General features: G+C 44.6%; 1 protein-coding gene across 2 annotated transcripts; it reads left to right on the forward strand.

The window, feature by feature from the left end:
• Window positions 1-49,403: 49,403 nt before the first annotated feature.
• On the forward strand, window positions 49,404-104,841 carry RAB8A (RAB8A, member RAS oncogene family). Of its 2 annotated transcripts, XR_006386822.1 has the most exons (9): window positions 49,404-49,847; window positions 64,709-64,769; window positions 66,485-66,545; window positions 71,958-72,035; window positions 75,274-75,363; window positions 83,405-83,470; window positions 94,674-94,724; window positions 102,705-102,873; window positions 103,270-104,841. XR_006386822.1 is itself a non-coding variant. In XM_044268828.1 (8 exons), the coding sequence occupies exons 1-8, from the start codon at window positions 49,724-49,726 to the stop codon at window positions 103,360-103,362; spliced, it is 624 nt and encodes a 207-aa protein (XP_044124763.1). In that variant the 5' UTR covers window positions 49,578-49,723; the 3' UTR covers window positions 103,363-104,841. The 2 variants fall into 2 exon arrangements, 1 of the variants encoding a protein (XP_044124763.1); XM_044268828.1 differs by lacking the exon at window positions 102,705-102,873 and having other exon boundaries at window positions 49,578-49,847.
• The last annotated feature ends 23,306 nt before the right edge of the window (window positions 104,842-128,147 follow it).

Here is a 128,147-nt window from a genome sequence, read left to right on the forward strand (position 1 = left end):
GGTATCCCCATACTCAGGAGAAGTAGGGCAATGTGTTTTGGGGTGTCTTTTTACATGTACCCATGCTGGGTGAGAGAAATATCTCTGTAAAATGACAACTTTGTATAAAAAAAATGGGAAAAGTTGACTTTTACAGAGATATTTCTCTCACCCAGTATGGGTATATGTAAAAATACACACCAAAACACATTGCCCTACTTCTTCTGAGTACGGCGATACCACATGTGTGACACTTTTCTGCAGCCTAGATGTGCAAAGGGGCCCAAATTCTAAAGAGCACCTTTAGGATTTCACAGGGCATTTTTTACGCATTTGGATTTCAAACTACTTCTCACGCTTTAGGTCCCCTAAAATGCCAGGGCAGTATAAATACCCCACAAGTGACCCCATTTTGGAAAGAAGACACCCCAAGGTATTTCATGAAGGGCATGGCGAGTTCATGTAAAATTTTATTTTTTGTCACAAGTTTGTGGAATATGAGACTTTGTAAGAAAAAAAAAAACATTTTCCGCTAACTTGTGCCCCAAAAAATAAAAAAAATTAATCGAAGAACTCGCCATGTCCCTCACGGAATACCTTGGGGTGTCTTCTTTCCAAAATGGGGTCACATGTGGGGTATTTAAACTGCCCTGGCATTTTAGGGGCCCTTAAGCGTGAGAAGTAGTTTGGAATCCAAATGCGTAAAAAATGCCCTGTGAAATCCTCAAGATACTCATTGGAATTTGGGCCCCTTTGTGCACCTAAGCTGCAAAAAAGTGTCACACATGTGGCATCGCCGTACTCAGGAGAAGTAGGGCAATGTGTTTTGGGGTGTATTTTTACATATACCCATGCTGGGTGAGAGAAATATCTCTGTCAAATGACAACTTTGTATAGAAAAATGGGAAAAGTTGTCTTTTAGAGAGATATTTCTCTCACCCAGCATGGGTATATGTAAAAAGACACCCCAAAACACATTGCCCTACTTCTCCTGAGTACGGCGATACATCATATGTGACACTTTTTTGCAGCCAAGATGCGCAAAGGGGCCCAAATTCCAATGAGTACTTTCAGGATTTCACAGGGCATTTTTACGCATTTGGATTCCAAACTACTTCTCACGCTTTAGGGCCCCTAAAATGCAAGGGCAGTATAAATACCCCACATGTGACCCCATTTTGGAAAGAAGACACCCCCAAAGTATTCCGTGAGGGGTATGGTGAGTTCATGTAAAAAAAAAAAATTTTCACAAGTTAGTGGAATATGAGACTTTTTCTTACAATCATTTTCCGCTAACTTGTGACAAAAAATAAAAACTTCCATGAACTCACTATGCCCATCAGCGAATACCTTAGGGTGTCTACTTTCCTAAATGTTGTCATTTGTGGGGCGTTTCTACTGTCTGGGCATTGTAGAACCTCAGGAAACATGACAGGTGCTCAGAAAGTCAGAGCTGCTTCAAAATGCAGAAATTCACATTTTTGTACCATAGTTTGTAAACGCTATAACTTTTGCGCAAACCAATAAATATACACTTATTGCATTTTTTTTATCAAAGACATGTAGAACAATAAATTTTGAGAAAAATTTATATAGAAATGTAGTTTTATTTGAAACATTTTACAACTGAAAGTGAAAAATTTAATTTTTTTGCAAAACTTTAAGTCAATTTCGATTAATAACAAAAATTTTAAAAATTTCAGCAGCAATGAAATACCACCAAATGAAAGCTCTATTAGTGAGAAGAAAAGGAAGTAAAATTCATTTGGGTGGTAAGTTGTATGACCGAGTAATAAACCGTGAAAGTAGTGTAGTGCAGAATTGTAAAAAGTGGTCTGGTCATTAAGCTAGGGGAGCTGAGGTGGTTAATAACAACCCTCTGTTTTCTATCACTGAGCCAGTTACTTACCCACATACAGACATTTTCTCCCAGTCCAAGCATTCTCATTTAATATACTAACCTTTTATGCGGTACAGTGTCAAATGCTTTGGAGAAATCCAGATATACGACATCCATTAATTTGCCGCTGTTAAGTCTAGGACCTACCTCCTCATAGAAACTGATTAAATTAGTTTGACATGACCGATCCCTCATGAAGCCATGCTGATATGGCGTTATTTGCTTATTTTCATTGAGGTTCTCCAAGATAGCATCTCTTTGAAAACCTTCAAACAGTTTACCCACGGCAGATGTTAAACTTACCGGCCTATAGTTTCCGGGCTCTCTTTTTGGACCCATTTTGAATATTTCCATATTTGCTATGCGCCAATCCTGTGGAACACTCCCTGTCAGTATAGAGTCCTTAAATATCCAAAATAAGGGTCTGGCTATGACATTACTTAATTATCTTAGGATACGGGGGTGTATACCATCTGGTCCTGGCGATTTGTCTATTTTAATATTTTTAAGACGCCGCTGTACTTCTTCCTGGGTCAGACTGGGCACTTTTAATGTGGAATTTACTTTTACATTCTGCATTTCATCTGACAGTTTATTTTCTTCAGCAAATACATTGGAGAATTTGTTTTTTATAGCTTTGCTTTCTCCTCATTGCTCTCTGCAACTCCCCCCTCATTACTCTGTAAAGGGCCGACGCCTTCAGGTTTATACTTTTTTCCATTTATATAATTGAAGAACATTTTAGGGTTAGTTTTGCTCTCTTTGGCAATTAATCTCTCAGTCTCTAGTTTGGTTGCTTTTATTAGTTTTTTACATATTCAATTTTTTTCCTTATAGTTTTTCATTCCTTCCTCGCTACCCTCCTGTTTTAGTGATTTAAATGCCTTCTTTTTGTTATTTATTGCTTTCTTTACAATTCTATTTATCCACATATTTTTTTTTCTTGTTCCTTAACCTTTTATTTCCATAAGGTATGTACTTTACATTTCCCATATGTCTACTTTATGCTTGCATCATTTTGTAAATGTAATTTTATTTTTTGGGGATGTTAGATAGAGTACAATTTTAGATGCAGTTTTTTATATTTTTAAGAGAATTACCAAAACCTGTTTTTTAAAGGACCAATTCAGTTATGAATTTAATTTATGGGGCTTACATAATAGAAACTATCCATAAATAACCACATTTTAGAAACTACACCCCTCAAGTTATTACAATATGATTTTACTAACTTTGTTAATGCTTTAGGTATTCCATAAGAATGAAAGGAAAATAGGAGAAATTTCTAAATTTCACTTATTTTTGCAGATTTTCAATTTTAATCCATTTTTTTCCTGTAAGGAAGTTAATAGCAAAAGAAAACTCAATATTGATTACCCTGATTCTGCTGTTTACAGAAACACCCCACATGTTGTTGTAAACTGCTGTATGGGCACACAGCAGGGCGCAGAAGGGAGGGAGCAACATATGTATTTTGGAGGGCAAATTTCATTGGGATAATGTTAAATTGCCATGTCGCATTTGAAGACCCCTTGATGCACCCCTACAGTAGAAACTTCCAAAAAGTGACCAATTTTGGAAACTATGGGATAAGTTGACAGTTTTATTGGCACTATTTTGGGGTACATATGATTTGTGATCCTCGATATTATATTTTTTGTGAGGCATGGTAACCAAAAAATGGCTGTTCTTGCACAGTTATTTTTTATTTTTTTTTACAGCATTCACTTGAGGGGGTAATCATGTGATATTTTTATAGAGCTGGTCATTACAGATGCAGAAATACCAATATGTCTATTTTTTATTTATTTATTTCAGTAAAGCATTTTTGAAAAAAAATGTTTTTGTGTCTCCATTTTCTGAAAGCCATATTTTTTTTAATTTTTCTGCCAGTCTTCTTGTAAAGGGGCTCATTTTTTTTCCAGGAAAAGTTTACGTTTTTATTGGTCCCATTATAGGGGAAACATGATTTTTTGATTGTTTAATACTACACTTTTGGGGGGGGGGGAAGATGACCAAAAAGTGGCTGTTTTGGCACATAATTTTTTTTTTACGGCATTCACCTGAGGGGGTAGGTCATGTGATATTTTTATAGAGCAGCTCGTTATGGATGTGGCAATATCTAATGTCTATTTTTATTCAAATAAATTAAATAAAAAAAAAATGCTTGATAGAGGGAAAGGGGCACTTTTTTTGCTGTAAACTTTTATTTAATTTTTTTATTTTTGTAAAACACCTTTTTTTTAAACCTTTCTTTCACTTTTGCAGGTAGTCACTTCCCGTTGTGATGTACTAGTACGTCATATGTCACCAAGTGGTTAACTTATTATGTTTAATATCTTAATATAAAGGGGATTATAGAATAGCTAACATAGATCTATGCATTTGCTGGTTGTTTCATTTTTCTGCTAAGTGTAAACCATGTGACTTGATCTGGTCACATGACCATGTTATGTCAAAAGGTCCTTAAAGATAAGTGAGTCTAAGCATTCTATACATTTGGAGGAGGAATAAAAATAAAATAGTGATTAGTTGAGGTAACTTTGAGACCCTCAAATAAACACTCTCTTTACCATTTATCACACAAAAACCCTTAAACATAACATAATTAACACATAATGAGGTATTAGCCGGTGCTGTAGTGTGGGTTGCCACCATCCGCGGCAAGCCAAGTATTTCAGAAAATCATGTGAACTGGGTATCAATAAAACATAACTTTTACTATGTATTCTAAAATAAGGTTTAAATAAACCACATTGTTGTGAGACAATACGCAAATTAGTGAAAACGCCACCTACTCATTCCACAGGATAAATGGAAAAGAAAAAGGGTGGATCTTACCACATTCAGTAGAGGGATCTACACCAGGTGGTGTAACAGTCCTAATGTAAAGATGGCAGAAGAACACTTGTGACCGGCACTCTTGTAGTTAACGGCAAATGGGAATTCTCCTGTTGTGCCCTAAAAATAAAGCCCTACCTGCAAGGAGGTTTAGGAGCTAAACAAGTCACCTGCCTAACAGACACAGAGCAGAGGGAAACACAAAATACACCAAACATTGGTCACTACTGATCCTATATGGTGGACTCCACATAGAATAAGCTGATGGATCATCTGCATAAAGATCTACTTACTAGTATCAACTAAAGGAAGGTTCCCAGTTGTATTCACTGTATAGACTTTCAGTGGCAAACGTCCTTACTCAGGTGTGGGGAAGTGATCAGATTTTCTGATATATTGCTTGGATCTCATACCTCTGCATGTTCATCTTTAGTGTGGAAGGTATAATTGATAATTTGTTAGCCAAGTATTGCACCCCCAACCCGTGGACACGCCTCTTTTTACATAGGAAGAGATGATTATGGCTGCTCCTGAGACACCTAGCATTTACATGATCGCTGAGTCCACTAGAGGAAGTGGCATAGCCATTTCCTCTATGACAAAGTTAGAGGTAGGTGGAGAGTCCTTAAAAATGATTTCAGGGATTTAGGTCAAAAGCTTAGGGCAAGGACCTCAAAGGTAATATTTTCTGAAATACTACCTGTACCACGGGCCACACAAGAAAGGCAGCGGGAGATTAGGGAGATTAACAAGTGGCTCAAGAACTGGTGTAGAAAGGAGGGGTTTGGGTTCCTGGAGAACTGGGCCGACTTCTCTATCGGCTACAGGCTCTATCGTAGGGCCGGGCTGCACCTCAATGGGGAAGGGGAGAAAGATGGCTAGAAGGTTGGAGGAGTGTTTAAACTAGGGAATGGGGGAGGGAAATTACATTATAGGAGGGGAAGACAATTACCTCTCCCAACTGGTTCAGGACCCTACTAGAGGGACGTCCATACTGGACTTAGTATTAACCAATAGGTCTGACAGAACAACAGACGTGCAGGTTGGGGGACACTTGGGAAATAGTGACCATAAAGTAATAACCTTCCAATTATCATTCAAAAGAGCGTTTCTACAGGGAGGAACAAAAATGCCAAACTTCAAGAAAGCTAAATTTAGCCAACTAAGAGAGGCCATAGGCCTAACTAACTGGGACAAAGTACTCAAAAATAAAAATACAGCCACAAAATGGGATATCTTTAAAAACATCCTAAAATCTCATTGTGAGAGGTACATACCGTATGGGAATAAAAGGTTAAGGAACAAAAAGAAACCAATGTGGATAAATAGAACTGTAAAGAAAGCAATAAATGACAAAAAGAAAGCATTTAAATCACTAAAACAGGAGGGTAGCACGGAAGCACTGAAAAACTAAGGAAAAAAAATTGAACATGTAAAAAACAAATAAAAGCGGCCAAACTAGAGACCGAGAGATTAATTGCCAAAGAGAGTAAAACTAACCCCAAAATGTTCTTCAATTATATAAATGGTAAAAAGTATAAATCTGAGGGTGTCGGCCCTTTAAAGAGTAATGAGGGGGGAGTCGCAGAGAGTGACGAGGAGAAAGCAAAGCATTTCTCCAATGTATTCACTAAGGAAAATAAACTGTCAGATGACATGCAGAATGTAAAAATAAATTCCCCATTAAAAGTGTCCTGTCTGACACGGGAAGAAGTACATTAGCGACTTAAAAAGATTAAAATAGACAAAATCGCCAGGACCGGATGGCACACACCCACATATCCTAAGGGAATTAAGTAATGTCATAGCCAGACCCTTATTTCTGATATTTGCGGACTCTATACTGACAGGGAGTGTTCCACAGGATTGTCAAATGTGGGTCCAAAAACAGAGCCTGGAAACTATAGGCCGGTAAGTTTAACATCTGTTGTGGGTAAACCGTTTGAAGGTTTTCTAAGAGATGCTATCTTAGAGCATCTCAATGGAAATAAGCAAATAACGCCATATCAGCGTGGCTTCACGAGGGATCGGTCATGCCAAACTAATTTAATCAGTTTCTATGAGGAGGTAAGTGATAGACTTGACAGCGGCGAATCAATGGATGTCGTATATCTGGACTTCTCCAAAGCATTTAACACTGTACCACATAAAAGGTTAGTATATTAAATAAGAATGGGAGAAAACGTCTGTATGTGGGTAAGTAACTGGCTGAGTGATAGAAAACAGAGTGTGGTTATTAACAGTACACACTCAGATTGGGTCACTGTCACTAGTGGGGTACCTCAGGGGTCAGTATTGGGCCCTATTCTCTTCAATATATTTATCAATAATCTTGTAGAAGGCTTGCATAGTAAAGTATCAATTTTCGCAGGTGACACTAAACTGTGTAAGTAATTAACACTGAAGAGGACAGTATACAACTACAGAGGGATCTGGATAGATTGGAGGCTTGGGCAGATAAGTGGCAGATGAGGTTTAACACTGACAAATGTAAAGTTATGCACATGGGAAGGAATAATGCAAGTCACCCGTACATACTAAATGGTAAAACACTCGGTAACACTGACATGGAAAAGGATCTAGGAATTTAAATAAACAGCAAATTAAGCAGCAAAAAACAGTGTCAGGCAGCTGCTGCCAAGGCCAATAAGATAATGGGTAGCATCAAAAGGGGCATAGATGCCCGTGATAAGAACATAGTCCTACCACTTTACAAATCCTTAGTCAGACCACACATGGAGTACTGTGTACAGTTCTTGGCTCCTGTGAACAAGGCAGACATAGCAGAGCTGGAGAGGGTCCAGAGGAGGGCAACTAAAGTAATAACTGGAATGGGGCAACTACAGTACCCTGAAAGATTATAAAAATTAGGGTTATTCACTTTAGAAAAAAGATGACTGAGGGGAGATCTAATTAATATGTATAAATATATCAGGGGATGGTCAGACACCAAATCAGGCGACACCTTAAAGTGCAAATCCCATTAACACCCGAACTAATCTTATTCCATGTGCCTCCGGAAAGGCTGGCAATATCCCCGCTAATCCACACTCTAATTTTGGCAGCAAAGAGGTGTCTTCTCAAAGAATGGCTAAAACCGAGAGTGCCCTCTGCTGTCGAAATATTTAATCACACGAAGACATGTTTTGAGATGGAGAAAATACAGGCGGAGCAATTCAAAGGAAAACAAGTGGATTCATTCTTCCACAAATGGGAAACTTTTATTAGTACGGTTTTCACAGATGAGGAAATGAAAGGTGTAATGACTCCCTTTATACATTCAGAGTGGTATCTTAAGAAAAAACATGCCAAGAGACTAGGAAGACTTCAGATAGACTAAAGGAGTAATGTGGGGAGGGCATACAGGAAGTGCACCTGAGGGGGGGATAAAGGGTTGTTGTGGGGTTCACGGGATGTTCACAATTGGGTTGTGTTATGACATGTGTATGATTATAAATTGGAACTGTACATTCTGACTATTGCCACATTATATACAATTGATCATTTGGTGATTACTAATTTTCTTATGTTTGTAATTACTTGCATAAAACTCAATAAAAAGTATATATATATATAAAAAAAAATATATATATATCAGGGGTCAGTACAGAGATCTATCTCATCATCTATTTATCCCCAGGACTGTGACTGTGACGAGGGGACATCCTCTGCGTCTGGAGGAAAGAAGGTTTGTACACAAACATAGAAGAGGATTCTTTACGGTAAGAGCAGTGAGACTATGGAACTCTCTGCCTGAGGAGGTGGTGATGGTGAGTTCAATAAAGGAATTCAAGAGGGGCCTGGATGTATTTCTGGAGTGAAATATTTTTTATTATTTTCCTCCTCTAAAACCTAGGCGCGTCTTATGGGCAGGTGTGTATTTTAGGGCGAAAAATACAATATGTCTTCTGCTTTGCTCAATGCGCTTAATCCTCCTTTTAAACTCCTTAACAACCATGCGTGAAACATTTACGCCACTTGATGCTGGGTTTTAATGCTGAGCACTGTACATGCATGGCGCCAGATCCAAATTCCTGCTCCTGCAATCTCGGAAAGATTGCTGGAGCTTTAATCTGGTGACATACATTTACAGTGTTTAGGATTAAAACCCAGCACCAAGCTACATATACAGCATTTAGTTGTTATGGAGTTAATAAGGAGGATTATTAGTGTGGGGGCATTTATTAGGCTCATGGTAATTTTACTAGTACTACTCTTAGCCTACTGAAGACCCCACCGTTATAATCCTCCATTATGCAGCCAGTCACAATTCCTATGATTAGATCCCCCCCCCAACTAAAATTTCCCCTTAAACAAGGAAAAAAGTACCTTTTGCGCATGAGCTGCTTAGGACTTGAGGCCTAGGAGAGATCCCGGCACGCGCATCGGAAGCATCACCGGGAAAAACAGTTGTAATTGTAGTACCAGGACCCTGAGTGAGGCGGATTCTTAAAAGAGTTATCCCAGAGTATAAAAAGCTCCCCCATATGCTAGGCCCCTCACATCGAATATACTTACCTGGCTCCCTGCGCCGCTCCTGGTCCCCGCACCGCCGCTGCGCCTAGTAGCATCACCCGCGATGCTAGGGAGGCTTGTCCAGATACCCGCCTGCCATTGGCCCCCCGACACAGGACATTGGTACAGGGACCAGTAGCAGCGAGACAGGTAAGTATATTCAGTGTGAAGGGCCCGGCATATGGGGGGACATTTTATACTCTTGGATATCCCCTTTAACACAGATGTGTTTTCCATTCAGTGCCCCAATGCAATTAAGAAACTGAGTGGATTCCATGAAGCCATTGGCAATTTTGAGCCACTCTTGTCCTGAGGATAGGTCAACAATAGTAAAAGCCTGGAAAACCACTTTAATACATGGCCATACAATCACTGTGTGTATATACGACATCAGTACAGGAAGCACATGAATCAATCAATAAGAAGATACAAAATTATACAGAAAAATACATTATTAACATAACCCAATGTGCTGAATTCACCGACAGGTGGTATGTAGGCAGCAACCATATTATTATGTAGGAAAACCACTGATATAAGCATATATATCACAGGAAGTGAAAAGTAGGGAGCCTCAAGGTAAGAACAGATGAAGAGCCGAATTGCTAGGTAACCAGTAAACATGATGTTAGGGAGGGAATTACTGAGAGGGATGGAGTGTGCTAGGGAGTGTGGTCAAAGGCAGAACGTGTCTGCCAAGTGACTGAGGGAGATGGAGAATGCCAGAGAGTGTGGAAAGGAGAGGGAACGTGAATGAGGAATATAAAAACATGTATTTAAACGAGATATTAAAATATAACAAAAGACGTGATAATATGTATACACACATAAAGAATATAAAATGATTTGACATACTACTGATGGAATAATTAATTAACTTATAAATGTCTCAGGCAGCATCTTGTGCAGGCTTTGAAGGCGCAGCCTCTTCCCAGTGGTGCTGTATTTTGGAAGCGCTCACTAGTATGCAGGAGGCGGGGAGAGAAGCGTAGTTAGCGCTGTACTTACCCCTCCTCTTGCTCGCTCTTCTCAGGTCCTGCGCTGCTGTGTCCTGGCTGCTTGCAGCATCAGGACGTACAGAGCGCACTCTGACTTGACACAGTCTGAGGCCTGATATGGGGGTCTGAAGATCTTATTGGAGGTCTGATATGGGGGTCTGAGGTCTGATTGGCGGTCTGAGGTCTGATTTGGGGCGTCTGAGGTCTGATATGGGGGGGTCTGGAGGTCTGATAGGGGGTCTGGAGGTCTGAGGTCTGATATGAGGGGTCTGGAGATCTGAGGTCTTATATAGGGGTCTGGAGGTCTTATGGGGGTCTGAAGGTTTGGTCTGGGGGTCTGAAAGGTCTAATGGGGTCTGATTGGAGTCTGGTCTGAGATCTGAAAGGTAAGGGAGAATTTTTTGTACTGGTGCACTATCTGTGTGGTACCAGTATGTTCAGGGGAACTGTTTCTGCACTTTAGTATTGGGGAGCACAGCAGGCACAGTATTAGAGGTGGCAGGATGGGGTGTTCAGAAAGTGAGGAGGAGCATGGAAAAGTAGGAAACTAAGATGTCTGTTTGTCAAACTCTGCAGAGAGAAGGGATGGCTGAAAGAAATCATCATGGTGGTCTGGTCTGAATAGAGAAGATGAGGAAAGACCCAGCAGCTCTGCTCCTAAGACACCTGGCATTTACATGATCACTAAGTCCACTAGAGGGAGCGGCATAGCCATTTCCTCTATTTACTGCATGTTGTTCTTTGAGTGCTATGCACTGGGCAAAGGGAAAGGCAGAGGTGTTAATAAACCGCTTATGTCGTCTGCTTTGCTCAATGCATAGTGCTTAATCCTCATTAACTCCTTAACAACCATGTGCGAAACATTTATGCCACTTGATGCTGGGTTTTAATGCTGAGCACTGTACATGCATGGCACCAGATCAAAATTCCTGCTCCTGCAATCTCGGAAAGATTGTTGGAGCTTTAATCTGGTGACATACATGTACAGTCTTTAGGATTAAAACCCAGCACCAATCTACATATACAGCATTTAGTTAATAAGAAGGATTATTAGTGTGGGGGCCTAAATGGAGTCTGAACAGCAGGCTGATGGGAATTTTACTGGTACTACTCTTAGCCTACTGAAGACCCCACAGTTATAATCCTCCATTATGCAGCCAAGGTCTGATACATGGGGGGTTTGGTCTGAGATCGGGGGTTAATGACATGGAGGAGGTCTAATGGGGGTCTGATCTGAGGTCTGATATGGGGTCTGACATAGAGGTCTAAAGAAGGTCTGGTCTGAGATGGGGGGGGTCTCATCTGAGGTTTGATATGGGGTTGTGATCTGAAAGGTAATGGAATGTGGTGTGTGTGGTACCAGTATTTTCAGGGGAACTGTTTCTGCACTATAGTATTGGGGAGCACAGCGGATACAGTATTAGAGGTGGGAGGATGGGGTGTTCAAAAAGTGAGGAGGATGATAGAAAAGTAGGAAACTAAGATGTCTGTTTGTCAAACTCTGCAGAGAGAAGGGTTGGCTGAAAGAAATCATCATGGTGGTCTGGTCTGAATGGAGAAGATGAGGAAAGAGAATATCTACATCAGAGAGGAGACGTCACTGGATGTAATAGGTTTGTGCACTGTATTACCCTGTACAGTTCTGTAGGGCTGTATGTAATGTTTTCCAAGTATGTCTTTAAAAGGGTTGTCTTTTTTTTTTTCCATACGAGTGCTGCCTTCTCTGCTCTGTTTACCTACTCATCACTGCAAATGCTGCAGCGAGAAAGTGAATAGAGTAGAGAAAACATATGAGCGCTGCCCTCTCTTCAAATAACTGATCGGTAGGGGTGTCAGGTGTCGGACCCCAGCCGATCTGGGGAGAATGGGTTAGGTTGACAATTTGGCATGTGGATGACGTTTCAATTTTTATCTCAGGCAGCAGAAAGGCTAGTTGCTCCCGTGCCCTGGCCACAGAGCACTGATTAAGGGGAAAGGGGGCGGGCGGCGCCATTTCATTTTTCGCCTCAGGCAGCAGAAAATCTAGAATCGGCCCTGGGTAGGGGGTCATTATTTCCTGAAAGTTTCATTTAAACCATCTGGGGACGTTTATTAAGACTGGTGATTTAGACTCCGGTCTTAATCCCTCTGTGCTGCCAGTGGATGCGCCAAAGTTATGTTGAGGTGCGGCCTCTACATAACTTTGGTGCTTGCTATGGCCGGCCTTGTGACATGCTTTAATCTACGCTAGCTTCCTTGCTAGCGTAGTTTAAGGTAATTTTCCATGGAAAATGATGAATGAGACGGGCCTGCCTCTCTGCCCTCTTCCCCACTCACACCATGCCTTCTTTTTTCGCCACTTTACAAAAATGGCATCAGCGAGGAAAAGTCGCATATTTTGCTGCAAAACACCTTTGTGACAAAATCTGCAATATAAATACCCCAAAAAGTTGTGTAAAAACATTAATAAATGCCCCCCAATGTGTTTAATTTGAAGATCCAATAAGACTCTCTATTAACTAATGTTTTGAACCTCTGAGGATGAGAACTGTGGATGTGATCAATGATAATAATTCTCAGGTAACTGGGATCCTTGAAATGAAATGACTAAAAGTTTTGGAGACACTATGGGTAACAACGCCCTGCCTTATGTTATAGCAATGTTTATTCAGTCTTGTTCTCATGTTCTGGGTGATCTGTCCCATGTATTAGATACCACAATTGCAAGACAGAACATAGATAACATAGTCACTGGCACAGTTGACAGGGTCAGACTGGCCCACCAGAGTATCAGAGGATTCTCCGTTGGGCCCAAGCTCTGACAATAATGGGCCCCTAATAAACAGGGCCCTTAAAGTTCTATATACACAGAGGATGGACCCTCAGAATAATTTCCTCTGGTTGGCCTCGCCTCTGGGACTTCAGTCCGACGCTGACAGTTGACAAAGTGTTTGATGCTGAATTGTTTGCCAGTGGTATCTGATGTAAAGTTTGTGGATCCATCCATGATGGTTTCACAGCATGCACACCTGGAGCTGCTGCACTTAAAGCAGACAGGAGTAGCATCACTAGGAGTAGCTGGATCAGTTTTTTTTGCGGACTGCAAAATACATACGGTCGTGTGCATGAGCCCTAAATGTAATGTTCGGGGGACTAGGTAGTATTGGTTTGAAAATGGGGTTCCTGAGTAAAATAGGCCAATGCTTTTGTAGAATATGCTTGAGTTCTTTATGAGCTGAACTGTAGGTAGTGATGAACTTAAAAATTCTGAGATTGGGTGACCGATTTATTGAAATGAAGCCTGCCGGCCTGGGAGAGACCCTTTACTTTATGAAGGGCTGAAGTCACAATGCTTTTAGTGTAGCTTTAGCTAGAAAACACTTTTCAATGATTTTAGATTGAATTTTTAAATCTGAATGGCCGGTGTAGTTCCTCCTAATTCTTTTAAATTGCCCATATGGGACATTCTTTAGCCATGGGGAGTAATGGACACTACTATAATCTATGTAGCTGTTAACGTAAATTCTTAAAAAAAAGATTCTGGGAAGAATAGATTGATCAGGACCTTTTAATTCAAGTTTGTCTGATCTCCCTGTGCTTGTGTGTAGGGATGAGCGAACCCGAACTGTATAGTTCGGGTTCGTACCGAATTTTAAGGGTGTCCGTGACACGGACCCGAACCCGGACATTTTCGTAAAAGTCCGGGTTCGGGTTCGGTGTTCGTCGCTTTCTTGGCGCTTTTTAAAAGGCTGCAAAGCAGCCAATCAACAAGCGTCATACTACTTGCCCCAAGAGGCCGTCACAGCAGTGGCGTAGGGATCGCCATAGCAACCATAGCAGTGGCTATTTGGCCCTAAACTACTGGGGGCCTGCCTGGGCCTGTTGATTTTTTTTATCGTACACTTGCCGGCCCGTCTGTGGGCGGTCCGCGGCTCGGGCCTGGCTGAGGATTAGGAGTCAGGAGAGAGCATGGCAGTGAGGGCACGACGGGGCCGGGCAGCAGATGAGAGAGGCTGCGGTGGAGGGGGTCGGGCCGGGATCACGGGGTGTGTTCTACCTGGTCCTTGGGTTTAGGAGGGAGTGGTCTCAACTCCCGCCGTGGCGCCAGTCAGATTCCTGCCACAGCTGAGTCTGTCTGAGTCTGACTGAGAGTGTCAGTCTCACTGCTGCCAGCCTGAGTCTTCTCCAGTCTGCTCCTGCCTCCTCCTCAACTGGTCAGTGGTCTCCACTCCCTGTCTGATGGTGGACACTACAGGGGTGTGTGCTGTAATTAGTAAGTGAGGGTCTGATGATCTGAAGTTAAAAAGAGATGCCAGCAGTGATAAGGAGGGCGCCCCTTCCTTCCTTTGGGGGGCACACTCTAGTTCTGGGGTTTCTCTCCCCCCCCCCTTATATGACAGACTAAGGGTACTTTTATACTTGCGGCAGGACGGATCCGGCAGGCTGTTCATCCTGTCGGATCCGTCCTGCCGCTATTTCGCTGGACCGCTGCTCCATCCCCATTGACTATAATGGGGATGGGGGGCAGAGCTCCGGTGGTGGGAGATCTAGGATGGGTGTTTGGGTGGGAGCTCTGGAAGGGGTGGTGGGAGGCCCCATAGATATGTGGGGGTGGGAGATTGGGGGGGGCATGAAAATGTTTTGCTATGGGGCCCATGCATTTCTAGCTACGCCCCTGCGTCACAGCCATGCCTACTATTGGCATGGCTGTGATTGGCCAGAGCACCATGTGACCCAGCCTCTATTTAAGCTGGAGTCACATAGCGCCGCCTGTCACTCTGCTCTGATCAGCATAGGGAGAGGTTGCAGCCGCGACGTTAGGGCGAGATTAGGCAGTGATTAACTCCTCCAAAAGACTTTATTCAGAGATCGATCTGCAGCTGTGGATGATTGAACTGCTGCTATTGAATTGCTCACTGTTTTTAGGCTGCCCAGAGCGTTTTTCAGTCACTTTTTTCTGGGGTGATCGGCGGCCATTTTGTGTCTTGTGGTGCGCCAGCACAAGCTGCCACCAAGTGCATTTAACCCTCAATGGTGTGGTTGTTTTTTGGCTAAATCCTACATCAGGGTCAAGCTGTCACACCAAGTGCATTTAACCAGCAATAGTGTGGTTATTTTTTGGCCATATACTACATCAGGGGCAAGCTGAGCCTGTCACCAAGTGCATTTAACCCTCAATGGTGTGGTTGTTTTTTTGCTAAATCCTACATCAGGGTCAAGCTGTCACACCAAGTGCATTTAACCATCAATAGTCTGGTTATTTTTTGGCCATATACTACATCAGGGGCAAGCTGTCACCAAGTGCATTTAACCCTCAATGGTGTGGTTGTTTTTTGGCTAAATCCTACATCAGGGTCAAGCTGTCACACCAAGTGCATTTAACCATCAATAGTCTGGTTATTATTTGGCCATATACTACATCAGGGGCAAGCTGAACCTGTCACCAAGTGCATTTAAGCCTCAATAGTGTGGTTGGTCAAGCTGTCACACCAAGTGCATTTAACCATCAATAGTGTGGTTATTTTTTGGCCATATCCCAGTCTAATTCTGTCAGTAAACGTATACCTGTCACCCAGCGCCTAAATAATAGGCCTCAAATGTATATCCAGCTAAATCTGTCGTTACTGCTGTGGCTAATCAAGTTATTTAGTGTCCGTCAAAGCACAGTTTTTGTTCTGGGTTGAAATACAATTCCCAATTTAGCAATTTCCTAATTTAGTGGTTTCTGCTGTATCAGAGCTATTTTAAATCTATCCCTAAAAGGGTATATTAGATTCAAGGTGCACATAGGGTCATTCTGAGAAATTTTTCACACACGCTACTGTGCATTTCCAAGTCTAATTCTGTCAGTAAACCTATACCTGTCACCCAGCGCCTAAGTACTAGGCCTCAAATTTATATCCAGCTAAATCTGTCGTTACTGCTGTGGCTGGTCAAGTTATTTAGTGTCCGTCAAAGCACATTTTTTGTTCTGGGTTGAAATACAATTCCCAATTTAGCAATTTCCTAATTTAGTGGTTTCTGCTGTATCAGAGCTATTTTAAATCTATCCCTAAAAGGGTATATCAGATTCAAGGTGCAGATAGGGTCATTCTGAATAACTTCACACACACGCTACTGTGCATTTCCAAGTCTAATTCTGTCAGTAAACCTATACCTGTCACCCAGCGCCTAAGTACTAGGCCTCAAATGTATATCCAGCTAAATCTGTCGTTACTGCTGTGGCTGGTCAAGTTATTTAGTGTCCGTCAAAGCACATTTTTTGTTCTGGGTTGAAATACAATTCCCAATTTAGCAATTTCCTAATTTAGTGGTTTCTGCTGTATCAGGCCTACTTAAAATTTATCCCTAAAAGGGTATATTAGATTCAAGGTGCAGATAGGGTCATTCTCAATAACTTCACACACACGCTACTGTGCATATCCCAGTCTAATTCTGTCTGTAAACTTATACCTGTCACCCAGCGCCTAAATAATAGGCCTCAAATTTATAGTCATCCAAATCTGTCGTTTTTGCTGTAGCTGGTCAAGTTATTTAGTGTCAGTCAAAGCACCGTTTTTGTTCTGGGTTGAAATACAATTCCCAATTTAGCAATTCTCTAAATTAGTGGTTTCTGCTTTATCAGACCTCCTTTAAATCTATCCCTAAAAGGGTATATAAGATTCCAGGTGCACATAGGGTCATTCTCAATAACTTCACACACACACTACTGTGCATATCCCAGGCTAATTCTGTCTGTAAACGTATACCTGTCACCCAGCGCCTAAATAATAGGCCTCAAATTTATAGTCAGCTAAATCTGTGGTTACTGCTGTGCCTGTATTAGTGTAATACGGTACCTAAATAGATAGCCAGATAGTGTTAGATGTCTTTAAAAAAAAGGCCTGAATTTGAATTCAATACATTGGGCCAAATAATATTTTTGTTGTTGTGGTGAACAATAACAATGAGGAAAACATCTAGGACGCGGACATGGTCGTGGTGGTGTTAGTGGACCCTCTGGTGCTGGGAGAGGACTTGGCCGTTCTGCCACAGCCACACGTCCTAGTGTACCAACTACCTCAGGTCCCAGTAGCCGCCATAATTTACAGCGATATTTGGTGGGGCCCAATGCTGTTCTAAGGATGGTAAGGCCAGAGCAGGTACAGGCATTAGTCAATTGGGTGGCCGACAGTGGATCCAGCACGTTCACATTATCTCCCACCCAGTCTTCTGCAGAAAGCGCAGTCTGTCACATCACCCCCATGCATACCAGGGAAACTGTCTGAGCCTCAAGTTATGCAGCAGTCTCTTATGCTGTTTGAAGACTCCGCTGGCAGGGTTTCCCAAGGGCATCCACCTAGCCCTTCCCCAGCGGTGGAAGACATAGAATGCACTGACGCACAACCACTTATGTTTCCTGATGATGAGGACATGGGAATACCACCTCAGCATGTCTCTGATGATGACGAAACACAGGTGCCAACTGCTGCGACTTTCTGCAGTGTGCAGACTGAACAGGAGGTCAGGGATCAAGACTGGATGGAAGACGATGCAGGGGACGATGAGGTCCTAGACCCCACATGGAATGAAGGTCGTGCCACTGACTTTCACAGTTCGGAGGAAGAGGCAGTGGTGAGACCGAGCCAACAGCGTAGCAAAAGAGGGAGCAGTGGGCAAAAGCAGAACACCCGCCGCCAAGAGACTCCGCCTGCTACTGACCGCCGCCATCTGGGACCGAGCACCCCAAAGGCAGCTTCAAGGAGTTCCCTGGCATGGCACTTCTTCAAACAATGTGCTGACGACAAGACCAGAGTGGTTTGCACGCTGTGCCATCAGAGCCTGGAGCGAGGCATTAACGTTCTGAACCTTAGCACAACCTGCATGACCAGGCACCTGCATGCAAAGCATGAACTGCAGTGGAGTAAACACCTTAAAAATAAGGAAGTCACTCAGGCTCCCCCTGCTACCTCTTTTGCTGCTGCCGCCTCGGCCTCTTCCTCCGCCTCTGGAGGAACGTTGGCACCTGCCGCCCAGCAAACAGGGGATGTACAACCAACACCACCACCTCCGTCACCAAGCATCTCAACCATGTCACACGGCAGCATTCAGCTCTCCATCTCACAAACATTTGAGAGAAAGCGTAAATTCCCACCTAGCCACCCTCGATCCCTGGCCCTGAATGCCAGCATTTCTAAACTACTGGCCTATGAAATGCTGTCATTTAGGCTGGTGGACACAGACAGCTTCAAACAGCTCATGTCGCTTGCTGTCCCACAGTATGTTGTTCCCAGCCGGCACTACTTCTCCAAGAGAGCCGTGCCTTCCCTGCACAACCAAGTATCCGATAAAATCAAGTGTGCACTGCGCAACGCCATCTGTGGCAAGGTCCACCTAACCACAGATACGTGGACCAGTAAGCACGGCCAGGGACGCTATATCTCTCTAACTGCACACTGGGTAAATGTAGTGGCAGCTGGGCCCCAGGCGGAGAGCTGTTTGGTGCACGTCCTTCCGCCGCCAAGGATTGCAGGGCAACATTCTTTGCCTCCTGTTGCCACCTCCTCCTACTCAGCTTCCTCCTCCTCTTCTTCCACCTGCTCATCCAGTCAGCCACACACCTTCACCACCAACTTCAGCACAGCCCGGGGTAAACGTCAGCAGGCCATTCTGAAACTCATATGTTTGGGGGACAGGCCCCACACCGCACAGGAGTTGTGGCGGGGTATAGAACAACAGACCGACGAGTGGTTGCTGCCGGTGAGCCTCAAGCCCGGCCTGGTGGTATGCGATAATGGGCGAAATCTCGTTCCAGCTCTGGGACTAGCCGGTTTGACGCACATCCCTTGCCTGGCGCATGTGCTGAATTTGGTGGTGCATAAGTTCATTCATAACTACCCCGACATGTCAGAGCTGCTGCATAAAGTGCGGGCCGTCTGTTCGCGCTTCCGGCGTTCACATCCTGCCGCTGCTCGCCTGTCTGCGCTACAGCGTAACTTCGGCCTTCCTGCTCACTGCCTCATATGCGACGTGCCCACCAGGTGGAACTCCACCTTGCACATGCTGGACAGACTGTGTGAGCAGCAGCAGGCCATAGTGGAGTTTCAGCTGCAGCACGCACGGGTCAGTCGCACTACGGAACAGCACCACTTCACCACCAATGACTGGGCCTCCATGCGAGACCTGTGTGCCCTGTTGCGCTGTTTCGAGTACTCCACCAACATGGCCAGTGGCGATGACGCCGTTATCAGCGTTACAATACCACTTCTATGTCTCCTTGAGAAAACACTTAGGGCGATGATGGAAGAGGAGGTGGCCCAGGAGGAGGAGGAAGAGGGGTCATTTTTAGCACTTTCAGGCCAGTCTCTTCGAAGTGACTCAGAGGGAGGTTTTTTGCAACAGCAGAGGCCAGGTACAAATGTGGCCAGCCAGGGCCCACTACTGGAGGACGAGGAGGAGGTGGAGGAGGATGAGAATGAAGCATGGTCACAGCGGGGTGGCACCCAACGCAGCTCGGGCCCATCACTGGTGCGTGGCTGGGGGGAAAGGCAGGACGATGACGATACGCCTCCCACAGAGGACAGCTTGTCCTTACCTCTGGGCAGCCTGGCACACATGAGCGACTACATGCTGCAGTGCCTGCACAACGACAGCAGAATTGCCCACATTTTAACGTGTGCGGACTACTGGGTTGCCACCCTGCTGGATCCACGCTACAAAGACAATGTGCCCACCTTACTTCCTTCACTGGAGCGTGATAGGAAGATGCGCGAGTACAAGCGCACGTTGGTAGACGCGCTACTGAGAGCATTCCCAAATGTCACAGGGGAACAAGTGGAAGCCCAAGGGCAAGGCAGAGGAGGAGCAAGAGGTCGCTAAGGCAGCTGTGTCACGGCCAGCTCCTCTGAGGGCAGGGTTAGCATGGCAGAGATATGGAAAAGTTTTGTCAACACGCCACAGCTAACTGCACCACCACCTGATATGCAACGTGTTAGCAGGAGGCAACATTTCACTAACATGGTGGAACAGTACGTGTGCACACCCCTCCACGTACTGACTGATGGTTCGGCCCCATTCAACTTCTGGGTCTCTAAATTGTCCACGTGGCCAGAGCTAGCCTTTTATGCCTTGGAGGTGCTGGCCTGCCCGGCGGCCAGTGTTTTGTCTGAACGTGTATTCAGCACGGCAGGAGGCGTCATTACAGACAAACGCAGCCGCCTGTCTACAGCCAATGTAGACAAGCTGACGTTCGTAAAAATGAACCAGGCATGGATCCCACAGGACCTGTCCATCCCTTGTGCAGATTAGACATTAACTACCTCCCCTTAACCATATATTATTGTACTCCAGGGCACTTCCTCATTCAATCCTCTTTTTATTTTCATTTTACCATTATATTGCGGGGCAACCCAAAGTTGAATGAACATCTCCTCTGTCTGGGTGCCGGGGCCTAAATATATGCCAATGGACTGTTCCAATGTTGGCTAACGTGAAGCCTGATTCTCTGCTATGACATGCAGACTGATTCTCTGCTGACATGAAGCCAGATTCTCTGTTACGGAACCTCTCTCCTCTGCCTGGGTGCCTGGGCCTAAATATATGCCAATGGACTGTTGCAGTGGTGGCTGACGTGAAGCCTGATTCTCTGCTATGACATGCAGACTGATTCTCTGCTGACATGAAGCCAGATTCTCTGTTACGGGACCTCTCTCCTCTGGCTGGGTGCCTGGGCCTAAATATATGCCAATGGACTGTTGCAGTGGTGGCTGACGTGAAGCCCGATTCTCTTCTATGACATGCAGACTGATTCTCTGCTGACATGAAGCCAGATTCTCTGTTACGGGACCTCTCTCCTCTGGCTGGGTACCTGGGCCTAAATATATGCCAATGGACTGTTGCAGTGGTGGCTGACGTGAAGCCTGATTCTCTGCTATGACATGCAGACTGATTCTCTGCTGACACGAAGCCAGATTCTCTGTTACGGGACCTCTCTCCTCTGGCTGGGTACCTGGGCCTAAATATATGCCAATGGACTGTTGCAGTGGTGGCAGACGTGAAGCCTGATTCTCTGCTATGACATGCAGACTGATTCTCTGCTGACATGAAGCCAGATTCTCTGTTACGGGACCTCTCTCCTCTGGCTGGGTGCCTGGGCCTAAATATATGCCAATGGACTGTTGCAGTGGTGGCTGACATGAAGCCTGATTCTCTTCTATGACATGCAGACTGATTCTCTGCTGACATGAAGCCAGATTCTCTGTTACGGGACCTCTCTCCTCTGGCTGGGTAACTGGGCCTAAATATATGACAATGGACTGTTACAGTGGTGGCTGACATGAAGCCAGATTCTCTGTTACGGGACCTCTCTCCTCTGCCTGGGTGCTGGGCCTAAATATATGACAATGGACTGTTACAGTGGTGGCTGACATGAAGCCTGATTCTCTGCTATGACATGCAGACTGATTCTCTGCTGACATGAAGCCAGATTCTCTGTTACGGGACCTCTCTCCTCTGCCTGGGTGCTGGGCCTAAATATATGACAATGGACTGTTGCAGTGGTGGCTGACGTGAAGCCTGATTCTCTGCTATGACATGCAGACTGATTCTCTGCTGACATGAAGCCAGATTCTCTGTTATGGGACCTCTCTCCTCTGCCTGGGTGCTGGGCCTAAATATATGACAATGGACTGTTACAGTGGTGGCTGACGTGAAGCCTGATTCTCTGCTATGACATGCAGACTGATTCTCTGCTGACATGAAGCCAGATTCTCTGTTATGGGACCTCTCTCCTCTGCCTGGGTGCTGGGCCTAAATATATGCCAATGGACTGTTGCAGTGGTGGCTGACGTGAAGCCTCATTCTCTGCTATGACATGCAGACTGATTCTCTGCTGACATGAAGCCAGATTCTCTGTTACGGGACCTCTCTCCTCTGCCTGGGTGCCTGGGCCTAAATATATGCCAATGGACTGTTGCAGTGGTGGCTGACGTGAAGCCTGATACTTTGCTATGGGACCTCTCTCCAATTGATATTGGTTAATTTTTATTTATTTTATTTTTATTCATTTCCCTATCCACATTTGTTTGCAGGGCATTTACCTACATGTTGCTACCTTTTGCAGCCTTCTAGCTCTTTCCTGGGCTGTTTTACAGCCTTTTTAGTGCCGAAAAGTTCGGGTCCCCATTGACTTCAATGGGGTTCGGGACGAAGTTCGGATCGGGTTCGGATCCCGAACCCGAACATTTCCGGGAAGTTCGGCCGAACTTCTCGAACCCGAACATCCAGGTGTCCGCTCAACTCTACTTGTGTGAGTTTCCTCCAGCTACTCCGGTTTCCTCCCACACTCCAAAGACATACTAATAGAGAACTTAGAGTGTGAGCCCTATTAGGGACAGCATTTATTACATTGTGCAGGATGTGGTGTATCTTTTTCTGTGATATTTGATTAGTTTGTAGTATACTCTTAAAGGGATTCTGTCACCTCTCATAACACAAATTCAGATTTTAAACCAGTCATGCTCCACAGATTACCTTACTTTTTGAAAAACGTCATTAAGGCTGCAAGCTGTGACCCAACCAGAACCCATACCTATACATATATACATACATGCATATATAACCAAAGCTTCAATTTACCTTGCAATCCATTTGTCTAGTTCCTGTGCGAGTCTGCAACACACCGAGAGTATCATGGCACCTGATCTTCCCTCACAAAACTACAATCCCGACAATCCCTAGCTTTCCTGCTGTGAGTTTGTGCTTGTTCATGAGTGCTGATATTTACTTATTTGCTGCCTGATATACAGTCCGGTCATGTCCCCTCTACTCAGTAATCAGCAGCACATTAACACGCCCTTTCTTTCACAAGACATTTAGCTAGAGAATCAATAGCAACACACTGAGCATGCTCGACCTAACAAAGGCTCAGAGCTACAGGTCGATGACATAATAATTTATGAGGAAACACAGTGGGTAGCAGAGGAAGAAAACTACTTATATAACTACTGAACAGTAAATATGTGAAATTTACATTATACTAGGTAATTATTGATAAGGAATTAGTCTAAAACATAAGTTATATTCATGGTAACTGGATTACCCCTTTAAGAATTATGGAGGACACTGTGCTCTTGGGAACTTTCAAGAGTAACTAAACTTTTGTATCATTTTTTGTGAACTTGTCCCTAATAATAGTTTTTGTAATATAGTTTACTTTGCTTTGTTTACTTTGCTGCAGTGATGATGCTGTGTACATGCATGTGACTGCTACATCCAAACACTGCCCTAATCAGTGATGCTGAATGTAATGCACAAGACCACTAATTGGCTGTAGAGGTCATGTAGATGTACATGATGTCATTAAGTAAACAAATAATGGGTCAGTGGGGGATTTACCATGTGAGTAATCATTATCCTCTGGATAGATCATCAGCATCTGACCGGCGGGGGTCCAACACCCGGGACCCCCACTGATCAGCTGTTTGAGAAGGCAGCGGCGCTCCAGCAGCACCATTTACCACTGGCCCAGTGACGTCTCAACTAGCATGGGCGGGGCTAAGCTCCATTCAAGTGAACAGAGCTTAGCCGCGCCTAAGCCAGTTGACACATTATCACATTATGTTCGAGCCTTCAGTCAGAGGAACACTTTGGAAAAGGTATAAAAGTTTTGGTAACAAAACCATTTTTATTATATTTGTTCTACCTATTAATGTCAGTGGCAAATTTTCCCACGCTTCCAGTTTACGAGTAATATACTCCATAGTGGGAACAACAGTGAGCCGATAGAACTGCCTGGGGTCTCTGTGAACCTTGATCCCCAAATAGACAAAACATTCAACTACCTTCAAACGTGAGAGGGATCCATCTCATCTACTAAGCAGAGACTAGATTTACTCCAATTAACCTTAAGGCCTGAGTACTTCCCAAAGCCGTCTATGGTATTCAGAAGTACTTCCAAGGAGGGACCTCTATCTGCCAGATACACCAGTAGGTCATCAGCGTAAAGCAAATTTTTTTCCTGTATTCCCGCTATAGACCATCCCTCAATCAGTCCCGATCCGTTAACTAATTGGGTAAGGGGTTCCATAACTAGGGCAAATAACATAGGTAATAAGGGACACCCCTGCCTGGTACCTCTATGGAGGCTAAAGGGATGTAACAGGTAGCCATTAACCCTAACCCTTGCCATAGGGGCCTGGTATAGTAATTGTACCCACCTTATAAAAGACTGGCGGAATCCCAGACAGCGTAACGTCTCCCACATAAAATTCCATTCAACTGAGTTGAATGCCTTCTCATTATCTAGGGAAGCGATCGCTCGAGATCCCACATTATCATCCGGGACCTGCAAATTGGTAAAAAATCTTCTAAGATTAATATCAGTGGTTTTACCCAGCATGAAACCAGATTGATCAGGATCAATCACTGACAAAATTACATCCCTGAGACGTCTAGCGAGAAGTTTAGCTAGGATTTTTGCATCCATGTTCAAAAGGGAGATTGGTCTATAGGAGCCGCACTGGTCCGGAGGCTTCCCAGGTTTGTGAATTACCACAATAGTCGCCTCCATGAATGACGGGGGCAAGCTGTTACTGTCACGACTGTGACTGATCCAGACAGGTCTGGGAGGAGAAGGTCGCAGCGACTTGCTACTCGCGATAGCTTGTGAGTTTGCTCTGTGGTTCAGGGTATGTCATCAGGGTTTTGCCTTGTGAACCTTTTTGTCCTGACTGGGAGTTTGTAGGCATCCTTCTCAGGTGAGTCCTGTCTGCCACTCCCAGCTACTATATTAGTTTCAGTTTCACTTGCAGTCATTGCCAGATATAGTCCTTACTTCCAGTGTTATTCTGACCTTTGAAGGAGATCGTTTGATGGTATTGCTGTGGAGCTCTTGTCTGACGTGGACTGTCGTTATTGGAATCACCTTCTCTGCTCGTGACTGGATAAGTCTATTCTCTGTTATAGATTGTTTGTTTGTTGCTGTCTTCCCCTGTTGTTCTCCTAGACATGAGTGATGGTGACTAGTGCTCCCATCTGCCTTTCCCCAGTCTAGTCTTGCTAGGGTGACTGAGGGTTTAGGCATCCTGCTCGCCGCACGGGTTCACACCCCGTCTAGGGTATCAGGGCAGACAGGTGCCAGCTTAGGGTTAGTCAGGGGTGGCCGTTCTATCTCCCATCCATAGATAAGGGTCCCCCTTCCCCTCCGTCTGGTACGACACGACTGCTGCTGGGATAGCGGTCATGACAGTTACACTCAAAAGGTGTAGTTAAAGAGTTTCAACAACCGCACACTTTGTTTGTCTACATCCGTCTTGTACCATTCTACCGGGAAACCATCCGGACCAGGAGACTTTCCCACCATCATGCTTTCTATTGCAGCCCTTACTTCTCCCACCTCAATGGGAGAGTCCAGAAAGGATCTATCCGAGTGAGAAAGTGACGTAAGCTTGACGTTCTTCAAAAACCCCAGAATATCACTAGCTGCGTAGGGCGTTTTAGAGGTATATAGGTCAGAATAGTAACAGGCAAATTGAGTACAAATATCACCTGGTTGGGAAAACTTAGTTCCCTCCGCTTTAGTAATGAGGGAGACCACTGTCTGAGGATTTTCTGTTTTTGCTAAATAAGCCAAAGCTCTCCCATTTTTGTCCCCTTCCGAGAACACTACTTGTTTCTTATACAATAGCTTGTTCTGAGTGTAGTGTGGGAGATGAAGGTGGTATCTCCTCTGGGCCTCTTCCCACACTTCTCGGGTCTCTGGGCTAGGGCTCTGAGTAAATTCATATTCTTTATTAGCCATCTCCTCTTCCAGTTTAGTCCTAGTACTCACTAATTATTTCCTATGCGAGGCAATGGCATGTATAAACATGCCACGCTGCACCGCTTTAAAGGTCCCCCATTCAACAGTAGGATTAGTCGACCCCTCATTAGAAGCCCAATAGTCTGTTGCCCCCTCTACAGCTGCACAGGCCAACGGTAAGACCTCGAGCCATCTAGCATTGAGACGCCACTGCCTATCTGGGGGTGCCAGCGGCATAGCCAAGATCATGAGTAATGGGGCATGGTCAGATATACCCCGCGGGAGGTATTCCACCTTAGTCAGCCACGGCAATAGCTTCTTGCTAACAAACACCAAACCAATACGGGACAAGGTATCAAAAGAAGCTGAGTGACAGGAATATTGACGGTCACTTGGGTGGAGAAGTCTCCATCCTTCAGTCAGAGCATGCACATCAGCCCAATTGACAAGTGACCTATTATGCAAGGCCTGGGGGCGGAGTCTATCTGCAATCGGATCCAACACCACATTATAGTCACCCATGATGATTAGAGGGTCAGTCGGCAAAGTTGATACCCTCCCCATAATATCATCTAGTACTCCTCTCTGAAAGGGGGGGGGGGGAATGTATACACCCACCACTATATAATCTCTTCCCCGTATAGCAGCATGTACAATAATATAACGCCCAGACAGATCAGTCTGCATGGAATGCAACTGAAAAGAGATTGATTTAGATACCAGGATAGAGACTTCCCTAGCATAATTACTGTATATAGCATGGAATGATGAGCCGACCCATGGACGCTTAAACGCTAACAACTTTTGGCCCCTTAAATGAGTCTCCTGCAATAGTACCATATCTGGGGAGAATTTCTTCAAGTAATTGAATACAAGAGATCTTTTCACTCTGTCATTGAGTCCCCTGAAGTTCCAGGAGATAAAATTACAGCACGCCATCATGTAATAGTGCCAACCACATAAGTCGCAGAAATCTCAGGACATTCAGGCCATTCACTCACCCACACACACCACAAGACAAAGGACAATCATAGATAACATTTAGTAAGCCAGAACCATAGTAATGTTAGGCATAACCACCCCACCCTGCCCAGACCACCCCAACCTATCTGAGCCTATCATCCCAAACTTAAAGCTAGCAAGTTCTTTGCTAAATTGGAGAGTCCCAGCAAACTTATATTAAACAGTCCCCAATTTTGAACCTGAGAACATATAAATCTATAGTAAGTGAAGATGTTCAGTCTATCTTCAGCTCCCGTAGATAACGTGGACATCCGTAAGGTGCCCTAAGGGATTGCAACCCAGGGGCCCTGGATGCTCAGCCTCTCCCGTCCAGCCAGTTCGAGGCCTCCTCTGGAGTAGTGAAGAATTCAACAGTGTCTCCATCCTGGATCCTTAAACAAGCTGGATACAACATGGCATAACGGAGGCCCTTTTCCCTCAGGCGAGCCCTCATCGCAGTAAACTGGCGTTGCAATTTCTGGACCTTCGAGGAAAAGTCCGGGTAGAACGAGATCCTGGAGTTTTCAAATCTGATATCCTGTAGCTGTCGGGCCGCTACTAGGATAGTATCCCGGGCCAAATAAGAACCCTTAATATGAAGGGGCACACCGGAGCACCCAGCGGCAAGGGTTTGCTAGGTATTCTGTCTGCTCTCTCAAAAACAAAAGGTGGTGGAAAGATCAATGGGAACCAGATTTTTTTTTAGGTAGGCCCATAATACGTATGTTATTTTGCCTATTTCTATTTTCGGCGTCATCCACTTTCGCCTGCAAGACCTTCACCTACTGCTGCAGAGCCCTGTCGTGATTTTCTTCCAGATGAGCCACATCCTCCACTTCACCCAACCTCCATTCCACTTCAGTGGTCCAGTCACGGATTTTGTCAATGTCATGCCTAAGACAGGTGAGGTCAGACTGTAGGTGGTCTATTTTGACTGTGAGAGTGGACTGACACTGCGTGATAGCCGACATTATTTTACTCAAGTCAATCGCCTCTTGATCAGGCGGACCATCAAGACCCTTATCTTAAGTTTGACTCCTGACATCCACCATTAATTTAGGAGGAAGGGGGCCACCATAAACGCCCGTCTTGCCTCCCATGTATATAAGGCTTAAAATAGAGCACCAAAGGAGAGTTGTCACCCCCCCAGTCCCCAAGCGGAGCAGGTGATGCTTAGATCAGACCCTGATGGAAAACAGTGTAGCAGGAACCCAGCAGATCCCAAGGGCCCTAGTAGTAAGAAATAGGATAGTCTTATGAGGTGCAGAATCCCACCAATCTCCCTCAGTAAATGTGGAGGCTATGCTGTCAGTGAAGGCTCCATGTGGTCGTGTCACCGGACGAAGGGATAGAGGCAGATGCAGGTAAGTTCAGGTAGGGACCCAGAATATTAGTACATGACCACCGCTCAGCCCCCCTGGTCCCCCAAACCCTCCTCAATCCAGGAGCAGGCAGCACAGCCATCGCCACTACAGCGCGGGCAGGGGCAGGAGTTTCAGGCCCGATCTCCGTCAGACTCTTCCGATCACCAGAAGGCTGTGAGTCAAAGTCCCAGGATCACCGCAGGGAGAGAGCCGGGGAAGCCGATCCACTACTGCACCAGCAGCCGGAAGCCCACAGGTAACCGCAAGCGTAGACAGCCAGAAGATCCGGAATCCAAAATGGCGACGGGGACAGACCGATCAGAGCCAGGTAGGAGGCCTTACAGAGGTTATAGACCTCGGATGACAAAGTTAGGACCCCCAGGTCTCACAAACAGCTCTGCTTCACTTGTTGAGTGGAATTCTGCTGCCTTGGAGCAAGAAAAAGCACGGCTGGCCAGGATATTGCGCGGATTTTAGAGGAGCCAAAGCCAGAAGCGTCCTCACTCCATGACAGTTAGGCCACGCCTAGTATAGCAGCTTTGTAAAAATAACTTAAATGGCGGGTCTGGGGGGAAAGCTATTCCTGTAACATAGTCCTCTGGGCCACACTGGATGGAATAAACAGTAATATTTTTGGCTCTGAAGAATAGTGGTGAACGTGGGAATCCAGGTGACCACAGATCGCCCAGGAAGGTGTAAGAGGAACAAAATTGACCATGTGGGTAAGAATAACTCAACCCTCTTCCAGAACTGTTGAATTATAATGCAACCCCAAAAGCAATAGTATAAATCTGCTTCTTCCCAGAAGAAATTTTCTCAGCGACTAAATGTATGCTCTGTGTGTGATTTTAAGGGCAAGGTCCAAATATGATGCCAAAGGTATAATGTGTATAACATGTATGAGTATTGAGAGGACTTGTATAACGTGTCTACAATATCTTTGAGCGGAAGATTTGGGAAGTGCCGAGTCCAGGAGGATAAACCTGTGTGGGACTTTTGTGGTTAATAAAATGTTGGCAATCAAATCTTGGTTTGTTTGTGTGCGAGTTTCGCTAATCATTTTTACCATATAACTAAAAGCTTGTAAGAAAGGAAAGACAATTTGTGGGGGAGATTTGCCCATGAATTCTCCAAAAATAAGCAGGGTGAGGCCATCGGCTTTCAACAAGTCATGAACTCGTCTCACTTCCCCCAGCGTCCAGCAACTGAAAGTCTTTCATCTTAAAATTGAGGGTTACCTCAAAATGGCAAAAATGTGGGTATGTGAGGTGGCAAGTTAGCTTGGCATCTGACAATGTGCCAAGTTTTAATTGTACTGGACAATCTTGGGTTGAGGTGGATCTCCTCTGGGAGTCGATCTTAGGGGGCATGAAGGAGATACAGGAGTGAGTGAGGTTTAGCAAAGTGAGCATCCAAAGAGGATTGTAGTACTAATATCTTCTTGCCAGATAGCATAGGACATCTTCAGGGATCTTGAGCAGTCCATGCCTTGATCGCTGTTTTGGTAGAACTAGCAAAACCTACACATTGTTAGGCTTTTGATATTATGACTACTCTTACCACTAAAGCAAGTGTGACCTTTATGACAAAGCTTAGTTTTTTTTAAATCTGACACATATGAGGGGTGTTCAATAAGTTGTCTACCGCAGCATGTTCTGTGAGTATTAGAGAGCTGAGCTTGGCTGTGCAGGTTGAGACATATCTGGACATGCAACACACAGAGTAGCAGTTCAGTATGATTTTTCAATGGAAGTGACAGGATGGAAAGTCCAGTACCGTGCGGGTCTACAATGAAAGCAATGTATTTGGGGCTTCATTCTGTGATTCTTTACAAAATAAGCCTAAATAAATTCACGAAATGATGATTGCTGTATTATGGTGAGGATAAACCTTCCTACTACGAAGTAAAGTTTTGGGCCAATCAGTTTAAATAGGGTAGGGAATCAATTGAAGATGACCCCCATTCAGGGTGACCTGTTGTAGCATCTTCAAAGGAAATTAAGGAAATGTGCTGTAAAGTGGAGGCCATGATTTTGAAAGATCGTTGGGTCAAAGTTAGTGTTATAGCTCATGAATAAGGCATTTCAGTTGGCACAGTTTCAATTATCATTCATGATGTTTTGATGATGACAAAGGTCAGTTCCCGATGGGTGCCACAAATGTTGACACCTGAGCAAAAAAACTTGTTGCCAGCAAGAGAATTTAGACTTACTTAGAGAGAATTCATGAGACTCCTATTCTGGAATTATTATGGGTGATGAAACATGGGTGTACCACCATTATCCTGAGACCAAACAAGAGTCCATGCAATGGAAGTATAAGGGGTCACCAACTCCAAAGAAATGTTGTGTGCAGCAGTCAGCTGGAGAGATCATGGCAACAGTTTGTTGGGATATAGAAGGCGTTTTACTACTAGAATTCATGCTACAAAAGACAACAATTACCTATGCTTCAACAATGAAGGCATTACATGAGGCAAGCAAAGAGAACACCTTTGGACGTTGTCATCAGGTGTGTTGCTGCTTTACGACAATGCACCAGCTCATAAGTCTTGCAGATCACAAGTTGCTATCAGGGAATGTGGCTTCATGGAGCTAAACCATCCACCCAATGGTCCAGACCTGGCTCACAGTGATTACTTTCTCTTTCAGAACCTGAAGTAATTTCTGAATGGTCAACGATTTCCTGATTATAATGCCGTCAAATAGGCAGTAATGGGGTTCCTGCAGCAGCAAGAAGTCTCCTTCTATTCCGAAGGGCATCCGATCACTGGAGGAAATGTGGAATCAATGTGTTTAAGTGAAGAGGGATTACATTAAAAAGCAGCAAGTTCAATTTCCTCAGAAAATTCTGGTTTCATATTCAGGTAGATAACGTATTGAACACCCCTAGAATAACTTTGGAATGCTTTTACCTGTCAATGGTTTTTCAAAGAAACATTTTACTTCATGTTAGTAGTAAATTCTGCTTGTTATGTTTTCTATTTATTATGAAAAAGCTGAAATTCACAAAAAAAAAAATCTACTTCAAAGATAGATAATCACTTTAAAAACTGCGTCCCTCAAAATATTTCAAATTCCCTATAGGTGTTACATGGGAATTAACGCAAATTGAAGGTGCAATTTAAACATTTTATATTTTGCAGATATTCAGCTAACAGAAATATTTATTGGTCGGTTTAGCATTTTTTTTAAATCCCATGTGGCCGTAGTGCGCAACTTGACTCAAACAAGTCACACAGGAGCACCTTATGGATTTTGGGGCCTCCTTTCTATTAAGATATTTTTAGGGCACCATATCAGGTTTGCAAAGGTCTTAAAGGGGTTGTCTCACTTCAGCTAATAGTATTTATTATGTAGATAAAGTTAATAAAAGGCACTTACTAATGTATTTTGACTGTCCATATTGCCTCCTTTGCTGGCTTGATTTATTTTTTTTATCTCTTTATACGCCACTTGTATCTAGCAGTTACAACCACCCAACAATCCAGCAGTGGTGGTCATGCTTACACACTAAGTGTTCGCCTATGCGCACTCTCACAGTCCCGTTCACCAGAGAGACTGGGGCTTTTTCCTATAGTGTGTAAGCACGGCCATAGCTGCTGGATTGCAGTGCGGTCATAACACCTGGGAATGAGCAGTGCATAATGTGATGGAAAAAGAAAGCCCAAAGCAACCAACTCTCTACTCCACTTTGGTAGCATTCACCCACAAAGTGTGAAGTTATCAGTCCCTTATGGTCAGTTCATCAGGCTTAGTTAATCAGGAGGATTAACAGTTGTGAGGAAGACTATATGGTTCAAGCTATAGATCTTAAGAAATGCTTAAGGCTACATGCACACGACCGTAAGTGTTTTGCAGTCTGCAAATTGCAGATCCGCCCAAAAAAAAACGGATGACGTTCCGTATGGCATCAGTTTTTTTGGGCTAATCCATTGTAATAATGCCTATCCTTGTCCACAAACTAGAACAAAATAGGACATACTGATACGGGCCCAGAGAGGCAACAAGCTGAGAGAGCCTTTTCACTGCCACAGTGAAAACAGCGCTGTCTCAGCCCGGGAAATCTGCCACCAGCTTCTCGTTTGATATAAGCCTGGTCCGCTAACGGGATTATATAGGGTGAGAAACCAACCCGCGTTAGCTTATAACTAGCCCAAAACACGGACATGGGGATTCGTGATCAAGATACAAAACAGCACAAGATTAAATTATATATTTAATCCCATAAGGGCACACTACATTTAACACAATATACACAGAGAATATAAACAGTGGTCTGAGGTTACAGATACAGATTATATGGGTACAACAGGGTTAAGCAGTGTAAAAGTCAGTTACCGGTTAGATGAAAGTTCCTTTTGGTGGTGAGGTGTTCTTTGCTGCAGTCCACATGAAGGGCCGTGTTTTGAGCTAGTTCCTGGGTCCCTCTAAACACATTACACTATGTGACCCTTCTTCAGAGAAAGACACCGCCCTCTTGCTGGCACAAGCCTGTTAACTGGTAGCCGGCCCCTCCCCTCCCTGCCTTTAGGAGGGGTCCACTCCCCCCGCTGCTGGACTGGCTGCAAATGACCAACAAAACCCTTTAGGGTTCATAGCTCCAGTCCAGAAGGTCACAGGGAGATGGTTCTGGGACCAACGGATCCGCCTGGGTTCCGGCTACAAATAGAGTCCAAACATGGTGCCGCTATTGGGTTTCTGTGGGGAGATATGGATATCTCCCTTCACTGACATGCCACCCTCCAACAAAGCCCATGGGCACGCATATCGTGGCCACCGGGACACAAATATGTATCCAGCTTGCGCCTGCGATGGCCGGGCGATTCATAATTCCTTATGAAATGTAGGTGCCAACATGTCTGGCAGGTATCATTTATCCTGGGTATGAGCTGAGACCCCCTGCTGGGGGTTTTCCTGCAGGATTTAGCTTGCTTCCAAACTGGCTGATGGAGGTGTGACATTCTCCACCTGGGGCCTCCTTGAAGCCTGGACCCCTGGGGCTTTTTTTCTTGCCAGCTGACACTCAGATGGCTGGGGGGGGGGGGAACTTACACTGATGAACATGCCAAGAGGTGAATAAAATGACAATTAGGGCCGGGGCTTTGAAGCAGGGCCCTCCTGTGGAGTTCACTACCTCTGCTATTTGTCACCAAATGGGGGGTGAGGACATGGCTTACAGTAAATATTAATCCATATTCCTCACAGCACCTTTAGAAAGCGAGAAGGCAAACAGAAGCGGTTCATGTTCTCATTTAAAGGGGTTGTCCGGGTTCAGAGCTGAACCCGGACATACCCTTATTTTCACCCCGGCAGCCCTCCTGAGCCTGGCATCGGAGCATCTCATGCTCCGATGCGCTCCCGTGCCCTGCGCTAGATCGCGCAGGGCACAGGCTCTTGTGTTTTCAATAACACACTGCCGGGCGGTAACTTCCGCCCAGCAGTGTGTTCGGTGACGTCACTGGCTCTGAGGGGCGGGCTTTAGCTCTGCCCTAGCCGTTTTACTGGCTAGGGCAGAGCCAAATCCCGCCCATCAGTGCCGGTGACGTCACCGGGCTGCCTGTCAGCCCCATAGAGAGCCCGGTACGTCACCGGAACTCAGAAAAATGCCTTTGCCCTGCGCGATTTAGCGCAGGGCAAAGGAGCGCATCGGAGCATGAACTGCTCCGATGCTCATGTCAGGGGGGCTGCCGGGGTGAAAATGGAGGGATGTCCAGGTTCAGCTCTGAACCTGGACAACCCCTTTAAATACAGCCCTATGGCAGATGTCATACGTAGGACCATACATCGCAATTGGGACATCTTGGCAAAGGATGAAGCTTTGAGGGATGTAGCATTGAACAAACCTATGGTAGCATTTAGACACAACCATACTTTGAAAGATAGATTGGTTAAAAGCAGGTTTACAGAAGTGAGATCAGAAACATGGCTGAGAGATTATATGCCAAAAGGTAACCGCCGATGAGGCAATTGCTCTTTCTGTATGAACAATCCCAAACATAGAGTGCTTAGTTTTGGAGGTATTCAATATATGGTTGATAATTTGATAACATGTAGAAGTAGGTTCCTGGTATACCTGATAGTGTGCTCCTGCGGTCGCTTCTATATTGGGAAAGACAGTAAGAAGTTTGTTTGAGAGGATAAGGAAACATTTCAATTCCATAAGTTCCTGTAAGGGTTGTCCCCGTCTGATTACACATGTTAGAAAAATTCATGGAGGAGAACCCATGGTGCTTACATTTTCAGGTAAAGAGATAGCTCCAAGACCACCCGCAGGGAGCGATAGACACAGACTTTTGTTGTGCAAATAAGCCAGTTGGATTATCCGGGCCAACACTATGGGCCCTTTGGGTTTAAACGATAAAAGTGTATTTCTATAAGTATTCATCTGTTGTTTTAACATTTATGTACAAGTTTGATCTTGTTTTAATATGTAACCCAGCACTGTGGTGTTAGTTGTGCGCTGATATGCAACCAGTTGTGTTGGCATATAAGTGAGATGCACTTGCGTCATGACGTTAGAGGCCTGGGGAAGAATATCAACGTGAAACGGCCGTCGCTACCTACCGTGCCTGTGTGGTGTTCTGCACCCCTGTTGCCATTGTATAAGGTGTTTTGCTAAGAATAAAAACCAATGTGGACAACTTTGGTGAGTGCCATCTGTTGTGCTTCTTTTTGGGACTACTTGTGTCATTGAGATAAAGCACCACTGTAGGTCAGAAAAGGCCTTCATTCCACTGTGTTTACTCCTATTCCGATGGATATTCCAGTGTTAATCGGTGCCATCGAGTATCTCTCTATGTGTTTTTGAATTCAGCAGTGGGGGCAATGCTTTCACACTATAGGAAAAAGTGTCCGCCTATGCGCACTCCAACAGTCCCGTCCACCAGAGATTGGGGCTTTTTCCTAGTGTGCAAGTACGGCCATAGCTGCTGGAGTGCAGTGTGTTTGTAACCCCTAGAAATGAGCAGTGTATAATGTGATGGAAAAATTAATTAAGCCAGCAAAGGACAATCACAATACATTAGCAAGAGGCTTGCATTAACTTTGTCTACGTGATAAATTACAATTGCTGAATTGAGACAACCCCTTTAAGGTGCCAAAACATAAGAAAAATGTAAAAGACCCCATTTTGGAAACTATACCCCTCACAGAATTCATCTGGGGGTGTAGTGAGCATTTTACCCAACAAGAGTGTCATAGAAGATTCTAGCACTAGGATGTGAAAATGAAAAACGTCTTTAACTTAAACAATTCAGAGTTTATTCACACATAAGGATAAGCAAAACAAAAAGTCAGTTTCAAGGAAAACAGTCACCTTGAGTCTGGTGTTTGTTCACACCATGAAGAAATGCACAAGTCCTTGGACATAGCAGAAACCACTTGCTCTCACGCCAACAAGGTAGCAGGCCTTTACGCAGGCCCAAACTCCCAGGTCCCAACACAGAGACTGCCAGCGCTTCACTGTCAGAGAGGAGTAAATTCCCACCACCTGACAGTGCTGCCTGTGTTTTATAGCCCAAAACAAGACCCGGCCTGGAACGTGGGGAGCAGCCACCCACCCTGCACTTTGGCTGCTCCCAGTAAGAGCCAGCCCGGATCGGCTTTACAGCCATACTAAATAGCAAAACCATGTCAGCCAGCACTAGCTGCCACTGACACATGAAATTACCAGCTCTTACCTCACCGAGGCCAGGAATCTCTGTGACACATACCTTCCGTCAATGACGGACCCTTGCGCCTTCCTACTAATGATAGATATTATAGAAGGGTGTTCTATAATATACATATATATTGGTGTTCTATATGATGGATATTATATAATGGCATGCTATATAATGGTGTCACGGAAGGTGTACAGAAAACTAGAAGACACAAAATGAAGATCCGACTGACTGGATCCAAAACTAAGGAACAAAAGGGAGAGCCCTGCAATAGACCTGGCTCTCTCCCTAACTGCTCAGCCTATTCAAAAATTTCAATGATAGATGATCGCATATCCTCGTACCTCGACTGCATAACACCTGAACACCCTATAATAGTGAGGGGACACTACCACCAGCTCCCTACACCCGATACGGAGGGAGTCAGGGTCACCTGGGATCCAGCAAACAGGAAAACACAAATGAATGAACAAAATTTATCTGTAGAAGACTCAGTAGTAGCATCAGCATGCACACACGCCAGGAAGTTGTATAAACCGCAAAGTGATGCAGTATGGGAAGGGATTTAAAGGGATGCAATCAGTGCAACTACATGACAGCTGAGAGAGGCTAACGAGATGAGAAAATGAAAGCAAAACAAAAGGAACCTCAAGGAGGAGGTTCTGAAGGACGTCTGTCAGAGCTTCTCAGATGTCTGGTGGTGACAGTACCCCTCCTTCTACGAGTGGACTCCGGACACTCAGAGCCCACCCTCTCAGGATGGGACCTGAGAAAGCCCTGATGAGACGAGTGGCCTTAAAGGGTTTCTACCACTTCGGTGTCACTTATTTAGCTGTCAGACACTAGCGATCCGCTAGTGTCTGCTCTGGCCAACCATCCTAATATAATTGCTTTTGGGGCAGCCGTTTTGATAAAAAAACTACTTTTATTAATATGCTAATGAGCCTCTAGGTGCTATGGGGGCGTCATTAGCACCTAGAGGCTCCTTTCTACCTTCAGAAACTGCCGCCGCCCAGCGCGTCCCTCCAGCCCGCCCATCTCCTCCTGAATGCGATCCTCCTTGTGAGCGCCTGTATTCGGCGCATGCGCAGTGAATGTCTGACAGCTTCCCTGCTCAGACATCTCCACTGCGCCTGTTCCTCGGAGCACTATGGCGTCATCGCGCAGGCGCAGTGGAGATGTCTGAGCAAGGAAGCGGTCAGACATTCACTGCGCATGCGCAGAATACATACGCTCACAAGGAGGATCGCATTCAGGAGGAGATGGGCGGGCTGGAGGGACGCGCTGGGCGGCGGCAGTTTCTGAAGGTAGACGGAGCCTCTAGGTGCTAATGACGCCTCCATAGCACCTAGAGGCTCATTAGCATATTAATAAAAGTAGTTTTTTTTATCAAAACGGCTGCCCCAAAAGCAATTATATTAGGATGGTTGGCCAGAGCAGACACTAGCGGATCGCTAGTGTCTGACAGCTAAATAAGTGACACCGAAGTGGTAGAAACCCTTTAATGTCCATCACATCACACCACATCCTCTCCTCAGGACCATAACCCTCCCAATGAACGAGGTACTGGAGAGAACCACGGACAACACGAGAATCCACAATCCTAGAGACCTGAAATTCAAGATTACCATCAACCACAATCGGAAGGAGGAGGCAAAGACGAGGGTACAATGGGTTGGACATAAGGTTTTAATAAGGACTTATGAAAAACATTATGGATCTTCCAAGTCTGAGGAAGATCAAGACGGTAGGCAACAGGATTGATGACGGACAAGATTTTGTAAGGCCCAATAAACTTAGGACCCAACTTCCAGGAGGGAACCTTCAATTTGATATTCTTAGTAGACAACCACACCAGATCACCAACATTCAGGTCCGGACCAGGCACACGTCTCTTATCCGCCACACGCTTATATCTCTCACTCATGCTCTTTAGATTATCCTGAATCTTTTGCCAAATAGATGACAAAGACGAGGAGAATCTGTCCTCATCAGGTAAACCAGAAGACCCCTCTCCAGAGAATGTCCCAAACTGCGGATGAAACCCATATGCACCAAAAAATTGTGACTTATCAGAGGACTCCTGACGACGGTTATTTAAAGCAAACTCAGCAAGGGACAAAAAAGAACACCAATCCTCCTTATTCTCCGCCACAAAACAGCGCAGATATGTCTCCAAATTCTGATTGACGCGCTCTGTCTGACCATTCGAGAGAATGACAACCGAACCCCCAAGCGAGAACAGAAAGCCTTCCAGAATCTGGAAACAAACTGCGTGCCCTATCAAGGAATACCATGCAATTTGACAATGTGATCAATAAATGCCTGCGCCAGCGTCTTAGCATTGGGCAAGCCAGGAAAAGGAATGAAATTCACCATTTTGCTAAAACGGTCCACCACCAGCAGAATCAGTCTTCCCCGAGGAACGAGGCAGGTCCGTAATGAAGTCCATGGACAGATGTGTCCAAGGACGGGAAGGAATGGGTAACAGAAGGAGAGGACCTGATGGCTGTGAATGAGGGACTTTGGCACGAGCGCAGGTCTCGCAGGCTGCCACCAAACCCTCAACCGACTTAACAAGCGCCGGCCACCAGAATCTCCGAGCGATGAGATCCACTGTGGCTCTTGCCCCCGGGTGCCCAGCAAGGACAGTACGTGGTGTTCCTTAAAAATCTTGTGTCTTAAAGCGAGAGGCACAAACAACCTCCCAGGAGGACAAAGATCAGGAGCCTCTGACTAGGCTACCTGAACCTCTGCCTCCAATTCAGGATAAAGAGCAGAGACCACCACACCTTCAGCCAAAATGGGACCCGGGTCTTCAAAATTCCCACCTCCCGGAAAACAATGTGACAGGGCATCCGCCTTCACATTCTTAACCCCAGGGCGGAACGTGACAACAAAATAAAACCTGGAAAAGAACAAAGACCATCTGGCCTGTCTCGGGTTCAGACGCTTGGCTGACTCCAAGTAGGCCAGATTCTTATGGTCAGTAAACACGGTAATAGGGTGTCTGGCTCCCTCTAGCCAATGGCGCCATTCCTCAAAAGCCAACTTGATGGCCAACAACTCCCTATGTCCCACATCCTAATTTCTCTCTGCGGAGGAGAGTTTCTTCGAAAAAAAGGCACACGGTCGCCATTTGGCAGGAGAGGGACCCTGAGACAAGACCGCACCCACACCCACCTCAGAAGCATCAACCTCAACTATGAAGGGTAGAGAAATATCAGGTTGTACCAAGATGGGAGCGGAAGCAAAACTCTCCTTGATATTAGAAAAGGCCTTACGCGCCTCTACCGACCAGGAGGAAAAATCTACCCCCTTTCTAGTCATATCAGTGAGTGGTTTAACAACAGAGGAATAATTCAAAATAAACTTCCTGTAATAATTGGCAAAGCCCAAAAAACGCATCAGCGCCTTCTGATTCTCAAGAAGCTCCCACTCAAGCACAGCGCGGACCTTCTCGGGGTCCATGCGAAAACCAGAAGCGGAGAGAAGAAAACCCAGAAATTGAATTTCTGGAACTGCAAACACACATTTTTCCAGTTTAGCGTACAATTTTTTTCTCCCGCAGGATGAGCAAGACCTGACGTAAGTGTTCCTTATGAGTTTTGAAATCAGGAGAAAAAATCTAAATGTCATCTAGATACACTTATACAAATTTCCCCATTAAATGATAAAAAATGCTGTTCACAAAATGCTGAAAGACGGCTGTAGCATTCATCAAACCAAAAGGCATGACCAAATTCTCAAAATGGCCCTCAGGGGTATTGAAGGCCGTCTTCCATTCGTCTCCTTCTCTGACCCTGACCAGGTTGTTTGCCCCTCTTAGGCCCCATGCACACGGCCGTGTTTCACAGCCGTGTGCGGGCCGTGGAACCGCGGCCTGGATCCCTCCTGAGAGCAGGAGCGCACGGCGTCACTGGTTGCTATGACGCCGTCCGCTCCCTGCTGCCGCCGCAATACAGTAATACACTGGTATGATCTATACCAGTGTATTACTGTACTGTGTCGGCAGCAGGGAGCGCACGGCGTCATAGCAACCAGTTACGCCGTGCGCTCCTGCTCTCAGGAGGGATCCAGGCCGCGGTTCCACGGCCCGCACACGGCTGTGAAACACGGCCGTGTGCATGGGGCCTAAGATCCAACTTGGAAAAAACTTTAGCCCCAACAATCTGGTTAACCACCTCCCGACCGCTGTACGCAGATATGCGTCCGGGAGGTGGTTGCTTTACTCCTCCTGGACGCATATACGCGTCATCTCACAGGCGCGCGCGCTCACAGGAACGGAAGGTAAGCGAGTGGATCTCCAGCCTGCCAGCGGCGATCGTTCGCTGGCAGGCTGGAGATGTGATTTTTTTAACCCCTAACAGGTATATTAGACGCTGTTTTGATAACAGCGTCTAATATACCTGCTACTTGGTCCTCTGGTGGTCCCTTTTGTTTGGATCGACCACCAGAGGACACAGGTAGCTGTGCAAAGTACCAGAAAACACTACACTACACTACACCCCCCCCTGTCACTTTTTAACCCCTTATGCACCACTGATCACCCCATATAGACTCCCTGATCACCCCCCTGTCATTGATCACCCCCCTGTCATTGATCACCCCCCTGTCAGGCTCCGTTCAGACGTCCGTATTATTTTTACGGATCCACTGATACATGGATCGGATCCGCAAAACACATGCGGACGTCTGAATGGAGCCTTACAGGGGGTTGATCAATGACAAGGGGGTGATCACGCATATAGACTTCCTGATCACTTCCCTGTCATTGATCACCCCCCTGTCATTGATCACCCCCCTGTAAGGCTCCATTCAGACGTCCGTATGATTTTTACGGATCCACTGATGCATGGATCGGATCCGCAAAACACATGCGGACGTCTGAATAGAGCCTTACAGGGGGGTGATCAATGACAAGGGGGTGATCACGCATATAGACTTCCTGATCACTTCCCTGTCATTGATCACCCCCTTGTCATTGATCACCCCCCTGTAAGGCTCCATTCAGAAATTTTTTTGGCCCAAGTTAGCGGAAATTTTTTGTTTGTTTTTGTTTTTTCTTACTAAGTCTCATATTCCACTAACTTGTGTCAAAAAATAAAATCTCACATGAACTCACCATACCCCTCACGGAATCCAAATGCGTAAACATTTTTTAGACATTAATATTCCAGACTTCTTCTCACGCTTTAGGGCCCTAAAATGCCAGGGCAGTGTAAATACCCCACATGTGACCCCATTTCGGAAAGAAGACACCCCAAGGTATTCCGTGAGGGGCATATTGAGTCCATGAAAGATTGAAATTTTACATATACCCATGCTGGGTGAGAGAAATATCTTGGTCAAATGCCAACTTTGTATAAAAAAATGGGAAAAGTTGTCTTTTGCAGAGATATTTCTCTCACCCAGCATGGGTATATGTAAAATGACACCCCAAAACACATTCCCCAACTTCTCCTGAGTACGGCGATACCAGATGTGTGACACTTTTTTGCAGCCAAGGTGGGCAAAGGAGCACACATCGCAAAGAGCACCCTTAGGATTTCGCAGGCCATTTTTTACACATTTTGATTGCAAAGTACTTCTCACACATTTGGGCCCCTAAATTGCCAGGGCAGTATAACTACGCCACAAGTGACCCCATTTTGGAAAGAAGACACCCCAAGGTATTCCGTGAGGGGCATGGCGAGTTCCTAGAATTTTTTATTTTTTGTCGCAAGTTAGTGGAATATGAGACTTTGTAAGGAAAAAAAAATAATAAAAAAAATCATAATTTTCCACTAACTTGTGACAAAAAATTAAAAATTCTAGGAACTTACTATGCCCCTCACGGAATACCTTGGGGTGTCTTCTTTCCAAAATGGTGTCACTTGTGGCGTAGTTATACTGCCCTGGCAATTTAGGGGCCCAAATGTGTGAGAAGTACTTTGCAATCAAAATGTGTAAAAAATGGCCTGCGAAATCCGAAAGGTGCACTTTGGAATATGTGCCCCTTTGCCCACCTTGGCTGCAAAAAAGTGTCACACATCTGGTATCGCCGTACTCAGGAGAAGTTGGGGAATATGTTTTGGGGTGTCATTTTACATATACCCATGCTGGGTGAGAAAAATATCTTGGTCAAATGCCAACTTTGTATAAAAAAATGGGAAAAGTTGTCTTTTGCCAAGATATTTCTCTCACCCAGCATGGGTATATGTAAAATGACACCCCAAAACACATTCCCCAACTTCTCCTGAGTACGGCGATACCACATGTGTGACACTTTTTTGCAGCCAAGGTGGGCAAAGGGGCACATATTCCAAAGTGCACCTTTCGGATTTCGCAGGCCATTTTTTACACATTTTGATTGCAAAGTTCTTCTCACACATTTGGGCCCCTAAATTGCCAGGGCAGTATAACTACCCCACAAGTGACCCCATTTTGGAAAGAAGACACCCCAAGGTATTCCGTGAGGGGCATGGCGAGTTCCTAGAATTTTTTATTTTTTGTCGCAAGTTAGTGGTTAGTGGAATATGAGACTTTGTAAGAAAAAAAATAAAATAAAAAATCATCATCATTTTCCGCTAACTTGTGACAAAAAATAAAAAGTTCTATGAACTCACTATGCCCATCAGCGAATACCTTCGGGTGTCTACTTTCCGAAATGGGGTCATTTGTGGGGGTTTTCTACTGTTTGGGCATTGTAGAACCTCAGGAATCATGACAGGTGCTCAGAAAGTCAGAGCTGCTTCAAAAAGCGGAAATTCACATTTTTGTACCATAGTTTGTAAACGCTATAACTTTTACCCAAACCATTTTTTTTTTTTGCCCAAACATTTTTTTTTAATCAAAGACATGTAGAACTATAAATTTAGCGAAAAATTTATATATGGATGTCGTTTTTTTTGCAAAATTTTACAGCTGAAAGTGAAAAATTTCATTTTTTTGCAAAAAAATCGTTACATTTCGATTAATAACAAAAAAAGTAAAAATGTCAGCAGCAATGAAATACCACCAAATGAAAGCTCTATTAGGCTACTTTCACACTAGCGTTCGATCGGATCCGTTCTGAACGGATCCGATCATAATAATGCAGACGGAGGCTCCGTTCAGAACGGATCCGTCTGCATTATTTTTAGCATATAACAGCTAAGTGTGAAAATAGCCTCGTACGGATCCGTCCAGACTTTCAATGTAAAGTCAATGGGGGACGGATCCGCCTGAAGATTGAGCCATATTGTGGCATCTTCAAACGGATCCGTCCCCATTGACTTACATTGTAAGTCTGGACGGATCCGCACGGCCAGGCGGACACCCGAACGCTGCAAGCAGCGTTCAGCTGTCCGCCTGTCCGTGCGGAGGCGAGCGGAGCGGAGGCTGAACGCCGCCAGACTGATGCAGTCTGAGCGGATCCGCTCCATTCAGGCTGCATCAGGGCTGGACGGCTGCGTTTGGGTCCGCTCGTGAGCCCCTTCAAACGGAACTCACGAGCGGACCGACGAACGCTAGTGTGAAAGTAGCCTTAGGCCTCATGCACACGGACGTTTTTTTTCACGGTCCGCAAAACGGGGTTCCGTTGGTCCGTGATCCGTGACCGTTTTTCCGTCCGTGGGTCTTCCTTGATTTTTGGAGGATCCACGGACATGAAAAAAAAGTCATTTTGGTGTCCGCCTGGCCGTGCGGAGCCAAACGGATCCGTCCTGAATTACAATGCAAGTCAATGGGGACGGATCCGTTTGATGTTGACACAATATGGTGCCATTTCAAACGGATCCGTCCCCATTGACTTTCAATGTAAAGTCTGGAGTTCTGTTATACCATCGGATTGGAGTTTTCTCCAATCCGATGGTATATTTTAACTTGTAGCGTCCCCATCACCATGGGAACGCCTCTATGTTAGAATATACTGTCGGATATGAGCTACATCGTGAAACTCATTTCCGACAGTATATTCTAACACAGAGGCGTTCCCATGGTGATGGAGACGCTTCAGGTTAGAATATACAAAAAAACTGTACATGACTGCCCCCTGCTGCCTGGCAGGTGCTGCCAGGCAGCAGGGGGCAGACCCCCCCCCCCTGTTTTTAACTCATTGGTGGCCAGTGGGCCCCCCCTCCCCTGTTGTTAACTCGTTGGTGGCCAGTGTGCGCACCCCCCTCCCTCCCTCTATTGTTTTAATACATTGGGGCCAGTGTGCGCGCGCCCCCCAACCCCCCCTCTATTATTTTAATACATTGGGGCCAGTGTGCGCGCGCCCCCCCAACCCCCCCCCCCCTCCCTCCCTCTATTGTTTTAATACATTGGGGCCAGTGTGCGCGCGCCCCCCCAACCCCCCCTCCCTCCCTCCCTCTATTGTTTTAATACATTGGGGCCAGTGTGCGCGCGCCCCCCCAACCCCCCCTCCCTCCCTCTCTCTATTGTTTTAATACATTGGGGCCAGTGTGCGCACCCCCCCAACCCCCCCCCCCCCCCCCTCCCTCCCTCTATTGTAATCATCATCGGTGGCAGCGGAGTAGAAGATTTTCATACTTACCTGCTTCTTGCTGCTGCGATGTCTGCGTCCGGCCGGGAGCTCCTCCTACTGGTAAGTGACAGCAATGCGCCGCACAGACCTGTCACTTACCAGTAGGAGGAGCTCCCGGCCGGACGCAGACATCGCAGCAGCAAGAAGCAGGTAAGTATGAAAATCTTCTACTCCGCTGCCACCGATGATGATTACAATAGAGGGAGGGAGGGGGGGGGGGGGGGTTGGGGGGGTGCGCACACTGGCCCCAATGTATTAAAACAATAGAGGGAGGGAGGGGGGGTTGGGGGGGCGCGCGCACACTGGCCCCAATGTATTAAAACAATAGAGGGAGGGAGGGGGGGTTGGGGGGGGGGCGCGCACACTGGCCCCAATGTATTAAAACAATAGAGGGAGGGAGGGAGGGGGGTGCGCACACTGGCCACCAACGAGTTAACAACAGGGGAGGGGGGGGGGGCCGCACAATGATATTCAAACTGGGGAGGGGGGGGGGGGTCTGCCCCCTGCTGCCTGGCAGCCCTGATCTCTTACAGGGGGATATGATGGGGTTAATTGTACTATCATATCCCCCTGTAAGAGATCGGGTGCTGCCAGGCAGCAGGGGGCAGTCTTGTACAAAGTTTGCAGTGTATTCTAACTAGAAGCGTCCCCATCACCATGGGAACGCTTCTGTGTTAGAATATACTGTCGGAAATGAGTTTTCACGAAGTGAAAACTTAGATCAGAAAAAGCTTTTATGCAGACGGATCTTCGGATCCGTCTGTATGAAACTAAAACCTACGGCCACGGATCACGGACACGGATGCCAATCTTGTGTGCATCCGTGTTCTTTCACGGACCCATTGACTTGAATGGGCCCGTGAACCGTTGGCCGTGAAAAAAATAGGACAGGTCATATTTTTTTCACGGCCAGGAAACACGGCTCACGGATGCGGCTGCCAAACGGTGCATTTTCCGATTTTTCCACGGACCCATTGAAAGTCAATGGGTCCGTGAAAAAAAACGGAAAACGGCACAACGGCCACGGATGCACACAACGGTCGTGTGCATGAGGCCTTAGTGAGAAGAAAAGGAGGTAAAATTCATTTGGGTGGTAAGTTGCATGACCGAGCGATAAACGGTGAAAGTAGTGTAGTGCAGAAGTGTAAAAAGTGGCCTGGTCATGAAGGGGGTTTCACCTAGCGGGGCTGAAGTGGTTAAACAGGTCCGGGATCAGAGTAAGCGGATAAGGGTCACGAATTGTGATACTGTTCAGCTCCCTGAAATCCAGAAAAGGTCTTAAAGAACCATCTTTTTTCTTAACAAAGAAAAAACCAGCGGCAACAGGTGACTTCGAGGGTCATATGTAGGGCTGCAGTAAACGAATATTTTTTGTAATCGAGTATTCTATCGATTATATTTCTCGATTCATCGAGTAATCTAATAAGAAAAAGCTACTTAAAATAACGTACGTAATTAGGTATGTATAAAGTTATTGGTTTGAAGGGGTTAATAACTTTATACATGCCTAATGCCAAGGTGCTTCCATTAACCCCTCCAAACCAATAACTTTATACATGCCCATTGGGTTTGGAGGGGTTAATGGAAGCACCTTGGCATTAGGCATGTATAAAGTTATTGGTTTGAAGAGGTTAATGAAAGCACATTGGAGGTGCCTTCATTAACCCCTCTCTAAACCAATAACTTTATACATGCCAAGGTGGTGCTTGCAGCCTCCATTAACCACTCTCTCTCCATCTGCCTCCCCCCAGCCTCTGATCTGCTTGCCCCCAGCCTCTGATCTGCCTCCCCCCAGCCTCTGATCTGCCTCCCCCCCCCCAGCCTCTGATCTGCCTCCTCCCCCCCCAGCCTCTGATCTGCCTCCCCCCCAGCCTCTGATCTGCCTCCCCCCCCAGCCTCTGATCTGCCTCCCCCCAGCCTCTGATCTGCCTCCCCCCCCCCAGCCTCTGATCTGCCTCCCCCCCAGCCTCTGATCTGCCTCCCCCCCAGCCTCTGATCTGCCTCCCCCCAGCCTCTGATCTGCCTCCCCCCTCCCCCCAGCCTCTGGTCTGCCTCCCCCCAGCCTCTGATCTGCCTGCCCCCCTCCCCCCAGCCTTTGATCTGCCTGCCCCCCTCCCCCCAGCCTCTGATCTGCCTGCCCCCTCTGGTAACGCAACCCCCCCCCCTCCCTCCCTCCCCAGTATTAATCATTGGTGGCAGTGGCCACAGGGTCCCCCCCCCCCCCCCCCCATCATTGGTGGCAGTGTCAGTTCCGATCGGAGCCCCAGCAGTGTAATGCTGGGGCTCCGATCGGTTACCATGGCAGCCAAGAGTCACGCTACTGAAGTCCTGGCTGCCATGGTATGTTAGTGAGCAGAGAGCAGCGCATTATACTCACGTGCGCTGTGGCCGGCGGTCGCTCCTTCTCATAGGTCTGTGCGGCGCATTGATAATGCTGTAAGCATTAGCAATCCGCCGCAGAGACAGAAGAAGGAGCGACCGGCGGCCACAGCGCACGTGAGTATAATGCGCTGCTCTCTGCTCACTAACATACCATGGCAGCCAGGACTTCAGTAGCGTCCTGGCTGCCATGGGTAACCGATCGGAGCCCCAGCATTACACTGCTGGGGCTCCGATCGGAACTGACACTGCCACCAATGATGGGGGGGGGGGGGGGAGGAGGGGGACCCTGTGGGATATGGCCAGCACATTCATTGGTGGCGCAGTGGCCACAGTCCCTCCCCTCCTCCTCTGTCCTCATTGGTCTTCAGCGGCAGCCGCGCACAGTGGGGAGGGAGAGACTCCCTCCTCCTCCCTCAGCTGTGCCGGCCGGCTCAGTCCTGCCTCTCTGGCCTCCGGAGGACTCGGAAGCGGTGAGTGAGACGCTTAATTTCACTCCCGCTCCGTGATCACGTGATGTAAACGATTCCTCGATGCAGGGAAACTGCATCGATTAAATTTTTGACTCGATTTAATCGAGTTATTCAAATAATCGTTTCAGCCCTAGTCATATGTGTCCCTTTCTCAGACTCTCAGAGATATAAGCACGCATAGCAACCCTTTCAGGTTGGGAGAGATTGTATAAACGAGATTTAGGCAGCTTGGCGCCTGGGGTGAGATTAATAGGGCAATCGTACTCCCTGTGCGGGGGCAAGTCCTGAACACCACTCTCAGAGAACACATCCGAAAATTCAGAGAGAAAAGATGGTACAGTCTTAGTAGAAACCTCAGAAACAGATGTCGTGAGGCAATTCTCTCTGCAAAAGTCACTCCAACCATTTATTTGCCTCGCTTGCCAATCAATGGTGGGCTTATGTTTAGTGAGCCAGGGTAGCCCCAACACTAGAGGAGTAGGCAACCCGCTAAGGACGAAACATGACACATCCTCAACATGAGCATCACTCACAATCAAACGAATATTGTGAACTATGCCCTTTAACGATTTCTGAGAAAGTGGAGCGGAATCAATAGCAAAAACAGGTATATCCTTTCCCAAAGTGCATACCTGGAAACCATGAGTTATAGCAAATTGATTATCAATGAGATTGACAGCTGCTCCACTATCTACAAAAATCTCACAAAAAAACGTTCTTGCTCTCTAGCGCCACCCTGGCAGGTAGGACAAAACGGGAACTACAAGCAAACGGAAAACCTTCAATTTCCACATCAACCTTGCCAATAGTAACAGATGGAACGTTTTTAGAGGATTTTTTTTCTTTTTGTTACTTTATTACTCTCAAAAAACTGCCTGAATCTCCTAGAGGGACAAACATTTACCAAATGATTTATACCTCCACAACAGAAACAAACCTTCCCATGAGGGCTGAATCTTCTATTGTCAGAGGCAATCAAACCCAGCTGCATGGGCTCCTGCTCAGAAGGGATTGAGAGCGACTGAGACCCCTGTGCACTGAATGAGACCGCCGCACTGGTCTCTGCGTCTGACTTCACACAGTGCGTCAGGTCACGGCGTGTGTACCTCAGGAGGTCAGTGCAGCGCGGGACCATGGATGTGCTGTGGAGTGTCCGAAGGCCCCCTGCTGTAAATGAGTATTACGGGCCAGTGGGAGACCACCGAGCGGGAGCAATAGCAAGCCCTTCACTCCCGCTCCGTGGTCACGTGACACAAACGAATCTTCGATACAAAAAATTTGCATCAAGGATTTTTTGTGTCGAATTACTCGATTTAATCGAGCAATCGTTTCAGCCCTAGATGAGTGGGCCCAGAGAATACTAAAAAACATTCCCCAGAGCATACCGCTGCCACCACCAGCTTGTATTCTTCCAGCAATGGTTGCATGGTGTTTGTTCTCTGAGGTTGCTGTGATTTTCTTCAATAATATGGCCAGGGATATCCTGTCCAAGTTCTCGCGGGAGAAGGAGCTGTGATTCTCGCAAGAACTTGAGCTCCTTCTCCCGGCTCAGAGCGTGGCGCTCTGATTGGATGCTCTTGCAGCCACAGAGAAGATAACCGCGCCCAGGACAAAGTCTCCACCTAGTTGAATTGAATCGCCTCATTGGCATATGAGGCGCCAAAACAAACGGGGACCACAGCGGACAAAAGGGGGGTCCTTTGGGAAAAAAAAAAAAAAGCAGAAAGACATCACTGGGAGCCGCACTGTAAGGTTAATAATATAACTATTTCAATACATGTATCCTGTGAAAGGTCCTCTTTAATAAGTGACTGGACTGTAAAGAATTCTATTTGGTTATCTGCAGTGTAGTACATGCCCCACTGTCCCTTTTATGATGTCTTCCTCTTTCGGTTATGAAAGTGGCCATTGCACTACCCAACACATGAAGCAATGCCAGAAGCCTGTAGCTTTCAGGAAAGTACACTACTTGAGTGAACACCCTCTAGGCTGGCCAGCGCCCGCAGCACCCGGAAGACTGGCGCGGCCGCCACCCGAGCACTGCGCCTTGTACCGATAACCCTGTGACACCGCAGCGCATCAGCCTCAAACCTCACGGCAGCCAATGGCGAGCGGCAGCTCTGACGTGTCCTCAGCCAATCAGCTCCCAGCTCTCAGTTTGACTCGTCCGCTTAGATAGATAAACTTTACGCTGGGATCGGCCGCTCGGGTCCCCGGAGATGGGAAGATTTCGCGTGACGTCATTGTAACAGTAGCCAATCGTTACTCCCTTCATGCTTGATTGACGACGACGCCACCCAATCCCCTGCAGTCGCTGGTATTTCCTGTATAGTAGTTTTTAATATGGCGAAGACTTACGACTATTTGTTTAAACTGCTTCTGATCGGTGACTCGGGAGTCGGCAAAACCTGCGTGCTGTTCAGGTTCTCAGAAGATGCCTTCAACTCTACGTTTATATCCACAATAGGTGAGAAGCGGCTCAAACCTGGGAGCAACTAGTGGACGTGTGAGGGGAATGACAGGGGCAGAGTGCAGGGGCCACTGACAGAGGCTATGCTACAGGTCCCCCGTCTTAGTGCAGGCTGCCTGGGGACTTGGATAAGGGCACACCGTGTCACCTGCATGTATGTGTGTGTGTGTATATATATATATATATATATATATATATATATATATTGTGTGTGTGTGTCTATGCTAGGGATCGACCGATAACCTGTGAACTTTCAGGCCGATAACTTATACCGATATTCTGTGCATTTTCATTTTTGGAAAAAAAAAATGTTTCTGTTATGGCGTTCACCACATAGGAATTATTTTTATTTTAATAGTTTCAGATGTTGCCATATGTAATATGTTTATATATTTTATATGTAACATTGAGAAAGTGGGTGATTTATACTTGGGGTACTTTCACACTTGCGCTGTTGGATTCCGGCAGGCAGTTCCGTTGCCGGATCTGCCTGCTGGATCCGGCAATCTGTACGCAAACGGATACCATTTGTAGACAGATCCGGATGCGGAAGCAATACCGGATCCATCTCTCCAGTTGTCACCTGGAAAAAACGGATCTGCTATTTATTTTTTTCACATTTTTAACGGTCTGTTCATGCGCGGACTGCAAAAACTGATCAATTTTTCCGGAACACTTGTGGCTGGATCCGGCATTAATGCATTTCAATGAAAAATAATGCCGTCATTCCGGCAAGTGTTCTGGAATTTTGGACGTTATTTTCTCAGTCTAAAAACCGTACAGTGACTGAACTGCAGACATCCTGATGCATCCTGAACAGATTGCTCTCCATTCAGAATGCATTAGGATAAAACTGATCAGTTCTTTTGCGGTATTGAGCCCCTAGGATGGAACTCACTGCCGGAAAAGAATAACGCTAGTGTGAAAGTAGCCTTAATATTGTGTTTTTTTTTTTTTTTTTTGTTTTTTTTTAAGTGGTTCAGCAGTTTGGATAGAGCATCAGCATCTGATCACACCTGGGACCTCTACTGATCAGCTGTTTGAGAAGGCAGCGGCGCTGGCAGTAGCGCCGCAGCCTTCTCGCTGTTTACCGCAGGCCCAGTGACGTCACGACTAGTATCACTGGCCTGGGGTCGGCTAAGCTCCATTCAAGTGAACAGAGGGGGTCGGCGGGTGTCTGACCCCCGCCGATTAGATGCTGACGATCTATCCAGAGGATAGATCATCAGTTTAAAAAAACTGCAGAACCCCTTTGATGAGAAATAACTTTCTCATCTTAGGGGGTAGAACCTGGTATCTTTAATCCCATGTCCTATTTGCCCTAATAGAGCTCTATTAGGGAGAATAGGACTTCACACTGTGCATAGTGCACACAGCAGCAGGGAGATTACCATGACAGCCAGGGCTTCAGTAGTGTCCTGGCTGCCATGGTAACCGATTGGAGCCCCAAGATTACACTGCTGGGGCTCTGATCAGAATCTGCCACCAATGAGGAGGGGAGGGGACCCTGTGACCACTCACCAATACAGGGGAGGACGCACTGTGCCACCAATGATAATTCATCTTTAATACAGGAGGCGGGTGTGTCAGCGCAGAATCACATAGCTGGCACCCTACCTCTCACAGGGAGCTGTGATCAGCGGCAGCAGTTAACCCCTCAGGTGCGGTACCTGTTATATAGCCTGGGCAACGCCTCCTGTATAGAGCCCGCCCCTCCTCCTCCCGTCTCTACTCATTGGCAGCGCGGCACTGGGGGGGAGACTCCTTCTCCCCTGTGCTGCTGAGGGAACATGAGCGCGCTGACAGCTCCCTCCAAAGATGTTCTATTGGTTCTAGGTTTGGAGACTGGCTAGGCCACTCCAGAACCTTGATATGCTTCTTACGGAGCCACTTCTTGGTTATCCTGGTTGTGTGCTTTGGGTCGTTGTCATGTTGGAAGACCCAGCCACGACCCATCTTTAATGCTCTGACTGAAGGAAGTGTTCTACCGACAGTGATGTTTAAAACTGTGGTCCTAGCTCTCTTCATGTCATTGACCAGCTCTTCCCTTGTAGTTCTGGGCTGATTCCTCACCTTTCTTATCATCAGTGATACCTCACGAGGTGAGATCTTGCATGGAGCCCCAGTCCGAGGCAGACTGACAGTCGTCTTTAACCTCTTCCATTTTCTAACAATTGCTCTAACAGTTGATCTATGTTCACCAAGCTGCTTAGCAATTGTCCCGTAGCCCTTTCCAGCCTTGTGGAGGTCCACAATTTTGTCTCTGGTGTCTTTTGACCGCTCTTTGGTCTTGCCCATGGTAGTAGTTGGCATCTGACTGACTGTGGGGTGGACAGGGGGTCTTTAAGGAGCTCAGACAGGTGCTACTAAATTAGATTAATGAGTGGAGTAGAGGTGGACTTTTTAAAGGGGTTGTCCGGGTTCAGAGCTGAACCCGGACATACCCTTATTCTCACCCAGGCAGCCTCCCTGAGGCTAGCATCGGAGCATCTTGTGTTCCGATGTGCTCCCTTGCCCTGCGCTAGTTCGCGCAGGCCACAGGCTCTTTTGTTTTCAATAACACACTGCCGGGCGGAAACTTACGCCCGGCAGTGTGTTCGGTGATGTCACCGGGTCTGACGGGCGGGCTTTAGCGCTGCCCTAGCCGTTTTACTGGCTAGGGCAGCGCTAAATCCCGCCCATCAGTGTCTGTGACGTCACCGGGGTTCCTGGCAGCCCCATGGAGAGCCCCGGTACGTCACCGGATCTCCAAAAAAAGATTTTGCCCTGCGCGATTTAGCGCAGGGCAAAGGAGAGCATCGGAGCATTAACTGCTCTGATGCTCAAGTCAGGGGGGCTGCCTGGGTGAAAATGGAGGTATGTCCGGGATCAGCTCTGAACCCGGACAACCCCTTTAAAAGCACAGTAACAGGTCTTTGAGAGCCAGAATTCTTGCTGTTTCTCAGGTGTTCAAATACCTATGTTCAGCAGTGCAAGACAAATGCATTCTTAAATCATACAATGTGATTTTCATTTTTAATTCTGTCTCTCAGAGTGGGAAAGCACCTACAATGTGAATTTCAGACCCCTCCATGATTTCTAAGTGGGAGAACTTGCAAAATCACAGTGTGTTCAAATACTTCTATTCCTCACTGTATGTGTGTGTGTGTGTGTGTATATATATGTATCCAGTGTGTATATATGCGTGTGTGTCTGTGTGTATATATAACATGCTTATTCTCTTGGTGGCAGCAGGATGTGTCTGTCACCCCTGCCTTAGTGACTATTCCACATGTACACTTGGGTCCCTATTGTAATCTTGCACCACGGTGAATGGTATTGTGGGAAATCTCAGGGTCTTCACTGCTGCCGCTGACAGGTTAGTAACAGAATGTACACCCATCTAACGCCGGGTTCACATCACTGTTATTTTCCATCTCATCCAACATGACGGCCCACATTGAGATTGACCCTTGACCTCTGTAGGGGCAGGAACACATAGAGAGTTTAAGAACCCCCCACTCCTCCACCTCCTCAGTGCTTTCCTGCCCCTACAGGGGCCAACACGTGGAGAGGATCCTCCTCAAGGAGGATAGCATCGTTATTTCTTTACAGGTTCTCCAGCTGGCCTCCCGCGGCATGGGCTAAGGCTGGCCAGCTTGGAGCATCGAGGACCCTCGTCTTGGCCTATGCCGAGGCCTGCGGTCCTCCCCCATACCTCTTGCACTTCCTTCCCTCCTTGGGGAAGCAGTCGGGGGTGCCGGCTTCACGGGCGCACGCTGTATTCGGCGTTCCTTCCTCTGGAGGCATGCTGAGCGCTTGTGACCGGCAGGGGGAGCAGGTGCGGCGCATAGAGCGCTTCAGGAGGCAGGCCGGACGTCGCACGTATCCTCTAATAGGCTGGTGCGGCGCCGGCTCTTGCCGTCACTAGGGCGCAGCTAGATGACGTCAGACGCCGGGATATTTGAAAAAGGAGAAGACCGCGGTTCTCTCCGGCCCTTGCCTGCTGCACCGCGATGTCTGAGACACCTGCTCCCCGCCAGGAAGGCCCTGATCCTACTGCTGCCAGTACCGTGAGTCCCCTTCTGGGGGGTGTATATTTCAGATTCCTGTCTTGAAATACCAATTGTGGCATATCTGGTTGCTTCCTCACTCCAGGGCAGCAAGGAGTCAAAGTCAAAATCTAAACTCTTAAAATGCTGCGCTTGTTCCAAGCGTCTCCCTGAGAACTACAAAAAAAGGTTGTGTAAATCTTGCACAACGGAAATTTGGAAGGAAGAACAACCAGATATACTTTCTGAGATGAAGTCTTTTATTGTGGACGAAATTAAGTCTTCTTTAGCCACCTTGTCTGCCCCCGCTAGTACCCCCAACCCCTCTAAGAAACGCAAATTGTCCGCTATCTCCTCTTCTGATGGTGAAGATGTTGAAGTGGCTTCCGCCTCATCCAGACAATTTCCTAATGAGGAACCCTTGTCTGACGGGGAAATTCTGGACGAGGATAAAAAATATTTTTTCTCCGCTGACGAAATGGAGGAACTGCTGAGAGCAGTCAGATCTACAATGGGAATCGAGGATACCCCTAAACCCTGTACGGTACAGGACGAAATGTTTGGGGGTCTTGGATCTAAATCTTCTATAGTTTTTCCAATTAATGAAAATATAAAAGAGATGATAATGGAAGAGTGGTCAGACCCGGAGAAAACATTAGGCGTTCCCAAAGAGTTCAGAAACAGACTCTGCTTTGACCCGGCTGAAAGCAAACTTTACAATCAGACCCCTAAAGTGGATCTACAAGTGGCCAAGGTAGTAAAGAAGACCGCCCTACCCTTTGAAGACTCCTCACAGTTGGGCGATCCTATGGATAGAAAGGCAGATGGGCTCCTGAAAAAATCCTGGGAATCAGCTATGTTTGGGGTCAAAACTAATATTGCTGCTACCTCCGTTGCCAGAGCGATGTATATATGGCTAGGAGAGTTGGACGAACATCTGAAAAATAAGACTCCAAGAGAGGAGATCAGGGATTCGCTCCCTCTTCTCCGCTCCGCCACAGCATTTTTGGCCGATGCTTCTGCAGAGTCGATCCGTTTCTCAGCCAAGGATGCGGCTCTTTCTAATGCAGCCCGACGGGCATTATGGATGAAGGCCTGGTCCGGGGACAAGGCTTCCAAGGCTAAGCTTTGTTCCATCCCCTTTTCGGGGGAATTTGTCTTCGGTCCCACTCTGGATAAGATCCTAGAGGGGGCAGCAGACAAGAAAAAGGGGTTCCCAGAGGAGAAAGATTCAAAAAAGAAGCCCTTTCGTCAATTCCAGCCTCAGCAGAGATCCTACAGGGGGAAAGGGAAAACCGGCCGATGGAGCTATCCCAAAGGAGGGAGAGGAAGAGGCTTCATCCTCAATCCCCAGAATAGACAAAATAAACAGCAGTGACGCCAGAGTAGGGGGGCGACTGATGGGTTTTCTATCTTCCTGGAAACGGGTAACCTCAAATCCCTGGGTTCTAAATGTAATCTCTCAGGGCTACAAGATAGAATTCACATCAGTCCCCCCAAGAAGATTCTGTATCTCACCCCAGCGCAGATCAGAACTTCCGAAAATTTGGCAGGGCGTCCAGGACCTCTTAGATCTAAGGGTGATTCAAAAGATCCCTATCCCAGAGGAAAGGAGAGGGTTTTATTCCAGCCTTTTTTTAGTAAAAAAACCAGACCAATCCTTTCGCTCTATAATAAACCTAAAACCCCTAAACAGGTCTATTCTATACAGGAGGTTCAGGATGGAGACCATCCCATCCACAATCCCCCTGATCCAGAAGGGGGCGTACATGTCATCAATCGATCTAAAGGACGCCTACTACCATGTCCCTATTCATCATCACTCTCAGAAGTATTTAAGATTTGCTCTAAAGGGTCCGGACGGATCGATCCATCACTTTCAATACGTGGCCCTTCCCTTCGGTATCTCCTCGGCTCCCAGGGTCTTCACAAAGGTCGTAGTAGAGATGGTGGCCTATCTTCGTCAGGAGGGGGTTACAATCATCCCATATCTCGACGACGTCTTAATTCTGGGCAAGACAGAATCCGAAAATCTTCTGGCAACTCAAAGATTCTCGGAATTCTTAAAAAATCTCGGCTGGATCATAAATCTAAAAAAATCCACCCTAATCCCATCCAGGAGAATAAGGTTCCTGGGTGTGGAACTGGACTCATCCCTGTTGAAAACTTTCCTCCCTCAGGACAAGGCCACTACACTGACAGAAAAGATCCGAGCGTTCCAGAGGACTCGCAGTTGCTCCATCCGGAAGGCCATGAGTCTCCTGGGAAGCCTAACCGCCTGCTTTCCCTCGGTTGCTTGGTGCCAAAGCCACACAAGGGTGATCCAGAGTTGGATCCTAGGTATTTGGGACGGGAAGCAAGTAAGTCTAGACAAGACTTTCCGGATTCCGCAGGCCGTAAAGACAGACCTAGATTGGTGGAAAGAAAGACGAAGACTGCTTGGAGGCCTACAGTGGCAGAACCATCCGGCCGTTCAGGTAATCACGGACGCAAGCCTCGGAGGCTGGGGTGCAAAGATAGGAGATCACCTTCTGCAGGGCTCCTGGCCAGCCGAGATAAGAGTCAGATCCTCAAACTACAGAGAGCTGTACGCGGTCATGGAGGCGTTATTAAGGGGAGAGAGTCTTTTAAAAGGGCGACACCTAAGAATAATGTCCGACAATACCACAACAGTGGCTTATCTGCGACATCAAGGAGGGACAAGGTCACGGCCTCTGGGTGCGATAGCAAGAAGAATCTTCTCCTGGGCAGAAGAGAACGTCTTATCTCTCTCCGCCATCCACCTAAGGGGCTGCGAAAACACGATAGCAATACCTCTTGGCCCCCCCCCCCCCCCAATACCTCTTCTACCCCGGGTCATCCAGAAGCTCCTAGGGGAACCAACTACTCTTATCCTAATAGCCCCTCTTTGGCCAAAGAGGAGTTGGTTCTCCACTCTAAAACAGCTATCGCTGGAGGATCCATGGGAGATCCCTTTCCAGAGGGACATTCTAGTCCAGGGCCCTCTACTTCATCCAGACCCCGGGATATTCAAGCTGTCAGCCTGGATCCTGAGAGCAAGACGTTGAGAAGCAGGGGTCTTTCGGAAAAGGTGATACTTACCCTAAGGGCTAGTAGGAAAAAGGTGACTTCCGCCATCTACCTAAAGATCTGGAAGAGATCCTGTTCTTGGTTAGGAGTTGAGCGCCCAGACACCTCCTCCCCTCCCATCAATAGGATCTTGGACTTTCTGCAGTGCGGCTTGGAATTAGGCCTAAGACCTAGTACTCTGAAAGTCCAGGTTTCTGCTCTCAGCTCTTTCTACGACTGCAGCCTAGCTAATCACAAATGGATCAGGAGGTTCTTTAGAGCGGTTTCAAGATTGAGACCCTCTCTGAAACCCAGAGCTCCTACTTGGGACCTTAACATCGTCCTAGAGGGCCTAACAAAACCTCCCTTTGTACCAAATCTCTTTAAAACACCTTTCCCTGAAGACTGCCTTTCTGATTGCAATCACCTCAGCCAGACGTATTGGAGAGATCCAGGCCCTTTCTTGTAGAGAACCCTACCTCCAGATCAGCAAAGATCACATCCGTTTAACTCTCGATCCAGGTTTTCTCCCTAAAGTAGTCTCCCCCTTTCATCGAGAACAGGAGATCTTCCTACCTTCTATCCCCAAATCTGAATTTTCAGGGTCTAGCGTTAATTTACATCTCTTAGATGTCAGGGATACAGTTATCCATTACCTGGATTCTACCAAAGATTTTAGGGTTGATAACAATCTCCTCATTCAGTTTTCGGGGAAAAATAAGGGAAAGAAACTAGCTAGGTCTTCCATAGCCAGATGGATCAGATCCACCATTGAATGCTGTTACAGGATTCAGAACAAACCCAGTCCTGATAATGTTAAGGCCCACTCTACTAGGGCCACTGCCTCCTCTTGGGCTGAGAAAGGAGTCTCGCTGGACCAGATTTGCAAAGCCGCAACCTGGTCAAGCGCTAATATCTTTGTAAAACATTATCGTCTTAATCTTCCGGATTCGAATGAAGCTCTTTTCGGCCGGAGGGTTTTACAGGCGATATCCCCACCCTCTTAGTTATCTGTTATATCTCAATGTGGGCCGTCATGGTGGATGAAATGGAAAAACCGCAATTAGACTTACCGGTAATTCCGTTTCCTTGAATCCACCATGACGGCCCATACTATTCCCCTTCCCCAAAAAAAAAAAAAAAAAAAAAAAAAAGAGAGAAATGTTTTCCTAAAAAATAAATAAAAAAAATGTGTGTGTGTGTGTATGTGTGTGTATATGTATATATGTGTATATATATATATATATATATATATATATATATATATATATTTTATATATACATACTTTAAGATAAATAGGAGTTTAAAGGTATGAATCAATATCCTTTTACTTTCGTTCCACCTTTTCGGGTAATTGTAAAGCACTGAGGAGGTGGAGGGGTGGGGGGTTCTTAAACTCTGTGTTCCTGCCCCTACAGAGGTCAAGGGTCAATCTCAATGTGGGCCGTCATGGTGGATTCAAGGAAACGGAATTACCGGTAAGTCTAATTGCGTTTTTTTTGGTTATTCTGATCTGTCTGAGGAACAGAAAAATAAAGAAATAACGGATCCTGTAAAAAATTCAGCTCCTGAGCATCAGGACTTTTTTCCGTCTAAAATAATGTGTCTCAGACGGAAATGGCTCAAACAGATGCCAGATGTGCATAACTGATGCTCAGGATCCGTTTTTTCTTTATTTTTCTGTTCTTCTGACGGATCAGAAGAACATAATAACAGGGATGTGAACACGGCCTAAGATTCTCTCCAAGCAGAAAGGAGAGTCGCATGTAAAACATGGTTCTCCAGTGTTGCCTTTTTAGTAAGTGTTTAATATAGTCACCTGTTTCTTGGAAAGCTAGGTGACCATCAATATGGTTGCATTACAGCCCTCAAAGGAGCAGGGACATAGTGGCAGTAGGCCTTAAAGGAAAAGTTCCCGATACACTGCCACTCTCCTCAATTCCTTCCTGCTATTAAAGGGGTTTTCCAACACCCGGAACACGCACCGATCAGCTGTTTGAGAAGGCACCAGTGCTCGCAGTAGCCGTGTGGCCTTCTCTTACCTTTTCTTTGGCCATATGCCATCATGTTCATCAGGCACATGGCCTAGGCACAGCTCAACCCTAATGAAGTGAATTGGACTGAGCCCGATACCAAGCCCAAGCTCTATACAAGACAGGGGTCCCAGGTGTCGGCCTCCCACCAATCAGATATTGATGACCATTCCAGAGGACAGGACATCAGTGTGAAAGTCGCTGTGTGGAGGCGGAGCGAATCGGGCTCTGTTTGCTCCGCCTCTGTCCTCTTCTGTGTGTCCCGCACCATGCTTTGTGTGCCCTCAGGGCTGCCTGGTGTGGTGGTACATGCTGTATAATATATATATATATATATATATATATATATATATATATATATATATATATATATATATATATACACTCACCTAAAGAATTATTAGGTACACCTGTTCTAGTTCTCATTAATGCGATTATCTAGTCAACCAATCACATGGCAGTTGCTTCAATGCATGTAGGGTTGTGGTCCTGGTCAAGACAATCTCCTGAACTCCAAACTGAATGTCAGAATGGGAAAGAAAGGTGATTTAAGCAATTTTGAGCGTGGCATGGTTGTTGGTGCCAGACGGGCCGGTCTGAGTATTTCACAATCTGCTCAGTTACTGGGATTTTCACGCACAACCATTTCTAGGGTTTACAAAGAATGGTGTGAAAAGGGAAAAACATCCAGTATGCGGCAGTCCTGTGGGCGAAAATGCCTTGTTGATGCTAGAGGTCAGAGGAGAATGGGCCGACTGATTCAAGCTGATAGAAGAGCAACGTTGACTGAAATAACCACTCGTTACAACCGAGGTATGCAGCAAAGCATTTGTGAAGCCATAACACGCACAACCTTGAGGCGGATGGGCTACAACAGCAGAAAACCCCACCGGGTACCACTCATCTCCACTACAAATAGGAAAAAGAGGCTACAATTTGCACGAGCTCACCAGAATTGGACTGTTGAAGACTGGAAAAATGTTGCCTGGTCTGGTGAGTCTCGATTTCTGTTGAGACATTCAAATGGTAGTCCGAATTTGGCGTAAACAGAATGAGAACTTGTATCCATCATGCCTTGTTACCACTGTGCAGGCTGGTGGTGGTGGTGTAATGGTGTGGAGGATGTTTCCTGGGCACACTTTAGGCCCCTTAGTGCCAATTGGCCATTGTTTTAAATGCCACGGGCTACCTGAGCATTGTTTGACTATGTCCATCCCTTCATGACCACCATGTACCCATCCTCTGATGGCTACTTCCAGCAGGATAATGCACCATGTCACAAAGCTCGAATCATTTCAAATTGGTTTCTTGAACATGACAATGAGCTCACTGTACTAAAATGGCCCCCACAGTCACCAGATCTCAACCTAACAGAGCATCTTTGGGATGTGGTGGAATGAGAGCTTCGTGCCCTGGATTTGCATCCCTCAAATCTCCATCAACTGCAAGATGCTATCCTATCAATATGGGCCAACATTTCTAAAGAATGCTATCAGCACCTTGTTGAATCAATGCCACGTAGAATTAAGGCAGTTCTGAAGGCAAAAGGGGGTCCAACACCGTATTAGTATGGTGTTCCTAATAATTCTTTAGGTGAGTGTATATATATGTGTGTGTGTGTATGTGTGTGTGTGTGTGTGTGTATATATATATATATATATATATATATATATAATGTGTTGGTGGATGTCAGATTATCTGCAGATTTGATTGCACAAATTTTCCGTTGAGTTGGATTAGTTTTTTTAAAAGTCTTATTCACACACTGTTACTGTACATGCTGTGTAGGGCTGAAACGATTATTCGAATAACTCGATTAAATCGAGTCAAAAAATTCATCGATGCAGTTTCCCTGCATCGATGAATCGTTCAGATCACGTGATCACGGAGCGGGAGTGAAATAAGCGTCTCACTCACCGCTTCCGTCCTCCGGAGCCAGAGAGGCAGGACTGAGCGGCCGGCACAGCTGAGGAGGAGGAGGGAGGAGGAGGGAGGGGGGGGGAGGAGGAGGGAGGGGGGAGGAGGAGGAGGGAGTCTCTCCCTCCCCACTGTGCGCGGCTGCCGCTGAAGACCAAGGAGGAGGGGAGGGGAGGAGGAGAGGAGGGGAGGGACTGTGGCCACTGCACCACCAATGAATGTGCCAGCCATATCCCACAGGGTCCTCCTCCCCCCCCATCATTGGTGGCAGTGTCAGTTCCGATCGGAGCCCCAGCAGTGTAATGCTGGGGCTCCGATCGGTTACCATGGGAGCCAGGACGCTCTTAAGTCCTGGCTGCCATGGTATGTTAGTGAGCAGAGAGCAGCGCATTATACTCGCGTGCGCTGTGGCCGGCGGTCGCTCCTTCTCATAGGTCTGTGCGGCGCATTGCTAATGCTGTAAGCATTAGCAATCCGCCGCACAGACAGAAGGAGCGACCGGCGGCCACAGCGCACGTGAGTATAATGCGCTGCTCTCTGCTCACTACTAACATACCATGGCAGCCAGGACTTAAGCAGCGTCCTGGCTCCCATGGTAACCGATCGGAGCCCCAGCATTACACTGCTGGGGCTCCGATCGGAACTGACACTGCCACCAATGATGGGGGGGAGGATGGGGACCCTGTGGCCACTGCCACCAATGATTAATACTGGGGAGGGGGGGGTTGTGTTACCAGAGGGGGCATATCAGAGGCTGGGGGGAGGCAGATCAGAGGCTGGGGGGAGGGGGGGGGGAAGGCAGATCAGAGGCTGGGGGGAGGCAGATCAGAGGCTGGGGGGAGGCAGATCAGAGGCTGGGGGGAGGGGGGGAGGCAGATCAGAGGCTGGGGGGAGGGGGGAGAGGCAGATCAGAGGCTGGGGGGAGGGGGGAGGGGGGGGGAGGCAGATCAGAGGCTGGGGGGGGGGCCAGATCAGAGGCTGGGAGCAAGCAGATCAGAGGCTGGGGGGAGGCAGATGGAGAGTGGTTAATGGAGGCTGCAAGCACCACCTTGGCATGTATAAAGTTATTGGTTTAGAGAGGGGTTAATGAAGGCACCTCCAAGGTGCTTTCATTAACCTCTTCAGACCAATAACTTTATACATGCCTAATGCCAAGGTGCTTCCATTAACCCCTCCAAACCCAATGGGCATGTATAAAGTTATTAACCACTTCAAACCAATAACTTTATACATACCTAATTACGTACGTTATTTTAAGTAGCTTTTTCTTATTAGATTACTCGATGAATCGAGAAATATAATCGATAGAATACTCGATTACAAAAATATTCGTTTACTGCAGCCCTAATGCTGTGGATTTGATATATGGGGCGGGTTACTCGTGTGTTAGTTCCACCTACCAGTATGTTAATCACTCACAGGTTTTGCGTCATATTGCAGCTCGGCTCCACTCGCTTCAGTGGAACTGAGCTTCAAAACCAGACACAATACATAAAAACCCTGTTGCACTGATCGGTGAGTGCCGCCTGAATATTTTCTTCTCATCTTCTGCAGAATTATACTGACAGCAATATGTCAGTATAATTCAGTAGATACAGGTCGCTACCATGCTGTCTTCTTCGGACTTTGTTCCCTCCCTAAAATTCTTGCATGGATGGGGTCATGTGCGCAGCTGCCGCCAATGACGTCCCCAAAGGTCACATCACTGCTGGGTCACATGCCGCTCCACTATAGGCTTCCATGTTCCCTACACTATTTCATATGGTTGATAATAAAAAATAATAAAAAGTATACAGATGTGTGAGGTCTGACAATAAAGTTTGTGAACTCCCCACCACGAGCATGTTGGGACAGCACTGTATGGATTCATAACCTAATCATATCAGTGGTTTACAGCTGTACTTTTGGACCCACAAGAATCTCGTTGGCAACTAGTAATGTCTGTGCTTGTTACTGTATCCCGTCACAATGTCAGCTTGAATTGCAGCAACCAACAGTGATAACATTTCTTGTTAAACTTGGCAAGAGTGGAAGAGATATTGGGGAGATGCTCACCAAGCGAAGGAGAGTCTAAATTTGTCAAGACCTTTTTGAAGAGGCAAAATGATGTTTTGGGCAGTGTGAGAATCCCTTTAGGAATCGTCGCCTCCCTATTACGTGCTCAAACCTAGCAAACTGTGAAGTTCGTTACATGCAGGACCACATTCTAGGCAAGTTAGTGGTAGCACTTTTCTCATAACTGTGGGGGTCATTTATTAAGACAGGCATTTTAGCCGCCGTTTTTAATCACCCCTTCGCTGTGAGGGGATCAGCCGAAGTTATGTAGAAGCGCCAGTCTAAATCTGTGCCAGCTTTCTTGCTGGCATAGATTTAGAACATTTTCTATGCCTAAAACAGGCATAGAAAATGATAAATGAGATGGGCCAGGTGGCCTCGACCCCCCCCCCCCCCTTCCCCGCCCATGCCACGCCTATTAGTAAATGACCCCTTATATGTTGTCCTGTGGCATCATAGTGCAATCATTTGCTGTTTTGTTATGAGCTTTATCAGTTAGTTGAATTTTATGTGTGTATATATATATATTATATATATATATATATATAAATATAATAATTGTATACATTTTTTTTTTTTATTCTAAGGCTAAATTCACTCCACTGGGATTTGCAGTGGTGTTTTATTTTTCAGCACCAGTTATTCTGATGGCAACAAATAGAAAGCAGGTCAAACTGAGTCCAAAGATGATTACTGTGTGTGATCCTTGGAGTGAATGGATCCGTTGCAGTATATATCTGAATACTGTCATAAAGTTCTGTATGAAACTAAGGCAGCCAATAGTTAGTATACAAGTCTAGTAGTATCTGTGCAAGAGTGGGTGCTTCAGGTAGGGTTACCACCCCAACAAACTGTACAGTCCAAGCTGAGGGTGTATTGTGAAATGTTATCATCCAGCCTGAGCCCCTGTGATAAATCTGGTGCCTGTCTAAGGTTACACCATTTACATAATTGGTAAATCTGCCTCACTGTGTTAGTGCATTTCCTATGACACTATAGACTTCGATGCAATATCTGGCAGCACAGAAGTTGTTCCTCAGCTGGTCGGATCTCTGGTTACATGGGAGGTGTAGTGAGGTGCACTAGTGGTGGTGATGTAGAAGATAATGGTCACTTCCTCAGTAGTTGCACTGTCAGCAGGAAGTGAGGAGTTATTGCAGGGTTGTATCACTATGTCATACAGGATAGAGGAGGCCAGTCCCAAATGTCCGATACGGCTGCGGTGTAACTGAAGGAGCAGCCGTACACAGGGGCTCTCTGTTTAGGGTCACCTAATGTTTATATAACATACGTTGTCAGGCTCGTAGCCTAGATGCACGTGGGTTTGGATGTGTGTATGTGAGGTTTTTCTCTTGTTGGTGGTTCATTGATCCATGAAATAAAAGCTGTAGAAACTGTAAAGCTGGTTCTCAGTGACCCTGCAGATCTCTGCATTGAGTATTTTTAAGTGTACAATACAATTTTGACATAAACTAAAAACCTAAAGTGCAAAACTGCAAGAGGGTTGGATATGATAGGAGTGGGTGGGGGGGGGGGGGGGTCTGTACAATGTCTTTCAAATGTGAAAGTTCACAAAAAGCGATATGACAGGATATGAAGGCAGTGTGTCCTCCTTAGCGCCTGGCTCGTTTTGTCACAGAGAGGAAGTAAAGCTGAATTAGTCATTGTAACTATAGTTCTGAGGCTGGGCCACGTCTGAATCATGACTCTTTTCACACCTTTATTAATATTGTTAATGTTTTTTTTTTACAGGTATTGATTTTAAAATCAGAACTATAGAACTAGATGGCAAGAGAATTAAGCTACAGATATGGTAAGTGACCCAGCTTTGTCCTAGGTGCCCCACTTATCCCCAGTAATAGCATGTTAGGGGTTCATGGCCTACATCTTTCAGTATAGAATTTGTATTCGGTATGAGACACAACCTCATAATGTGAAACGCACTAGCAGTAGTGCGGCTGAAGTTTTACTTATTTTTTTTAAACCAGTGCTCTGTGATTTGCATATCCAGCATTGCTGAAAAACCTCAGTAATTATAGAAAACCTGCAGAAAATAAACCGAGAATTATTTAATGTTGCTAAAACATGGAGGCAATAATGAGTATAGTATTAGAATGCGTTACAAGAATATATTAATATGTTGAAACCTTCCAAGTAGACATTTTTTTTTTGCGTATCTGGGTATAGGCAATTATCGGGAAGCAACCGTTTGTTCCCAATAATTGTCTGCTTGTCAGAGGAGGTGAGAGCTTCATTTACATGCAGCAATCTTCTCTGTACGAGGATAAGAGATCTCTGCTGTGATCATTCATTCCCTACCCAGCATGAAACTTTGGTGTCCACATCAGTGATACTTTCACCCAATGAATGGGCCAATTTTTGGGAATGAGTTTTCATACAATAGTTAGTTCCTGATCATCAGCTGGAAAATTATCCGATGAGAAGGGACCTTTAGTTTGCAACATCTGCATTACTAGATTTTGTCTGTGAATGAGTGCTCCTAGTGCTGTTTCCAGCATGTTTGTCAAAGTTAGGAAAAAGTGGCCAACGCCCGCTCCATATTTTTCCCAAAATAGAACCCACCTAACAATTTAAAGTTATGATGTGTCTCAGATGGCACTAGCTGGGCACAACATATTGGGCACTGAAACTTTATATATGTGGAAAATAAGGAAGACCTTATTTTGCACTGTCGCCTGTGCATTCATTTCTGCTAAATACTCTACCCCATAATATCTTGAGAGGCTGAGTTTCCAGAATTGTCACTTCTCAGACGTCCATTTATTATTTCATCCCAAAGCCTCTACGGTTTTCAGAACAAGATGTGCGGTTAGCAGAAAAAGCACTTTGATTAAACATCCAAATGATGCTCGGTGCATCGAGGACAGGCCCGAGCCCCAGGATCCACCCAAGTTCCATCCCCCTTCTCAGTAAGACTATACATCTGTATCACCGTCATTAGGACAACAATGCAGTTAAATAACTACGGCGGACATGGGTGCCAATAGCTCCCATGCCCTGCTGTTCACTGTGAAAGGCCTATTATAGAGTAGAATGGAGCACAAGGTCGCCAAGCAACTGCTTGTACCCGGTCTCAGGCGGTGCATGAGTCCAGCCGCCGGCAACCCAGGCCGCAGGTGTCTGCAATGCCAGGTATATGCAGCTCTCACTTGAACACGATCCTAGGGGCTGTAGCTTCCAATGTATCAGAGCTAGCGCCACAGTCTTAGTCTTGTCTTAAAGTTTAGATTGTCCACTTTGAAGCAAGCCCGATATGTCCAGCTGCCACACAGCCAAAGATCTAACCATCAGTATCAAGGAGGTATGAGATACATCCTTGGCTGTTGAAGTGCCACAATGCAAGGATTTATGAGGGTTAAAGGAATCCGCCACTGTTAGGGCCCCCAGCGATCAATTCTCTTATGTGTAGTTGATAAGTTGCTATAGTGGGACAAGTGTTCTTGTTGCTTTTAATCCTGTTGTGTGTGTGTGTATATATTATTTTTTTTTTTCCTTCTTCACTTCTAGGGACACAGCTGGACAAGAAAGATTTCGTACTATTACAACGGCTTATTACAGAGGAGCAATGGTAAGTGGTGACAGCCATTTTTAGTTAGAATGATTTTTATTGAAATATCACAAATAAAAGTCAATTTTGAATTACATGTTATTGCTTGCATAAGGGTACTTTCACACTTGCGGCAGGACGGATCCGACAGGCTGTTCACCATGTCGGATCCGTCCTGCGGCTATTTCGCCGGACCGCCGCTCCGTCCCCATTGACTATAATGGGGACGGGGGCGGAGCTTCGGCGTGGCACGGCGAAAGCCGCCGGACTAAAAAGTCAGACATGCAGGACTTTTTAGTTCGGCGGCTTTCGCCGTGCTGCGCCGAAGCTCCGCCCCATCCCCATTATAGTCAATGGGGACGGAGCGGCGGCACGGCGAAATAGCCGCAGGACGGATCCGACATGGTGAACAGCCTGTCGGATCCGTCCTGCCGCAAGTGTGAAAGTAGCCTAACTTTAGTGTTATCCACATTATGATACATTTTATGTCCTGTCTCGTCGATACGTTTTGTATGTAAAATAAGGTAGAATATAGTTAACCTATCAAAACATTTTAACAGACATTTTTAAAAGGGTATCCTGAGATTTTTGAACTGATGACCTACCCGGGACCCTCACTGAACAGTTGTTTGAGAAGGCACCAGTGCTCACAGTAATGCCGTGACCTTCTCTCTGCTCACCAAGCACAGTGCCGTCCATTTAATAGCAGCTGTGCTCGGAATCGCAGCTCAGCCCCAATCACTTCAATGAATTCTTTCACCAATGAGCGTGACGTCACATAGCCTACTGCTTGCATCGCTGCTTTCTCAAACAGCTGATTGATAGGGGACCCCCACCAATTATATACTGATGACTTATCAGGAGGCTAGATTATCTGTTCAAAAATCTCTGAAAACTTTTTTCAGTTTAAATTTCACTTTTTCATCAGCTGGTTTTATATCTGAGAATTTTCCTTACCTGCTGTGTGAGTGTGAACAATGTTGTTATTTATCTTATCATGGGAAAGTGAGCAGCAGCCTGTAGTTTAGTACTGTTACACTATATAGAAATTGGGGAGGAGGGGAATGCAGCTCTATTGTTTCCTGTCCACTGTAATTTGTTTGTGAATAGGTATGAATGTGTCCTTTTTCCCACAAGTTTTTGCACTTTCCAATCTTTAATAAGCAATAGACCCAGACAGTAGTGGGCATGACCATAAAATGTGGTGCATGTGGAAAAATATGCTTGGAAACCCACCACAGTGCTGTATCTTCCATACTGTGCAATAGATGTGACTGCACATACACATCCACTAGGAGCAAGGAACAGTTAAAGGGGGAGCGATGCAAAGGAAAAAACATTTCCTTACGCTTGCAGTTTGTGCCAAAAGGATGGTGGTATTCAAGCTTTGTATAGGGCTGGGTCGATTATGACAACAATGTAAATCGTGAGTAATTGAACATGTAACCTCGATTTCGATTATAGAGCGATGATTTGGGGGTGTGGCTGAGCACTGGGTGTTCTAGGACACCAATGGTTTGATCAAAATTTGAGTTCTGCACTTAATTTTTTATTTTTTTTAAAGAGGGGTGGTAACCAGTTGGGGGTGTGTACCTGCACAGTCTGAAAATGGCAGCACTAATTGGATAGAGTGAGTCTATGCAGGTACACCCCCCCCCCCCCCCCAACTGGTTACCTATTTTAAAAGTTTGGACATTTTTGGGAGCAGTGTTGTCAGTTCTGTTTATTTTTTATGACTAGAATTTTGAATTATTTTTTTTTTTTTCTTGAAAAGATAAAAGAAAAATCTTTACTGCATTTTTTGGCCCATTTGGGGGACTTTATCATTTGATTCTCTAATTGCTTATACCATAGACTGCAATAGTATACTTTTGCAGTCTTTGGGATTTTTAGGGTGCTGTCACACCTTGTGGCGGTGCTGCGTACAGTGCAGTGTTTGCAATAACATACAGTGGATATAAAAAGTCAGATTTCTGTGCTGTAAGAAAATGAGACAAAGATAAATCATTTGAGAACTTTTTCCACCTTTTAATGTGACCTATAAACTGTACAACTCAATTGAAAAACAAACTGAGGGAAGAAAAAATATTAAAATAAAATAATATGGTTGCATAAGTGTGCACACCCTTAAACTAATACTTTGTTGAAGCACCTTTTGATTTTATTACAGCATTCAGTCTTTTTGGGTATGAGTCTGTTAGCATGGCACATTTTAACTTGGCAAGATTTGCCCACTCTTCTTTGCAAAAACACTCAAAATCTGTCAGATTGCGAGGGCATCTCCTGTGCACAGCCCTCTTCAGATCATCCCACAGATTTTCACTCCGATTCAGGTCTGGGCTCTGGCTGGGCCATTATAAAACTTTATTCTTCTTCTGGTGAAGCCATTCCTTTGTTGATTTGGATGTATGCTTTGGGTCGTTGTCATGCTGAAAGATGAAGTTCCTCTTCATGTTCAGCTTTCTAGCAGAAGCCTGAAGGTTTTGTGCCAATATTGGTTGGTATTTGGAACTGTTCATAATTCCCTCTAGCTTAACTAGTTCCAGTTCCAGCTGAAGAAAAACAGCCCCTTGGCATGATGCTGCCACCACCATGCTTCACTGTGGGTATGGTGTTCTTTTGGTGATGTGCAGTGTTGTTTTTGCGCCAAACATATCTTTTGGAATTATGGCCAAAAAGTTCAACCTTGGTTTCAACAGACCATAACTTTTCCCGCATGCTTTTGGGAGACTTCATATGTGTTTTTGCAAAATGTAGCCTGGCTTGGATTTAGTCTTTCCACTCTACCCCATAGCCCAGACATATCAAGAATACGGGAGATTGTTGTCACATGTACCACACAGCCAGTACTTGCCAGATATTCCGGCAGCTCCTTTAATGTTGCTGTAGGCCTCTTGGTAGCCTCCCAGTCCAGTTTTTTTCTCGTCTTTTCATCAATTTTGGAGGGACGTCCAGTTCTTGGTAATGTCACCGTTGTGCCATATTTTCTCCACTTGATGATGACTGTCTTCACTGTGTTCCATGGTATATCTAATACCTTGGAAATTCTCCTGACTGATACCTTTTAACAATGAGATCCCTCTGATGCTTTGGAAGGTCGCTGGGGACAATGGTTTTTGCTGTGGGATGCGACTAAGAAAATTTCAGGAAAGACCAACTAGAGCAGCTGAACTTTATTTGGGGTTAATCAGAGGCACGTTAAATGATGGCAGGTGTATGCTGACTCCTATTTAACATGATTTTGAATGTGATTGCTTAATTCTGAACACAGCTACATCCCCAGTTGTAAGAGGGTGTGCACACTTATGCAACCACATTATTATTTTTTGGGTTTTTGTTTTCTTCCCTCCACCTAAAAGATTTCAGTTTGTTTTTCAATTGAGTTGTACAGTTTATAGGTCACATTAAAGGTGGAAAAAGTTCTGAAATGATTTTTGTCTCATTTTTTTACATCACAGAAACCTGACATTTTAACAGGGGTGTGTAGACTTTTTATATCCACTGTATCTTCATTCATGTCAAAATGCATGATTTGCTAATGTGTTGCTGATTTAGATGCAGGTCCTGGCACGCAGTGGAGCGAGCACTGTATGAGGGAGGAGACGTACATACCTTGCGATCCTCCCAGCAGCTGCACTCTTGTTCTCTCTGAAAGCCACTGGACCACCGATGACCTCTTGTTACATTCTAATTATAAGACCACTAGTTTTTGTTGGAGGGGCTCATGAAGTATTTACATATTGACAATATTTGGGGTGTTTGCTGAGAACAAAGGAGGTACAGAAGTGGGCAGGATATAATGTCATTTAGGTGATACACTATTGGAATGGGTGGCAGAAGAGTGAGAATACTAGACACTTCGTCTAGACCTGTCAATCAATGGGCTGGGGGGAGCGCCCAAAGAAGATGCACATTAGAATAGAGATGCTCCAAAGCTTCCATGTTCATATCTTCACAACGCTGCTACTTAGAAACCTAACTAAGGTATGGGTTAAATCATCATAAACAACCCTACCGGTATGCCTGGTTTAATAGGGTTGATCTTCCAACAGACAGTGTTAGCAAAACGGCCCCAGTATGTCTTAAGATGGTAGTCTCACACTACTGAGCATGCTGGGTACCAGTGAGAGGCAAAGACTAAGGTTACAAGCGCACGACCGTATGTGTTTTGCGGTCCGCCCCCCAAAAAATGGATGACATCCGTGTGCCAGCCTTTTTTTTTTTTTTTTTTTTTTTTTTTTTTTTGCGGATCCATTGTAACAATGCCTAAAATAGACAAGAGTAGGACATCTTCTATATATTATATTTTTTTTGTGGGGCTACCGAACGGACATTCTGATGTGGACAGCACACGGTGTGCTGTCCGCATTTTTTGCGGACCCATTGAAATGAATGGGTCTGCATTCTATCCGCCCAAAACAATGGAACGGACACTGAAACAAACAACGTTCGTGTGCATGTAGCCTAATACTTCGATCAATGTGCTGCTGTTAGGAGCTGTCCACATCATATTTTTGTCCCGCGTTAACATATACATTGGGGGGGAAAAAGGATACAAAAGCTTAGAATGCTACACGTTTTCATCCTGCGGTGTTTTAAAAAAAAAAAAACAACAATGGATCCGTGTTGTTATAGATGCCACAGTATGACATTCATCTGAATATGTTATGTGTATGCGTTAAGCATAGAACAAAAATGTGATGTAAACAGAGCCTTAGTTCAGTGTATCTGTGCATATGTGTCCTCCTGCAAAGCACTGCCGAATGGACGTGCAAAGGCCCTTACAGAAAAGCAGCAGGGGATACCAGTCCTAGGTAATAATTGCCATATCTGTGAATATATACATTTTCCCCCCAAAAATTGTTGGTAATAGGATTACCGCAGATTAGGTCCAGATTCCCCCCCCCCCCCCCCCCCCCCCCCATTGAAAAGGGTGAAATCCGCACAAGAAAACGCACCAACAATTGACATGCTTCAGATTTCTAAATCCACACAGCGGGTCAATTTCCACATCCAAGAAATAAGCAAAGAGTTCATGAAATTTTCCTAATCTCATACACTTTGCTGGTACAGTATTACAAAAATCAGCGCGAAAAAACTGCACCTGTAATCCTCATCATCTGCAGTTACCCTAAAGTTTTGTGTGACATAAATAACAGATGAATAACCGAAAAGAACTGACATAAAAAAAGCGCACGTTTGGCCAGTCTGGTGGAGACCAGAAACCTCTGGGACTGGTGCTGTGCTGCTGGAACAAGTTTAAGAAGGTGTTTATATATATATATATATATATATATATATATATATATATATATATATATATATATATATATATATATATAATATTTCCCATATAGGTCAGACATTCACTTTAATGGGATATCGTATGTCTATTTCTGATTACTGATGTTTTTTTTTTTTCTTTTTACATAGGGTATAATGTTGGTATATGATATCACCAATGAAAAATCTTTTGACAACATAAAAAACTGGATACGAAATATTGAAGAGGTATGTATGTTAGTACTCATTAGACACATAGGATGAGATCTTCTCATCCCAAGATACTGTTGGATATTGGGTACATTATTAGTATATACCGAGCCAAATAAACGGTGTCTTTCCCCTCTCCATTGTAGACTGTAAGCTCTTGTGGGCAGGGTAGTCTCCCCCTCTTTACCAGTTTGTATGAGTGTTTGTATATTATGTATGTACAGCACCATGAAATTAATGACACTATCAAAAAATAATAATAGTATAGTGAGGTTTTCCATTATAGATGGACCGCACGTTATTCATTATTGTTAAATATCGAAACGTATGCACTAGCAGAAAAGTGTGCGTTAGTGGCCAAGCCTACTTGCAGATGGTGACTTATGCATAGTCTTAAAGCAATTCATGAAAAAAATTCACACTAACTAGAAAGAATGAAAAGAACGCTGATATGCTGTCCCCCTTTTCATGTTTTTCGTTGCAGATAAGCTAATTCTTGGGCTCCACTTCTGCCATCCAAGATAGCTGCACCACTTCTCAGACTTTCTGCTCCACACTGCGTGGATAGCTCAAGGCACCACCTACATGTCCAGCTCTAGGATAGGCCGGCAGTGTTCACCTGAGCAGTGCTGGCCAATCTAGTGACATCAGAAGTGTCATATTGTGCATCTGGTAGTCGGGCAAGTGATGTGGCCATCTTGGATGCCAGAAGAGAAGCAATGGAATTGGTGGATCTGCAGCTGACAAGATGAAAAGGGAGGTGCCATGTAAGAGTACAGTTCATTCCTGTTTCTTTTTTTATAGCATTGGAGGGTTTCCTTAAAGTTTAAATGATAAAATTCAGGTTTGACTGTAATAACCCAAAATATCTCATTCTCTAAACACCAGATAACAAGAGGACACACAGGACAAAAAACATAGCAGAAAAATCTGCTGCAGATTTTGTCACTGGGCAGCTGCAAAAACTTTATCAATTACATGAGGTTTTTCGCTTGGGAATGATTGTGGATTTCACCCTCTCCATTGCAGAGGTTGAAATCTGCGGTGGACACGCTACAGATCTGCACCACAGGTCAGTTTACACTGCAGATTATTTGCACACCGTGTGGATGATATTTCTTAATCTCACTGTATAGTACAACACTGCAGACTTGCCACAATAATATCCCGGTCAGCTAATCTGCACCGTTTGCACCACATATGAACCCAAGGGATTGTCTGTGTAATACTAACAGGTACAACACAGTACAATATACAAGTATTGTAATGTACTTTACCAGTGATCAGAAAGTCCAAAAACTAGCCACTACACCGGGTATGGAGCTGTGTTCCACTATGAAACACATGGGGGGTCACAACCATCACTACACATTTAGCTTAAAAGGGTTTTCCAGGATTTGAATACTGTTGACCTATCCTCCTCCACGGTGGGGATCAGCTGTTTTGAGATGACAGCTGTGCTTGATATTGCATTCACTTCTATGGGGCTGAGCTGCTCCTAGGCCACGTGATCGATGAACGTGTCTTCATTTGGCCTAGGAAAAGCAGACAGAAGGCCGTGATCCTCACAGGAGCACTGCTGCCTTCTCAAACAGCTGATTAGCGGGCTCCCGAGTGTCGGACCCCCACCGATCAGATACTGAGGTTAGGTCATTAGTATAAAACTCTATATAACAAAAAACCTTTAGGCCCCTTTCACACGGGCGAGTTTTCCACGCGGGTGCAATGCGTGAGGTGATTTTTCACACATCATTTGTGCGTCGCGTGAAAATTGCAGCATGCTCTATATTGTGTGTTTTTCACGCAATGCAGGCCACATACAAGTGAATGGGGCTGCGTGAAAATTGCAAGCATCTGCAAGCAAGTGCGGATGCGGTGCGATTTTCATGCATGGTTGCTAGGAGACGATCGAGATGGGGACCCGATCTTTATTATTTTCCCTTTATAACAAGTAAATTAGTGATGGAGGGGTTAAAAAATAAAATAATTAAACTCGCCTCATCCACTTGTTCGCGCTGCCCGACTTCTATTGTTTCTTCTTCTTTGATGACCTGGGAGGAAAAGGACCTTTGGTCACCATGGTGATGGACCATGTGATGGATCATGTGATGAGCACAGTGACGTCACCAAAGGTCCTTTTCCTCCCAGGTCATCAAGAAAGAAGACAAGCCGGGCTGCGCAAACAAGTGCATTTTCCCACGATGCACCTGCATCCTATTAGGCCCTCACACGACGCCCGTGTGAAAGAGGCCTTAATTCCTTGAGATGGGGTAGTTTCTTGGAGACTTCCACTGTACTGGTATGTCCGGAGCGTTGCACTTACGAAATGGTACCCAAACCCTTTCCAGCTAAATCTGAAAAAGACACTTAAAAATTTCATAACTTCATCTCCATTTTCCGTTAATTCCTGTAAAATGGCTAAAGGGTTAGGCCTGGTTAACATCACTGTTTAGCTTTCCGTTATTCTGATCAGTCAGAAGAACAGAAAAAAAAAAAATCCTTTTATATTGAACATCATTTAGCTTCAGTTTGCACTTAAATAATGGATTTGTCTTTTTTGAGCCTTTTTAGATTTGGTTATTTTTGGCAGGAGAAAAAATACTGCATGCAGAACCTTTTCTCAGTCCAAAAATAACTGTTCTCTGATGGAACTGACACAAACGCATCATAACTGATACTCAGAATAACTGATCCCTTTTTTTATTCTTGTTCTTATGGAAAGCTAAACAGTGATGTGAACCCAGCCCTAGCAAACTTCCTAAATGTCTATTAAATAGGGGATGATCTGTGCCTAGGCCACGTGACCGATGACTGTGGCGTCACTGGCTAGGTTAAACAGCAAAAAGGCCACACGGCGCAGTGGCATTAGGGCCTTCTCAAACAGCTGACCTTCTAATTTCAAAAAAAATAAAAAGATGTTTAGCAAATACATAAAGTAGACATATGGCAAATGTAAGTTATTAACTAATTTATGTGGTGTGACTATATGTCTCATAAGGAGAAATTTAAAATTCAGAATTTTTCCAATTATTATTTTTTTCTGTAAAAAGAAACCCAAAACATATTAACCAAAATTGACCACTAACATGATATACAATATGTCATGAAAAGAGCGTTTCAAAGATATTACCATATAAAGTGAATCCTGTCAGATTATATATTTTTTTTTAAATGGGTCAGCGTCCTGAAAGTGCACTCCTTTGGAGAATAGTGTTGGATTTATTTTCTATGTAACAGTTAATGTGTGGTCTTACAGCACGCCTCAGCTGATGTTGAAAAAATGATTCTTGGCAACAAATGTGACGTCAACGAGAAACGGCAAGTTTCTAAGGAGAAAGGGGAGAAGGTAGGAGTGTGTTGTATAAATCTAATACCTCCACATGCAGGACATTAACTACTGTGCGCTTATACAATACTGTAGAGAAAAATATGGTTTCATTTATATTATATTGTAAATCCTGTGTTGCAGAGCGATTGTCCCTTTTATATAGTTATTCCCTTTAAATAAGTGTCCTGCAGCCTATTTCAGAAAAGTTCTGACCACTCTGCCCATCTTCAACTGCAAAGGAGAGCCGATCACAGCTGAAGGAACATGAGGGGTCATTAACCACTTCAGCCCCGCTAGGTGAAACCCCCTTCATGACCAGGACCACTTTTTACACTTCGGCACTACACTCCTTTCACCGTTTATCGCTCGGTCATGCAACTTACCACCCAAATGAATTTTACCTCCTTTTCTTCTCACTAATGGAGCTTTCATTTGGTGGTATTTTATTGCTGCTGACATTTTTACTTTTTTTGTTATTAATCAAAATGTAACGATTTTTTTTGCAAAAAAATGACATTTTTCACTTTCAGCTGTGAAATTTTGCAAAAAAAAACGACATCCATATATAAATTTTTCGCTAAATTTATAGTTCTACATGTCTTTGATAAAAAAAAAATGTTTGGGCAAAAAAAAAATGGTTTGGGTAAAAGTTATAGCATTTACAAACTATGGTACAAAAATGTGAATTTCCGCTTTTTGAAACGGCTCTGATTTTCTGAGCACCTGTCATGTTTCCTGAGGTTCTACAATGCCCAAACAGTAGAAAACCCCCACAAATGACCCCATTTCGGAAAGTAGACACCCTAAGGTATTCGCTGATGGGCATAGTGAGTTCATAGAAGTTTTTATTTTTTGTCACAAGTTAGCGGAAAATGATGATGATTTATTTTTTTTATTTTTTTCTTACAAAGTCTCATATTCCACTAACTTGCGACAAAAAATAAAAAATTCTAGGAACTCACCATGCCCCTCACAGAATACCTTGGGGTGTCTTCTTTCCAAAATGGGGTCACTTGTGGGGTAGTTATACTGCCCTGGCAATTTAGGGGCCCAAATGTGTGAGAAGAACTTTGCAATCAAAATGTGTAAGAAATGACCGGTGAAATCCGAAAGGTGCACTTTGGAATATGCGCCCCTTTGCCCACCTTGGCAGCAAAAAAGTGTCACACATGTGGTATCGCCGTACTCAGGAGAAGTTGGGGAATGTGTTTTGGGGTGTCATTTTACATATACCCATGCTGGGTGAGAGAAATATCTTGGCAAAAGACAACTTTTCCCATTTTTTTATACAAAGTTGGCATTTGACCAAGATATTTTTCTCACCCAGCATGGGTATATGTAAAATGACACCCCAAAACACATTCCCCAACTTCTCCTGAGTACGGCGATACCAGATGTGTCACACTTTTTTGCTGCCAAGGTGGGCAAAGGGGCACATATTCCAAAGTGCACCTTTCAGATTTTGCAGGGCATTTTTTACACATTTTGATTGCAAGGTACTTCTCACACATATGGGCCCCTAAATTGCCAAGGCAGTATAACTACGCCACAAGTGACCCCATTTTGGAAAGAAGACACCCTAAGGTATTCCGTGAGGGGCACTGCGAGTTCCTAGAATTTTTTATTTTTTGTCACAAGTTAGCGGAAAATGATGATTTTTTTTTTTTTCTCTTTTTTCCTTACAAAGTCTCATATTCCACTAACTTGCGACAAAAAATAAAAAATTCTAGGAACTCGCCATGCCCCTCACGGAATACCTTGGGGTGTCTTCTTTCCAAAATGGGGTCACTTGTGGCGTAGTTATACTGCCCTGGCAATTTAGGGGCCCATATGTGTGAGAAGTACTTTGCAATCAAAATCTGTAAAAAATGACCGGTGAAATACGAAAGTTGCACTTTGGAATATGCGCCCCTTTGCCCACCTTGGCATCAAAAAAGTGTCACACATCTGGTATCGCCGTACTCAGGAGAAGTTGGGGAATGTGTTTTGGGGTGTCATTTTACATATACCCATGCTGGGTGAGAAAAATATCTTGGTCAAATGCCAACTTTGTATAAAAAAATGGGAAAAGTTGTCTTTTGCCAAGATATTTCTCTCACCCAGCATAGGTATATGTAAAATGACACCCCAAAACACATTCCCCAACTTCTCCTGAGTACGGCGATACCAGATGTGTCACAGTTTTCGCTGCCAAGGTGGGCAAAGGGGCACATATTCCAAAGTGCACCTTTCGGATTTTGCAGGCCATTTTTTACACATTTTGATTGCAAAGTTCTTCTCACACATATGGGCCCCTAAATTGCCAGGGCAGTATAACTACGCCACAAGTGACCCCATTTTGGAAAGAAGACACCCCAAGGTATTCCGTGAGGGGCACTGCGAGTTCCTAGAATTTTTTTTTTTTTGTCACAAGTTAGCGGAAAATGATGATGTTTTTTTTTTTGGTTTTTTTTCTTACAAAGTCTCATATTCCACTAACTTGCGACAAAAAATAAAAAATTCTAGGAACTCGCCATGCCCCTCACGGAATACCTTGGGGTGTCTTCTTTCCAAAATTGGGTCACTTGTGGGGTAGTTATACTGCCCTGGCAATTTAGGGGCCCATATGCGTGAGAAGTACTTTGCAATCAAAATGTGTAAAAAATGGCCTGCAAAATCCGAAAGGTGCACTTTGGAATATGCGCCCCTTTGCCCACCTTGGCATCAAAAAAGTGTCACACATCTGGTATCGCCGTGCTCAGGAGAAGTTGGGGAATGTGTTTTGGGGTGCCATTTTACATATACCCATGCTGGGTGAGAGAAATATGTTGGCAAACGACAACTTTTCCCATTTTTTTATACAAAGTTGGCATTTGACCAAGATATTTTTCTCACCCAGCATGGGTATATGTAAAATGACACCCCAAAACACATTCCCCAACTTCTTCTGAGTACGGCGATACCAGATGTGTCACACTTTTTTGCAGCCTAGATGCGCAAAGGTGCCCAAATTCCTTTTAGGAGGGCATTTTTAGACATTTGGATCCCAGACTTCTTCTCACGCTTTAGGGCCCCTAAAAAGCCAGGGCAGTATAAATACCCCACATGTGACCCCACTTTGGAAAGAAGACACCCCAAGGTATCCAATGAGGGGCCTGGCAAGTTCATAGAATTTTTTTTTTTTTCGCATAAGTTAGCGGAAATTGATTTTTTTTTGTTTTTTCTCACAAAGTCTCACTTTCCGCTAACTTAGGACAAAAATTTCAATCTTTCATGGACTCAATATGCCCCTCAGCAAATACCTTGGGGTGTCTTCTTTCCAAAATGGGGTCAGTTGTGGGGTGTTTGTACTGCCCTGGCATTTGAGGGTCTCCGCAATCATTACATGTATGGCCAGCATTAGGAGTTTCTGCTATTCTCCTTATATTGAGCATACAGGTAATGAGATTTTTTTTTCCGTTCAGCCTCTGGGCTGAAAGAAAAAAATGAACGGCACAGATTTCTTCATTCGCATCGATCAATGTGGATGAAAAAATCTCTGCCAAAAAAAAAAAATGGAGGGGAAAGGCGTCTGCCAGGACATAGGAGCTCCGCCCTACATCCATACCCACTTAGCTCGTATGCCCTGGCAAACCAGATTTCTCCATTCGCATCAATCGATGTGGATGAATAAATCATTGCCGGGATTTTTTTTTATATATATATATATATATATATATATATATATATATATATATATATACAAAGTGCTTGCCAAAGCATAGGAACGCCGCCTCCTCCTCAGCTCGTATGCCTCGGCAAACGTATCTGTCACTGCAGAGGAGAAAATCCCGTTTTGCAGCGCCGCATACACCGACTTGCATGTAATCTGACAGCAGCGCAATGCTTCTGTCAGAATGCACATCGGTGCTGCAGCTAGTAGATCGGTTGGTCCACCTGGAAGGTAAAAAGACAAAAAAAAAAAAAAAAAAAAAAAAAAAACCAGGCCACAACGCAATAATTTTATTAACTTTGGAACAGAACATGTAACTTTAACTTTTGGAACTAAACATTAACCTGTTTGCTTACCTGTTTTTTTTTTTTTTTGTTTGTTTTTTTGTTTTTTTACCTTTATAGAACAAACCTCTCCTTCCCCATGGGTCAATGTGCAAAGCGCAAATCGCCCAAAGATGTGGCGAAGTGCGTTATGCACTTTGTCCCATGTGAAAGGAGACGTTTGCAGCAGCTGTGAGTGAATGGGCCCTAATAGCCCTGTGTGCCTATCCTGGTGAGATGATCCCTATGCTAATAGTGTACCTGTGAGTGGTACTTCCGGAAACACTCTCCAAAGCATAGGGCAGGGTGGTCGGGACAGTCAGGACAGAAATAGCGGGTGTCACGCCTTATTCCACTCCTGCTACAGACACGACATTTTTTTCGGGGTGGCGGTCGGTTTGAGGTACCAGCAACGACACTGGGGAAGTGTCGCTCGTGTAGACGGCTAACTACACTGGTGGATGGGGCCACGGAACCTCCTGGATACAGGAGGTTCGCGATGATCTCTTCCTGAAATTTGAGGAAGGATCCAGTTCTCCCAGCCTTACTGTAGAGAACAAAACTATTGTACAGAGCCAATTGAATTAAATATACAGACACCTTCTTATACCAGCGTCTGGTGCGTCGGGAAACTAAATACGGAGCCAACATCTGGTCATTGAAGTCGACCCCTCCCATGTGGAGGTTATAGTCGTGGACTGAGAGGGGCTTTTCAATGACACGGGTTGCTCGCTCAATTTGGATTGTCGTGTCTGCGTGAATGGAGGAGAGCATGTAAACGTCACGCTTGTCTCTCCATTTCACCGCGAGCAGTTCTTCGTTACACAGTGCGGCCCTCTGCCCCCTTGCAAGACGGGTGGTAACGAGCCGTTGGGGGAAGCCCGCGCGACTAGTTCGCGCGGTACCACAGGCGCCAATCCGTTCTAGAAACAAATGCCTAAAGAGGGCCACACTTGTGTAAAAATTGTCCACATAAAGATGGTACCCCTTGCCGAATAAGGGTGACACCAAGTCCCAAACTGTCTTCCCACTGCTCCCCAGGTAGTCAGGGCAACCGACCGGCTCCAGGGTCTGATCTTTTCCCTCATAGACCCGAAATTTGTGGGTATAGCCTGTGGCCCTTTCACAGAGCTTATACAATTTGACCCCATACCGGGCGCGCTTGCTTGGGATGTATTGTTTGAAGCCAAGGCGCCCGGTAAAATGTATTAGGGACTCGTCTATGCAGATGTTTTGCTCTGGGGTATAAATATCTGCAAATTTCTGGTTGAAATGGTCTATGAGGGGCCGAATTTTGTGGAGCCGGTCAAAAGCAGGGTGGCCTCTGGGACGAGAGGTGCTGTTGTCACTAAAGTGCAGGAAACGCAGGATGGTCTCAAATCGTGTCCTGGACATAGCAGCAGAGAACATGGGCATGTGATGAATCGGGTTCGTGGACCAATATGACCGCAATTCATGTTTTTTTGTCAGGCCCATGTTGAGGAGGAGGCCCAGAAAAGTTTTAATTTCGGAAACTTGGACTGGTTTCCACCGGAAAGACTGGGCATAAGAGCTTCCCGGGTTAGCGGTTATAAATTGTGTGGCATATCTGTTTGTTTCGGCCACAACTAAGTCTAAAAGCTCCGCAGTCAAGAACAGCTCAAAAAATCCCAGGGCCGAACCGATCTGAGCCGTCTCAACCCGAACTCCAGACTGGGCAGTGAAAGGGAAAACTACGGGTGCGGCGGAAGTTGGGGACTGCCAATCAGGGTTTGCCAGCACCTCTGGGATTCTAGGGGCTCTACGGGCACGTCTTTGCGGTGGCTGCGACGGGGTCACTACTGCACGTGCCACCGTACCAGCTTCAACTGCCCTTCTGGTGCTCGCTACTTCACCAGGTTGTACGGCAGTGCTGGTACTAGGTCCAGGAAGGGCTGGGCTGCTGGTGTATGCCTCACCACGTAATCCGACAGCACCAGCCCCACTCTGCTGCTCTTGAAGCGGATCCTGCGCAACCTGCGGTCTAGCGACACGGGGCCGGGTACGCCTGGTGCTATCAGGGACCTCAACCTCCTCGTCCGAACTTTGGGTCAGAGAGCCACTGCTTTCTACAGGTTCGTATTCTGACCCGCTGGATTCATCAGATGAGGGTTCCCACTCCTCATCCGACTGGGTCAGAAGCCTGTAGGCCTCTTCAGAAGAATACCCCTGTTAGACATGTGGGCAACTAAATTTCGGGGTATTCCCTGAGACTACCCAAGAAAAAAAAAAGCAAGCCTGTCTTACAAAGGGGAGCCTAGCGAAGTACCGGAGGCCGCTGCGGTTGATAAAAAATATCAAAACTGATTTTTTTATCGCCGCAGTGCGTGTAAAGTGAATGTGCAGTGATCAAAAAATAATAATTTTTTTGTCACTGCGGTGGGGCGGGCGTGGGCAAACGCACGTGTGGGCGACCGATCAGGCCTGATCGGGCAAACACTGCGTTTTGGGTGGAGGGCGAACTAAAGTGACACTAGTACTATTATAGATCTGACCGTGATCAGTTTTGATCACTTTCAGATACTATAAAAGTACAAATGCTGATTAGCGATACGCTAATCAGCGAATAACGGACTGCGGTGCGGTGGGCTGGGCGCTAACTGATCGCTAACTACCTAACCAAGGGACCTAAACTATACCTAAAACCTAACGGTCAATAACAGTGAAAAAAAAAAAAGTGACAGTTTGCACTGATCACTTTTTTTCCTTTTCACTAGTGATTGACAGGGTGATCAAAGGGTTAATTGGGTGCTGGGAGGTGATCTGGGGGCTAAGTGTACTGTAGTGGGTACTCACAGTAATGATGTGCTCCTCTGCTCCTCTCCTGGAACCAACCGACCAAAAGAAGGAGCAGAGGAGCACAGCAGCCATATAACCCCATCATATTTACTAATATGATGTGTTATCTGGCTGCTGATTCGTTTTTTTGAAAATCATCAACCTGCCAGCCAATGATCGTGGCCGGCAGGTTGATGACGAAGTTCTTCTTTGAATTTTGCCGGCCCGCGATGCGCATGCGCGGGCCGGCATACCCGGAAATCTCGCGTCTCGCGAGAGGACGCACCGGCGCGTCCACCCAGAACAGCACGACCGCCGCGAAGACGCAATCCTGCGTACGGCGGTCGTGAGGTGGTTAATTATACTGAAATATAGCTATATTTCAGGCGCAGAAGGCAGCACGGTTAGTTTTGCCACCATCTGCAACTTCTCCCCGTTCATGCCAGGTCTAAAATTGTGGTCGGGGAAGGGGATGGGCCTGGAGGCCCAACTCATTCATCATTTTCTACGCCTGGTTTTGGCGTAGAAAATGGTCTGAATGTAAGACAGGAAGGAAGGTGGCTTACATTTAGAACTAGCTGAGGGGTTTAATTAGGATGGTCGTCTAAAATGCCGGTCTTAATAAATGACCCCCATGGTGCTTGACTCTGGTAGGGATCTCCGTACCTGGTCCCCTCCCCATTAAAACTTCTGACATATCAGAAATTACAGTTACTCTTTAAAAGATGGTGCAATAAATCAGATACATCATTATACTATAGATGAAAAATGATATATTTGCAAAATAATTAGAACAGTGTTGGTTATGAATCGTTTATTGGTCTCTGTACTTTCAACAAACTTTGCATAAATTAGTAGTACACGTGAATATAAGAAACTTTATAATATATCTGAGCAGATAAAAATGCCATTTCCTCTTTCTAGCAGCATTCTTCCTCTCCATAGACGTCTACAAGCAGCATGTAATCTCATCCTTCAGTGAGCTGCCAGTTCACATAGGGAATAGAGACCTAGAGGGCAACCTGGGTGGTACACACAACGTCAATTAGATTAGGGCCCATTTCTTCACACTTGATGTCATATTGGTTAGAAAACATAATTGTAGTGACACTAGAAATCCTAAATAGTTAATATAAACCTGGATGGCAGTCACAGCATTCTATTAACTAATATCTATATAGTTTCCGTTGGGGGGCATCATTAGTGTTATCTAACTGGTTAACCATATGTTTTTGTTTTGTTTTTTTAGTTGGCCCTTGAGTATGGAATCAAATTCATGGAGACAAGTGCAAAGGCAAATATCAATGTGGAAAATGTAAGTAAATATGCTTTCCTTCACCTGTAGTGCGATTTCCCCCCCCCTCCCTTATTTTGCAGAAAGGAAGAAGGAAGTAAGTTGCATGTAAATGACTTCAGCCTTTGTTACATTTACTGTAGATCACCTACGCACAAGCCTATAAAGGAAAAGCATGCTACAATGAATGGCTCAGCCAGTGCTGAGTGCATGGCAACACTACTATTATGGTTTTTAGGCTAGTGCTTCATACAAACATGCAAGCAAAGACTTATTTTGTATTGTAAATTGAATGTTGGAAGGCGGTTATATTGTTTGAAAACTAGGTTAGAAGCCTGGTTATGGTGCTGCTGGTACACATTAGGTCTTAGAGTGGTATGTCTTTCTCTATGGCCTTATGCACCTGTATTTCTCCCCAGTGGACTATCCATTTTTAAAGAGGATCTGTCACCTTTCCTGACACGTCTTTTTAGTAAATAATTGTATACCACAGAAAATCACAATGCTGTAGCATCTTTTCTTATGACTCTATGTTGTGACGTTCCTCTATTACTAGAAGCTTTTTAATACATTTTGCCAACTGGGTGTTGCCATTTGGGAAGGTGTCTCTGCATATTTTCACTGTATAGTGAGTAGCAGCACTGACGGGCCATAGGGCTTGTTTTTTGCAGACGAGCTGTAGTTTGTACCATTTTGGAGTACATACAACTTTTTTGAACACTTTTTTTTATTCAGTTATATTTCTTATATATGTAAAACTGGGAAAGGGGTGATCTGAAGTTTATTTTTATTTATTTTTTATTTTTTTTATTGTAATTTTAGTGTAGCGTACTGTTGCAGTCTGTGAGATTCTTACTGAGTTCCTGTTAAGCCCTGCTGCAGATATACTGTGACAGGACTGAGAGCCTTCACAATGCTCAGGGCTGCCATTAGAACAGATTAGAACCCCACAATTTTGTCTCCAGGCGTTCAATAAGAGGATAGAGGGAACCCCCTCCCTCTGTTTAACTGCCCATATGCCATAGTCAATAGCAAGCCATTAACCATTTCATGTCTGGGCCTAAAAAAAGGCCTGAATATCCTTGCAATTTTTCGTGATTTTGTGCACGTAGTGGTTTAGTTACCCTAACTTTTTTATTTGTTTGGGGTAAGTGATATTTGTTTTGTGATCTGAGGCTGGGGGGCTGTTGAAACGTGGCTGGGGGGCCTGTTGAAACGTGGCTGTGAGCTGATCAAACATGGCTAGGGGCAAATGTGTCTGGGGGTTATGAGATATAGCAGGGGGCTGGTATGAGGCATGGGGTCTCATCTGAAGTCTGAATGGGGGGGGAGTCTTCTTTATATTGGGCTCTGATCTGAGGCCTGATTGAGGGTCTTATTAACATTGGGGTCTGATTGGTGGTCTGACCTGAGGTCTAATTAAAAATTATTTTTTCCTCCTCTAAAACCCATGGTGCGTCTTACGGGGCGAAAAATACGGTATAGCTTTTTATTTAATGGACACAAAAATAAATTATTGCAATGGGTTCTCTATTTTGTGACGATCGTTTTGATATATGACATGTATAAGCTTGAGTGAAAGGGGCAACTACGGTTTCCGTTAGCGATGGCATTTTTTTATATATTTTTATTTATTTATTTTTTGCTTATATTTTTGCAACATAATATGTCCCCCAGGAGGTCAATAAAGGACCCCTTGAGTACACTGACCTTTTTTTTCACTGTTTCCACTGTAACTAGGGCATCCACAGGAGTCCCAGTTATAAGGGAAAACAGCCCCCTATGGGGACATTACACACAGGCAGGGCTGATCAGGGTCTCATGTGGTTCCTGCAACTCTGCTCCTGCCCCAGACACCCCCGGCAGTCACGTAACTGCCGGGACTAAGACGGAAGAAGCGGCTGCTTCCTGCTCTCCCTCCCTGCACTCCTGCACTCCTGCCGCCACTGGAGAAGGCAAGAGCGGTAATAAACCGCTCCTGTCTTCTCCTCAGGATCCGGCTGTGTCTCGTAGCCAGGACCTGACCTGCTCCTGCAAAGAGTACAGCGCTGGGATTAAAGGGCTGCCTGACCGTTTATATTTGTACTATCTGAATGGGGTATGTGCAGATAGGACATATATAGCCAGTGGGCAGTCGAGAAAGGGTTAAATGACCTGGATCTGAGTTATTTTCAATCTTGTTCATTGTGGCCAGGTTTCAGCTGTATTATGTAATGTGTATGTCATGGGGCCATGCACACATCTGTTTTTAAATGGATCCGTGTTCCTAAACTGAGAACCTCACTGCAAATCCTATTCTGTCTGTTTTTGTGTTTGAGAGTAGCCTTTTCTATTGATGGAAGTGAGGAAGAAAATGGAATGCATGTGGATGATGTTTCCTCATTGTCCTCGGCAGCACCTATGCCTATGGAGCAGGATATAGTAAAGTAGCACACAAACGGTTAACCTCTGTAAAAACCCCACCCATCCACAGAACGGTGTGACATTTTTTATTCTGTCCTACATGGACAGTGTCACATTCGGGTGTGGGAGCAAAACACCATACCGAACATAGGAGGGAAAGGGTGAGGGAATAAGGCCTGGAAACTAGGGAAAGGAGATGGTCATCTCCTAGTAAAACCCTAATCAAAGTACTGTTATGAAGAAGGATTGCGCTGCAGGAGAAAATTCTTTTGTATAAAAATGAAAATAAAAATAAAAAATAAAATAAAAAGTTCCTTTAGTAGATCTTCAATCAACGTGGTCACAAGCCAACCTCACAAAATAACACTGGTATGGAAATCTGTTCTGAAATGAAAAAGCGCACTATGGTGTAGCAAATTCCAAAAAATTAGCGCACCTGCGAATAGATTATACTCACAGGATTTCTTGCGAGTAAATGCGTATAGGAATAGATGGTATCTTCGGTAGAACTCTGTTAAAGAAAGAGGACTATAGTGTAGCATGTAATTACACTTAAAACGCTTGCTGTAAAGTTGTACTCACAGGATGTCCCTTATGAGATGCATGGAAGGGATCTGTGCAATCTTCACAGGCAGCTGGGCGGGTGGAGCAGGCAAGGATCAAGACACTCGAGCAGGAAAATCCCAAATATCGATCCGACGAGTGCTCGAGTGTCTTGATCCTTGCCTGCTCCACCCGCTCAGGCCTTAATACAAATTACAGGGAAACGCAAACACAAAATAACCCCAAAAAATTACAAAAGGGAAAGAAAACGCTTAACTTCAAGTGGCTATGACCGCACCAGGAACTAAGCCGAGATCCACACACCAGCTATGCACAACTCCAAAAGAAGCTATAAACCGCATAGCATAGTGGTAGAAACAACAACAATAAATAGAGAAGGTTAAATTACCATAATAGCCACACCTGGGGAAAGAAGGTGTGGCAAGCACCAGAAACAACACAGATGTAATTTCCTCCAAACAAAAAACATGTCATATCAAGCCACGTGTTGCCAGTCTCACCGATCGCCTGCCACCTGTTGCGGGAATGTCTGTGACAGACAGAAACCCTTTGCAGAATTAAAATTAAATCTCGTGCACCCTAGCTCCTCAACTTCGGATTCTGAGATACAAGCTTCTTTTGTATGTTCAAGTTCAAACTCAGAGGAGAAATCTGAAGATTTAATTATTTTTAAAACTGCTGTTAATAAAATTATTCGAGAAAGGAACAAAACAAGAACTGATCTTCGCACATGCTTCGATTCTGTCGGCTAGAGAAAAAGGTATCGGAATCCTGAGGTGCTCTGCCTTAAGTAGATCTTGCAGAGTGGCAGCTTGCCAGAATTCGCTGTATGCAGCCTAGACAGATAGGGCCATACACTGCCGGAGCCCATTGACTGTAATGGAATTCGGCAGGGATTTGTTCAGTTTCTGGTATGAGCGCTGGGTTTCAGTTGAACAATGGTGCAAAAAGTTAAATGACACCAACCAGTTGCAGACAAAATCCATTTAATCTTTGACCAAGAATGAATTCTGATGCGTTCAAATACTGCTGTGGGTGCCAGATTGAATCTTTTACACAATATGGTAAACCTCGATCACCGATCGTTCAGTCCTTAGCTTCATTCAGCATGGTTATCATATCCTAGAATTCGCCTCCCTTCCTCTGTCAAGGTATATCGTCACTCCAGACAAAAGTTTGCAGATTGCTTCCCTGTTGGACAAAGTTCTTCTCAAAGGAGTTCTAGAGCCAATGCCCGTCCGCTTTCCAGTCCCTAACCCAGATGTAAACTGCTGAGTCCTTGCTGAAAAACTCCTTCAGAATGGATACTCTGAGGGCAGTTGCAGCTATTTTTCAAAGAGGCAAAATGATGACAAAATGAAACTTGAAAGACGCTTCTTTTTCTTATACCTGTTCATCCAGATAATAGAAAATTCCTCCGAATTGCTCATCTTCACAGAGGACATGTTAGTCATCTTTACTATTACACCTATTTGGTCTTACCTTGACCCCTTTGGTGTTTACAAAGACAGCTTGGCAGTCTTGGTGGCTCTTCTTTGCTCCAAAGGGATTTATGTAAATCCCTATCTAGATATAGTCTGACCTCGAGAGTCCTTTGCTCCCCACAAACACATCCTGACAACAACCGACACCTTGGCTTATTGGTGGGAAGTCCCTTGTCAGTGCCAGTGGGTTCAGGGATCCAGTGGGTTCAGGGATCCTGATCTCGAGAAGAGAAACGTCTCTCATGCGAGAACTCGCAGCCATAAGATTTTTCACTTTAAAGATGCATTGAAGGGAATGTATGTCAATCAGACAAAGTGATCCTGTCTTGTACATAAACAAAGGGGCACCAAGAGTTCCCAGAAGTCGCAGCTGGAATGTGCCCTGATTATGAAGCGTGTGTATATCAAAGTAGCAGGAATATTGTCTGTTCATATAAGAGGAGTACCAGGAGAATGAGAACTAAATCCCAAGATATTTCAGAACCTTGTCAGCAGATGGGACCCATAGATCTAATGGCAACCAGACTGAATTCTGAACTTCCACAGTTTTACTCACTGTTCAAGACAGACCATCTGAAAGCCCTGAATGCCTTTCTTTAACAGCCCGGACCCGCAGGAGTGCAAATCCAGGCTGTTTAACCCCTTACATGCTGCCAAGAATGGCGCTCGCCGCATGTAAGCAGTGACAGAGGGAGCGGACTCCCTCTGTCTCCCATCAGCACCCCGCAAATGCATTTGTGGGTTGCCAATCTGTGTATAGGCTGGCTATGGCCTGGTGTAAGCCCCAAACTTGACTTGGGTGTCCCCCAGCATGCTACACCTCTCTGGCACAGCCTGCGGATCAATGTCAAAATAGCACTGACATTAAAATGCAATGCATTATAGGGATAAGTACATTGTATTTTATAAGCAATCAAACATTTTCCTGTTATACGCTTTTCAATAAGAGAACAATAGAGGTTTACTCCCAAAGGACTTCTGAGTTCAGATCATCTGACAGACTTTGTCCAGTACTTTGGCCCTAGGAAAGGTCAAGGCAGTCCTTTTTTTACAAGGTTTGTTTCACATATGCTTGTTTCATATATGTACAGCAGTATTTGTCCGGTCGCTCCTCAGCATATTTGCTAGGTTGTGACTGGATCTCTGCCATACCCCATTTTAGTGAATGGGACTGAATGGAATTCCAGCAGCGCACGGTTGCTCCCAGAGGGGAGAGAGCTTTACCTCAAAGGATAATAAAAGAGAGGTTTACCTCAAAAGAATTCCAAATTCAGATCATCTGAGTCTTTGTCCAGTACTTTGGCCCTAGGAAAGGTCAAGACAGTCCTTTATGCTCAATTGATTATGTGCTGCTTTACTGTGTTCCGTACCATAGGAATAGATGGAAAAAAAAAACTAGGTGTTGCTTCAGACTTGAGGAAAAGGAGATTTCGGGCAAGGAAATTTCACTCTTTTCAAGGATGTTTTTTATTTTTTTGCAGACAAAATAAGAGAAATGACTGCATGAGGCCTGTACAAGAGCGCTGCTTCTCATCTGGGACGTTATTGTCTTCCACTAGGGGGCACAAGTGAACAAAAATTGATGGTACCATAATACTACTTTTAGGCCTCCTGCACACAAGCACTATTAGTGGTTGTCTGCTTTTTTTCTACTAATGACCTATCCTCAGGATTGGTCATAAATATCCGTTTTTCACTCCATTTTTGCTTAAGTTTTTGTCATCAATTGTCATCATCTCCTAACAACCATCAGTGAAAAATGAACTGCCCCTGAGTGCTTGGTGTGACTATACTCTTGTATATACCTAATTAAATGCTGCCCACATTGATTTAACCCATTATTATAAAATACAAACATACTGGCTCTCGCTCCCATTTTGGCTTGGAATCGTACTTTTTGTGTAATAATTAGTCATTACAATATGAAAATTTAGGATAAACTAATAGCAGACACTGCCAGTATACAAGACATGTTTCGGCATCCTCAGTGGTCCCTGCACCATATCTGACACTAATTGCTGGCACTACCTCTTGCATATTCAAGTCCCCTAAGAGAAATTTAAAAATGTGAAAAAAGTTAAGTAAAGTAAAGCCCCAATGTGAATAAGACACCCTATTCAGACCTCAGATTAGACCACCAATTTGAACGACCCCCATTCAGACCTTAGATCAGACCTCCAATGTGAACTACTCTCAGTTTAGATCCCCATGCTCAGAGCAGACAAAAAAATAAATAAAAATCTACTTACCTCTCCTGCTCCGTACAACACCGTCGGCCCTGAGATCCAATGCTCTTCCTGGTCTTCCTTCTGCGATGTGCTGTGACCCAACGTCGCACAGCGCGAGATCAGAGCACACCAATGTCCTTACGCTGTGCACAGGTCACAGCACAGTGGGAGGAATCTGCAGGAGAAGACCAGGAAGCAGTGAGTACAGAGCCTGTACAGGGAGCCCTGCATTCACCGCTCCCTGGTCTTCCTGTACTAATGAGCGTTTCCATAATGGAAGCACTCGCATTGGCCCCATAGAATGCACTGACATCCCCCAATGTAGAAAAATAAGCACCTTATACAATACGTAAGAATATTATGAAAATATAAATCTTTTGATCAATAAATATGGTAAAGTAATTATAATGATTACAAATTAGTAGCGGCCTATTTAACCGTCTCCGGACCCCCTAACTCAGTATCACGGTCCGGAGGTGGCTGTCCCAGGCAGAGTCACGCGTCTACGCGTCATCTCGCGAGACGCGTGACTTCCTGTGAACGCGCGCATCGGAAGGTAAGAGAGTGTATCTACAGCCTGCCAGCGGCGATCGTTCGCTGGCAGGCTGTAGATGCGTTTTTTTTTTTGTTTTTTTTTTTGTTTTTTTTTTTGTTTTTTTTTTAACCCCTAACAGGTATATTAGACGCTGTTTTGATAACAGCGCCTCATATACCTGCTACCTGGTCCTCTGGTGGTCCCTTTTGCTTGGATCGACCACCAGAGGACACAGGTAGCTCTGTAAAGTAGCACCAAACACCACTACACTATACCCCCCCCTTGTCACTTATTAACCCCTTGTGAACCCCTGATCACCCCATATAGACTCCCTGATCACCCCCCTGTCAGGCTCCATTCAGACGTCCGTATGTGTTTTACGGATCCACACATCCATGGATCGGATCCGCAAAACGCATACGGACGTCTGAATGGAGCCTTACAGGGGGGTGATCAATGACAAGGGGGTGATCACCCCATATAGACTCCCTGATCACCCCCCTGTCATTGATCACCCCCCTGTAAGGCTCCATTCAGACATTTTTTTTGGCACAAGTTAGCGGAAATTGATTTTATTTATAATTTATTTATTTTTTTCTTACAAAGTCTCATATTCCACTAACTTGTGTCAAAAAAAAAAAAAATCTCACATGAACTCAACTCACCATACTCCTCATGGAATCCAAATGCGTAAAAATTTTTAGACATTTATATTCGACTTCTTCTCAAGATTTAGGGCCCCTAAAATGCCAGGGCAGTATAAATACCCCACATGTGACCCCATTTCGGAAAGAAGACGCCCCAAGGTATTCCGTGAGGGGCATATTGAGTCCATGAAAGATAGAAATTTTTGTCCCAAGTTAGCGGAAAGGGAGACTTTGTGAGAAAAAACAAAAAAAATCAATTTCCGCTAACTTGTGCCAAAAATAAATAAATTCGATGAACTCGCCATGCCCCTGATTGAATACCTTGGGGTGTCTTCTTTCCAAAATTGGGTCACATGTGGGGTATTTATACTGCCCTAGAATTTTAGGGGCCCGAAAGCGTGAGAGGAAGTCTGGGATCCAAATGTCTAAAAATTCCCTCCTAAAAGGAATTTGGGCCCCTTTGCGCATCTAGGCTGCAAAAAAGTGTCACACATGTGGTATCGCCGTACTCAGGAGAAGTTGGGGAATGTGTTTTGGGGTGTCATTTTACATATACCCATGCTGGGTGAGATAAATATCTTGGTCAAATGCCAACTTTGTATAAAAAAAATGGTAAAAGTTGTCTTTTGCCGAAATATGTCTCTCACCCAACATGGGTATATGTAAAATGACACCCCAAAACACATTCCCCAACTTCTCCCGAGTACGGCGATACCACATGTGTGCCACTTTTTTTTGCAGCCTAGGTGGGCAAAGGGGCCCACATTCCAAAGGGCACCTTTCGGCTTTCACCGGCCATTTTTTACAGATTTTGATTTCAAACTACTTCTCACGCATTTGGGCCCCTAAAATGCCAGGGCAGTATAACTACCCCACAAGTGACCCCATTTTGGAAAGAAGACACCCCAAGGTATTTCATGATGCGCATAGTGAGTTCATGGAAGTTTTTATTTTTTGTCACAAGTTGGTGGAATATGAGACTTTGTAAGGAAATAAAATAAAAAATAAAAATTCATCATTTTCCGCTAACTTGTGACAAAAAATAAAAACTTCTATGAACTCACTATGCCCATCAGCGAATACCTTAGGGTGTCTTCTTTCCGAAATGAGGTTATTTGTGGTTTTTTTCTACTGTCTGGGCATTGTAGAACCTCAGGAAACATGACAGGTGCTCAGAAATTGAGAGCTGCTTCAAAAAGCGGAAATTCAAATTTTTGTACCATAGTTTGTAAACGCTATAACTTTTACCCAAACCATTTTTTTTTTATCAAAGACATGTAAAACAATAAATTTAGGGGGAAATTTATATATAGTTGTAAATTTTACAACTGAAAGTGAAAAATATCCTTTTTTTGCAAAAATTTCATGAAATTTCGATGAATAACAAAAAAAAGTAAAAATGCCAGCAGCAATGAAATACCACCAAATGAAAGCTCTATTAGTGAGAAGAAAAGGAGGTAAAATTCATTCGGGTGGTAAGTTGCATGACCGAGCAATAAGCGGTGAAAGTAGTGTAGTGCAGAATTGTAAAAAGTGGTCTGGTCATTAAGGGTGTTTCAGCTAGGGGGGCTGAAGTGGTTAAAAAACAATCATGTGTAAAGGCTATGAACACATTAGGTGGGACAATTATTTTAATGATTGCCTTTTACTCATTTAGTTCTAAAAAATATTTTTTTTCAATTGGCCTTTAATAAAAATTTTGCTTTAGTCTGTCTACAGGGTACCTTGCTTTCAGTTTCACACCGAAACAGTCAAGTTGCTGCACTGACGGGTCGATGTATAGCCCTTATCTCTGAACTTCTGACATCTCATAAACACTCATTATAGCTAAATTCTTATCAAACTGAATGTTTATGAGCCAGGAGTTTAGAGATAAGGGCTCTTTATATAGCCGTGTGAGCAGCCCATAAAAAAGTAATCATTATTATAAGAAAAAGGGACATATTGTTACATCTATATGTATTGATTTATCATGATCATCAGTAGGGATCGACCGATATTGATTTTTTTTAGGGCCGATACCGATAATTTGTGAACTTTCAGGCCGATAGCCAATAATTTTTACCAATATTCCGGGAATTTTCATTTTTGGAAAAAAAATCCTACATAAATCTACTGAAAATTAATATGTTTATTGTTAACATGTATTTTTTTTTTATCTTTCTTTTTCATTTATACTTAATAATATTTTTATTTTATTTTTACTAACTTTTAGCCCCCTTATGAACTAGAACCCTTGTCCTATTCGCCCTGATAGATCTCTATCAGGGTGAATAGGAGCTCACACTGTCCCTGCTGCTCTGTGCTTTGTGCACACAGCAGCATGGAGCTTATCATGGCAGCCAGGGCTTCAATAGCCTCCTGGCTGCCATGGTAACCGATCGGAGCCCCAGGATTACACTGCTGGGCCTCCGATCGGAGGAGGAGGGGAAAGGGGATCCTGTGGCCACTGCCACCAATGATTAATACTGGGGGGGGGGGGGGGGGGGGGCTTGGGTGGGGGGCGCACGCCACCAATGTTTTTAATACTCGGGTGGGGGTGGGAGGCGCACTGCGCCACTAATGATTAATACTGGGGGGTTTGGGGGGGGGGGGGCGCACTGCGCCACCAACGAAGAGAAATCTCTCATTAATTCATATACAGAAGGCGGGAGCTGGCTGCAGAATCACATAGCCGGCTCCCGACCTCTATGAGCGGTAGCTGCGATCCGCGGCACCTGAGGGGTTAACTACCGCAGATCACAGCTATTGCTCATAGAGGTCGGGAGCCGGCTATGTGATTCTGCAGCCAGCTCCCGCCTCCTGTATATGAATGAATTAGTTATTTTCATTGGTGGCGCAGTGGCCACAGCCCCTCCCCTTCTCTTGTCCTCCTTCCTTTCATTGGCGGCAGCAGCAGCACAGGGGGGAGGGAGACACTGCTTCCTTCTCCCCTGTGCTGCTGAGGGAACGCGGAGAGCGCTGAGAGAGTGTTCCCAATACGTTATCGGAATATCTGCAAAATACATGCCGATACCGATAACGGTCAAAATCCTGAATATCGGCCGATAATCGGTCGATCCCTAATCATAAGAATAAGTAATATACACCTCCATATGCATTATGCTGTACAAACTGCTACATCACTATATAGATGGAGCTTCAATGGCCACTGAGAATGGCAATAATATTCTGATTAATTGGTTTTCCATAAAATTGAGATCTCATTTAGGACAATGGCCGCAAATCTGGCTACAGAGTAATAAGCTGGTGTTGTATAATTATACAGAAAGGTGATAAAACTTACTGAGTTAGCCTCTGGGTCTTTCTGTAATAAAAGTTAGTGGTCGTGCATATTTTACCACACTGTCATTTCTTTTGTAGGCATTTTTGAATTTGGCGCGGGATATCAAAGCAAAAATGGACAAGAAAATGGTAAGATAAAGGGGGAGATTTATCGTCATCATCCCCCCCCCCCCCCCCCAGCAAGTTTTCAACTCTGTGACTTTTTAACATCACTTGTGCAAAATGTTTTTCATAAGTGCCCTTTCTCCACCGCACTTGCCACTTTCCAGAAAAGGGGATGTGGTGGGGATGGGGCTAGAGGCCCCAGCATATTTGTCTTTGCTGGTCTATGATAAATTCCCCCCAAAGTGTTTATTGGACCTTGATGGGTGTTGCCATTTGAAAGCAGTCATAAATGTGCAGGAAAGTATATACCTATACATTGATGCTTTACTTGTTTACATATACTATATTGTTGCCTATTGACAATTGGTAGGTATTCTCATCTAAGAACAAGGCCCCACTACTTCATCCCATCTGGAAGCAGCAGCTAGAGCTGGTCTGGACTACAGAAACATGCGGACTGTGCTACATTATCTCCATAGCTGTCATACAAGTGAATAGTAGTTGGCTTGCTGAACTGTTTCTTTTGTTTCCACCACCTCTGTTTTCTAACACTGAGCCAGTTACTTACCCAGATACAGACGTTTTCTCCCAGTCCGAGCATTCTCACTTTATATACTAACCTTTTATGTGGTACAGTGTCAAATGCTTTGGAGAAGTTAAGATATATGACATCCATTGACTCATCCCAGTCCAGTCTAGAATGTACCTCCTCATAGAAACTGATTAGATTAATTTAACATCCCTCATAAATAGTGTTGAGCGAAGTTCAACTAAGAATCCCGTTATGGATTCTGCTACCACACACCATAACGGAATTCTATAATGGCATGCACCACTGAAGCCTATGAGAGGCATTATGTATTGCTTTCCGTCATAATAGAAGTCTATGGCCAGCATAGTTTTAGACTAAAGCAGGGGTGATGTCAGGGGATGAAGTGTATAGCTGGGTGTCGTCAGCATAGAGATGGTACTGAAAGCCACATCTACTGATCTCTGTCCGATGATAGCTGTGTAGAGAGAGAAGAGTAGAGGACCTAATACTGATCCCTGAGGAATGCCAACATCAAGAGGAAGAGTAGAAGAAGTAGAGCCAGTGGCCAGAGAGATAGGAAGAGAACAAGGAGAGAGCAGTGCCCTTAAGGCCAGTTGAGTGAACCATGGTGCGCTCTACGGTATCAAATGCTGCAGAGAGATCCAGAAGAAATTGTAGAGCATTATAGCCATTCCTTTTTGTTGTCAAAAGATTGTTAGACACTTTAGTAAGAACGGTTTCTGTAGAGGGGAGTGGGCGAAAAGCAGATTGTAAGGGGTCAAGAAGAGAGTTTGCAGAGAGAAAGCTTATTAAGTGAGAGTAGACTAGACGTTTAAGGCGTTTAGAAATGGAGGGGAGGTTAGAAACGTATTTTTTATTTTTTTTGTAGACTGAAAGATACCAGAAGAGACAGAAAGGTTAAATATTGTAGTGAGGTGAGTGATGATAGCTGGGGAGAGGGACTGAATAAGGTGTGAGCGAATAGGATCCCTGCTGCAGGTCGAGAAGAAGAGAGAATACTGGAGACTTCTTCATCTGTTATAGGGTCGAAAGAGGAGAGAGAACATATGGGAGGGAGGAGGATTTAAATTGGTTGGGGACTGGGAGATTATTTCCTTCAAGATATTGCCAATCTTATCTCTGAAGTAAGTGGCCATGTCATCAGTGCAGAGGTCAGTGACTGGTTCTGGAACTTAGAAGGGAATAAAGTGTCTGATTCGTTTTGGTTTATTTGAGAGTGAGGAGACGAGAGAGGTGAAGTACTTTTGTTTGGTAATGTTGATGGACAAATTGTAAGTTTTAAGCTTAAATTTAAAATGGAGGAAGTCTGCTGATATTTGTGATTTTCTCCAAAAGCATTCTGCACATCTGGAGACAAATTCGTTTTTTTTTTTTTGTGTTTGTGCCACGGTTGCTGTGTTCTGTGTTGGGAGGGTCAGATTTTGGAGCTGCTTCATCCAGGGTGGTTTTGAGGGTAGGGTTGTAATGATTGGCAGCCAGGTCTGGACAGGAGAGGGAAGGGATTGGGATGAGAGCTAACTCTAGGATGTCAATATGTTGCTGGCAGTTAATGGTGTGTAGGTTTCTACAAGTGTGAAAAGTAGTTTTGTCATGAGAAGAGTGAGAGGTCCTAATAATAAATGAAAGAAGATTGTGGTCCGGAAGTGGGAAGGAAGGGTTAGTAAACTTTGATACTGAGCAATGATGGAAGAATACTAGATCAAGTGTATTCCCCTGTTCGTGAGTGACAAAGAAAGTAAGTTGTGATAGACCAAGAGAAGAGGTTATAGAAAGAAAGTGAGAGGCTGATGGAGAGATAGGATCATCAATGGGGATATTAAAATCACCCATGATAATAGTTGGTGATTCAGAAGATAGGAAGTGAGGAAGCCAAGCAAAGTGATCCAGAAATTGGTGGGAGGAGCCTGGGGGACAATAGACAACTGGAACTCGCAGGGAGAATGGGCGGAAGAGTCTGATAGTATAGATTTCAAAAGAGTAGAATGTGAGAGAGGATACAGGGGGAATCGCCTGAAACGTGTACTGTGGAGAAAGTATGCCTGCTCCTCCACCATTCCTGTTATCAGGTCTGGGGTAGGAGAGAAATTAAGTCCACCATAGGATAAGGAGGCAGGGAAAGCAGTGTCTGAAGGTTGAAGCCAGGTTTCTGTAAGGGCCAGCAAGTTCAGAGAGTGTTAGAGGAAGAAGTCATGGATTGTGGGGAGTTTGTTACAAACCGACAGTGCGTTCTGGAGCGCACAGTTAAAAGAGAATAGAGAATTGTGTACAGCGAATATTAATACGATTTTTGTGGTTTCTGTGTGTGTGGCAGATGAGAAGCTTAAAGGGAACCTGTCACCGGGATTTTGTGTATGGAGCTGAGGACATGGGTTGCTAGATGGCCGCTAGCACATCCGCAATACCCAGTCCCCATAGCTCTGTGTGCTTTTATTGTGTAAAAAAACCAATTTGATACATATGCAAATTAACCTGAGATGAGTCCTGTCCCTGACTCATCTCAGGTTAATTTGCATATGTATCAAATAGTTTGTTTTTTTTACACAATAAAAGCACACAGAGCTATGGGGACTGGGTATTGCGGATGTGCTAGCGGCCATCTAGCAACCCATGTCCTCAGCTCCATACACAAAATCCCGGTGACAGGTTCCCTTTAAGTTGGCAATAGAGGAAGGGCGAGGGTTTGGTCTATGGTAGCGGAATCCATAACAAAATTTTTAGATAACCTGAACAAAAGTTCGCTCATCCTTAGTAATGTCTTTAGTTATTGACAAGAACTTGGTTTCAGACTCCCAGTCTGTATCTATGTAGTTGATGTCCCCCATAATATCAACCTCAGTATGTTTTGCCGCCTCGTCTATTTCCCTTTAGTAGTAGATTTTCTGTGTAATATTAGGCGGATTATTTTACTGTTGGTTTTCCCTCTATTATTTTTAACCACATTGACTTACACATTCATTAATCTCACTTATATCTTCCCAGAGTGTGTGTTGTTTACAGGACTTTACAGTGTTGGGTCCTCTATTATTTAATGTATTTATTAATGATATAGAGGACAGGATTAATAGCACCATTTCTATTTTTGCAGATGACACTAAGCTACAGTGCCTTGCAAAAGTATTCACCCCCTTGACTTTTTTCATATTTTGTTACATTACAAAACATGTTTTGTTAATCTGAATTTTATGTGATGGATCAGAACACAATAGTCTAAGTTGGTGAAGTTAAATGGGAAAAATATATAAATAAAACTATTGTTTAGAAATAGAAAACAGAAAATTGGCATATGTGTATGTATTCACCCCCTTTGTTAGGAAGCCCATAAAAAGCTCTGGTGCAACCAATTACCTTCAGAAGTCACATAATTAGTAAAATTATGTCCACCTGTATGCAATCTAAGTGTCACATGATCTGTCATTACATATACACACCTTTTTTGAAAGGCCCCAGAGGCTGCAACACCTAAGCAAGTGGCATCCCTAACCAAACACTGCCATGAAGACCAAGGAACTCCCCAAACAAGTAAGGGACAATGTTGTTGAGAAGTACAAGTCAGGGTTAGGTTATAAAAATAAAAAATATATCCAAATCTATCATAACCAAATGGAAAGAACATGGCACAACAGCAAACCTGCCAAGAGACAGCCGCCCACCAAAACTTACTGACCGGGCAAGGAGGGCATTAATCAGAGAGGCAGCCAGAGACCTAAGGTAACCCTGGAGGAGCTGCAGAGTTCCACAGCAGAGACTGGAGTATCTGTACATAGGACGATAATAAGCCGTACGCTCCATATAGTTGGGCTTTATGGCAGAGTGGCCAGAAGAAAGCCATTACTTTCAGCTAAAAACAAAAAGGCACGTTATGAATTTGCGTAAAGGCATGCGGAAGACTCCCAAAATGTATGAAGGAAGGTGCTCTGGTCTGATGAGAATAAAATGAACTTTTCAGCCATCAAAAAAAAAAAATTTGTCTGGCGCAAATCCAACACATCACATGACCCAAAGAACACCATCCCCACAGTGAAACATGGTGGTGGCAGCATCATGCTATGGGGATGGATTTCAGCAGCCGGGACTGAGAAACTGGTCAGAGTTGAGGGAAAGATGGATGGTGCTAAATACAGGGATATTCTTGAGCAAAACCTGTACCACTTTGTGCGTGATTTGAGGCTAGGACGGAGGTTCACCTTCCAGCAGGAAAATGACCCCAAACACACTGCTAAAGCAACACTTGAGTGGTTTAAGGGGAAACATGTAAATGTGTTGGAATGGCCTAGTCAAAGCCCAGCTTTTGATCCAATAGCAAATCTGTGGTCAGACTTAAAGATTGCTGTTCACAAGCGCAAACCATCCAACTTGAACGAGGTGGAGCAGTTTTGCAAGGAAGAATGGGCAAAAATCCGAGTGGTAAGATGTGGCAAGCTCATAGAGACTTATCCAAAGAGACTCGGAGCTGTGATTGCCGCAAAAGGTGTCTCTACAAAGTATTGACTTTATGGGGGTAAATAGTTATGCACATTGACTTTTTCTGTTATTTTGTCCTATTTGTTATTTGCTTCAGGCCGAATGCACACGGCCGTTGTTCAAGGCCGTGAGCGGTCCGTGGAACCGCGGCCTGAATTCCTGCTGAGAGCAGGAGCGCACGGCGTCACTGGTTGCTATGACGCCGTGCGCTCCCTGCTGCCGCCACAGTACAGTAATACACTGGTATGATCTATACCAGTTGATTACTGTATTGCGGCAGCAGGGAGCGCACGGCGTCATAGCAACCCATGACGCCGTGTGCTCCTGCTCTCAGCAGGAATCCAGGCCGCGGTTCCACGGACCGCTCACGGCCGTGAACAACGGCAGTGTGCATTCGGCTTCACAATTAGAAAAAAAAACATCTTCAAAGTTGTGTGCATGTTCTGTAAATTAAATTGTGCAAACACTCCATGTTAATTCCAGGTTGTGAGGTACCAAAATACGAAAAAAAGTCAAGGGGGTGAATACTTTTGCAAGGCACTGTATGTAGTATTGTACAGTCTATGGAAGATGTCCATAAACTACAAGTTGACTTGAACACTCTGAGTGATTGGGCATCAACTTGGCAAATGCACTTTAATGTGGATAAATGTAAAGTTATGCATCTTGGTAGTAATAATCTCTGTTCTTTATATGTCCTAGGTCAGTGTTGGCGAACCTATGGCACAGGTGCCAGAGGTGGCACTCAGAACCCTCTCTGTGGGCACCCCCACCCTGGAAAAAATCTATGGTGTACCAATATGCCTTAGACTTTTCCTGCCATTCATCAGCGCATTGCGAACTATGAACAGCGCAGGCAGTGCACTGAATGTAGGCAGGATATTATAGCTAAGTGATAAAGTACATGGAAGATATACTATATTGGACTGTAGTATTTATGTTAACTTAGAGGGTTTTGGGTTGTAGTTTGGGCACTCTGTCTCTAATAGGTTCGCCATCACTGTCCTAGGTGATGTAACACTGGGGGAGTCACTTATAGAGAAGATTTTGGGTTTCCTTGTAGATCATAGATTGAATAACAGTATACAATGTCAATCAGCTGCAGTACAGAGAGGAGCAACTAAACTGATAAGGGGCATGGAGGGTCTTGGTTATGAAGAAAGATTAAAAGAATTACATTTATTTACTCTTGAGAAGAGACGTCTAAGGGGGGGACATGATTAACCTGTACAACTATATAAATGGCCCATACAAAAAATACGGTAAAACAAAAACAGTTCCATGTAAAATGCCCTCAAAAGACAAGGGGGCACTGCCTGGAGAAGAAAAAGTTTAAGTCTCCAGAAGCGTCAAAGCTTCTTTACTATAAGAACTGTGAATCTGTGGAATAGACTTCCTCAGGACATGGTCACAGCAGGAACAGTGGACAGTTTTTTTTAAAAAGGCTTTAGATGAATTCTGAAAAGTAAACTAAACAACATTAATGCTTATGAAATGTGTACAAATCTGAGTCTCTCTTCCTTCTGGGATTCGCATCCCCAGCTATCCCTTGGTTGAACTTGATGGACTTATGTATTTTATTCAACCGTATTAACTATGTAACATAAAGGCAACCCCCTCTACCTTTCTGTTTTCATGTGATCCTTTGTAAAGAGACTATAACTCTGTACGTTAATAGTCCAGTCATAGCTATCCTCCATCCATCATCCATGGATCAGTTATCCACACTATATCGTAGTTCTCCTCAAACAAACCCCTCCTTCTTGCACTAGTTCTGGTTTACCTACCTGATTTTCCACTGCATTTTTGGTATTGAAGAGAGTACTACCTTTGAGTATCTTGCTTGTAGCAGTGCCATCCCAGAACTGACATCCCCCTTATCTGCCAACTTTGGGATGTGTCAGATCAAGACTAGCCTCCCTGGCATACCTTCCTCTACCCCACCTTCTAATTGTTACTCGGCTAGCTGCCTCACTTTCCTGCTTCTCCATTCTACCACCCTCCCCTTATCTACCCCAGTGAGTGTCTGCTTAGTGAGCAGCAAACTCCTTTTCATATTGTCAAGGAATCTCACTGTGGCAATCCGCTCAATTAGATGCAGAATTCAGACTTCCAAATGTGCCATTTGCTCACATTTTACACAGCAGTATGCACCCTCAAATGGCTGCTCCAGGACTGCATACATTGCACAGGACAGCGTTGCCAGTCATGGAGCACATATTTGCTAATGGGGATTACACCAGAAAAAAAACAAGCTAAATTATACAGTGCTGATAAATGAATAAGTGCAGTCCCCCCTAAAATCCCTGAATCTAAAGTCATGTAATCTCTATTCACGCAATTAAGACAAAACATACACTTGGGATCTAAACACACTCGCATGCTTCCAAACTCACTTTTTCAGTCTTCACGGCACTAAAGAGCTGTCTCATCCTCCTCCTACTTGTCAGGGATTATGATCCTGAATCTCTGTAGGAATGGAGTTTATGAGGAGACATGATGTATAGAGAGGAGGTGGGGATGTGGCTAATGAGTGAAAGAATATCATCCTTCTCGCTATGCACCGTGATTCCTTTCTGTGTCCCCGAAGACAGACGTCTGGAGAACGTGTCAATGACAGATGCAGAATTATGTCAGAAACAGTTCTATTTATTGTTCGTCGTACAGGGCCTTATATACTTTCAAACATACATACAAGAATAGCTTGAGATCTTATTACAATAATAGCAGTACCTTATACAGAAAGAAAGGCATCTCTCATTATAATAAATGCTGACTAGAAACTTCTCCTTATAAAGACAGGAGGTAAATGTATACATAGTCACCCTTCAATATGATGTCACCCAACCTCTTGTCCTTCATACAGATCACACAGCTAATTCTGTTTAACCCTTCAATGAGCAGCCACACTTGTATGTAGTCTCCATTACCACAGTCTATCCTGTCTGTCCTCTCTGTACTTTGAATCCTCATGAACTCCATTTCTACAGAAATTCATATGAAGATCTTATCAGCTGTATTAATATAATCCCTGACAAATGGGAGAGGAGGATGACGGTTTGGTGTTGTGAAGTTACTTGTCCTTCTGTGTACTAATAGCATGGCGGCAATTTTATTTCCCCTGATGATCGCTCCCTACACAAAGCAAACTGATGAAAGGTATTTGGGAATATATTTATAATAAAGTAAAGTAATATTTAAGTATTTTCATTTTCTTAATTCCCGGAGAACCCCTTTAAGACAAAACACACTTTGGATCAGAACGCCATTGCACTCAACCAGTCTGCAGATTTTTCTTCTCTGGATTCAACAGGATGTGCCATAAATGTTTGAGATGGGAATAACCCTTTAAGTCTTTTGAATATATTGTGGATCCCAGTACAGCTTCAAGAGCTAAAGTGCACCTCAATATACATGATATGACATTATTATTTTATTTTACATAAGGAAATTTCCCCATTAAAGGTGGCTTTATAGAACAACTTGTATAGCAAAAAATTGGATGTATCCACCGTGACCAGAGATTGCATTATTTAACTTGTTCATTTCTTTCAGGAGGGAAATAGTTCTCAAGGCAGTAACCAAGGAGTCAAAATTACCCAAGAACAGCAAAAGAAGAGCAGTTTCTTCCGATGTGTTCTTCTGTGAGGGACATTGCCTTAAAGGAGTACTTCGCTCCATCAAACTGGACTGTGCCTCTATTTGATTCCCCATCAACACAGACCTAGATCCTTAAAGCACCAGCTCTGCCAAACTTTGGCTACCTTAAAAAAAAAAAAGTGACAAGCTACCTTAGTAACTGTTTCACCTAATGGTTCTGGAACATGTTCTAAGTTTGTACATTTCTTCATCAATATAATTATTATTACTTTTTTGGTTGTTGGAGTTGCATGCTGGGCAATCTTCTTTATTTACTACTCATGGCCCAGTGTTTGTAATTCTAGGCTTTCCTACAGAGCCATATCTCCTCCATGTCTCCTTGACTGACCTCAATATGTGGTGTTCCCTTAAATTAGGGAACATGCACATTATAACACACAGGCAGAAACAGATGTTTGGATATATTACTTTATTACAAACGTATATATGTGGATGTATAAATGTGCACCTTCCACTTGCATTCCAAAGTGAGTCTTCCATGTGAAATCTAATGGTGAAACCAAAATCATTTTGTTTTGCTTTACTTTCAAGCTACTTAGATTTGTGTAATTTATGTTTAGTTCTGCTCTCCAAAGGTTACATTCTACGACATGCTGCAAATGTCCTATGGTTCACACTTTCGCATAGATTTACATTGATTCTATATATTATGAGATTTCCACCTATAACTCAAAATGTTGTAGAAGAGAAGCTACAGTGATGACATATTTAAGCTAGTTTCACATATGATGCAAGAGATCTAGCAGGCTGTATCAGCAGAGAACAGGCTGCCGGAGTGCTCTGGATCCGGCATTGCCGGGCAGTGCCGGAATGCCTGACTGACCCTATAATGGGATCTGGCGACTGCTACTCGGCAAATACGCAGAGAATTGTTCTTTGTCTAGCCGATTGTCTGCATATTTGCTGGATAGCAACTGGATTCTATTATAGTTAATGGGGCTGGCAGGCTTTCCGGTACCGTCTGGCAATTTCTCATCCAGAGAGTTCCAGCAGGCTATTCTATGCCAGAACAGCCTGCTGGATCTCTTGCCGCATATGTGAAAATAGCCTTAGTTAATAATGATTCCACCTACAGAGATATTGGTATTATGTTGGTTGTCACTTAGTTGTCATTTACAAGCAACGCCAAATTTTCGTCTTGGATCATGTGGTCAGTTTTGCAAAAGTGGCTACTGCAATGGAGTAGAACAAAGCTAAAAGCGCTTGTAATTGAGAAACTTTTGGCTGCTGTTCTAGCTTCTGATTTTGGCCATTCATATGTTTTAGTTGGAAATTCTCTGTGATAAGTTTTATATGAATTTATTAAAAGTCAGCATTTATAGACTCTCGTGTACACGACCATTTGTATTTTGTGGTCCGAAAATTGTGGATCTGCAAAATACAGATACTCCCTGTGTTGCATCAACTTTTTTTGCGGACCCATTGACTTCAATGAACGGCAAAGTATAGGAAATATATATTTTTGTGGGAAGGACACACAGATTTGGAAAGCACACGGATCATATGGGTGCTTTCCGCAAAAAGATAGACTGTGTCCACAAAATGCAGACCACAGACCCACTGAAGTCAATGGGGAACATCTATCAAAACTGGTGTAAAGGAAATCTGGCTTAGTTGCCAATAGCACTCAATCAAATTTCACTTTTCATTTCCAAAGGAGTTTGGAAAAATGAAAGCAGAAATTTGATTGGTTGGTATGGACAACTAAGCCAGTTTTCCTTTGCACCAGTTCTGACAGCACACGGACCGCATCTGTATTTTGTGGATCCTCAATTTGAGAACCACAAAACAGACAGTCGTGTGCATGAGGCCTTGGTTCCTAATGCACAACGTAAATCTGTTCTCTAAAGAGTAAAGTGATTCTTCCTACACGTCTGCTGTAAAAGCCATCCTGTGTGGAATTTCTAGACCTAGTAAGAGATGGCTGCCGTAAATGTCTGTGATCTCACAATATTCAGTTCTCATATGGTTTATCCATCTTGAGATCTTACGTTATTTAAAGGGATATTCTGGTTGTTAGAAGTTATCCCCTATCCACAGGTCCCCACCGATCATGAGGGCCCTGTATCCCCTACGGCCCCCCTTAAAATGAACGGAGCAGGCCGTCGCACATGCATGTCCCCGTTCCATTAATTTCTATGGGAGTTCCGGAGACAGAGTACATCGTTTGGCTATCTCCGGAACTCCATCAGACGTGAATGGAGTGGCTGCACGCATGTGCAACCAACTGCTTTGTTCATTTTAAGGGGGCTGCAGGGGTTATGGGGTCCCCGTTCTTGTGATTGTTGGGGGTCCCCACGGTAGGACCTCCACCGATCTAATAGCTATAACTTCTAACAACCAGAATACCTCTTTAATGACTGATTAATTGACTGTACAAGATTCTAGAATCTCTATCCCCCTTTTTACCTCAGTGACCATTTTGCTGAAAGCCGCCTGCAAGAAACAGCCATTTATGGTAGCTATCCTGACAGCCGTATTCCAAGGAGCAGAATTACTATCTTTTGCAGTCTTTCTTTGGTCATATACCAAAGGATAGTCAAAATATTATAACGTTGGAAATGATCAACTCTAACAATATCTCCACACAGTGGTTATTTCTGAGATACGCCAGCCTTTTCCTTTAATGTGGCTCAATGGTGACTTCTCTACTGAACTCAGGAAGTCTTCTCCTTTTAAGTTTTAGGAGAGATCCTACATTCCTGCATGAGTAGCTCTGATATTTTTTCATTTTATGACCTGAAAAATGACAGTTTTCATTCCTACGCATCCATATTTAAAAGCTTTATTTTTGCAATTCTATTTGCCTTTTCTATAGAAATGTAATGCAGGTGTAAAGCATGACTGTGCATGAAACCAATGACCTCTCCACCCTGTCTTTGAGTACTACATGATGACACATCTATGTCATATCTTTGATACAGAATAACAGCTTATTTTATACATTTCATTTTAAAGGGATTTTCTGCGATTAAAATATTGAAGACCATCTCAGATGATCAGGCTCAAGCGATCAATATTCGGTGGTCTGACACTCTGCACCCCCACCAGTCAGCAGTGGTGCTCGGGCAAGCACCGTACTGTAGCTGTTTTGTTGGTTACATTGCTCCATATACCTGAGTGCTTTACATTTAGCAGCTGTGCTGGGTGTTGCAGCTTTTTACAGTTCACTTGAATGGGAAAAAGCAGAAATGGCACAGCCAGTACTAAATGCACAGTATGCTGGTGCACGGAGCAGTGTAAACAGTGAGAAGGCCTGCAGCCTCTTCAAGGGCTACTACAAGTCAGACCTCCACCAATTGGATGTGCCATCAGTGTTGTAATCGCAGTAAACCCTTTTAAAGAAAGATATGGGGGATGTGATTATTATTGATGTCATATGCTGTATACATTGTATGACCGAAGAGTGGATTTGGTTGATTTACAGTCCTTCACGTAAGGCAATTTTGCTCCTAATTCATGAAACAATCCCTGGTTGTTACAAAACCAAGCACAAATAAATTGTAAAGCACATCCTGTTATATATGCATATGTTGCTTTGTGTAACCCTGTAATTTCATCCACCGTTCACCAGTACTGACTGATTCCATCCTTGAGACAGACAGCTGTACAGGATGAGTTGGAACACCATGCTCCTTTTTGCTGTCTCATACCGTACCTGGTTATTGCAACAATAATTGCCCTGTACTGAGTGATTGTACTGTCCTAGAATCTCCACTAAGTACAGTGGTGTAACATGAATTATACATATGATAACAAGTTGTGATGTACTCATGGGCTGGGCATGATGTGACACAAGTCCTAGTCTGCCTCTAGCCTTCACCTTTTCTGAGTCGCTTCTCTAGATACAGTATGTTCATAATTATTATGACAGAGCAGATTGTGAGTGTTGTCAAGCTCTCCGTCTATTTATCATCCCTTGCTGATGCAGCCATAAGGTGAATATTCTTAGTTTTTGAGGGGCCTAGTTATTATTATTATTATTGCAAGTCAATCGCAGATTAGTAGCTTTGTGAGAAAGGGACGAGTGTTGTTGGCCCCCAAACTGTAAGAAAGAAAACCAATGACAGTGTGACTACAGTAATAAGGGGCATAATAATTAGTAACGTCTAGTTTGTAGAAGGAGCTTCTGGCATCATCCTCAGATACAGGAATCTTTCAATGCTGCTTCTGCCCGACACAAGGTCTGGGAGCAGGATATCCTGCATCATTGGAGGTAAACTCTTTAAGGCTTTTTCTCAGAGGAAATAATGAGCATTGTACATTATTGTACAGGTTACATGTACGGATTATTTGTCAGCATGATCCGAGCGTTTTCTTACACTTTTGTACCCCATTTATTGTCAGAAGAAGCGATGTGTAATCATATGTGTGTAAAGTACCAATGTATATGGTCCCAAGACAATCAGTGATATTAGTCAGCAGCCAGTCCTTTTGGATGCTGATTAGGGCTGTTATATGATGCAAGTTGTTGTCCACATCTCCTGATGACAAGTTGATAAAAGTGGTCCAGCTGCTTGGACCTTAGATATCAACTGTTATTGCCAAAGGCAAATGACCACCTGTGGAGCTTTGTACGATATCATTAAAAGTCAGTGGGTGTCAATGTAATACAAAGATGCACCAGTTGCACCCTGCTATTGCTAGAATAGAGATTTCCCCAACATAGTAATGTGATGGGAAACTTCTAGGATACGTCATCACTTGAGGGCCTTTTACACTGGTCAGTAATGGAGAACAAGCGTTTGTTCAGCTGATCATTGACCTGTCTAAACACTCCACCGATCGGGCAACAAACGAGCAAATGCTTCCTGCCAGCAAATCAGTTATTTAATCCTCGGGCAGCCCATCGCCCTTTGTACGCAGGGCATGTGCTGCCAACATGATGTAAGGTGTGTGGGGGACAAATCAAATCATAGCAATGTTTGGTCATGCCCCTTTCATTTTCGATGGACCTGTGTAAAGGCTCTTAAAACTAGTGCCAATCAACTTATTTTAGCATTGATCTGCACTCATTTTGGCCCTGTACCAACCATGTAAAAGTACCCTTGTTGATGGTTTAGGGTCTAATTCCCTGAATCCTTAGAATAAAGCTATTTATATGTGCTGGCTCATGCACAGTGGCACTCCTAGCCCCCACCCAAATGGGGCTGTGCAGCAGCTTCCACCTCAGCAGGTGCCCTTTAAATTCACCGTGTATGAGTTTTTGCCTTCAAGAGAACCTGTCACCATGAAATGCAGTGATCAGGAGAAATGAACAGATTGATATATAGCTTTCTGGGAAAAGATTCAGTAAAACTTGAATTTTATACATTAAGATCTCAGCATTACCTGTGCTTGGTACATCAAGTGGGCAGTCTTTGACCAACTGGGCAGTGACTGAGAGCCTTCCCTCTATAACTGTGTATACATAAATAGCTGTCAGTCACTGATACAATTGTCCACTTAGGCTACTAATAGGCACGTGTAGTAAATGGCAGCACTATTCGATTCAAGGGCACTGGAGGATTGAGGTAGAGAGTTTATTGCAGCAAGAACTACGTGTTATGGGGCCTAATTGACGCCTGCTTCCAGTGCCCTTGAATCAAGCAGCGCTGCCATTCACTACACCTGCCTATAGTTACCGCAGCAGGCCCAGCCTTGGACCAGACAGCGCATGCGGCAGCCTGCCAAGGGCTCCTTTAAGAGTGTTCAAGAGCGCTGTGCCTCCAGCACAACACCATAGGTAAGCATTTAAATGGCATTTTATGTCCTAGTATGTGACGATGCTATCCATTTACGCTTCTTTCTTCCCCGTATCACTTGGGCTACTGAGAGGAGAGACGGAAATGTATAAGTTACAAGTTTTGTTGAATCTTCCCCCCCCCCCCCCCCCAAAAAAAAATATCAATCTGCTTAGCTCCTCCTGCTCTATAATATGCTGTCTGCAGCTTACATTGCTTTTTAATGGTTACATCTTTCTTTTAAGTCCTCAGATAACGTTAAATGTATTCCTCCTTGGACCTACTTAGTCAACCCAGTTATCAAATTGCAGGGTGTTTCAAGTTCACACGCTGCCGATTTTGTGGCAGAGAATTCTGCGACTAAAAAAATCTGTTCCATTCACCCTAATGGAGCTTGTGCTTGCTGCCCAATTCAAATAAATGTAACTGATTTTCAGTTGCAGAATTTCGGCCACGTGTGAAGGCACCCTCAGTCTAGTTGAGGGAGATTCATCCCCTTGAGATTTGGCAGTCATTTCCAAAATTATTTATTCAGCTTTTTTTGATGGCTTAGAACTGACATAGTTTACAGGTAGCATAAGGCAGAAAACACAGGTATTTTGTGGTGTTCTGCAATTTAGCGTTCTCAGTGTCATTTTTTGCACCTGCTTTCTTGGTTCGATTGTTGCTTTAAAAAACAGGGCAATATGATATGCATGACATTTTTTGCCCACTGATGTTTTTTTTTTTTTTTTCTAAACGCAGGATGTTGATTGTTTTGGCTTTTGTGGTCATTTAGTTCTCTATGTGGGAAAAATGCCATTAAAAAAACACCATCCACACCATTTTCTTGGAGGGGAAACGTCAGTAAAAATGAGCCATAAAAACCTCTTGCAGTATGAAACAAAACAAGTGGATTCTCTGGCTTTTTTTTTGTTAGTGAGCAAAAATACTCAGAGCAAAATCATGCGTGTAGGGGTCCATTTAGATTGTACAAATTAGTTTGTATCAAATCTTCGTGTTTATCATGTTTCTATGTGCAATGACCTCTTATGTGTTTCACAGATAACATGGCCTGTCTAATTAGTTGAGTGCAATTTAGTATTTTTTTGTCTAATTTTGTTTTGCTTTGATTTACATAAAACACCTAAGCATACAGTCTCTTTTCCAGATCAGGGTACTTTCACACTAGCGTTATTCTTTTCCGGTATTGAAATCCAGTAAAGGGTCTCAATACCGGAAAATAACACTTCCGTTTTGTCCCAATGCTTCTGAATTGTTCAGTATGCATCAGGATGTCTTCCGTTCCGTCCCTTGTACGGTATTTGACCGGAGAAAATACTGCAGCTTGCTGCAGTAATTTTTCCGGCCAAAATTCCAGAACACTACCGCACTTGCCGTGTTTCCATTGAAATGTATTAATGCCGGATCCGGTACCAAGTGTTCCAGAAATTTCCGCATCGCCAGATCTGACTTTCCGGTCTGCGCATGCGCAGTTCTTTCTAGCTTTGAAAAAACGAAATACTGGATGCATTATTCTGGATGATAACAGAAAGATGGATCCGGTATTTTAATGAATAAGTCTAACGGATCCGGAAAAAAAGATATCAGTTTGCATACGGATTTACGGATCCGGCAGTCAGTTCCGGCAAATGAACTGCCTGCCGGATTCTAACAACGCTAGTGTGAAAGTACCCTTAGATGTTTACAATGATACTTTTCTGTGAAGAGCTAGAGAATAGCACAGACCAGAAGACTGATGCTTTCCGTAGCGTTTCTGAATTGGTTCTTCTTCTTATTCCATTGATTAGGACATATGCATCAGACACGTCTGGCTGGACATCTGTAATAACTTGCTTTGTTTACAATGACAACTGCACTTCAGGAAAGAATACAGATTAAAGCTTATTTTAAAGTTACACTCGACTCTGTGGTTAATATGAATGTCACATTGAGCATGGTATCAGAGCTGCAGGCAGCATGTTATAGAGCAGGAGGAGCTGAGCAGATTGATAGTTTTGTGTGAAAAGATTCAGTATAACTTGTAATTTATTCACTTAAACGGGTATTCTAGTTGTTTTAAAGTTATCCCCTATGCAGAATATAACTATTCGGTGGGGGTGCTACCGCTAGGACCCTCACCGATCATGAGAATGGGGGTTCCCGTACCCCCTGCAGCCCCCCTGAAATAAACTGTGCTGCTGCTCCATGTATTTCTATGGGAATTCTGGAGAGAGCCAAGTGTAGCTGATCAGGCAGTCCAGCGGTTGCCAACAGAAGACATGACACACTTCATTCTTGTATTTATTAGGAAATCTATAGCATATACAGTAAGATGAGTCATCTCAATAAGTTAATAGCATAGTAGTAGACATCAGAAATAAATATCTGTGCTGCACACACAGTACTATATGCCCCACTACATGTTCTTCACACAGCGCTACAAGGGCTTATCCAGTTAGCATCTTCATGCCCTATATTCATAGCTTCTTCCATTTTGTGACATTTTAACAGTGGTTAGATATGGCTGAAATATCTTTTTCCTGCTTCTAAGAAATGTGCTATTATTAACTTAGTGAGGCAACTCTCTTCCTACTGATTTTTAAGAAATGCCAAAATTTCAGTCACCAAGATTGACGTTTGCCATGATGATTCAGTATACATTGGGACCAAGTTCTCATTATGTGCACCATCTCCCCTACAGAGTGAGGTCTATTGCTATTTCAGAAGCAGATAGTCAGCTAAGCAATTTGGTATTGTTCAGCAAAGTCAAGGGTTTGGCAACAGTGGACAAGCTGTGTATGTACTCTATGTAGCACATAGGGGTAATGGAGGAGAGTACTAAAATGAAATGGACTCTCTGCCTCAAAGTGCATTAAACTCAACGCTAAGTAAAATGCTTACTTTTCTGAGTTGTGCAAATACAAGAACTCTCATGACAGCCTCTTTCACACTTGCGTTGTCCGGATCCGGCGTGTACTCCACTTACCGGAATTACACGCCGGATCCGGAAAAACGCAAGTGAACTGAAAGCATTTAAAGACGGATCCGTCGTCAAAATGCTTTCAGTGTTACTATGGCACCCAGGACGCTATTAAAGTCCTGGTTGCCATAGTAGTAGGGGGGAGCGGTATACTTACAGTCCGTCCGGCTCCCGGGGCGCTCCAGAACGACGTCAGAGCGCCCCATGCGCATGGATGACGTGCCATGCGAACACGTCATCCATGCGCCTGGGGCGCCCTGACGTCACTCTGAAGCGCCCCGGGAGCCGCACGGACAGTAAGTATACTGCTCCCCGCTCCCCACTACACTACCATGGCTGCCAGGACTTTAGCGTCCCGGCAGCCTTGGTAACCATTCAGAAAAAGCTAAACGTCGGATCCGGCAATGCGCCGAAACGACGTTTAGCTTAAGGCCGGATCCGGATCAATGCCTTTCAATGGGCATTCATTACGGATCCGGCCTTGCGGCAAGTGTTCAGGATTTTTGGCCGGAGCAAAAAGCGCAGCATGCTGCGCTATTTTCTCTGGCCAAAAAACGTTCCGGTCCTGAACTGAAGACATCCTGATGCATCCTGAACTGATTTCTCTCCATTCAGAATGCTTTAGGATAAAACTGATCAGGATTCTTCCGGCATAGAGCCCCGACGACAGAACTCTATGCCGGAAGACAATAACGCAGATGTGAAAGAGCTAATACAGTCAGCCGATGCCTCTATTTCCAGACCTACAATGGACTCACGTCAGCGCAATATTCCCAAGATCGCAAGGGGCTGAATGTGGGCACTGATGACTGGAAATGTCAGGGAGACCAAGAGTGCAGAGAAGATATTTATTGGCTATATTCTGGCTATGCATTTTGGCACTTAAGCAGTTTTAACTGGTTAAAAACATTTTAAAAGCCTACAAGGGAAAAATACCCACAAAAATAAAGGGACCTCTCAGGAGGGCCCACCGATGATAAGGGTATTACACTAAGCTCTGATTGCCATATATAGTGTAAATAAAATTCTTGCAAAGACTCATATCAAATGCTGCAAACTATGTAAATATGATTCGGAAAGTGCACTGTAAACCATGAAGTGCTCTATGTATGTCAGGTAAAACCATACAGTACTGTGGGAAAATGCTGCAAAGTAAGTGTTACTAGTTTATTTTTTATCAATTAAAAATGCAAAGTGAATGAACAAAATGTAAATCAAATCAATACTTCAAAATTCTTCTAGGTACACTTGCACACAGCTTAAACATTTTGGAGAACTAACCCCAGAACTTCTGTGGATGTAGGTTTGCTCAAATCCTTCTGCCTCTACAAGTCATCCCAGACAGATTTGATGATGGTGAGATCATGTCTCTGTGGGGGCCATATCATCACTTCCAGAACCCCTTGTTCTACTTTGTGTTGAAGATAACGCTGGCTGTATGTTTGGGGTCGTTGTCCTGCCACAGAAATTTTTTTGAGCCAGACACCTCAATGACGGTATTGCATGATGGACAAATATCTACCTATATGTCTCAGCATTGAGGGCACCATTAAAGGGCTTCTGTCACAAGTTTCAAAGCATTAGAACAGGCTGACCTAGACCTGCGCGCTGGTCAGCAGAATTGATCTGTATCAGTCCCATACCCAATATGTTAGAGAAAGAGTTGGTCGACACTCCTAGTCGCTGGGGGTGGTGCTCAGTGATTTTATTACATGACACGGAGGCTCATATTGCTATCTCTTTCTTTACTTAAAATCATAGCAGCAAAGAACAAACGTTTCAATGAAAATGAAACCATGGCAACCAACTCCTCCCCACTATGCCAGTATAACAGTCCTGAACTCTGTCAACTCCTCCTCTTTCTTTGCTGCTCTTCCCCAGATAAGTACAGTTTTGTCCTTCTCATATCTGTGGGCAGAGTTTATTGTGTTTTAGATCTTTGTACCGAGTATAGTTGTTTCAGGTACTGATTTTATAGTATTGTGGGTTACATTCTGTGTTCGGGGTGTTCTTCACCCCTCTCTGTGGGGTCTTAGGTGTTTTATTTTCCCCTGGTTTTCCTTTCAGGTTTTCCTTGCAGGGTTCTTTCCCTTTCGGTTTGATTCGGTTTCCGCCTGGTTTTTTCCCCTTCCTTATTCCCCTTCCTTTTTCCCTCTTACTCCGTCCCAGTCCATAGAATTCTTGGGCTTCACTATCAATTCGTCCACGGAGACCCTCAGTCTCCCATCCTCCAAAGTGCGGGCCATCCGCAAGGAGCTTCTTCACACCCTCTCTCTTTCGCAGGTTTCCCTTCGTCACCTGGCTCGTATCATAGGTCTCCTCTCTTCGGCCATCCAGGCGGTGTTTCCTGCTCCCCTACATTATCGGTGCATGCAGCGGCTCAAGATTGCCCACCTCCAGTCGGGAACATCTTATGCAGACTTAATCACCTTGGACGAGGACACCAGAGACGAGTTGACGTGGTGGATCCACAACTTGGAAGTGTGGAACAGGAGGGCGATATTTGGCTCCCGTCCAGATATCACAATAGAGTCGGATGCCAGCCTCCTCGGATGGGGGGCTTACTGCAACGGAGTGACTACCGGAGGTCGTTGGTCGAAGGAAGAGTCTGGTCTTCATATCAACGCCTTGGAGCTGCTGGCGGGGTCTTTTGCGGTTCGCAGTTTCGCGAACGAACTGACCAGATCTTGCATCAGACTGCGGATGGACAACATCTCTGCACTCCGGTATGTCAATGCCATGGGAGGCACGCATTCCATGACTTTATCCCGCTTAGCGCGGGATTTCTGGACGTTCTGTCTTGCCAGAGAGCTTACGGTGTCGGCAGAATATTTACCGGTCCTCCACAATATCCATGCGGATTGGAGCTCGCGTTTTCTGTCGGACTCCAGCGATTGGAGATTAGACAGCACGGTCTTCTCGTCCATATCCTCTCGTTGGGGTCCTTTCTGTTTAGACCTCTTTGCGTCTCGTCTGAACACCCACCTTCCACGTTTTTACAGCTGGCGCCCGGACCCGGACGCGGAGGCGGTAGATGCATTTCTACAGGATCGGTCTGGCCAGGTTTCTTCCCTCCTTTTGCGCTGATTCCCCGAGTTTTGACTCTGATCCGCCGTCAGGGCGCGGATCTCGCTCTTATAGTACCATTTTGGACCACCCAATCGTGGTTCCCTCAGCTTCTGGAGTGTCTGATCCTTTGCCCTCTACTTCTTCCGGTCTTCCCAGACCTCTTATTGGATCCATCGGGTCTGGGGCACCCTCTCGTCCTCGAAGGCTCCCTCCAGCTCCTGCCGTGCAGAATTTCAGGGAACCCTGGGACGTCGCTGGAATTTCGGAATCGGCTAGACGCCTATTGAATGAGGCACGGGCTCCGGGGACCAGACGGTCCTATCGGTCAGCCTGGAGAATTTGGGCTGATTGGTGCCTGGCTGGGCACCTGAATCCCGTTTCAGCTGATGTTCTCCAATTTCTCACGTCCCTTTTTGAGGACGGTAAGGCTTACCATACCATCAATTTGTACCGTTCCGGCATTTCGGCCTTTCACCAAGGCTTTGGGGGATGCCCGGCTGGTCAGCACCCTTTGGTTTGCCGGCTTCTCAGAGGATCCCATCTTTCCCGTCCTCCGAGACCCCGTTTCTCCTCTACTTGGGATGTCTCCTCTGTGCTGTCCCTATTCTCCTCATGGCCATCTAATGCCGACCCTTTCTTTTCGCCAGCTTTCGGCGAAGTTGGTTTCTTTGTTTTGCTTAATCTCCTGCAAAAGGGTGTCTGATGTCCGTGCGTTGGATTATGACGCTCTCTCCTTCACTCCGGATGGGGTGGTGTTTAACATCACTCGGCGCACCAAGACTAATATCCGTTCCGTGTCTTATCCGGTTTTCCCGGATTCTCCTGCTCTCTGTCCGGTGGCCTGCCTCCGGGAATATGAGATACGTACTCTCCCTCATCGTTCCCCCACTTGTCCCCAGCTTTCTCTGTCGTACCGACGCCCTTTCCGTCCTGTCACTACGATCACGCTGGCTCGCTGGGTGAAGTGGGTTATGTCCTTGGCAGGCGTGGATACTACGATTTTCACCGCTCATTCCACTAGAGGGGCTTCGGCGACCTCCATGGCTGTGGCAGGTGCCCGTTTGGAGGACATTATGAGATTGGCGGATTGGTCACGGGTATCTACATTTCGTGAATTTTATTTCCGGCCTGCGGTTCATGTTTTTTCCCTCTGTGGTAAGTCAGCTTTAAACTCGCAATATGAGCCTCTGTGTCATGTAATAAAATTGCATGATTTTCCTATCTTGTGACGTAAAGTCATGATTTTATTAAAGACACGGAGGCGAGTATTGCCCCTCCCCTTGCTCCCCCCTTTTTTATTGGGTTGTGATTATTGTAGACTTTGATTAATTTCATTTATGGGTTATGTTTCTAGTTATTTACTTATGTACACTGCAAGGCATTGCTGAAGTTCGTTTTACTTTATCATTTGGACATTTTTTCTACCTTTTTGGCTTTGTTTTATTTCATAGGATGAGTTTGCCGGGTTCCAGCTGCTAGTTACGTTTGAGTTTCCAGGTTGCATTCTTCGTTTGAAGACTCGTGTTGGTTTCGGTTCTACGGAATGTTCTGGTTTCACACTCGGAGTTACGGTGGACTATCATCATCAAAGAAAGAGGAGGAGTTGACAGAGTTCAGGACTGTTATACTGGCATAGTGGGGAGGAGTTGGTTGCCATGGTTTCATTTTGATTGAAACGTTTGTTCTTTGCTGCTATGATTTTAAGTAAAGAAAGAGATAGCAATATGAGCCTCCGTGTCTTTAATAAAATCATGACTTTACGTCACAAGATAGGAAAATCATGCAATTAATAGTATGCAAAATCAAATGGAGTAAACCCTGGCACAGTTGTAGTGAAGGTCATTTATTCCATCCAAAATGAACAAGAAGCCACTGTCCAACGTTTCAATCTAACCTAGACCTTGTTCATGGCCATAATGACGGCAGTCAGATCGTTGTAAGGAGGATGGCGTGTCATCCTCCTTACAACAATCTGACTGCCGTCATTATGGCCGTGAACAAGGTCTAGGTTAGACTGAAACTTTGGCCAATGGCTTCTTGTTAATTTTGGATGGAATAAATAACCTTCACTACTTTACACTACAACTAAGTGCCGTGGTTTACTCCATTTGACTGGCCATCCCATATGTGACTGCATTTCAGTGAAAAAATAAGTTTTAATATATGCAAACCAGTGTTATAATAGATGCAAAGATGCAACAGGGGCTCCTAGAGGCTCCGTTCTCCCTGCTGCTACCATACCTCATGCACTTTGACAGTGGCAGGCATTGTCCAGCGATCATTACATCGTGGTCTAAAGTGGGAGTCATCCCTGAAGAGGATAGACCTCCATTCCAGCCTTCATTGCCATCTTGCTGTGAGAGCGGTGGTATGAGGTCAATGGAACACCTGTAGCTGGACATCCAGCTCAAATCTCACTGTAGCCAATCACAGGGTATTTAAATGCTGTCACGGTCCACAGAACAAAACCCTCTGATAAAACGTAACTTTTACTTACTCAAATCTAAAATAACATATACAGAAAGAAACTATTGACCAGCACAACTATGTAAACAGTCAACAAGGAGTGAGCGTAATAGTGACCTAGTGCTCAGCGATATAAAGAATCCATGTCAAAACGTAACATAAAGAAAATACAGATTTCAGCACTCACCACTTAAAACCATTTTCTTTTATTTCCTCAATTCAATAAAAATTGCCATGGCAATATAGAACTCTGCACCATCTAGTAAATCAACTGCACAGAGATTGTTGTAGTTCCCAGGCTAGACAGGTGCATCTGCCAGGACCTGTGATGACCAGGGCCACACCGCCATTAGGTGAGATGGGGCTATTGCCCCCCAGGGGCATGGCCCTGGAGATTAGTGGGGGGGCAGCGGCAGGGCTGAGAGAAATGAGCATTTTCAGTGTGGAAGTGCTCACCTCTCTATTTAACTGTATCACCATCCTCAGGACGGCCATATAGTTAGATACTTTGGCGGGGCATGGAAGCAACGTCTCCTTGAGGCCAGCACAGGCAGCGTGATGACATCATCATCATTGCATCACCTGAGCCAGGCTGCGCACTGGCGGGACACAGGCCGGAAGAGGCCTGCACCTCAGCTGACAGCTCCGTGGAGGTATGTATTGAGGTGCTTTTACACCAACAGATTATCTGACAGATTTTCTGACCAATCATTGGTCAGATGGCCATTTACACACACAGATCTTTTGTTATACACACCAACTATTGGTTGATTGAGCAGATATTGGTCAGATAATTTGTTGGTGTAAATGCATCCTTAGTGTTTATTCATTTGACACTATGCTTTTTGGCCAATATGGGGAAGGGGGGGGAGAGGAGCACTATGGGGGCATCTACTGGGGGCACTATATAGGGGTATTACATACTGGCACATGTTATGGGGCAACTATATAGGGGCTTTATATACTGGTGCAGATTATGGGGGCAGTATAAGGACATTAGCTCAACTGAGGGCACTACAGTAAGAGGGTGTATTATTTTTTTTTCTGGCACACATTATACGGGCATTATGGAGACACTGGCTCTACTGGGGCACTAAGAGGAGGTATTGTTTGTGCTGCCACATATTACAAGGGGGCATTTTTTGCACTGGCACACATTAGGGGACATTTTTCTACTATAATACATTATAAGGATAATTATTACTACTGGGGGACTATGGGGAACATAATTACTAGTATGGGCAGTATTACTTCTGGGGCACAGTGGGGAAATTAGTACTGTTAGGCCTCTTTCACACAGGGTTGTGGGTGACGTGCAGGCAAAGATGCGGGTGCGTTGCAGAAAAACGCGATTTTTTGCCGCAAGTGCAAAGCGTTTTAATGCGTTTTGCACGCGCGTGAGAAAAATCGGCATGTTTGGTACCCAGACCCGAACCCGGACTTCTTCACAGAAGTTCGGGTTTGGGATCGGTGTTGTGTAAATTTTAATATTTTTCCCTTATAACAAGGTTCTAAGGGAAAATAATAGCATTCTCAATACAGAATGATTAGTAAAATAGGGATGGAGGGGTTAAAAAAAATTATATAAATATCAATTTTACTCACCCCATCCACTTGTTTGCGCAGTCCGGCTTCTCTGCTTTCTTCTTCTTTGACCTGGGAGGAAAAGGACCTTTGGTGACGTCACTGCGCTTATCACATGGTCCATCACCATGTTATAAGGGAAAATAATAAAGATCGGGTCCCCATCCTGATCATCTCCTAGCAACCATGCGTGTAAATCGCACCACATCTGCACTTGCTTGCAGATGCTTGCGATTTTTCACGCAGCCCCATTCACTTCTATGGGGCCTTCGTTGAGTGAAAAACGCACAATATAGAGCATGCTGCGATTTTCACGCAACGCACAAGTGATGCGTGAAAATCACTGCTCATGTGCACAGCCCTATGCAAATGAATGGGTCTGGATTCAGTGCGGGTGCACCTCATGCATTGCACCAGCGTGGAAAACTCACCCGTGTGAAAGGTTTCACCTCTATTTCCCACACCTTCTGAATATATGTTACAGCATGGAACCATAGTGGTTGTAAGTTTGGGAAGGTCAGCAAACCATGTAAGAGGTTCGCCTTTGGCAATGCACATTAAGGGCAGTATCTCAAATAATGAGCTGGCGCCTCTCTGTAGGGCAAGTCAAATGTGTACGTTGATTTATGCAGTATGCTCAATTGCGTTTCCCTCCATTGCTCGTTTAAGATTGATTTCCTAATATATTCAAAGCCATCCCTCATCTTTTTGGGTACGTCTTGGTCCTCCAACTCTCTCTCCCATGTGTGAAAAACTCTATTTACCAGACCTAACGTTTGAGTACTGTGGATCCTATGATACAATTTTGACAGAGGGCGTAATGATGCCCCTGTGCCCAGAAGTGCATCAAACCACAACAGTTTATCCGCCTCACCCATCCTTTCTGATTGCGATTTACAGTAGGCTTTCAATTGTTGATAAGGGAGGAAATGCGACGCTGTCAGGTGGTGTTTATCTCTAAGTTCTAAGCCAGTGTTGTCTAGCAGTTGATGCAACTTATGTATACCTTTTTCTCTCCACACCCGAAACATCTTGTTTTCCCTACCCTGGGGAAAAGAAGGCAAAGACCACAGTGGCATCTGCGGCGACACATAGAACGGCAGTCGGTATATCTTTCTAATGGCTTTCCAAGACATAATTGTATCTCGCAATACCACACTCTGTTTAATTCTGGATTGGATATCACTTAATTTCGTGTGTAGCAGCACGCCCAGTCACCACGGGCATGCCAACTCCTGTTCCAGGGAAGTAGCCGAAAAGAAGGAGGTACCCCATATCCAGTCCCTCACGTGGCGAAATAACGCTGCCATGTTATAATGAAGAACATTTGGCATCTGAAGGCCCCCCTCCCATTTTAGGATATACGTGATCTTTTATGCTTCCACAAAAAGGCTATGAAAGCTGAATGGCTTTTCCTGACATCGTCATGTCTTAATAACAGAAGTATTGTCTGTAAAGGGTAAAGGAGTTTAGAGAAACTTGACCTTTTAATCAGGTGTGCCCTTCCACTTAAAGAAAGCGGCAGGTTTTTCCATTTTATCAAATCCTGTGTTATCTTTTGGATCAGGGGAGGATAACTTAGGAGATACAATGCCGTGGATGAACGCCCAATCTTAATCCCCAAATACTTCAGGTAATCCTTTCTAATTTCTATGGTGTCATATCACCGCTTGTCTGTCTGGTTGTGACTTAGAAATAGGATTTGACTTTTCGATACATTTATTTTGTATCCCGTTACTGAGCCATAGTAAAGTAAAGCATATACTACCCCTGTGAGGTGCAAGTTCGGGGAGTCTAAGTAAAGTAGTAAGTCGACAGCGAAGCATGTCACTTTGGTTTCCATCTCCCCTACGTCAATACCCTTGAACTCTGGAACCACTTGTTTTAGATAATAAAACAAGTGGTTCCAGAGCTAGATTAAATAACAGAGGGGATAAAGGACATCCCTGCCTGGTTCCTTTTTCGAGTGCAATTGTGTTGGATAGGAAGCCGGGTACATATATTTTCGCTTGGGGTTTAGAATAGAGAGCCTTTAGACAATTGCGAAATTCCTCCCTAAAGCCTATAGTATCCAAAACCAAATCGAGCCATTCACAACTGACATTGTCAAAGGCTTTTTCAGCGTCAATCGCCAATAAAGCTGGATTGCCCCCATGTTGTCTCCCTTTCAGTCCATCCTGTATCGTGAGGACTTTCCGAATGTTAGTGATCGCCGACCTCCCCTTCATGAAGCCTACCTGATGCTCCCCTATAATTGATGGCAGCAGAGAGGATAGCCTATTGGCTATTATTTTCGACAGGAGTTTGACGTTTGGTTGATAAGAGATATGGGTCTATAGGATCCCGGTTGTGTCAAGTGTCTATTGGGCTTGGGGATCATTTTTATATAAGCCATATGACCTGATGGCAGCAAATTATTGCCTTTCATAATAGAATTGTATAATGAAAGGCAATATTCCCCTGACAGAGCTTTGTAAAACTCTGCGTGGAAGCCGTCAGGTCCTGGGGCTTTACCACCAGAAAGGGTTTTGATCGTCATTTTCAGCTCGTCCTCCGTTATCTCTTTGTTCATGACTACTTGGCCCTCCTCTGACACTAAGGGTAAAGTTACCTTGTTCAAAAGATCTTCAGCCCTTTCTCTCATGAAGGGGTCCCAGGTGTAGAGAGATTGAAAATATTTCCCCATTATTCCCAATATTTCCTCTGGTTTAGTGCGGAGGTTTCCACACTCATCTTTTAAGGGGTGGTAGTGGGATTGCTTAACGTAAGGTTTAGTGAGATTGGATAACAACTTTCCGCCTTGTTTCCATGCTGAAAGAGATCGGCCTTCTTACGGTCCCTGAACCATTTAGATGCCTGCTCTAGATCATAATCATACGCATGTTTGGCTGTTACCCACTGTATTTTATTGGACTCTGTCGGGTGGTTCAGGAAAGTAGTGTACATGCATCTGAGCTTCTTCGTGGCCTCATCAAATTTTTTCTTAGTTTCTTTCTTTTTCCCTGTAGTATATGCCATTATATGTCCCCTTAATACAGCTTTCGCTGTATCACAAGAAAGGGTATGATTGGAGATATGCTCTCTGTTATCCTGGGAGAATTCCCACCACCATCCTCTAAGTCCATCAACAAAATCTTCGAATAAAAGGTGTTGGGGGAGCCTCCATAGAAAGTCTCACCCATGAGGCACATCATGTAATAGCTGTAGTACTACCGGAGAGTGGTCCGATATAATCATGTCAGAAATCTTTACAGATTTCGTTTTGAGCAACAGATTTGGAGATGTCAGGAAGTAATCTAATCACGACCAAGACATTTGTGAGTGGGAAAAGTGTGTGTACTCTCTCTCCAAAGGGTGATGATGTCTCCACACATCTACCATACCTGTGGCTTGTAGAAATGGAGAGAGAGTACCCATCCCCCGCCTTAGAACCCACCCGAGGACTACTACGACGTCTGTCTTCTACATTATCATGGACTCTATTGAAATCTCCTGCAACCACTAGATGGCCTCCCCCCTCTTGGAGAATGTTCACCTCAAGTCATAGAATTGTTGTTGGGAAGAGTTTGGCACATATACGTTATAAAATGTGGTGAGGCCCGCCGGGGATTCCAACACTAGTTTTAGTATTCTATCTTCCTCTACCGACTTTCCGGCCATAACAGTATATTGTAAATGTTTGTGTAGCAGGATAATGATCCCTGCTTTTCTTCCCAATGATGGAGAACCCACTACCTGGCCCACCCATAATTTCTGAAGCCTCCATAAGTCTGATTTCCCCAGATGCGTCTCCTGTAATGAGGCAACATCAGCCTCTAATTTTTTAAGATGTCTCAGGACAGCGATATGTTTCGTTTGGAATCTCAGGCCCTTTACATTCCAAGTCACTATCTGCATAATGCGTGAACCATAAGATTGACCTCAGGAGGCGCATCCAGGCGAACCACACTCAGATTGTTTTACACGACCCACACTCCACCCGCACCAGTCGGATACTCAGGATCTACGGTTCTACCACTTGTCAGAATCACCTTGCCCCCCACCCTAACCTATTCCAGGAACAACAGAAACCCTTCCCCATAATACAACGTTAACAACCCACATCTCGACTTCACTTTTTTTTAACATGATAGCTCATAGCCATTGCAGCTATCCTTTTTACCCTTGTCCATTCTCAAAGTCCACATTCTTCTCCACCACTAGCCCATTTGAAAAAGAACATTAAATCAAACCAAATATTTTCTTAATTGCTCATAATCCCCCTCCTTACATGAGCATCTTCTTTGCCTCAACCCTGACTAAGAGGGAGCAGACCTTTTCAACAGAAAAAAAAAACACTCAACATGAATCTCACGTGTCCCATCAATGGTGTCTACGTCAACATCCCCACGCTGAGTCCTGGCTTGAAGAAAGTAGAGCCTGGTGATTCTCTGTCTTGCCCGTCGCCTTTGGAGATCCACGACTAGGCTGTTTGTTTACCCTCTTTCCTCTCCCAGGGAACCCATTTCTTTGAGATGGACCACTATGGAAGGCAAGGACGTCATCATCTTCACGTAAGCCATCTTGAGCTTCTTTCGGGGTAAGGAAGGTTGAAATCGATCCATCAGCTTGGAACACCCTCAGCGTCGCAGGATATTGAAGGGCAAACTTGATCTTTTTCCTCGCCAGGGCGGAACATACATCGGAAAAAGCCCTTCTATGTCTCACAACCTCCGCCGAATAATCGGCAAATAGTAGTAACTTGCTATCGAGAACAATGAGTCTCTGCAGATTTCAGCGATATTGATTAAGGATCGCCTCCTTTGCTGCATAGTTCAAGTAGTTAACAATGGTATTCCTGGATCTATCTATGTCCAGCTCCTAGCCCTGGGGTCTTTTCGGGCCCAATCTGTGGGCTCCTTAGAACGTAAACGTACCTTGGAGACCCCAAGGCTTGGGGTATGTCAATAGCACAAATCTGCATTAGTTGGTTCGGCAGGATCGATTTCAGGAGCCCCACAATCCGCAAATAATTTCTTCTAGAACTGTTTTCCACATCGTCTAGCTTTTCTTTCAGGGCTTGGTTGTTGCGGAGTGCTTCTTTAGTTTGTAATTGAGTTTTTCCAAGCTCTTCCTCCACCAGTAAGATTCTTTGTTCCAGCTCTGCTATCTGGGCGGTATGCTGTGAAACCTCCTGTTGTATCTGTAGCAGCGTTGTGGACACCATTGCCTCCAGAGTGGCTTTGATGTCCGGCACCAGTAGTTTTGCCACCGCAATAGCCATTTCCTGGCATGCGGCAGGTGAATATAGCCCTGGGCTGGCCTGCATATCTCCACCATCTCCCTGTACCTCATCTGTCTTAGTGCTGCTCTGTGTGGGCTGGGAAGCTGATCTCGTCAGCCTCTGTGGTTTTCCCGCCGCTTTCGCCGCCATTTTGCAGCTCTTCATCTGCTTTTCTTGTCGGTGCGGGAGCGGCGATGTAACTGGTCGGGAGCAACCTCTTTGTAGGTATTTATCCATGGATCCCTGCAGGACTCCGAGGGCACTTCTGTGGGGGTTAACAGCCACTTGTAGTTCGGTGGATCCTTGGCTTGTGGGCAATGCGGCACTGAGCTCCTTCTACACCCGACCGGTCATGTGCGCGCCGGAACCGCAGGTCCCTTAATAATATTTTAAACGCGGTCTCCCAGTGAGAAGCGCTCTTGGATACTTGTTTCACTATAGGAAAGGCTGAGAATCATTCCTCTGTAGTATGTGTAACCCCTAGCTCTTCTTCCCATTTAAGTACAAAGGGAGGTTTTATTGTTGTTGTAGGTGTGTTGTAAAATAGAGTGATTCCTTTTATGGAAGGCCTTATAGAAGAAAGAAACTCTTGTATTTGCTTGGGAAAATCTAATAAATAATTATGAAAATCAGTTAAAGCATGTCTAATTCTCAAGTATTTATAGAAATCTCTTTTTGAGATGTCATATCGATTAGTTAAATTTTCAAAAGTACACTTGACTGTGCCATTGAAAAGATGTTGAATTGTAGAGATGCCATCCGTCACCCAATTGTATATCAGGGATCCATACATTTAAATAACGGAAGGTTCCTTACTGACTATTTGGCCAGTGGACCCATATGTGGCAGGAGGTTTTTCCAAGCTGCAACTGATGCTTTGATACTAAGGAGAGGTTGTTGGTCTCTTGAGATTTTTCGGGAATGCAAATTAAATAGCAAGATGAGAGGTATAGAAGACGCAGACCTTTCCAATGCCACCCATCTCTTATCACTATCGCTCACCCACCAATTTTTTAATTGAGCGAGTATTCACGCCCAATAGTATTTCCGAATTTATCCTATTTTCCTTCTGTTAATGGTTATTCATTAACTACTATATTACTTATTAATTCTCAGCACCACTTAGTATATGAATAGAAGGTTGGCGCGCCTCTCCTTCACTCATATCGGTGTGGTTTCATCCACTTGTTCTTGGACATTATCACTCCTATTGGCATTTGATATACCTTATAATCCTTGATTTGAGTGTTAACCACCGCTAACACTAAGTGAAGCAGCCTACTTCGACTATTTTCCACATTTTCTTATATCTATACACAGTCTGAGTCACAGTCCTGTTGGCACCTCTTTCCAGTTGTCCAGGGGCACTTATCTGAGCCCTTGAAAGAATTTGGATAACATCTTCTCTTTTTCTCCTTTTTTACACGTATTCTACTTCGTTCCATTAGACATAGTGAAGCGATCTGACAAGAATCCTGAGGTAAATACTTTTGCTGAAGGAGAGAAGTACAAAGCCAATATTGCAGATTTAATAAATCCCTGAAATCCAAACTTATCCAGTGTGGCCGAGAGATATCCCCAGTATACACGATCGAACGCCTTCTCTGTGTCCAACGCCAGAAACAAAGAAGGCGTCCGAGTGCGCTCATCCATCTGAGGCTTGTCTTTCTGCTACGAATCCCACTTAATCTGGGTGAATCAGGAGTGGAATATATTTCAGGAGGCGTGGTGCAAGAATTTTTGCATAAATTTTAAAGTCAAAATTCAATAGGGAGATGGGACGGAAATTTGCTGGGGTAGTCGGGTCTTTGCCCTGTTTAGGAAGAGTAACTACGTGGGCCATGAGTTTCTCCTCCGGAAACTTACTGTCTGCGGCAGCTTTGTTAAAAGCCTTTGCTAGATGCGGTGCTATCATGAGGGAGAAGTGTTTATAATAGGCATTAGTAAACCCATCTGGTCCTGGGGCTTTGTTTAATGGTAAGGATTTGATTGCCAATTGTATTTCTTCACTTGTAATAGGAAGTGACAGGGCCCCGAGTCCGACCTGTTCTGAGGATAATTGAGGTAACTGGACAGAGTCCAGAAAGGAGTTAATTGCTTCCCCGGTGGGTTGCGGGGTTTGTTTATCTGTTTGTAAGTTATAAAGGGATTTATAAAATTGCTTAAATTGATCTGCTATTAGTCTAGGGTCTGTAATTTTGTTTCTTTTCTTTTCCAGTAGATAACCAATGCAAGATGAAGCTGTAGCTTGTCTAAGACGCTTGACTAAAAAGGCACCTGCTTTATTGTTATGTACATTACATTGCATCTTGAGTTTTATAAGAAAGTATTCATGCTGGGATGCAAGGATAACTTGTAGGCGCTTTCTAAGATCCCTCAAGGTTATGGAATGAGAGGCGTGTACTGAGGTTTTATTTCGAGTTTCAATTTGTTGAATGCTGGAGAGAATCTCATTAATCTCCCGATTACGTTTCCTCTTCATCTGTGCACAGCACTGGATGAGAGTACCTCTCATCATCTCATCACCGCCTTGTGTGCATTCCACAAAATCTGGGGATCCATTTCGGGAGTTGTATTAATTTCAAAGTATGAAACAAGAGCTGACCTCAATCTATCTCTATAGTTTGGGTGAGTAAGTATTATGTCGTTCAGGCGCCATTGGGATGGGAGAGGGGACGAGAATTATTCTGATAACGTGAGAGTAATAGGGGCATGATCCGACCATGTGATGGTCATTATATTAGAGGAGACTACTTGAAATAGGCATATCTTATTTACTAGAAAAAAGTTGATCCAGGAATATGAATGATGAGGAGAAGAAAAAAAGGTATAGTCCCTTTCACTGCCATGCTGACAACGCCACACGTCATAATATCCCTCTTCTGTCAGGGACTTTGCAAGTGTGGAGAGATGCCTCCCAGGGGCAGTAGTATCCAGTTGATTATCCAAAATGGAGTTGAAATCCCCTCCTACCACCAAAATCCTTTTGCTCACTGACTCAATCCTGGTCCAGAGAGACCCCCATAATCTTGGTTGGTGTCTGTTGGGAAAATACACATTAACAGGGTATATGTAACATTATTTATATCACAGATCACCGCTATATGATGACCATGTGGATCCACTATTGTATTATGTAGCGAGAAGGCTACAGTATTTTTAATCATCATGGCTAACCCCTTTCGTTTGGCAAGGCAGGATGCCATGAAGATGTGAGGGAACCTCCTGTTCGTGAATTTGAGTGTCTTCCTTTTATGGAAATGAGTTTCTTGTAGGAACAATATCACACTTCAGAGATTTCTAGCTTTCTTCCAAACCATACTACATTTAAAGGTACTATTAAGATCCTTCATATTCAGAGAGGCAATAGTTATTACCATATTAGAAGCATATAGTATGCCGCCTCTGTGTCCCTACCGCGAGCAGCCGCGCCAGCCCACATCACTTCCAAAAAGAGAAATGCATTTTTAGATGTACAATCTACAATTATATATAACGAATTTAATGGAGCTCTACCGGATTACAAGCACAGCCCACTTTAGCACCTAGCTGTAATGTTTCAATATACAATCAACGGCCGGCTTCAATCAATAATTTATTAAATCTCTATATGTACGTAGGCAAATATTAAATCTTAAAAATATTTTTTTTATTATTTTCACCATTCATGGATTACATAAAAAACTTTGAACGCCTGTATTTGAAT

The sequence above is a fragment of the Bufo gargarizans genome, chromosome 1 (genome assembly GCF_014858855.1).
Source record: "Bufo gargarizans isolate SCDJY-AF-19 chromosome 1, ASM1485885v1, whole genome shotgun sequence".
In the NCBI taxonomy this organism is placed as follows: Eukaryota; Metazoa; Chordata; class Amphibia; order Anura; family Bufonidae; genus Bufo; species Bufo gargarizans.

What these genes read in the sequence shown, in the direction of transcription:
- RAB8A (XM_044268828.1), top strand. Translation starts at nt 49,724, where the DNA reads ATGGCGAAGACTTACGACTATTTGTTTAAACTGCTTCTGATCGGTGAC. An exon ending in CTTATTACAGAGGAGCAATG is followed by an intron (nt 66,546 to 71,957) that starts GTAAGTGGTGAC and finishes CTTTTTACATAG; the next exon opens with GGTATAATGTTGGTATATGA. An exon ending in CTAAGGAGAAAGGGGAGAAG is followed by an intron (nt 75,364 to 83,404) that starts GTAGGAGTGTGT and finishes TTGTTTTTTTAG; the next exon opens with TTGGCCCTTGAGTATGGAAT.